Below are 144179 nucleotides of genomic sequence, written 5' to 3' on the forward strand. Positions count from 1 at the left end.
TTCCTTTATCTTCAATTTCATAAAATACACACGAAATCCATTTCGCATATTCTTCAAATCAGAAAAGTGACTTAATATATACGTGTTCTTATATGCTTTTTGATTACTCCAGGATTGATTGTTTTTTTTCATAATAAACAATTTCAGAAGCCAAAAGGAAACTGTAGATGATTCATTTATTATGATCATCTGGATATATACAATGCAGATGAATTTGGAACTTTCTTAAGTGTTTACATCAAAACCTGTAACAATTTAGAAAATCACAGTAGGGAGACCAAAATTATTTACAAAGGGTCATTTATTAAACACTTTTTTTTTTTTACAAAATACAAAGATTGTTGTTCTGCATGAATACATCATATATGAAAAAATAATGTTTTTACTGAATCTAATTTGAAGACATTCAGAATTTTATCTTCTACCAACTTGAGGAGTCAATTTTGCTTTGCAACTTGTCCAATACCATCACCAATCGAGGGAAATATTTTTCTTCTTAATTAAATCATACAACAGCTAGCATTTTCAAGAAATAAAATCAGACAAAGTCTGTCATACAAAGCTCTTTCTGCAAGTTAACTGATTTGCCTATGATCCTAGTTTTTTTTGTCAAGCTATAAGATAGGAAGAATTGAGGAGCTAGGTAAGTTTTATAATAATGTATTAGCAGCAGTTGATAGAAAATGCAACATAAGATTTGTTTTGTCTGTGGTACAAGAATATGTCCTATCAGACTCTAATGTATTTTTCTCTACTTGAACACAAGTAAGCACGTGCTGATTGTTTCTGGGATGACAAAATGCATAAACAGACAGGAAGCTGGTTCTGGTTGTCATCGTAAGTGCCTATTTTCATCAGCTAATATGAATGCGTTGCTAAACTTAGTGAAGACAGGAAAATGACTTAAGGGTAATATATACAGAGTTAAAATACATTTTTCATCCACTTAAGAATGATTTCAGGCACTGTGGCTATTCAGGATAAAATGTTTCATGGTTTGTTCTCAATAGCAATTTAAGTGTCAGTGCAAGCAAAAGCAAATACCTGCCCACTGTCATACACATGACCTTGTACATCTGGAATGTTCAAAGCAAGTTCGTCTTCTGCATCTTCACTCTGGAGGCATCTTGAATTAAAAGGTCTCATAGTTTGCTCTTGATAGCAATTTAATTTTCAGTGCAAGCAAAAGCAAACATACCTACTTACTGTCACACACACGACCAACACATCTGGAACAGTCAAAGCAAGTTCACCTCCATCTTCACTGTGGAAGCATCTTTAATAAGTGGCACTTAGTATAAACCCTCTATAAATCATGAAAACAGACTGGAGATGCCTGAATTTAATAATAATTAAAAATCACTGTCATAGTCATCTCTCTGTGTAAACGATGTTTGAGTAAGGCTTGCCATCACGACATTTCTTTCCTGAGAATGGAGCTGATCCTCTCTGTGTATCATAAGTGTGCATGCTCTGAGCTGTGGTCACTGTCGTGGCTGTCTTCATTTGCTAGAGAGTCCCCTGTTTGCTGGAGGGTGGCTGCACCAATCCCCGAGAGCTCGGAAGGGAGAAGTGTTCCCTTTTTGACATTCACCAGTTCCTTTTCTCGAGCTGCAGCTCCTTGCTGCCCTCCTTTTACTCTCTTCCATTTCATGCGCCTGTTCTGGAACCAGACTTTCACCTTAACAAAGAAAAGGAACAAACAGAAGAAAGAAAAACAAGAAAGAAAATGAAATGGCATTTTTCCCCTCCTTTTCTGTCATCAATGAAAAAATAACTCCTCAAAGACTTAGACAAGGACACTGTGAAGGACTGAATATGAAAATAAACCAGCACTGAATTTAACCAGATCCCATACTGATGATAGTGATTTAAACTTCCAGAAGATGCACACAAAGTACTCTATTTTGTATTTTATGACATACAGTATTAAAAAATAGATGGGAAAGAATGTTGTCATTTTGGGTTGCTCAAGGGTACTTGGCTTTATAAAGAGTTTCTATGAATCTCAGCCAATATTTTAATAGTTTTCTTGGTCAAACATTTTTTCTTCCCAAGTCCTTTGATTTGACATCCAGCTGTCAATTCCTGAACCAATCTGAAACATACTCAGAGAGCTACTGGTGAAGCTACATCTTAAAGGACCATTCTGGGCCACTGCAGCCTGCTACTGCATTCACAAAGCTGTATGTGACCGTACCACCGGTGTGAGTTCATCTTATAAACTATATATCATATTTTGAACTCTCTCTCTCTCTCTCTATATATATATATATATATACATACAACTAAATACACGTGTATATTTCACATCAGCTTTGTAGACATAAGTTTTCCTTCTAAAATTTAATTGAATTTGCCTGATACATTAAAGTTTTATATATATATATATATATATATATATATATATGGTATATGTACATATATATCATAAAACAAAAAATTAAATATACATTAAATGACCATTTATTTTCAGAACCAGAATAATATTGGCACATTTTATCTTCTTGTTTTAGAGGAACTTTATGTTCCTTTCACACTGCATTTCTCATCATTATGCATTCTTGTAAACTGTCCCTTTTACATTTCATTGATCTGTCTACTCCATTCAAAGCCTAAATTTTATGCTTATCATCTCCAATCCTTCAAATAAAACAACCAAACAACACAAAGTATTTTTCACAATATGTGACCTGAAAAAGTACTGTGTAATTTTGCTTGTCTTTTAGGTTTATCCAAATGGAATGTTTCTAACTACATGCTTCTTGATCTATCCATGTTGATTCAAGAGACTGCAGTCAGTCATTCTTTATGATTGTATACTATTCCACTGTATGAATATACCAGTTTATCCACTCTTCTGTCCATGGGCACTTGAATTCTTCCCCCCACCCCCCTTTTATAAATGATGATACTATAAACATTTTTGCATTTGTGTTCTGAGAAACATATGATCAAACTTCTCTGAGTATATATCCAGGGTTTGTATCAATGGGTCACAGGGTATATGATCATTCAACTTAACATGATAATACAGAAAAACTGTTTTCAAAATTGCATCAATTTATCCACTGCTGCCACATATACACATAGAGTCCAGAGTGTAAAAGTTGTTATTGATCCACATCTATATCAACATTTGGAGTTATCAATTTTTATCCAATATAATGACTATAAATGTTATCTTACCATGTTCCTATTTTGCATTTGCTGATTACTAACGAGTAAAGTACATTTAAAATGATGCTTAAATCTTCTTTTGTGAAATCCCTCTATATGCCGTTGGCATTGAAGTCTTCTTAAATTAGTTTTATTCTTTATAGACTTTTAAAATATATTTTGAATGCTAATTTAATGCTTTGTGCTTATATGGCTGCTACTATTTTCTCTCAATTTATAGTCTTTTTCATTTCCTTAGAGTGTCTTTTGATGCTCAGAAACCCTAACGTTTAAAATACTCAAATTTAGTAGATGGAACTGGAGGGTATTATGCTAAGTGGAATTAGTCAGTCAGAGAAAGATAAATATCATATGACTTCACTCATATGAGGACTTTAAGAGAGAAAACAGGTGAACATAAGGGAAGGGAAACAAAAATAATATAAAAACAGGGAGGGGGACAAAACAGAAGAGACTCATAAATATGGAGAACAAACTGAGGGTTACTGGAGGGGTTGTGGGAGGGGGGGATGAGCTAAATGGGTAAGGGGCACTAAGGAATCTACTCCTGAAATCATTGTTTCACTATATGCTAACTAATTTGGATGTAAATTTAAAAAAATAAAAAAGAAAATTAAAAAAAGAAATAAATACTCAAATTTATCATTGCTATCATTTTTATGTCTTCATTAAGAACCCTCTTTCTGCTGAAGCCATTAAGATATTTTTCGAAGTCGTCTTCTATGACATTTAAGGTTTGCATTTCACATTGAAGTGTTTAATCCATGAAGTATTGATTTTAGTATACAGTGCAAAGATCAAATTTTACTTTATTCTGTATGGATAACAAATTGCCGCAAAACCATTAATTAAATAGTCCGCCCTTTTTCTCCAGTGATCGCTATTTCAACTATGTTATAAACCAAGTTTCCATGTATGCTATAGCCTTAATTATTAAATTTCATAATAAGTCTTTATATCTGGGAGAGATAGTTCTGTTTTAGTCTACTTCATGAATGTTTTCAATATTATCCATTTTCATTAAAAATTTTTTTTTAATGTTTATTTCTTTTTGAGAGAGACAGAGATAGACTGCAAGTGGGGGAGGGGCAGAGAGCGAGGGAGACACAGAATCCAAAGCAGGCTCTAGGCTCTGAGCTGTCAGCACAGAGCCTGATGCGGGGCTCAAACCCACAAACTGTGAATTCATTACTTAAGCTGAAATCAGATGCTTAACGACTGAGCCACCCAGGCACCCCAGTCTCCACTTTCATTTTAGGAACTATATTAATTTCTGTAAATGCACAGTGCTAAAAAGAAGGTGAAGAGTAATATATTAAATTTGCAAAAAAAGTGTATTTATTTTAGTGGACTTCAAATCACAATACTCCATAAAAATTGGTACAATTTCCTCAGATGTTTCCACCAAAAAAAAAAAAAAATTACCTAAGACATTTCTCAACTGCATTTTCATTGGCCTATGAGGCCATAACTGAAATTTTATATCATACATTGCTCATTCTTACTTTAATCCATTAGGGAATGAAAAAAATTCCCTGTTGAAAAAGATTGATTAAGAACTCAGAAAAATGAAAGAAGAATGACTAAAAACTAGCTGATGGGGGCACTTGGCTAGCTCAGTTGGTAGAGCATGCAACTCTGATCTTGGGGTTGTGAGTTCGAGTCCCATATTGGGTATAGAGATCACTTTAAAAAAAAAATGAGTAAACTTTAAAAACAACAACAAAAACTAGCTGATGGATGTTCAGGTGTTATTACTTAATATCAAAATGATGAGCGGTTACCTTTTATTATATACCTATTTAAGGCTAGACTACTATAGGTATGGTTTATGTAATATTTCTAATAGTCACAATTTTTCCAGATATCTTTAACATTATTCCTATTTTATAGATGAGGAAGTTGAGACGCCGAGGTTAAGTAACTTGTTTAAGATTACACAGAGGGGAAAATGTGGTGCCAGAATTTAAATCTGGGGGTAGTTTGGCTTCAGATTGGACTTTTGTTGTTGTTGTTCCTGTTATATTTCAAACCCCTACTTTTTAAGTAGTTAGAATACAAAAGTAAAGCTTATAAAGTATGTGAACTCCATCCATATGATTACTATCATTCATGTAATTCTCCTACTCGATATAATTAGGTTTGTAAATATGACACTATTTCCTGTACTATAATTTAGGTAATTATACTACTCAATTTAATTACCTTTGCAAGCTTGACATTGCATGTTGCATTAGATCTTTTCCACATGAGTTGGGTTCTACTCCTGGCTTCACTTCTGAGTTTCTGTGTGAATTTGAGAAAATTATACTTCTCTCTGCCCCAATTTTCATATTTGTAATATTGGAATAATGAGCCTTTCAAGATTCTCCATAGGGACATTTTCTCCATGGACAATTCCAGATGGAAGAAACACATCATCATCATTGTCACCAAGAGCTGAAACATTCAGTCAAAATAATCTTGGCAGAAAATGGGAGGAATACGTTTCTTTTAAGATCTACACTTATTTCCTTTTCTGTGAGAAGGGGTACAGTAATTCTATAATAACAGTATAAAACCTGTTATGTGCAATTCTAAATGAGAAAAATGTAAGAATATGGTATTGATTTTAGAGACCGTATAGGCTATTTTGTGTTCTTTTCTATGTTACCATGTGAAATTTTGCCATTTCTTTTTTTTAAACAGACTGATAAAAGACTTTCATAGTATTCAATGGTAGCTATATATCCATACATAAAGACACATACATGTGTATATATATATATGTGTGTGTGTGTGTGTGTGTGTGTGTGTGTGTGTGAAAGCATTTGATAATTATACAGTAATTATTTACTATTTTCTCTAGAGGTCAGATAACATATTTGATACCAAAACTACATGAAATTAATAACAAGACAAAAAACAGCAACAAATATAGGTACATCCTATAAAAATAGAAAGGAAGAATGCAAAATATCAAAAGTCAGTGTGTCCAGATTTATTTTCTAATATACTATAAAATATTGAGGTGAAATGAAATGAGAGAAAGATTTTGGGGAAAAGCATATGTTTTTCTACTAGCATCACAGTATTAAGAGCAAATCTATAAAAGCAATCCTAGATTATAAATCAATATTTCCATTAGAATATTAATACCACAGTTTTGGGCACCTGGGTGGCTCAGTTGGTTAAGCCTCCAACTTTGGCTCAGGTCATGATCTCACGGTTTGTGGGTTCGAGCCCCGCATCAGGCTCTGTGCTGACAGCTCAGGGCCTGGAGCCTGTTTCGGATTCTGTGTCTCCTTCTCTCTCTGCCCCTCCCCACTTGTGCTCTCTCTCTCTCTCTGCCTCTCCAAAAATAAAATAAATGTGGAAAAAAATTTTAAAAACCACAGTTTCAAAAATAAGTAAACAATAGTTTAATTTAGTATCACTTTATAATCCAGCTTCATTGGTTGAATTGAAAAAAAAATAGCTTTTGTTTTCTTTTTTTTGTAAGTTAGCTAAAGCATAATCATTCATATGCTTGACACTTCATTAAATTTTTTTAAATGTTCATTTACTTATTTTGAAGAAAAAAACATGAGCATGGGAGAGGGGCAGAGAGAAAGAGAGACAGAGAATCCCAAGTAGGCTACACACTGTCAGTCCAGAGCCCCACATGGGGCTCAAACTCATGAACTGTGTTGAGATCATGACCTGAGCTGAAATCAAGAGTGAGACGCTTAACCGACTGGGCAACCCAGGTATCCCCTGACATTTCATTTTTAGAGACAAATATACTATTTATTTTAATTAAAGCTTACACGTGTGTTTCATATAATAATCTGCATTTATAAACTAGACAAAGTAGAGCTAATCTCCCATTTCCTTGGTGACTTTCAAGCTCCATTTATCTATTCATTCATATACTTGATAGTACTGAATGTTAGCAACAGCTAATGTTTTAGATAAAAACTGGGTGGGGTTAGAGTGAGGAATGTACAAATAAATAAGATAAAGTCCCTAGGTATTCAGAGTCAAGAAAAGAGGCATGGTAAGTAACAGTTTACTGGCTATATACGAAACCTTTGGTATAAGGATTAGCTTCATACTTTATAGAATATCCTTAAATTGGGGTGCCAGGGTGGCTCAGTCAGTTGAGCATCAGACTCTTGATTTCGACTCAGGTCATGATCCCAAGGTAGTGGGATCTCAAGGTCCCTGTCAGGCTCCATGCTGAGTGTGCAGCTTACTTAGGACACTCTCACTCAAAACAAAATGAAACGAAATGAAATGAAATAAAATAAAATAAAATAAAATAAAATAAAATAAAATAAAATAAAATAAAATAAAATAAGGAATATATGTAAACTGTTGTTCTGGTTGGTATCACTGCTAATTCACTATTAAGAGATTCCCCTAATATTCCATGATATGGTATAGAACTCTACCCTTGGCTCAATGTGCCTCTCAGTTTATGCTGCCACACAATTATTATAGCAAATTCTTTCCTCTGAGAATCTCATGCTTTTGATGTTATTGGTATCTGAAATTTTTGTCCCAGTAACATAGAGTAATACTATAGGTTCTAGGATATTGGATCTACAAACATTTTGCATACAATTAAATCTGTTCATCTTGGAGCACGATATACAAATTCTGTGAGCTTTTATTATTTTGGGGGTCCTAAGCCAATATTATATTCTGGTCTACCATTTTTCTGAAAAGTACTAGATAAATGAAGTTTTGTTTTTTTTGGTTTTTTTTTTTTTTTTTGCTTTTCAAATATTCCCATTTTTAAGCTCAGATCTAAGGCAAGATTCCATATAAAGCGTGTATTGTCATGTTACGTAGTATGATTAACAACTCTGATAAAAATAAATTATCGGGCCACCTGGGTGGCACAGTTGGTTAAGCGTCTGACTCTTCATTTCGGCTCATGTCATGGTCTCATGATGATGAGACTGAGCCCCGTGTCAGGCTCTGCAGTGAAACTCTCTCTCTCTCCCTATCTCTGCCCCTTCTTTGCTCATACATGCTCTCTCTGTCACTCTCTCTCAAAATAAATAAATAAACTTAAAAAAATAATAAAATAAATTCTTTATCCCAAGAATCTGAATTATGAAAAAATACTATTATTCATGAAATCAAACCATATGAACCAAACCTTATAGACTCTTAATATCTAGGCATGCAGGTATTTTTCAAAAAATATTCATGTTAAAAAGTAACAAATATATAATAGCCTGCTGTATTATAGTAGTGAATAATTAAAGTGGTCAGTTATATACCTTACTTTTCAGAACATTTACTTATTAGGAAGAATTCTCACTTTTTATTCCTTAGTCAACAAAGTATTTAGTATTCATATTGTCTAGATGATCAAAATACTATTTAAATAAACAGGAAAGCATTTATTCCCATCTTGATTCCTTTTACTGAATAAAGCAGCAAAGAGATTTTTGCTGTGATTAATTTATTCAAATGATGTATTTCAGAATCTAGTAATAATATTTTTGTATTTAATAATACTGTGAGAATCACTGTTGCCACTTGGTAAACATTCATTTTACCTTTTTATTTAATTTATTTAGTCATTCACATTATATCCTTCTATATAAAAGTTCAAAATACCTGTCTTTTTAGGGTTCACAATATATCACAGCAGAACACAAATGAAATATGTGTCTGCAACTGCCACACAATTTCCTAAGGTGGCCAGAGGCAAGGAGACTGAGAGAATGTTGAACTACCCAATGCTATAACCCATATTTATATAACACCATAAATACCTGCCCTTTGAAGAAACTATTGTAATACCAAACATCTGGACAAAAACGGACTATTTCAGTGACATATCTAGAGATCTCTAAACATCTGGAATTTGTAGCTTTAATATTTCAAATGTTTTCATTAGTATCTGGGCACTTGAAATACACGGTCTAACAAACATTTGTTCACATCTTTACCATGTGAAAACATGCAAAGAATAATTTTATAAGTACAATTTTCAGATTTAATCACATTCCCTGTGATTATATTTGGTCATGGCAGCTGATCTAGTAAGCCAAGGTAAATAGGCCCTAGAAAGACTTACCCACGTAATTCAGTGGCAAAGTCAGCAGTTGAACTGAAGAATTACAACCAAGAATGCTCCATAAGGTAAGCATGAAAAATGAGGAAAAGAAAGCTTCTTTACTCTTCCTGCCTGAATAGATTTATATCTTATACAGAAAAGGAATCCCTCAGCCATTTCCAAGAAATTCATGGGAGCAACCAGTTGACTGTCCTGTTTCTACAGCCATGAAACATGGGGTTGGGAAGTGGTTGTTTGTATGTGTAGGAGGCTGAAGGGTATTAGGACATATTCCATGACTAAAGACTGAATTCTTGTTTGGAGGGCTGGTTTTGATGTTTATCCTCTATTTCAGCAATGAATCATTTCCTCGCCTTTATGATTTTCACTTTTGAAGCTCCTTTTTCTTCCCTCTTTAGAATGCTTGAGAATTAGGCTCACTAATGTAGTCATAAAACATTTACTATTTTGCGTATTTTTAAACAAACTGAATACACATCAGCTGTTGTGAGTCATAAGCAAATTATATATTCAACAACAAAAAAACTTTTTTGAGGCAACAAATGAAATTCTCCATAATAAATTATAATGTTATGGGTATTATTACAAGCCAACAGAACATTCTCCTTTCTAAAAATGCAAACCAAAGTAGCCATTCACATGATGAGTCAAATTCTTAGAGGAGTGATTCCTTTTAATTGATTTTTTTGAGAAATGTCACTATAGTAATAGATGATAACCACGATACCTTTTCTGCCATACCTAATGAAATTCAACTTAATGGTCTATTTCAATAATATTAATTTATAATCAAAATTCATTATTCCTAACCCTATTTTTCATACAGTTAAAAAACAGGTGTACCTTTGGTTATCTTAACTGTTTACCTAAGTATAGTATGACATATGACTTCTGCAAATTTGTGTGGATACTTGATATTTGACATGTGCAATCAAAACCAAATCAGGCACCTTTATCTTTTATTGTGTTAAAAAATTCCTGACTAGCAAATCTTTTCTGTATGGACTTTGTGTATTCTGAGCCACAATTGGTACTTATTTTGTTCACACCAATGAGATCAACTAGAATGACAGTATTTGTTCTCAATATTTTGCCTGATCTCTGGGATGATGTGTAACAATAGCTAGCAACATATCGCGGTCAGTATATACAATTTTGACTAACCATCTCTTCTAACCTTTATCTAATTAAGTGAAATCTATCAAATATAAATATGTGGTTTAAACATAGGAGCACACTATTTTTAACAGGATACAAGAACAATGGGCAACTTCCTATGGTTCAATTTAATGAAATTAATATTCTATTTCTAGACACCCTTAAGTTCATTATTATAATATATATAAGCCTTCACTATACTTGTCATTTAATTTTTTAGATTTAGGAACCACCTCCTTAGAGCCAATATTATTTTAAGAATAATAGTAATTATTACTATTATATTCATATGCACTGACCACAAAAAAGTCAATAACCTTAACAACTGGAAATATTTCAACACTTGAAAAAAAAAACTGTCCAGCATAAAAAATGAGAAAGAAAAATGATAAAGAGATGTGAAGTTAAAAATCTATTCTTTTTTTTAATGTTTATTTTTGAGAGAGACAGAAAGAGAGACAGACAGACAGACAGACAGAGGGAGGGGCAGAGAGAGAGGGAGACACAGAATCTGAAGCAGGCTCCAGGCTCCAAGCTCCAGTCTCGGAGGCCAACTTGGGGCTCAGACTCACCAACTGCGAGATCATGACCTGAGCCGAAATCAGACACTTAACCGACTGAGCCACCCATGTGCCCTAGCATTAAATCACACTTTAAATGGTGATCCTGTGATGCGGTGTATGTTATGTTTCAGAATGTTATTACTGATTTACTGATCAAGTATAAATTAATACATTTGTTTCTGTATGGAATAAATTGGGAAATAAAATATAGAAATTCTGAGATTAAACAGAGAATTATCCTTATGCTTTCATTATATCAGTTGGATGAATGCTCACAGCAAGAATCATAAAGGCTCATATACGCAGGCATACATACGAATGTATGTGTATATATCCATTTATATACCTATATGTATATTTCTATCTCTATTGATCTAACAGCATTTAAAACTTGATTTTTTATATATTTTCAAGGCTATTTCAATAAGGGCGGGGCTTTATTTTTCTAATATTTTTTCTATTATTTCACATTTAGATATTTATATTTGTAAACTGTTAGAAATCAATTGCTTTTTTCTCAGTCTTCTACTTTATATAGGTAGTATTTCTAAAAATTGATTTGGGAGAGGGTTAAATAATTGATTTTTTATTTCTAGATCTTGCTCTCTAATCGACTCTCATTCATTACTCTTCTTATATCATAGAATTAATGTTTTGTAGTATGTAAGATAGTTCTGATTCTGGCTTTTAGATTGTACATTGTCAATATGCATTTCTTAGAAAAAAAAAAACAGCAGTACTCAGGCAATACCTCTCTACATTAGAAAATAAGATTCTGTCATGTTCCACCATCAACTCCTCTACCTTATGCTTCCCGCCATTTTTTCAGTAGGAGTCAACTCATATTTAATCTTTTAAAATGGCAGACACACCATGATTTAAACAAAGAAACATCTTACTGTTACTGCAGGTGACTGTTAAATACTACCTTAAGAAATGAGAAAATGTTCTAACATCATTGGCTACACAGGTAGTCTTGAATTACCTTGAACAGATAATATGTCTGGTCATGGACATATTTATAATTTATTAGCTAAAAAGTGTCCATATGAATTTACAGAAATAAACTTGCAAAGGACAGGGATTGTGTAAATTGCTGAGCAAAAGGCAAAACCACTGTTTATTTGGTACGTGGAAAATTCTCCTTCATAGTGATCCAAAAAGTCAATGCCTGTTTTGAAAATATTTGGCACTGAGCCATTTAAAGATTTACGAGTAACAAACAAAGCATAATCCTTCTCATTTCCACTAATGGAATATGACCCAACTAGGTGGGATTTTCCATTTATCTTGGCAGAGGTATCATGAATTCGGTCTGTTTATTCCAGTAATCTTTGCTAGTTTACAATTCTGCAACATTGCACCTTTGATTAGCTTTGTGAAATAAATGGATCTTCCATTTTTTCTATATTTGGCAGCCTTAGCTGTATAAAAATGTCCATTTGTCACTCCTGTTATAGTTTCATGCAGCTGCCTTCCCTCCTCTTCCCACTGTGAGATATTAAAAAATTGGCAGGAGCTTTCTCCAAGTGTGCCTGGATGGATGAAAAGGCCAGAATAAGCATGTCAAATGTAAAAATACCTTGGGACAGGAGGGTCTTTAGACTAACTGGCTCTTCAAAATATTCCAAGTGGCTCTGCCAATTGAGGATTATTAGCTGTTGATTCAGAAGGGTATATAAGAATATGTTGTAAATTAGAGACTGTAAGTTAGAAGCTGGGAGATACTGGACTGATAACTTATACAAAACAATTATATAATTAAAAATATTTGAAGTTCAATTTTGTTCTAGTATCTCCATTTTTATTTGGCATAAAATAATTTTATTTAATGCCTATATGCTAATGTGGAATCACTTTGCAGAACGAGCCTTTTTTTTCTTCTTCTTTGGCCAGATGGAGTTCAAAGGGGATTAGAGGCTCCCCTGATCTACAGAGGCACTGCATTATGGAAGACACAAACATAAGAATCTGACTTCTTTGTGAGATTTCAGAACTATTCTTCATATAGGGGCTTGAAAATTCAAGTCCTGAGTGATATTTCAGGATTTAACATATCTTACTTTTTTCCTTAAGGGAAACCTAAGCATCAGAGTAAATCTTTATAATTACATGTATGTGACCTGTAATAAAATGTAGCAAATATATTGATTAGCGATTTATATCACTAAGCAAAGTAGGAGTATATACAAATAACTTAACAGCTATACATATGTATATTTCATAGGCAATTATATAAAATTCTTAGATGAAAGTACATCTGAAGATTACTTCTGATTATAAAGTAAGTTTCCATTTAGGAGAAAGTTATTTCCTTAAAACAATTCTGCCCTAAATTGTTGCAGCTTATTTAATATTTATTTTTCCCTTTACATTATATACTTATGAGTTCTACCTTTGCATTTAAGTCTTGAAAAGCTTTTTTAAAGTCAAGAAAAATATTTTAAGAGACTAAAGGTTCTATTAAAGTTAAGGAAAACACTGCACAATATGGAGTTAGATATAAGTCTCAGGTTATTTTAAAGTATGAAAAGATAAATCTTGCAGAATGGAAATGAAAAAAGTGCATGTCTATAATTAGAATAATTTTACATCTGGAAATCCTATAAAAGGAGTGTTATTTAACACTCCTATATAGTGTTAGGATATAGATTACATAGATAAACATGTATAGCATTAATACAAAATCAAAATTGCTACAATTACTGTAAGACAATTAAAAGAAGACGAATGAAATGGGTTCAGTTTATAACTCTATGTTTATAACTTTAAAAGCCCAACCTTGAGAAAATAAACTGAAAATATCTCACTGGGACAAGAGTGCTGGCATATTGAAGGAATATGTTTTCAGACCTTTAAGAATATCAAAATTGATGCCTGACAGCATACAATATTTTTCTGATAAACTTAGCATAGTAAAATTCATCCCACAAAACATAAATAAAGCCTTCAGATTCTCAATTTAAGATACTGCACGTGCATAGAAGTCTAGGAATAAAATGAACAGCTGGCACAACCAGGAACATTCTCCCATACAACTCTGTCATTCCTCTTTTGTGACATTCAACACTCATCACAATTGTTAATACTTGTTTGATTTTTGCCCTTCCATGACTTCTAGCAGAGACTTGTCTAGCTTATTTTAGCAAGATGTAATTTCTAGCATCTAGCTCAACAAATATTTGTATTACCAAGCAATTCACTATGTCTTGAATGGCAAAGATTTTTCGCCCCTCTGGTTGACACTTGTGTTTTATACTTTATGCTAGAAATACTTTCATATTTATTATGACATACAAACCTGAGTAGAAGCAAGAGAAGGTAGTTTTTGTTTTTGTTTTCTTTTTCCTTAAGCAGGCTTCACACTCAGCGTGGAGCCCAATATAGGGGTTGAACTCAGAACCCTGAGATCAAGACTTGAGCTGAGATCAACCTCAGCTTAATCAACTGAGCCACCCAGGTGCCCCGAGAAGGTAGTATTAATTTCCATTTTGTGCCTTAGGGAGATTGTTACTTGCCTAAGAATAAACAATTCCAATTAGAGAAATTTGTTCAAATTTTTATCATAATAATTCAATTTTTTCTTACTAACAAATAGTGGCCCAGTAAAGACTTAAATTTTTGTTATTGTTTTGAGTAAGAAAGTGTGCAAGCCAGGAAGGGGAACAGAGGGAATGAGAGAGAGAATCTTAAGCAGGCTCCAAGCTCAGTGTAGAGTCCGAGGCAGGGCTTGATCCCACAACCCTAGGATCATGACTTGAGTTGAAATTACAAGTCAGACACAACCAACTGAGTCATACAGGCACACCTAAAGACTTAACTTTGGGAATTTGGATTCCACACGGATACATCTCCCTTTCATATTAACTTGCAAAATTGTGAATAAAGATTTTTATAGGATAAAATTCTGTACAAAACCAAATTTAAGTTCTTCGCAAACCCAATTATATCTCAACTTATTTTTTTGCTATTTTTACCCCATAAAGGTATAGTTAGCTTGTTTTAGTAATGGCCTCCAACAAATGTTGCCTTCCTTCCATGTATCCATTCCCTTATATTGTCTCCTTCTACACTGACACCGAGCTTGTACATTGTTGTTTTTCTTTTACTCCTGGGAATGCTTCCACCACCATTTGAAAAGTCCCAGGGAGCCTATTAGAAGAAGATGGAACCACACACAACAGAGACAAGCTGTCCCAGCTGAGGCTGTCTAGACCAACCAGCTCTTCAAACCCACCAGGTGACTACAGCTCTATGATGGATCTAGGTAAGCCCAGCAGTATAACAACCCATTTGAGCCCAGTCAAAATCCATGACCCACAAAATTGTGAGCAAATTAAATACTGGTTATTGGTTGAAGCCACTAAGATTTTTAAGTGCATTATTACATACAAAAAGCTAACTGATACAAAATTGATAGGGAACTTTAAAAAAAAAGGCAAAGATTAAAATTGTGTGTGGGGGGGAGGGGGGACACCTAGGTGGCTAAGTTCGTTAAGCATCCGACTTCAGCTCAGGTCATGATCTCGCAGTTCATGAGTTTGAGCCCCACACTGGGCTCTGTGCTGACAGCTTGGAACCTGGAGCCTGCTTTGGATTGTGTGTGTCTCTCTCTCTGCCCCTCCCCTGCTTGCACTCTGTCTCTCTCTCAAACATAAAGATTAAAAAATATTTTTTAAAAAGTGTGTATATAATTTTGCATATAATTGCACATCACTCTTTATCAGGAATGGCAACTCATGAAGAAAACAAAATATCCAAAATACCTTCAAAATTCTCAGGCCAAATTTATAGAACTGCTTCTAAAATGAAATTATTCTAAACCAAAGGTGAAACCTCTGCTTTATAATCAAATAACCATAGATAACCACAGCTATCTCTGGAATACCAAGAAGAGAACCTTGACTTTTCTCTTGACTAAGAGAGTAGTACTGAATCCCATTATTTCTGTAGCTTGGAAGCAAATCCTCGTTCGTTTCCTCTATGTATCATATAAAACATGGTTTCTTTTTATTGAATTCACTCTCTGTATAAATACATTAACCTGTAATTCCTCCCCTCCTTTATCTGTTCCCAGTTTAAAAAAAAAATGGGGAAAAAAAAAAGATGTCTGATAATGCAGATTTTGGATTCTCCTCTCCTGCATGCCAAATGTTGTACACTTATGGGGGAAACTTTGTATGCAAAGTTCAAGAGAAGGAGAATTTTGTGCTTCACAACGTAGGCACTAGTCATAATATTTAATAAAATATAAACTGCCAATAAATAAAACCACATAAAAGTGTTTCTCTCTATATTTCTATTACCTAGAAATACCCCACCAAAAGATGAAGCACAGAAATTAGCAGAAAGAAAGCAGATGATTTAAGAAATTGGATAAAATAACTTGCTCTCCTAAGATAGTATTCATTTGTCCACACCCTGTTGGTATTTCTTTGGTTCCAATGGGATCCCTAGAGGAGGTGCACACAGTGAAAGAGGAAATGAGACTCTAGTCCTGGGAGTGCCAATCATAACTGCACTGTCCATAAAGTTGTTTGGATTTGCCTTTCAGGAATGTTTTTCTAAAGATTAGCAACTGTTGACCATCAGTAGGCTAGATTCTCCCAGGGCAAATCAGAATCCATAAAAAGAATGCACTGGAAGCACTACTGGAGCAAATAAAATTCAAGAGAAAACCTAAATTTAACTAATTAAACAGTATTTTTTAGGTTTTATCAACTGAGGTCAACAGATCATTAATAATTTCAGCGTTTTCTGAGTTGATGTCAGAATTTCTGGATTTTTGAAGCCAATATAATTTCAAAAATAGTTGGGAAATATTTACCAATAATCTGCATGCCCTTGCCCCCATCATTTCCCAGCCCCCTTGAACTTAAGTGGAACTACTGATGATTTCCGGGCCTTAGAGTATAAATGGAAGTGACATGGGTCATTTCCAGGTGAAAACATTTAAAGGTCAATGCATGAACTTCCAACTCTTTCTTACCTCCTGTGGTTAGTAAGGACACCACATGTCGAGATGCCAGAGAGTCAGACTGGGTCTGTGAGTGATAGTTTGTAATGTTGGACTTGTAAGTATGGACAGCGAGCAAATAGTGAACATTTTTGTTATGTCACTGAGGTTTGGGGGTTAATGTGTTATGGTAACAAACATAGCAAACCCTGTCCTGAGCAATAGAGGAAACTAACTTGGGGTTACATGGGGTTGCCAGCTTTCTACTATACCAAATAAGGAGATTTTAAAATTTAAGCAAACAAAATTGCTCACTATATGTCATCATTATATACAAGAAATAGTATTTTAAAAACAATTACAGAATAAGGAATAATTCCTTAAACTGAATAGATATAGTTTTCCTTAAAACACTGCTATTTTATCCTGAATTTTGTCATTTTGCTGGGCCCAAATATCATGGAATAGAACACCTGTCTTCCATATGGTATTTAAGAACCACAAATCTAGATATTTCAAAAATGGCAAGAGAAGATTATTGATTCAATGCAATTAAAAATACCATAATCACAACAATATCCAACTTTACCTGTCTTTCAGTGAGATCCAAATTCACTGCTATCTCATATCGCCTCAGTCTGGTCAGGTAATTATGATGGGCAAACTCTGCTTCAAGTTCTCTGATTTGCTCTTTGGTAAAAGCTGTCCGTTCCTTCCTGGGTTTGCTATTGACTTCTGACTTATAATTTCCTTCCTGGGAATCTGAAAAAAAGAAAAAAAGTAAGAAAGAAGTAGATTTGCTTCGTTCATTCAAATGCATTCAATCACAACATTCATACCAGAAGCATTTATTGAGTAACTCCTTTTTTCAGGTAGTGTTAGACATGGGAAAAATAGAGCAAAGATAGTTAAGACTGATCTCACAACAGGATAAGACACACTTCTTATTTTTCAATCTACGCTCATGTGACTCACAGCCTAAATTCCAAAATATGAACAAAAAATTTAATTGCTCTTAATATGCTATTATAATGAAAAGATCAATATATAAAATAAACCATTTCTAGGAAATAATTTTAGATATAAATTTATGTCTAATAAGTTGTTTAACATATATACAGTTGGGATCTAAGTACGATTAAATTTTATAATTCCTAAAAAAAGTGTTGACTTAGTTTATGAACATTTAAGCAATTTAAATGTTTAGCAACTGGACCATAAAAGTCAGTTCAAGCTCAAAGCATACATATGAATGTGTTCTACTGATCTTTTAATTTCCATTTAAGTTCAGCCTCTTCAAGGACAATAGCATTGCTATTCTTTAATTTTGTACAATAAATATTCCAATGTGGAGTCTATAAATAAAATTGTGTTCATATAACTCAAAATATGCAAAGTTTGTTAATGTTTTTTCATCATATATGAGATAAACATAAGATGCACAACACCTAACAAAAGCTATCCAAACACCAAATCTTATAATGCCATGTAGAAATAATAATAATTTAGGGTGTATTATTCCATGTTTCTTCCTAGGAGTTTAAGACATAATTAACATATAGTATTTCACTTATCCTCATCATATCCCTGAGATGTATGTTAGAAGACATTCTTAATATACCGAAGAACACAATGTGTGCCTATAATGCAAAAAAAATTCCACGTGTTTAAACAAATAACAGGTAATTGAACCAGCTCTAGTGATTCATGTTGAATCTATCTTCAGGAAATAGCAACATAAACAAGGTAAAGTGGTGTGTTTGTGCTCCCTTAAAAATCACTTCAGTTCTCTATTTTTGAGCATGTACACACAAATTGTGATGTCTTTATCAGATGGAAGTACAACAAACTCTTCTTGAGCCCAAATGAGAGAATATAGGAAAATTACAAAGAGTGACATTTTATTTTTTAAATTGACAAATGTAATATGGTATACTTTAGGAAAGATCTTTTTGGTCAACATTCAAGGGCAAGAAACATTTGTTTCTTCATTCAATGATGCTTAAATATGCTAAGTACTATGTGCATTTATATGTATGTAGTTAAATATGTTAAGTACTATATATATATTATTAGTATTTAATACTAATTTAATATAATATACATATGTCAGTGTTCTTTTCTGTCTGTCTGGAAAGTCCAACTGAAGTCAAGAATTCCCTGCATAGTGTGAACAGTTTAGTTCTGATTCTTTCTAGAATCTTGTTTGGCCAGATGTAAAGCTGTATAGATCCAATAGTAGCAGCAGCTACAGAAAGCCTGCATCAAAATATTGGGACACTGGCCATTACTTTGCTTCTGAGGGATCACAGAGTATGATTCACCGATGCAGTGGTGCAGTCAGAAATTCCTCGGATTTCAGTGACCACATTTCTGGGCTTACCCCTGTGTGGACACTTACTCCTGTGTTGACTGGTTCCTTACCTTGGCAGAGAAGGTAGGGCTTTATCCAAGGCAAAAATGGTTTGTGACATGTCACATACATGCTGTACTTTAGAGTAAGCGACTAGGATCACATATAACTTATGTAATAGATGATGTGTCAGCTCTCAGGTAGGCCGTGTGCACACAGTGCCAACTTACCTGAATCAAAGTGGAACCTGAAGTCCATCATCACCGCCCCCCTTTTTTCTTTCTTTTTTTTTTTTTTTTTTGCTATAGATTTACCAATCTCTTCATCTTTGGAGCATTTAGCTATTCTTTGTGAGTAAATCTTCTAGATGACTGAATTATTTTAATTTAATTTTTCCATTGGCTGTCCTGACAGACTGGAAACCCAGTCACAGCCTAGAATATTCAGAAGTCCCTCGCACAGGATCTATGTTCTCACGTGAATCAAGTTTTATTGCCAATTTGGAACCATACTCAGTCTAAAATCTGAAGCTGATTATTCTTTATATGGGGACAATACTCTGATCCTTTCAGTAAAGCAACTCTGGAAACTGACAGCAAAGTCAGAACATTTTTTCTCATGAGCCTTTCAATTTGAATGATTCACGGTTAACACCGTCCCTTACATAAGCATGAATGAACAAATGCACAATGAGGAAAGCCTATTAATTTATATTTATTTTTGAAATACTTTAACTTTTGTAGTATTCAAAAGTGCTTAAAAACCAACACACACACACACACACACACACACACACACACACACACACACAAATAAAAAGCACACAAAATTTGGGCCAATGCTTGTTACGAATGGTCACTTGAGTAGATCTATATACATGCCCATTCTAACTAGAAATATACAACAGGAGGTTTATACATCCAGTGACTGAATTTAAACAAAAGTCTGGCTATAATTCAACATTTAAATCCAAAAGCAATTTATTGAATGCTTGAATTCCAAACCAAAGTAGCTCACAGTAAAATCCAGTGACTAAAACAATGTGAACTGTGCATACTTAAATTTACCATAATCACACATGGAATAATTATACTGTAACTAACATGATAAAGAGTGGGTGTGTGCTTCCTTAATTCATCACCTAAGAGAGAGAATGCCGATGTAATTGAGGCAACACCAACATCAATTAATTCGGTGGACACTTTCATCTGTGTATCTGTGATTCTGTTGTGGTTTTCACCAGGTTTGCTCCCACTTTTTCGGTGCTATTGAAAACATGCTCCTTGGGACTATAATTCTGGACTTGTATTTACTATATCTTTGATTAATTTTTTTTTTCTTGCATTTCCTGAAGCCCATCATTTGCTGACCCTAAGGCTTCTACTACTGTCACCTGACTGGCTTTTCTTTGGTGGAAAATGGGTGGGAGACTTGGACCAGGCTTTTGGCAAATTGCACACCAGCTTCCATCTGTTTCCCAGCTGTTTCAACTGAGGCAAAAATCTCTCCTTTTTCTTCAACCTCCTATATCCAATGCCAAATGATAGGTGTTGGGGGTGGGGGGGTGGGATCTGGAAACTGCCTTACTTTCTTCCCTACAACCACAAACAAAATGTCACCATCTGTACAGTATATTCCAATGTAAAATATTACAATTGTTGTTTCTCGTCTCAGATACTTTAATGCACATGTGGGTGCACTCTCACACTCCCTCGCTGCTTGGAGGAAATGTTGACTTATGTGTTCAGGTAGAGCTGGCGGTCCCAGTTCCCTAACCTTTTGCTCCCTGGGACTATGCTAATGGAAGAAGTCTGCAATACTTCCGTGGAGGATAAAAATTGCCCTCCAAGGATCATTTCTGTCTAGCATTTAGAACTTCTCCACATGTGACTTTTTATTTCCCCTAGTACAAGGGGATGCCAAAAGATAATAATGTTTTATTGAAGACAAGTAATGTAAGGGCTTGGTCTGTTCAGTAGTGGCACAGAATGCTTTTTAGCAAAAGAGAAATATTAAAGTATGATTGAGTATATTTTTTTGGCTACCCTGGGTAAGCTTATTAACTTGTTTAAATGAAGGACATAATTTACCTATGTCTGTAAAATATCAAAATGTAAAGGAATGTCTCTATAGCTTAGACTACAATGAATATTTGTTTCATATTCTGAAGGAAGAATGAATTCTAAGCCACAGCCTATTTTAGTCCTTTGCAACTTCTTGTATCAATGTTTTGTCTTCTATTCAAAATGACAGATATTCATTTATTATTAACAAAGCTGCACAAATAGTTGGCACAGGAAGCTATAATTATCTTTACATGGGCATAAGGATTGTGGATGGAGATGGGGAAATTTATAGAATAATCCTATTGATGCTAGTAATTTTCACATTTAAATGGGAAATAGACTTCCTTATGGTAAATTATCCAACTTGCCACTCCAGCTTCTAAATGGGTAAGAATTTCAACCTTTCCATATTTCTTTTTCCAGAGTAAACAACCTTCCTCAGGGGTTCTTAAATCCACTTGCCTATCTACGATCCACTCTCCAGATTTGAGAACCATAGCCTTAGTGAGTTACTATTACTAATGAATGTGTCTGTTATACACTGAGATGTTACAGGAAAAACAGGATTGAAAACCATTATACTAAATCCACAATAGAAATATGCACTGAAAACATCCACTATTTCTCGCGCCTTTGATGTGAAAAACATACAGCTATAATAATATCTTCTTTTTACTTATAAAGCAAACCCAAATTTCAAAGCTTAAAAAAAAGGAATTTCCATTTTTTAGTTTAGTAACAGCAATAGCAATGTAATAGTTGTATTCAACATGCAAAAATAATTCTATGGGTTGGACCAGTGATTGTCAACTGGTTGATGTACTTTTTCATCATCCAGCCTTCCTGCTCACTGCCTCTTTGATTATTGATGGGATTGTCTAATATGCTCTCAGGGATGAAGAAAGTCAGATAAATCCCAGTTTAGTGAAATTGAAGATATATTCATTTTTTATTATATCTGTATATCCAACTATATGTTTTGAATAAATAATTTAGAGCATACCTTGCTTATTTCTGTTAAAGGCATTTAGATTCTTACTTGGTGGGCTATATTGAAAGATTCACTGTGTATAGCTAAAAATTTTATGTAATAGAATAGTTACTATTATGTAATAGTAAATCTTAGTTTACAGATTTGACTGTCTCCCATTACACTTCAGCTTATTTTTATACAACTAATTCTTAAAATGAGATTAATAAAAATTAGCATACATGATTGTGTCAGTATTTATCAATAGCTGCTTATATCAGCAAATATTACAATAGTAACTTATTACACAATCATGCTATATTATGTAATGACAGAAAGGAGAAAAGAAAGATATAAGATACTTTATAAAATATATATATTTTTAGGTCACATTTTAAAATGAGAGAGATAGAGACATAGAGACCTAATAATAGCACAGGGTTGTTCCTAAATTGGTCCCAATTTAATAATTTAGTGCAAGTATGGACATGAATAATTTGAAAACATAGATCTCATAATTTTCATGAAGAAAATATTCAGGTTACTAAAGTCATCCACAACATATATGTAGATGGTTCCGCAAAGTAGGTAATGATCTTCCTTGGCATTGTGTTCCATTCCTAGAATAAACTTACAAATGTAACAAAGTCCTTCTCTTTGCTTCCTCTCTCCTTTATAATTTTGAGATAATGGCAGTTACAGGAATTTTAGCCAATTTAAAAGAGTTCCCTAGTTTTCATTCTTTTTTATGGCTGAGTAATATTCTATTTTATATATATACCATATCTTTATGGGATATATATAATTTTATTATCTAGTTTATATATATCCCATACCTTTATGGGATATATATAATTATCCCATACCTTTATTCATCTATGGATGGACATTTGGGTTGCTTCCATATATTGCCTATTGTAAATAGTACTGCAATAAACATAGGGGTGTATAGATCTTTTTGAACTGGTGTTCTTATTTTCTTTGGGTAAGTACCCAGTAGTGAAATTATTGGATCATATGGTCATTTTGTTTTTAATTTTTTGAAGAACGTCCATACTGTTTTGCAACAATGTGGATGGACCTAGAGGGTATAAGACTAAGTGAAATAAATCAGAGAAAGAAAAATACCATATGATTTCACTCATATATGGAATATAAAAACAAAACAAATTACAAAGAAAAACAGTCAAACAAACAAACAAAAACCAGACTGTTAAATATAGAGAACAAATTGGAGGTTACCAGAGGGGAGTTGGGTGGGGGGAAGGGGAAAGTGGGTAAAGGGGATTAAGGGTACACTTATCTTGATGAACACTGAGGAAGGTATGGAATTGTTGAATCATTATATTGTACACCTGAAACACTTATGTATTTGTATGTGTTGTGTGTTGATAGTATTTGAATAAAAAAAATCATTAAAAAACTAAAAGTTACCTATGTAAAAACTTCTAATGTTTATTTATTTTTGAGAAAGAGAGACAGAGCACGAGGGGGAGAGGGGCAGCGAGAGAGGGAGACACAGAATGTGAAGCAGGCTCCAGCCTCCGAGCTGTCAGCACAGAGACCAACACGGGGCTTAAACCCATGAACCATGAGATCATGACCTAAGTCGAAGTTGGACGTTTAACTGACTAAGCCACACAGGTGCCCTAAAAGTTATCTATTTAATAACTCATTTCAATTTCTTACTTTTTGTGCCCATCAATATATGAATCCGTTTTTACCTTACAGCCTCTTCTTAGCAGAGTTCCTTTGTTTTTAAACAGTGACATGTTAACAATTGATTTTAATTTCATTACCTTGCCCTTCTTATTTTTTATTTACTATGTAGTTTTTTCTTATAGTAAGAAGATGTCAGCCTTATGGTTCTTCCTCTGTGACATAAATACAAAATAAAATACACAAAGAACTAACAAGTTTTTATGAAATTAACATAATTAATATTGTACAATTCCACATATATTTAATAAAATAGTAATTTTGATTGAAATTTAAAAAGAAGCCAAAGACACACAAAATAGGAATACAATGCAATTTCCTTCAGTCAAATTTAGCAAAGTCTTAGCTCTCACTACCAAGTTCAAAGTATTTAATACAAAGACAACGCCAGCATATGTCTTCCGGGTAACTGTAAACTTCTTCAATCTTGCTAGATGCTTCTAGTATTAGAAACTGGTTACAGATGCCCAGAATTGACTTTATGCTTCTTGTGGTATCCCAGAGAGAAAACATAAACTACCAAAATATCATGGCCATCTGTCCAACAAAACAAGGCACACGTACATGTTTGAATTGTGCCTGCTAGCAAAGGAGTTCACAACAATCACCATTCGCACCTCCAGTGGAATCCCTAGTGAAAAGCTGCTGACATACAGCATTCCATTATATTTTCCTGATTATATTAATTTAAAGAATGCACCCTTCCTCTGAGGTCTCATCAAACGATCTTTATTCTTTTCCTCCAAGGCTTATTACCACATGCTGTCACTACACGGATCCTTTATCTCCTCAACTAGAATATAAATCTATGATGCATACTACTGTTCTCATTTATTCAGTAATTGAAGGCAAATATAAAGACAATCTGGGGTGCCTGGGTGGCTTAGTCAGTTAAGCATCCGACACTTGATTTCAGCTTGGGTCATGATCTCGTGGTTCATTAGTTTGAGCCCCACATTGGACTCTGTGTTGGCAGTGCAAAGACTGCTTGGAATTCTCTCTCTCTCTCTCTCTCTCTCTCTCTCTCTCTCTCTTCCACTACCCTGCTCATGCTCTCTCTTAAATAAATAAACTTAAATTAGAAACAAGTATATAAAGATAATATTGGCATTCACATTTACATCGTAATACATGCAGACACACTAGACAAGGTCATGAAGAGGATGTATACCTCCATATACGCCCCCCTCCATTTACCTTCCATTCAGTAAAAATGTCAGGAAATGGCATGGAGTTACATGGTGTTGAAGAATACAAAGGGAGAAACTCTTCTCAGAAATTAGAGGCAAGAAGTAACTTGGCAGTGCCAGAGGAATTGTGACACATCTAATTGACAACTGTCAACAGGGCAAAAAGTCCTGAGATCTCTCATGACTTCAGAAAACACCATATAGCTTTTGCAGTGAGGTACCAACAATTCAGTACCAATTCTGCTAGCAGCTTGGTAAGTTCCTTGGGACATGTAGCAGGAGAGCTTCCAAAAAAGGTTTATTTGTGTGTGTGTTTTATTTTGTTTTGTTTTTATTGTGGAAGACAAGCCTCCATCTTCTAAGAGTATGAGGGCTTGTTTTTTGCTATGATTCTGAGCCTTTTTTGTCCAGTCACCACACTGACTCTAATACATTTTTAGAGAAGTAAGTCTTATAAGTGATTGAGCTTGTTTTTATCTTTAAATCTCCTTTGCTTCTCTGAACTCTAGACTCCAGCTAATCTAAGATTAAGAAGTGTGCTTTATTAATCCTCATATTCCCAGTACTAAGCACCTAATTCTGAATCTCTGCTGGATCTTTGATTTTCACACTTTGGTTGTGGATTATGATTCCAGTCATAACCCTAAAGGGTTTTGTTCTGTTATTAGAATTTAAATCACCTTTAGCTTAAAAAAAGAGAAAGCATCACAGCAATACTACTTATAGTAACTTCTCAAAGCACTTACTACCTCAATTAATAGTAGATAAACATGAGAAATATCACTTTCATTTTGTATCTATAATGATATCTCTAAACATGTTCAGGTAGAAAAGTACCAAATCAGTGTCACTATTGTAAAATTTAAAACCAAAGTGACTGAATATTACGCAAGTGAAGGAACAGACTTCACACAGATTATAGTTACAACCCCCAGCACTATTGATTGATATGTTGGACTGGATAATTCTTATTACATTTATGTCCAGTGAAATATGCACATATTCAAGATGAATGGGTGGTGATAGCTAGCCTGGGCACTGTGGGATGTTTAGCAGCATTCAGGTTTGTACTCAGGATATGTCTATAGCAACCCTCAAGCCCATTTTAGCATTGTTCAATACTATATAGGACTTCAGTTCAACTAAAAATCCAGATAAACAGGGGCACATAGGTGGCTTGGTTGCTTACGTGTTCAACTTTTGATTTCAGTTCAGGTCATGATCTCAGGGTCCTGAGATCAAGCTCTGCATCCAATGAGATTAAGCCCTGTGTCAGGCTCTTTGGGATCAGCTTGGGATTCTCTCTCTCCCTCTCTTTCACCCCTACCCTGCTCATGTTTCTTCTCTCTCTCTCAAAAGTCTTAAAAAAATAAATAAATAAATCTTTTTTGCCATTTTCCTAAGCTATACTTCTAGAAATGTGTCAGCAGATTTCAGAAGAGTATTATGTTTTTATAATACATCAAAGCATAGTTAATACTAATTTAATTATTCTATTAAATATGTTTAGTTAATTAATAAATTTGGATTTAATTAATACATCTTGATTTAATATGCATGAATTTTAGAATTTGAATAGATTCTTACAAATCATCTATTTGTAAACCTGCTCTATTTATAGGTGAGAAAAATGAGACTCAGGGTGACTAAAGGGTCATTGAAGGTCTCATAGTGTCACACAATGTTTCTAGGCCTCACGTGTCAACTGTAAAAATAGACATAAGTACATTTTCAGAACTCCCTAAATACCCTTTGTATACTGCATGGCCTTTTCAAAAAACAAAGATTTGAGAAATACCACCCTTTAATTGTGATACTAAATTAGGCTATGAAAGCTAAATCTACACAGAGTCTTTATTACCCAAGATGCCAAATGAACAGATGTTAAGAGCATAGCATAGTCTTTGCCACTAATCTGTTTATTCAGTACTAAACTTCCTTTTCTCTCATCTTTAACAAATAATTAAAGTGCAGGGGATTAAATTAAGTAAATCAGTTAGCACAGTGCCCACACATTGCAGGCACTCAATACTCAGTTGCAAGTTCTAGCCATTCTCAAGGAAGGACCCTAACATTGTACTCCAAGACTTCAGTAATTGACAGTGATAGGTTGATAGAATCAGGATTTAGAAAGTTCGGTTTTTTTTTAACTGTAGGAAAATTTTGTTCTGAAAACAGAACTCAACCTAAAACCTACTAAGTTTAGAATTTACATAGTAACCAGCAAACTTCTATTTTACATTGAAAATTAATGAAGACCTTAACATATCTGTGTCACTTTTGATTGTCTACAAATGAAATAAGCAAGGTTTAATTATGATTTTCCAATGAAACTGGTGAAGTAACAGTTTATAAGGCTCAGAGGGATCAATGTCTAAATTTCTGCTCAGGGGGATTTAATAAACAAATAAACCCACTCTCTTAAACACTGTGCACATATTTATTTATTTGGAAATGTTTTCTCCTAATAATTTTCTTCATATAGAGGGTTTGAGAAGTAAATCACTTAGTTATTATTTAACCTCAGAAATAATCATATTAGAAGATTAAATGCAAATAATTTACAAATTGATTTTGCTTTAATTTCACAGTAAAAAGGAAACAAAGATAATAAATAAAGGGCTCCGGGGTGGCTGAGTCAGTTAAGCATTTGACTCTTGATTGTGGCTCAAGTCATGATATCACGGTAGCGAGATCGAGCCCCATATGGGACTCCATGCTGGGCATGGAGCCTGCTTAAGATATTCATTCTCTCTCTCTCTCTCTCTCTCTCTCTCTCTCTCTCTCTTTCTCTCTCTCTCCCCCACCCCTACTCATGTGTGTTCTCTCTCTCTCTCTCTCTGTCTCTTTAATAGATAAATAATATATAAAAGTAATAAAATAAAAACAATCATAAAATCCCAACCAACTAGGGATTCTGGCCCATACACTAAGCAGCAGTTAGTTTCCTTTTGAATGCTGTTGTTAGAGTTAAAAGCTTTGTGATCTATTTCTCTAGTGCAGCTGTACCAGAAATAAGGAAAACAGTCTTGGGTGACTCATGTGCACTGAAGTCAATTTGTGATTATTTTTGTAAAGGGATTTTCCCAACAGGAAGAAGTGTAAGACTTTAGAACTTACATTTATGGAACACTCTTTAAATATCCTCCACAAATAGAATTCTGTTCACAGTGACTAAGGAATATGTGCTTTCTATTAAACAAACAAATAAATAAACAAATAAACAATCAGAGCTCTGTTATTAAATCAACGGCTTGTGATTTGATAGTTTGCCCAAATAATAAAGAATCAATCTAATGTGAGTATATTTGGGCATAGTATGAAAATGACAAACACGTGCTGATGGATCTCAAAATGTACAAGTCATATTATCCTTTTTCTTTTCATCATTGTTACACCACTTACCACATATATATTTTGAGTTGGGAAAAACTGCAATTAAATTTACTTGAAAAAAGTCTAAAGCGTGATATCTGAGTATGGGGATAAAATGATAATTGAAAAGGATTTTTGAGGAGAAAATGTTTAGAAACAGTCAGCCTAGGGGCGCCTGGGTGGCTCAGTCAGTTAAGCGTCTAACTTCAGCTCAGGTCATGATCTCACCACAGCTTGTGGGTTTGAGCCCCGCGTCGGGCTTTGTGCTGACAGCTCAAAGGCTGGAGTCTGCCTCTGATTCTGTGTCTCCCTCTCTCTCGCTGCCCCTCCCCCACTCACACTCTGTCTCTGTCTCTGTCTCTCTCAAAAAATAAACATTAAAAAAATTAAAATTAAAAAAAAAAGAAACTGTTGGCCTATGCTATAAAGAATATGTAAGCAAAGGTGGTTGGTGGCAGAGACCAGTGAAGCCTGAATGGTGGCAAGAGTCTAAAACATTATGAATAACAGAGGAAAAGATGAGGGGCACCTGGGTGGCTCAGTTAAGCCACCAACTCTTGATTTGTGCTCAGGTCATGATCTCATGGTACCCGGGCTCGAGCCCTACATTGGGCTCTGCACCGATGGCACAGAGCCTGAGTGGGAGTTTTCTCTCTCTCCCTCTGCCCTACCCCACTTGCCATCTCTCTTTCTCTCTCTAAAAATAAATAAACATTTAAAAAAAGAGAGAGAGTAAAAGATGAGGTCTCCATTTAGTTAATAAATATTATTCTGAGAGATGAAGGAAGAGGTTGATGTCAGAGAGACTGATTCTAGAGTTTATTTCTTGGGCAAAGAAAAGTGTGAATGATAATTGAGTCTGAAATCTGCCTGTCTATGGAGAAAGGGGTATTAGCAATTGACAATATTGTTGAACCGTGAGGCTCAATAATAAAGTATGATTTACATAACAATTTATGCTATAATTCACCTTTGAAGCAGGTATCTACAGCCTATACTCTATGTTGAGAGTGGTGTGCCATATATATGGCACACCACTATATATATATATATATATATATATATATATATACACACATATATATATGTGCTATATATATATGTGCTATATATATATATATACACACACATATATATATATGTGCTATATATATATATATACACACACATATATATGTGCTATATATATATGTGCTATATATATATATACTATATATACTATATACTATATATACTATATATACTATACTATATACTATATATACTATATATATGCTATATACTATATATAGTATATATATATAAATAATATATATAATCATATAAATACAAATATAAATTATATTTATATTTAAAAATATATTTATATTTACATAAATTATATTTATATTTAAATATATATTTATATTTACATAAATTATATTTATAATTATATAAATTATATAAATATAATTATTTATAATTATGTAATATAATTATTATAAATATATAATTATATATTATATATACTATATAAAAATTATATATATAATTATATAAATCTAAATCTAAATTATATTTATATTTAAATATATATTTATATTTATATAAATTATATTTATAATTATATAAATTATATAAATATAATTATATATATATAATTTAATGTGTCATGTGCTATCAAATTAATCAGTCCAACATCATACCAATCCTAAAGTAGCTTACAATCAAGGTAAGAAGAAAAGCTAAAGATCAATTCTAAATATAAATCCACAAATAATTATAAGTAGATATTTGGGATATAACATCACAGCAGCTGTTTATTACAATTTAATGTTTGGTGGTGTATAACCTGTGTTTTTGTCAGATCATTTTGTGGGAAATACCTGAATAATATCATTATTACTAAATTTCATGGGAGGGACAATTATAAAAAGATACACGTATATATTTGCATATATTACAGATTCTAATCATCTACCCATGAAGCCTTCCTTCAATCTTACATATGGTACAAAACATTCTGTAAATCCTTAAGAATTGCTACACAGGAAAATTCTAAGAGAAATTTTTGAAAAGTCTTACATGCAATTATACATTTGACACAGAAACCCAAGAATTTAAATGCAATTATCTATACATCCATAATATTTTACATCAAATTGAGGCATTCCATCAAAACTCATGATTTAATAATTTTTTCACATGTCATAGATCACAGCCTATAGCTTTTGAAATGTTTCAAAAGCTTATGAGAATTAGATATTAAATGGCATTTAGTATTCCACTACACTGTAGAGGGAAAGGGGCTAGAAGTATCAACACTTTTGTTGTACTTAACACCTGAGAGTCAACACCTGTGTTCTACAGAAGGCACGTACAATTTATCCTAAAATGTAATTTTCCAACACACACACACACAGCATATCCTCTGCTTATCTTGTAATAATTTCCAATGAGTGGAAAAAAATCTTAGTATATATATTTTAAAGTTTTGCATTGATTAAACAGAATTATTATTATTACAATTAAAGCTGTATCAGTTTACAGCTTTACATACTGGTTAAAACTTCTACATATTTGGAAGGGAAGCATGACCACGGGAAAAGTAGCAGGAGCTTTAAGCCAGCCAACTGGAGTTGGAAATCCACCGTGGCTACTTACTAACTGTGTGGTCTTCTGAGCCTGTCTTCTGAAATTCAGATTCCCCATTTACAGAACCCACATGGAGTTGTTGTAAAGAGAAAAATTAGGGAATTTAAAGTGTGTATATCTAAGATGTAGTACCAATTCAATAATATACACCTATTTTTAATAATATTATTAAACTAAAGATGTATCATGAATCAGACTTAATTAACTGAAATTTTTACTAAATCACATTTATTAGTCTTTTAATTTTATTTGAATCACTTAACTGTCATTTCACACCTAGCCTTTACTGAAATACATCTTGATGTGTTTTTTAAAAATGAAATTGATTTTAAAAAGGAGGTGGTTTTATTTTTTTAGCTCTTTCTACCAATACATATTTTAAAAGACCCAGCTGTGCTCATAATTTCTTTGGCCAATCAGCAAGGTTTAATTATGTTTCCTATAAAAAAATAAATGGGTTTTGCAAGTCTGTATGATTTTATTTCTTTCATATTTTCTTTTTACAGCTTTGTTACTAAAAAGTAAAGTCAAAATTAAAGTACGTTTTTTGTTCTGAGCATGATTAAATGGCACTATCTTTTATTTTCAAAGTAAGCCAAATAAAAAAATGTATGTTTGCATGTGTGTAAGGGTATATGTATACCTATTTATATTCTAAACATTTAAAATCTTTTATTTTATGTAATCACCATTGGTCACATATGCATGTAGTCAAATTCATACACATTTCTGGTACATATATAAAACATTTGTAGATTTTGAAATTTTTTACCACTTGTGCAATATTTCAGTCCCAATTGTGTACTGGTAGGTAGCGAAAAATGTCAGGTTTATACAAGTTGCCACTTTCCATGATGCAAATAGTCTCACCTTAATGAATTTTAAGGTGATGTCAACTGTCATCTCAAACTTCCTGAAAATTTAACAACTGACTCCTGAAAGTCCCTACTAAAGTAACTCCTACTAAAAAGGCCCCAGCACAACATAACACCTTACTATTTCACAAATTCAATTATGGTATTCAGAAACTATCATAAAATCATGAAGAGCAATGTCTACAGTAATAAAGTCTTAGAAAAGAAAGATTGATCAGGTTAAGAGTATATGCCTAGCTAATTTGGAATTGACCTCAATGACTAGACAATAGTATTTAAAGCAGTATTCTAAAGTTCATCTATAAAACTGAAAACAATTTTCTATGATTCATTAATAACCCTTAATGCTGTGTTGACCTGATAATCAAATCAACAAAATGGGTAAATCACAGAGGTTATGCTCATGTTACTGTGGGCAAAGAAAGGCTAGGAGTTACCTTAAATAAGTGAAAAAGATTTCTTTTTACCTTATGCAACACACAGTAAACCACCACTAATCATAGATTATTGGGGTATCCAGCAATAATCACCACATGTAAGTGTTTTGTTGTTTAAATGAAATAATAACTGTGCCAAACCTAAAGCATAGTAAAAAATACATCATGAAGAAAAGGACCACCCTTCACTTATCCAAATACTGGAAACTAAAAGCATAGACATAGTCTCATACCAGTGAAAAGAAACTCCAAACTTCCCACAACTGCAATAATATTTTTCTTTTAAGATGGAAATTGGAATTATTTTCTCTCGAAAATATTTCTACATTGAAATTGCTTCAGGAACTTATAACTTAAAACAAAGGAAAATGTAAAAAATTGTCTGGAAAAAGACAATAGAGTACCTGAACTACTGGGACCTTCAACAAAGAAAGAAAACATTTCTCAGATGGTCTCTGGACTATCATGCTATTTAAAGTACTATACAATGTAATTAAAATATAAAAAGCACCTGGTCTCTAGCAAGAAGTTGGCTTACAAATAGTAAACAAAAGGAAAATTACACAGAAACATATATAACATTCTGAGGAGTGTGTATGAGTCTTTTTGTTTCACATGCATTTAAGTGTATGCATATGGATATGGATATGCGGCAGTACTAAGGTTGGGGGGGGTTCCTATATTTAAGCTTACATTTCATTACAACACCAGGTAATCTTCTATAATGGGCACTTACTATGAAATATTGGAAATTAAGAATATTGTGGTTATAATTAAGTTCCATATTCGTTGCCCCACAATAAATGTTAATTAATCTACACTAAAACCCTAAGTTTTCTGGCGATGGCTATGGAAATGAAAATGCCAACAACAGTCTTGGCATAAAACCTCAGTGCTCATCCCTATTCATTTACCCAACAATTGTAATTCTTTATTCTCAGTTTATTTCCAGCCTCGTAGATTTCTTACATGGAGAAGTGAGATAATACACATAAAGGTACTTTATAAACTTCCCCATAAAGAAACAGTTTTACCATAGACAAAGTTTCTAAAGCATTTTGAGATCTATTTTTACAACATAATTGTATTTTTTTTTCTTCCCAGACCTCCAATAAAGTGATATTGGCTTTCTATTAACTATCTCACAACCTATACATTTACCTCTTTCCACTCTGGAATACACTATTTCGCAACTGAAGAAGAGGTTGTCTTTGTAACACAGAAAAGTCTTAAACGTGAGTTTGACAAAGTATATCAAACTCAGTAAAATCCATGCTATTAAAAATCTGGGCTAGTAGGAATACTGTATTTAAGTGATTATGTTTTAAATGCTTGTTATATTACAAACAGGTCTCTATCACGTACTTAGTTGGCTATAAAGCAATGTCTTATTAAAAGTATTCCATGGAACATGAGGAGGTATACATAATGAAAAGAGAAAGCTCTATAATTCATATTTGTATTTAATCACCAATTTGAGAAGAGCTCTAGTATTCTGCACTTAAATAAATCACATTGATCTAAAATTAAAATCTGAAGTATGAAAGAATTATGATTTAGTCAATCTGTATTAAACTTTCTGCTCTAAGATAATAATTGATTTAAATAAGTGTTTCTCTTCACTGCTAGCTCATTATCCTCAAGGTACTATATAGAATGCTGTTCATATGTCAAAAAGTATTTGCCACACTAAATGAAATTTGGCTGCATATTTTATGTTTCTATACACATGGGTACGCACCAAGAAACAAATATAACAAATATATTTGCTATATGTTAAACCATTATTAAACCTTATACTTTACCTAAGGTTTATAAATAAGACTCAAATATTAGAAAAATTCCTTAATTTATGTATTTCAATAGTTCTATGAGAAGGAAGTTTTTAATAACATAACCTGAGGTCTTTTCTTGACTGTTATTATACTCTAAAAGCATCAAATGAGGTTTTTGTTGAGAAAAAGAAATCAACACACAATTCCCACAATCCTATAATACTTAAACATGCATAAAATGAGTGTTGGAAGAACACTGTCAATGCTCATTTTTACCAATAATCCAAGTTTGCTTCATGAAGTCACCATAACATTAACTCAGTGAGGTCTCTGTGCTTTCCACATTAAAATGGTAAGACATTTCCAGACATATGGCTCAAAGATATGTTTTAGTAAATGCTATAGCTAAATTCAACAAGCACCAAGATTCTGCTTGTTATACAAAAGTCTACTTTGATGGTTTGATTTCTTTGTCTTCTCATATTACACCATTTCCTTCCCTTAGTAATTGTATGCATTAGCATAGCAAAATCTCAAGGATCATGATCTAGGTTCTAAAATGTAAAGACAGGAAGCTCAATTTTATGGAACATGAAACTAAAGCTGCTGTGAACAGTTATTATATCCTAGTGGCAACTCTACAAAACGGAAACTTTTAATTGTTTATAATAGCCAACAACAACAAATCACAAAAAGTGTATTATGGTACTTCACATAAAATTGCTGGAACATAATTTCTCATTTTAAAAGATAAGCATTTAGTAAAACAATAAAATTTTTAAAAGTTAATGAACTTCACTTTCTCTAGGATTACCATGTATACATTAGCTCATCTTCTTACAGAGATATAACTTCAGAATTCCAGTTTGCTTTCAAACTCTTCCATTTGCAAACCCTGTTTTGGAGAGCTCATACAACAAACTCAAATAATGGAAACATAATAATCTCTAAAGAGTTTCCTTTATTCACTCATTGAAGTGGGAAAATCTAGCCTTCAAAACGCTAGATATTAACATGTTGACCCTATCATGCCAGTGATATTCCCACAGCATTCAAATTCATCCTATGGCACGTATTTTTGAAATTACATTAATACATATTGCAAAACAAATATCAAGAATAAGCAAGCTTTGTCTTTTTTTGTATTTAAAATGTCTTTAAGATTTAGTATAGTATTGGCTTCTTTAAATTATCATTATTAGCCATATGAATAATAAATGTTTACAGATAAAAAAAAGTATGGCTACTTTAAAAGATAAGACTTCATTAGCATTACTTCATTGAATAACAAGACAAAATTTAAACCATATAATCATGATATAGGAGAACGCTTTCTTTTTCTGGAAAAATGTAGTGACACATAAAAAAAATAATTTTATGCTGTTGTGGATGAGGAAAAAACCCCAGGAAAGTGGGGATCACATCACACAGTAAATAAATGACAGATTTCACTTGGAAATTTCAAGATGGCTCTCTTTTTGGAAGCTGTATAATCATTGCTGGGATATAGAGGAAAGGATAGCAGGCCAGAGATGGGGATCTGGATCCTTTATTGTTACCATTAAAGTCTTACATAAAACTGTCTCCACATTCCATAAAAATGCCATAGTGCTTCAGGAAAAATATAGACCTGAGACAATAGTTTATTTTGGCTTGAACTAAAGTTCCAGAACTGAAGAGTTACTGCCAAGAAATAGGAACCAGCTTTGAGAAAAATTTAACTGACCCAGGATGCAGCGAAAGTGCTGCAGCATTAATACCCTGGTGCTTCAAGATCTGAATCAAGGGTCCTTTGTTAAGAACCATGCAACATAATTAATCATCCAGAGGAAGTAAAGAGCTTTGAGGTTGGAGTCTAGTTACCCAGGGAATTCCCTTTTCCTCTGGCACCCACTTGCCAGGACAACTATAAAATAGGAGCAGAAATGTCTCACTCTGTAAATGATTAATATAGCTGATTTACATGAAATTAAGTTGTTCACTAGCTAAGCCACAGTTGACCTGGGTTCCAGGGAGGCCCTCCCACAACTCCCTGAATAACCAAAGCAAATCATGTCTGGGCTGCCCCATCTCTGCTCCCCTTACTCTTCCCTCTCAAAATGGGGAATTCTCCAAAGATTGCTTCCATAAAGAATTTCCGTATCTAAAAGTTCACAATTTTCAAGTTGTCAATTACCATATGAATTCCACTCAACAAATACTTATTGAATACGTATAAACAAATTGGTAAGTAATATAACATGTAACTTCATTAAGAAGCTTATAAAAATTGTGTGTGTGTGTGTGTGTGTGTGTGCGCGTGTGTTTTGTGTGTGTGTGTGTGTGTGTTTGGTGAAAATGTCAGAGACTTTTTTTTAATTCAAAAATAGCTCAAAACATTAAAACTTCATGTCAGAAGAGAGATACAAACACCTATGGATAATCAAACAAGGGAGAAAAATCACATATAATTGAAGAATCATGAAAAGTTTCATGAACAGATTACACGTACAGTAGTTCTGAAAGAAAAGGTACAACTTCTACAATGGGAGATAGCAAAAGATGGCTTTCCAGGTGACTGGGAAAATAAGAACAAAATCTAAGGTCAGAGACTGAGTAATGGGTACAGAAAACAGTACGTACCTGTTGTACAAAGTACAGATGCGAGATGATGGGAAAGATAGGCTGAAGCCATGTTGTGCCTTAAATGACAGACTGAGGGAATTATGTTTTTAAGAAGAAAAAAATGTTGTGTCACAGTGGTAAGGAAGAGATAGATCAAGATAGATCAGAACACTGCTGCAGACAATTTATCTGGAACTCAGGGCAGGGCCTTAGTTCAGGAGAGAGCTTGAAATCCCATGGAAAAGTCAAACAGACGACCTTCAAATTTAGACAGCACTATAGAGATTAAAGGGTGGAATGGACCTGTATATTTTGCAAAACCGTTCATCCTAAACTCTCAAAGTTGTTAAGCAGGTAAGCCTAAAGCTACAGATCAAAGGTTTTAAAAATCTACATGGAAGAAGGAGTGCAGAGCTCTCACCAGCCCCACCCTTGTAACTGCCCACTGGACATTCTCACATAGTTGTCCTGCCGCCCCTGTAAGGTAACCAATTTTGTGTTAAATTCTTCCCCCAAACTAAACTAGCTTCTTTTTCCAATCTGTAATCCTTGATGGGTTTTGATTTTTTCCACTTTTCTCCATCCCCCACAACCTATTAGTCACAATGTTCTGTGTAATTTTCCTTTGAGATGGGAAACAACACCTGAATCAGATTTGGCATCTTGTACTAAGATTGCTACAATAACCGCCTAGCCAAGTGCACACTTGTTTCCTGTTTTCTAGGTATGTCAGAATTTGCTTTTATGCTGCCTTTTAAAAGTAAGTTCCTATTGTATCAAGGAAGGTGTCATATACCAAAATGATGCTGGTCTCATCACTGTATCTCAAGAATATCTCAAACCAATTCCATCTCCTGCGAACACAATTATTTATAAAATGTACACTGAGTGCTTCCTATGTGCCATAACTGTACAGGGTACTGAGGGGACACAAAGTGGAGTAAGAAATCATCCTTGCCCATAAGGATTCACAGTGTTGGGGAGGGAGAGGAAGCAGGAGACAGACAAAGAAAGGGAGGGGGAGAAAAAGGAGAAGAAGAAAGAGAAGGAGGAGGAGGAGGAGAAAAAGGGGAAGAGGAGGAGAAGGAAGAGATAGAGACACACACAAAAAAAACATGGATTCCAATTATTCTTTTCTTTGTACTTTCCTGTGCTTAGAAATTTGAAATATAAAATCAAATTGACTAAAAAAAAAAAAATAAAACAATGAAGAAAATGCTAATACAACAGAGGGATTTCCACTGTGGTTTGAGAAGAGAACAGAAGCTCTCACTGCCTGATTTTAGCTAAGAAGAAATACCACATAAGGCAAATGTAAGCCAGAATATGGAAATGGAGAAGAGTTCTCCCATAAGAGAAACTGGGAATTGCATTAAGATCAGAGTGAACAGAGGACTTGATAGAGCACCTGGGATGTACTGGGAAAATTGTGTATCTCGAAGTGCTAGAAACAAGGATGTGGGGAAAGAGGGGAGAGGAGGCCAGGACAAGCCTATGAGAACGTTTGATTTTTATGTTGAGTGTTTTCTCCTGATAATAGGAAGCCACTGATGGTTTCAAAACAGGGAGTAAAGGATTGATTATTTAATGTCTAATTTTTTATTATAAAAATCTTCATGTTACTATCCAGGGTAGTTAAAGGCAGGGATCATTCAATACATCATCACCAGTAACAGTGTACAATAGGCACTGAACAAAAACCAACCAATTAATTCTAGCATAATCTTGATAGTCAAAGACGATAAGCTACTGTTTCTGGTAAAGTTCCAATTCAGCATCATTTCTAATCTCTAAAAACAGGGAACTTTTCAAAGAATATAATAATTCTACAGTGTTCTTAATGTTGGCATAATAATAATAATAGCTAATTCCTAAGTAAGTGCTTATTATATGCCAGGCTTTATTCTAAGCACCTGCATTTAATGACTCAAGTAATATCTCATTTCAATAATAAGGAAACTAAGGCAGAGAGATATTCACTAACACATGCAAAGTCATAAGGTCAGCAAGGAACAGAGCTAGGCTTTAATCCTTAGAAGTCTTCAAAAGCTGTGCTCTTAATCATTGCACAAGACAATATTGCCCAAGTATTCTATTTTTAACCCATATCAAAAGACACCCTACTAAAGAAATGCAAAATAAGGAGAAAAGACCACGATGAGTAACATTTAATGGCTTGTACCTTCCCAATCTAAAAACTTTAAAGCCATACATGATTATCAAAATTCTCAAGGTCTTCAATTACACAGGTAACTACATCATTAATAGACCTACATGATTACTTGGTAATTTTGCTCCCCCAGCGTAAGACCGCTGGACATTAGCAAATATATCTTGGGAAGAAGGAGTAATCTAAAACCCACCCAGTGATTAACACATCTTCTTCTTCTCAGCCCTAGATTCTACCAACAAGGAATCTAAACAGCTTGTAAAGTACCACCTATAATAGTGTGATATTACTATTGTATATAATGATAGGACATCAGATGTCAACTGCTTTGAACCTATGGGCATCTCAGCAATAAATTAATTTTCTTTTGACTTTTCTGAAAATTTGTTTTCAAGTGCAATTATTTTATTATCATTCTGCTTAGAAGAAACTATGTTAGGTGAACTAGCTGCGAGTAGGATATTCTATGGATGTCTTTTTAGAATACTGTCACAAAGTATAAAACTATGTAATTACCCATGTTTCCTGAATACTCACACTTAATTAATTTATAACATTTTCAACAAAACATATATGACATAACGCATGGACCATATCTTATGACATTTGTAAACAATGGTCATGTAAGCAGATCTTCTACTCTCAGCCAAAAGAAATTGTTCCTTCTTATTATTAGATACTAGTGCTTTCAAATAAAGCAGCACTAATATCTCCACACGGGAAGAGAAAATATTTACTATGAGCATGAATAGTATCATGGCCCATACAAAACATTAAATAAACTTTATTATAGTATAGTATATATAAAGATATTCTAAAGAACTACTAAGCCATATTTTGAATTAAATTAACCTTTTTTGAGGTAATTGTTGGTTCATTTGCAATCCACAAATAACGCAAGGAGATTCCATGTACCCTTTACTCAGTTTTGCCAGTCGTAATCTTGCTAAACAAGAGCACAATATCACTCTCAGGATACTGGCATTGAAACAGTCAGGATACAGAACATTTCCATCACCATAAAGATGCCTCATGCTACTCTTTTATAGCCATTCCCAATTCCCTCTGGGCTCCATCACTTCTTTAACTCCTAGCAACCACTACTCTGATCTCTATTTTTATCAGTCTTGTCCTTTCAAGAATGCTTTATAAATGGAACGATATAGTGTATAACCTTTGGGATTAACTCTTGTCACTCACTATAATTCTCTGGAGATTCATTTAAGTTGTTGAGATTCATTGACACTTCCCTCCTCTTTAAATTCTGCCCCCCTTCACAGGGTCTTTCAGAGAGGAGAAGTTGTTTTGCTTGAGTAGAACAGTTATTGTCTTAAAGTATCTTGTTTTGTGAAGCTTACCCCTTTCTTGGACCTTTGCCTAAAGACAGCAAACTTCTGCTGGAGCTTTTTACGTTTGTGATTGTTGGTGTTTTGAGGTTGCTGGCTTCTTCAGCTCCAAGTCTGGGACATATAAGGCAAAAGTAAACCCCGCGAACTCACCACCATGTCATTTCTTGGGTCTCAAAGTCATTACCCATTTTGCCTTCCTGTCTCTACCTTTCAAAATCTTTTTAGCTTTGTTTTATATATAATGTCCAATTTATATATAATTATATATATATATACACATATGTATATGTATATGTATATGTATATATATATACACATATGTATATGTATATATATATATACATATATATACACATGTATATATATATAATGTCTACCTTTGAGAATCTTTTTAGGTTTGTTTTATATATAACGTCCAGTGTTTTCATTTGTACTCAGTGAAAAGAATCAAGAAAAGAATATTTAGTCTATCTTTCTGGAAGCAGAAGCCCCCAAAACTACTTTTAATATATAAACCTACTTATAAAGTATGCAGTGGTATTTTAAAATATGAGTATAAAAGCCATAATGTTGCATCTTTTTTTTTTAATAAGCAACCTCTGTGTGTTTATTTGCAAGTATTGGGATTATTAGGAGAAAAGGAAATAATCTTACATTCTCATGTGTGTATACAGAATGCAAATTTCATATCTATGTCTGTTTAATGTCAAATGATGCCTAATGCATATACCCAGAATTTTAAACACCTGGGAATAAAGTACACCAAACACTTATTTTTTAAAGTTGCATGCAATTTAGAGCCGTCATTCCCCTTCTACAATTATTCAGGTACTTATTTTATTCTTTTATCAAATATTTGAACAGAAACTTTTCCCCAGACATTTTCATATGTTCTTGTAACTAAAGACTCAATCCCTGCAGTCAAGGTTAGGAGATATGGGTTAATAAATAATTTTAATGCAAAATGGCTCATTCAAAAGTAAAAGGATACACAGTAAGCTACAAGACTAATGTGAAGGAGGCAGGGAATATCTTTTCTTTTTGTTTTGTTTCAGTGAATACCTTTTCTAGGGTGAGTTAAAGATGGCTTCAAGGAGGAAGTGACATCTGAAGTGAGATTTAAAGAATGAACGGAATTTCTGTAGATGCAGAAAGAAAAGTATTCCGGACAAAGGAAAGCAAGTACAAAATCTTACAAACACAAGAGCCTAGAGTGCCCTACCCTTTGGAAAGCAATACTCTTCTGGGGTTGAAAAATGCTGGAGAGTTGGGAGAAAAAAAAATTGGCAAGAGATTGTGGGCTATGAGCAACATGGAATGTATTAATTGGAGGATTTTAATCAGGGCAGGATTAGATGGGTGCGCCTGAATAGCAGAAACCTGACCTTATTCTTTAGATCCTCTCCACACCTCCCCACGGAAATTTCTGAATTCATGCATTATTGAAATTTTAGATGCAATAATCATTTCTCGTGAGGACTGTCCTGTGTATTGGAAGATATTTAGCAGCATCCTCAGCCCCTAACCACTAGTGGCTAACAGCATTCCACACATGAAGATGATTTGTCCTTCAATACTGCCAAATGTCTCCTGGGGAACAAAATCACCCTGGTTCGAGAACAAGTGATGTCACCTTAAAGTTCCAGCACCGAGCTTAACACATAGTCAGTGGTCAATGAAAGATATTTATACCAGTGGTTACACTTGCATTTAAAAAAAAATGAGAAAGGAAGAAGCATTAGGATAAACTGGAGAAGGACTCTTGTCATTATACAGGTGAAAAACTTTATTCTAAGCTAAAAAATTACAGTAAGGAAAATATTAAAAAGTGATTCAGAATGTAAAATCAATAGTCTTTGGTAACTAAATAGATGAATAGCTCTGCTACTGGTAAGTGGCTTTCTTCTTTCCTTATCAAAAGTGTCATGATCTGTAGCTGAGTACTTAGAGTTAAGCTCAATCAGCATGGTTTGAGGAGTAAAATTCAAATTATTTCAATTTTTTCTTAATTGATGAATATATTAACATCCATTAAATTGATTTGGTGGGCACCTTCATAATATATGGGGCCTGAGCTTTTAGACACTTTTTGCTTTTTAAATCCACCACAGATTTCTTATTTAAGTAGAGCACTTTGCCAATAAGAGGCATTCAATATGCACATTATAAATGACTGAATGACTGAAGGAGTAGGGAGATGAATCAATCATTCTAAAAATATGATCAACCATTTCAAACTGGCATTCTTAAATGGGTTTTCCATTTATGGCTGGGCAAACACACACTGTTCCCTGTGTAACACAGAATGCATTTATTATACGGCTGGCAATGATTAGGGCAGTTCTCTGTATAGCCACGAAAGAAAGACATTCTCTGAAAGACGCTAATGTCACAAAACCTAAGCCTGTGATTTTGGCATTATTAGCACCACTCTGCCTGCTTAAGCTAATTGACAAATTTTCCAGTAACAGGTAATGACTGGCTAAGCTACCAAATACAGGTTCTACTACCATCACAGTTATATTTAATCACATTAGATAGCGTTATGAAATGGAAAGAGTTGAGTTAAATAAGCTAAGATAAAAAAAATTTATACTTAGACCTTAGCAAACTTAACTATCTTTATTTTAGGCAAGATCATCATTATGCCCTGAAACTAACAAGGACAAGATCACTGCTCCCCCACATTACTGTTTATTCTCTCTTCTGGGGTTGACTAAGGAATTCTAGAACAGAAAGTCAACACCACTACTGCTATTTTCCTTCTGGATTACTTTTGGAGGAAAAAATAAAATCAGCCAGACTATTAGAGAACTCTATATTCAGCAACTTTGAGGTCTTCAAAGAAGGGTACTATCTTTATGTAACACATAACACTTTTTCTTTAGGGAAGTGTTTGAGTTTGAGTGTTTTTTAGTTCTCCATTTTCCTAAACTAAAAACAATTAAGTATATGTGGAAAAAATCTTGAATCAACTCTAGTTATAATCAACAAAACAGTCTATATATCAAATGGCGCTTATAGCATGAGGAGAATATTAGCTGTACAATATTCTAATGAGGTGTTTTTTTTTTTTGAGAGAGAGAGGGTTCAATGAGCAAGAGATAGAGAAAGAAGGAGAGAGAGAGAATCCCATGGGAGGCATAGAAAAAGAGGAAGGAGAGGAAAAGAGAGGAAGAAAGAGAGAGAGAGAGAGAGAGAGAGAGAGAGAGAGAAGGAGAGAGAGGGAGACAAGTGGAGTTCACCCAAAGCGGGGCTTGAGCTTACCCAACGCAAGACTCAAATTCACGAACTGTGAGATCATGACCCGAGCCAAAGTCAAATCCTAAACTAACGGAGGCACCCAAGTACCCTCTAATGAGGTTTTAAGTGTCAGTAGATCAGAAATTTTGAATGATACTGGATTCAAAATAAAGAAATAAAGATAAAACTGAGAAAATTAAACATACCTTGTAGTTGCCAGGCAATAATATTTTCAAGGCTGAGTAATGCATTAATCCTGTATAGGAATATGCAGACTTTTAGTTTCCATAGTCTTATAAGCCAAATTTTGATATTTTTGGCTTAGAACAATGGAGCAACCCCCCATTCCTTAAAAATTTTCCACCTCCTCTTTAATATCCACACAGAGCAGTGACTGATATTTTGGGTAATTTATTTGTATTTCATCTTGATATTTATAAAGAATGAAGCCACTCCAAAGGATTTATGACTGCATGCAGTGCATATGAAAATTTAAAAGTACAGTTATATTAACTCACTAAATATCTCCCATAATTAGAAATCAATAACCTAAAATACAACGTATTTTTCATGTTCTAGATTATCAATGGTGTGGGAATAGAGGCCCTAGAATTAAAAGCTCTCTATACCTTTTTATCAAATAACACACAGATGTACATTACTCTATCCACAAATATACTAACATCATGGTCATTCCGACATCTGCAAATAACCAAAGCTATATCTGTGGATAGAAAATCAACTTCCCATTGTAGCTCCCAATGACTATGGCCGCACAGAGCATCCTGGTATAACATTCTTTCATAGCCACAAACTGCATTTTGCTTTAAAGTATCGAGAACTCTAAAAACCAATATAATTATAAATCTGTTGATGAATAGGTGATGAGAGGAATGATTCAATTATCAAAAAGACATAATGAAATAAGAACTCTCATACTGTGGCCAAATCTGTTACTGTCCAGCAAGAGAAATTTCTACAAAAATCCTATTTTTAAAATATTTTTATTGAAACATAATTGACATACATTGTATTAGCTTCAGGTGTCCCACATAATGACTCGACATTTGTATACACTGTGAAATGATCACCACAGTAAGTCTATTTACCATATGTCACTATACAAAACTACAAAACTTTTTTTCTTGTGATGGGAACTTTTAAAATTTATTTCCTTAGCAACTTTCATATTTGTAATACAATGTTATTGAGTATAGTCACCATACTGTACATTACAACCCCATATAATGATGATCACTAATTATCAGGGAAATGCAAATCAAAATCACAATAAGATACTATCTCATATCTATTAGGATGGCTATTATAACAAAGAAAATATAACAAAAGCTGGCAGATTTGCAGAGAAAAGAAAACACTTGTGCACGGTTGGTGGAAATGTAAACTGATACAGTCATTAAGGAAAACCGTATGGAAGTTTCTCAAAAACTTAAAAATAAAACTACCATATAACCTAGCAATTCCACTACAGGGTATTTATTGGGGAAGAAAAACGCTAATTTGGAAAGACATATGCACCCCCATGTTCACTGCATTATTATTTACAATAACCAAAACATGGAAACAACTTAAGTGTCCACAAATGGATGAATGGATAAAGATGTGGTACAAACATATACAATGGAATATTACTCAGCCATAAAAAGGAGTGAAATACTGACGTTTGTGACAACATGGATGGACCTTGAGTGTATTATGCTAAGTGAAATAAATACCATATGATTTCACTTGTATGTGGGATCTAAAAAACAAAACAAATGAGCAAACAAAACAAAATACAACTCATAGATACAAAGGGGAGGGAAGTGCAGGGTGGGCAAAATGGGTGATAGAGATCAAGAGGTATAGGTTCCAATTACAAAATAAGTAAATCATGAGGATGTGCTACACAGCAAGGTGACTACTGTAAATAATACTGTATTGCAAATTTGAGAGCTACTAAGAAAATAATACGTAACATGTTTGAATGAATGGCATAGCACTCCATGTATTTTTTAAAAGATTTTATGCTTTTTTAAGTAATCTCAACACACAGTGTGTGGCTCAAACTTACCACCCAAAGACCAAGAGTCTCATGTTCCACTGACTAAGCCAGCAAGGCTCCCTGAACTGAATTCATTTTTAAAACAACAAAGGAGGGTGCAAACGTTTTGAAGGCAGAACTATTATAAATAATTGCACAGTGCAGGCATCCTTAAAGTAAGGACAGATTAGTGTAAATCAGACGGTGAGAAGCATAGGTATAATAGTAGCGTCATTCCAGTCACTGAGCTACTGGCAGACTCAAAACAACTTGCAGTTTTGATCTCCCCAGTTACACTCCTAGACCTTTCAATGTCATGTATTTGGGAAAAAATCAAATAAATAAACACACACACACACACACACACACACACACACACCCCTGAATACCTGAATTAAGAAGTTTATCAAAACTTGAGATGAAAAAATGTTTTAGTTCTAATGAAAATTCTACTTTGTGTCAATTGGTTTTTGTTTTTGGTATTATGATTACTGAAATGAGTATCAACTACAGTTACATGTGCTCAAAAAGCTAATAACTACATAGAAAAGACACAGGTTGAGAGACTAATTCTGTTATTGAGACAAATAAATTCTTTAATCAAAAATTAAGGATGCAGACAAAATATTGAAAAAAATAGCAATGTACCCCTTTTTAAATTTAATTTTGACATACATTTTCAGTTTTCTTTTCAATGGCTGTTTATTTCTTTAGACTCTTACTTGTGTTTTGGTCTTTCTAGTTTTAGCATTTGTCTTCTCTTTTTGTCCTGCTTCTTACGTGAACTTGTATTTCCCTAGTAGATTGATGGTTAGCATGAATGTGCATTTACTTTAAAGGAATTAATTTATTTCAGTTGACATAAATAAAAATAAAAGATAAGTCTGTAATTCTGAGATTAAATAAGCAAGCGAACAAAAAAAGCCCTTAACATCTGATGCTTGATATTTACTCCTTAATCAAATTCCTGCCTTACTAATAAAATTTCTTATAAAAGGATCAATTACCATTTGATTTAAAGTTGAATGTGAAATAAACTAAAGATAAAAAAAACTAGAGGGCTAATTCATTTGAGGGCCACAGACTTCCAGATTTCTAGCCTTTCCTCTTCAAGTTTCCTATGTTCCCACAATTCAGGCTTTCTACTTAAGATGTTTCCAAGGGCCCTACAAAAGTTCATTCTTGGCTTCGTCTCTGCACTTGTGCTGAATGTCAAGGTTTGAGGTTTGTTTGAATTCCTGCTCTGTGGATATCTGCTGGACTTTCTAGCAGGTGTGAAGACCCCACGGCTCCTTCTGTTGCATCTCATTTCCACTTATTAAATACTTTATCTTGGAGGATGAAGCAAAAGTGACTTTCATGTTTCCTGGCAGTCTCTTGCTTCAAAGGACTTAATAGTGATTTGTTTATTTCAGAGGAAATGGAGACCAGTCAGTGATGACAGATTTATTAGTTAAGTGGACATCACACACACAAAAACCTTTTCTTACAATTCAGGATTCCTTCTAACCACACTCTAAATGTTCAAGACGATGTCATGTATTTGCCAAATCAAACCCATGTGATTCAATATAGTCAAATTTGTGAATTGATATGACCTCCTCCTTCACATACACTTCCATGATAACTCAGAGAAGAGAAAATGAGCAAAGAAAACAAATATTATCCTAAATTAAAAGAAAAAAAAAAGACATCCTGATGAATTGGTGACACTGAATATGTTTTGTGAAATCACTGAAGGAATACTGAAACAAAAACTCATGAATTGCAAGGATTCAAGTAAGATGCTTGGGATTCAGAAAGAGCACTTACGACAAAGCAAAACCCTCAAACTCTTATCATGAAGTAATTTCAAATATAACAACATTACAGATTCGTTATATTAATCACTGATAAAATATTTCTTAATGTTTAAATTTTCAGAGTAAATCTAAAGAACAGACACCAACTCCAGAATCGCCCAAATTATTGCTGCTTAATGAATGACCACTTTCACCAGGAAATAAATGTCATGCAAGGAATACACTGGGATATCATCAATGGAAATTTGATCCCTTCCAGATTCATTTTTTTAAAAAATAAGCTAACTATGGGGCACCCGGGTTGCTCAACTGATTAATCGTCCAACTTTGGCTCAGGTCATGATTTTGTGGTCCGTGAGTTTGAGCCTTGCATCGGGCTCTGTGCTGACAGCTCAGAGCCTGAAGCCTGCTTTGGATTCTGTGTCTCCCTCTCTCTCTGCATCTCCCCTGCTCATGCACTGACTCTCTGTCTCTCAAAAATAAATAAACATTAATAAATAACTAAATAAAAACCAGCCAGCTAATGTTCACTATTCATTAAAATTAAATGGACAATGGTAATTCAATGATAATATTGGTAGTCTAAAAAAAAGTAGATTTTCATGCTATCATTACTCCTATTGTAGAAAGTGACCAGTTGAGCAATCTTCAAAAGGAAACTTTCAGCTATTTGACAGCTTAATAAATAAATGGGATGAAATTTTCAGATTTTAGAACTAAGAGAAAGATACCAAATTGGAAGTTATCAGTCCCAGCACTGCATACATTATTTTAGGGATGCCACTCTCTAAGCCTCAATTTTCTCATCTTCAAGATTAAAGGGATCGTTTTGATGAATTCTAGAACCCCTTCCAGTCCTAACACGGCCTGTGGGAAAGTCCTAACAACTCTCAAGATAAAGATGGAGAGAAATGCCAACAAGACTGAAGAAAGGAAAGCTAGGAAGGATTAAAAGTCATTTCACTTATTTCATGATATTCATTCTCTACTCAGCCCTTGAAATATGGGAGAGCTAATGACATCACAATCACATCAGTAAATTGACTCCACACTGTCTTCTGTGGGCCTAATTCTCCCTTGCCTTATAAAGAGGACATCCATTTCATGCCAAAAATAATGCAACCTATATATTTAATTACCTAGCAAGATCTCTTACCTTTCACTCTGATTTTATCAAATGACATCCTGGAAATAGTAGTTTTGAACTGAAAAGTTTAGCTACCTATGATCAATTACTATCCCACAAAACTTGGTGCTTAAGACAATGGAAAGCTTAAATCTTAACACTGAGGATATGAATGAAAATGCCCTAGAAACGCATTTATGCATGAGTCCAAGAACCCAAAAACCTACTCACCATTTCATATCTTCTTTATCTTTTTCTACTTCAAAAGTAGAAAGTACGGAGTGAGAGGAACTGAGGGATTTTCTAAAACCTTCCTGGACTTCTCTGGGTATTTTCATCACCTTTGCTACATTATTATACGTTCTATCATTGTATTACGTTCAGTCATTTCCATCTTTGTCTTCACTACTATGCTCTGGACCCTTCCAGAAACCTCAAGGTGTTCTATTCATCTTAGTGTACCCACCACACAGAATCAAGACCCTGCACATAGCAGGCCATACTCGAATGTACACTCTCCACTCATAAAATTCTAACATGAATGTATCCAGTGATATCTTTGCTTCACATGTAGTGCTAGTATTGTCTTTTCTCCCACAAATTGCTAGCACTTCAACCAATTAATTATCAATTAATCTTTATTAACAATGAGTCCACTGATGAACAGTCTTCCTGCTTCCCACATATTCAAAACCCTCAGTTGTGGCAACCTAATTGTGTAATGTATGGCCCCAGCCAAACATGCACAGATGTTTCACAGTACAGATGTGATACTCCCTATACTCCACTCTTCATTGCATTCGCTCTTTTCTCATGCCAAAGTGAATGCTTTATCCTCATTTTCCCCCCAAATGTTAAAAATCTCCTTTAATAGTCCTCTCTGTCAGCTACCTGACTTGCAATTCTGGAAATCACACCAGGGACTGTTAAAGACCAAAACTTTTGAGAGGCTGTAAAAGTTAATAATTCTTTGTCATTAATTGCCACTGTCTGATTCTATTAAGTTTTCATACTTTCCCCTGGAAAATCTAGTCTAATTCCTGGCATGTTCCCCACCCTTTCCCAGAAAAATGTTCTCCTCCCTATTCCTCAAGAGGCCTGGAAGAATCTCCCTAGTTGACCTTACATTTTTAAATATGCTTTGTTTGCCCTCTCTACTTCCAATACTCTGGGTTTTTTGTTTTTTTACATTTACATCCATTATTATGTTGTGTTTTACTTTATTTTAATTCTGTATTTATAATTCAACCATTTAATACCTCTGACTTTGCTTTTATGTTGCTAACTGTCCCAATCCCAGGATTATATATTATATTTAATTAATAATCATTTAGGATACATTTTGGCTTCTTTAAAATGAAGAATGTATTTTATTTTAGTGAACATTTGGTTGACCAAGCAAGCAAGCATTTATCCAAAAAGTCTTATTTATCCAAATAATGCTCTTTACATTTTACTTTTCAGATAAGCTTCAACTTTTACAGTTACACATTTAACTGTATTTAGCTTAGTGTGGTATTTAAATTTGCATAATCTCTTTCTCCACTTGAGGAGATTCCCATCTTTGGGGATTCTTTCAGTAGCTGAAAAGTAAGGAAGTTTGTCTTTTTGTCTAGAGGCACTGTTCAGTGGTACTTTCTGACAAATGGAAATGTTGTGTATTTTACTGGTTAATACATTAGCCAGCAGGCACATATGGCTGGTAAGTATGTGGAATGTGGTTAATGACGTTGAGAACTGATTTTTAAATTTTATTTAATTTTAATTAATTAAAATTTAAATAGCCATATGTGGCTAGTGATTACCATACTACAGCATAGAAGAGCATTATGATTATTGGTGATACACACAGTTACAGTTACATGAACGGCCATTTTTAGGAAACCTATAATTTTTACTGAGCAACCAACCAGGTCTGACATTGCCCTCCACGTGCAGAAAAGGATAAAATTCAGAATATAAAGTCCCTGCTTCTCAGAACTTTTCAACCTAGAAACAATATTCTAAACCAGTAATTCTCAATCTCAATCTAGAATCACTTGAGAGTTTTGAAAAATACCAATGTCCAGATGAAATTAGATATCTGAGATTTGTTTCGAAATAATTAAGACAAGGTGAAGGAGGAGTAGGATGGTATAAATAACATATGCCGTGTATTGATGAATATTGAACACAATGGGCACATGAGTGTTACATGATGTTCTCTATTCTTTAAATGCTATAATTTCGTATTATAAAATTCAAAACAATTCCAGATTAACTTAATCATAATCTGAAGCATCAGTGTTTTTTAAGAGTGCCCTACTCACTCCAATGTAATGTCAGTGTTGAATTACTGGTCTGAATAATGTAATCTTATGATACCATGTTAACAAAAAAGGCCAGAAGTATGAAGAATCTGCAAGTTATTTTTCTTTATGAAATGAAGGAATTGTTGAAGTAGAATCAGTATCAGTCATGGATAACATAACTTCTGAAACTTGTCAAATACAGATAAATTTTAACTCTTACAGAAATAATAACCCAACCAACTCACATGCACAGGTAGGCTTACTGAAACTTTCCTTTCATTAGTTTCTATGATTTGTGACTAACCTCAGACCCACAAGTGAGAAGATTTCTTTAGCTTGCTCAACCCTCACTATCAGTGTTCCTTGCTTACAAGCCAGGCTCCCTCACATGTGGCCACTTGTCAGTGTCTTAGATCCACATTTTCTCATCATGTAGCATTCTTTAAATATGGTTAACCAGTCATACTCAAAGCAGAACCCAAGGCATTGTGGATTGAACTAGCATCATTGCATTACTTTTCTCATAAAAGGGATTTTTCCTTTCTTTTTAATAATTCAGCCTATTTGAAAATAACCCTTTTTTTCTTTTCCACATCACCAAATATTTGTGCCACTATCCAACACAACACTGCAGATCAATTAATATTCTATATTTTCCCCAATTGCCCCATGACTTCTAGTTTAATTTACTTTTTTGGCTTTGTTGGACAGACATTTTAAATAGTATAATTACTTGGCTGTATGCAATGTGCTCAACAATGCATGGCATAACTTCACAGAATATTTATAGAATCTCATGTTTCACCCAAAAATAATGGAATGAGGCATTCCTATACATTAATTAACAGGAAGTTAGGCTTAACAATCATTGAACTGTTGAAAATATAGACACTTTAACTTCTAAAATGTAGGATTTTTTTTTGCTGACTTATGGTAGTTTTTAATAAATGCATATTTACTTTTGTCCTGATTTACTCATAAGTGGTAACTATAAACCACATAATCACAGGTATGTGACCTGAGAAAGCATCCATAAAAATCAATCAGAAACAAACACAGATCATTACTTAGGGTGGATATTCATTAAACTCTCCTGAGAAGTGTCATAAACAAGCTTTTAATGACAATAATGAATATATATTAAATAAAGGTATTATAGGCTATGGGATCAAAATAAAAGATAAATATGGCAGGCAGCATAGAGATAAATACACACACACATAAGTACATGTAAAACTAGTGAAGTGTGAATAAAATTAATGGATGTATCAATATCAGTTTTCTGGTTATGCTATTGTATTATAATTATGCAAAATATTACCCCTGGGGGAAACCAGGTAACGGGCATACAGGATCTCTGTACTATTTCTTACAACTGCATGTTAATTTTTAGTTTTCTCAAAACAAAACAAAAAAAATTTTAAAGGGCTAGGCATAAAGAAGTTTATTGAAGAAATATTGGTTAAAATAAAAGAAAACCCACTGTCAGCAAAACTGACCAAGCTGATCAATAAAGCCCTTAATGATTGAGTTGGGGGACTTTAGCTGGAAGCCCATTAATATACAGCACTAAATTCCCACCAAAGGAAGCTAAATAGTAAGTAATATCACAAGTTCTTGACTAAATGGGAGATGCAAAAAATCTTGCAGAAAACTTCTTGACTGCAGCTATGACAACCTGTATTTAGGTACCCACATAAGAAATATCAGAACACTGTTTTAAAGTAACACAAATGCTAAACATTGTGTTCTGAAGACTACATGAAAAGATCACTTTTGGAGTGCCTGGGTGGCTCAGTGAGTTAAGTGTCAGATTCTTAGTTTCCGCTCAGATCATGATCTCATGGTTCCTACATCAGGCTCTGTGCTGACAGCACAGAGATTCTCTCTCCCTCTCTCACTGCCCCTCCCCCACTCTTACTCCCTTTCTCTCAAAAATAAAATAAACATTTAATAAATAAATAAATAAATAAATAAATAAAATGCTTATTTAAAAAAGATCACTTTGCTAGGAAAACACTACTTTAAATTTCTATCAGTTATATAAATATGACATTATAAGACACCTTATTATATGTTACATTATATCTAATTACATGTTGTATACATATGATAGTACACAAACAAAACTTGGTTGTACATAAGAAAGTAGAAAATCTAGTAGTAAATCATTGATGGACATTAGCCACTCCAAGTAGCATTTGCATCAAAGCCTATAATTAAACATTCATACTGTGTGAAATAATTTCAATTTAATGTAGAATTCCAACAAGAGGAATGAGACTCAAAATATTACGATATATTGAATACAGGACTCCATTAGGGAAGAATGAAAAGAGATAAAGATACTAAGAAGATAACTACATCAGGAGTCCTGGAGAGAAAACTAAATTAAGTGTAAGAGACATCAAAGTACAAATAAGAAAAAAAATAAAGGAGAATGTGGAATAGAATGGATTTGGGCCAAGCTGTGTAGGAAGAGGCTACATGGCTGAATCCTAAATATAAGTCTAGCAGAAAAGGAGAAATTATCATTTGAGACCATTAATGTGAAAGCAGTCTGAATGTAAATTAAAATTAACTACACAAAAGAGGAATTATGTTTTATTATTTTGGAAATGGTGTTGTGTTTAGAGAAAAAAAAGGAAAAGAAAATTTCTTGAATGAACCAACTGCAGTTTTTTTTTTAATGTTTTATTTTTGAGAAAGAGAGAGCACCAGCATGTTCCTGGGGGGGGGGGGGGGGCAGGAAGGGACAGAGAGAGAAGGACACTTAGGTCCAAGAGTGGACCTAAGAGTGGCTCAGGAACCAGGAGATCATGCCCTGAGCCTAAGTAGGATGCTTAAGTACTGAGCCACCCAGGCACCCCCAACTGTGTTTTTGATATTTACTTTTGTGTTTTGAGGTTCTAGTAAAAACCAAGGATCTGGAAATCATTATGAAAGGTCATTGTTACAGTGTTTCAGAAGTTGTATGGTTCAATGTATTGGAGAGGAGCAGACGGGTTTGGTGTTTACAGATTGTGAAGAAGATGGGTGTGCGCAGGAAAGGAGGAGAAATAAGGAAGGTAGGGCTGGCTAGCAAAGGCAAAATGGCCAACTACTAATATTTCTGAGTATTTTCTATGCAAGAAGACTGCATTCAAATAAAAACTAAGATCAATACTTATCCAAGAACAGAGATAAAGTTGATGACTTGTGACAAGGGAGAGTTTCTAAGTGTCTACTTAGAGCTATTCATTATTTTGAACACAAAAAAACTAGTAATACTTTATAGGTAAAGCCCAATTTAGCAAAATTCACTTGAGTTAAAAATTTTAAAACAGAAAACAGATTCTTCAATTCACAAATGGTTACCCAAAATACTATTCTGTTTACGTAAATATCTATTATAGACATAATACAACAAAGTCCAGCTGCACATTACCAGATATTCAACTTTAAAAATGCTATGATTTATTGTATGAGGTGTTAAAAATATACAGGTTGGGGCGCCTGGGTGGCTCAGTTGGTTAAGCGTCCGACTTTGGCTCAGGTCATAATGTCACGGTTTGTGAGTTCGAGCCCCACGTCAGGCTTGTGCTGACAGTTCAGAGCCTGGAGCCTGCTTTGGATTGTGTGTCTCCTTCTCTCTCTGCCCCTCCCCAACTTGTGCTCTGTCTCTCTATGTCTCTCAAAAAATAAATAAAAGTAAAAAAGAAATTTTTTTAATATACAGGCAAATTGGTAATTGATAACAAGAAGTATGTCATTACAAAACTGAAGCTCGGAAAGTATAACAGTGTTTATATTCATAAAAACAGAATGAAAACTGACTGAGGTAACCATAAAATCAGATTTAGAGAGAGGTAGTTTACACCCAAGTAAAGCACTTTGTCAAATTCCATTTTATTCACTCAAAAGCAGTAGCCAACATTTTAAATGATGCTGAAATTTATTTTTATTGGGAAGACTAAAAACTTAAGGTTTCACAATATTTTATGAGATTTTCCTTTTAAGGGCACTAGGCTGAAGTCAGGATATGGAAGTTCAGCTTCCACTACTTGGCTGAGTGGACAGACATTACTTAATTTCTCTGGGCACATTCTCTCATCTAGGAAATACATTCATTGAACTGGGTGATGACTTGGGAGTCTTCTGGTATCTTGATAATTCAGATTTTAATAACCTATTTAGACATTAAAGATTACAACTCATTAAGAGAATGGACCAACCAAGCCTATCTTGAAATCTAAGAATAATGAACTAGATAATGTCATCGGCCCTTTCTTATCACTGCTGTGTATTATGGAACATATAATGTTCTGTTTGTCTTCCTGGACCCCTCTCCCTACATCCCCTCAGCCCTTCCATTATCCAACAGAGAAGCAATCACTAGTCATTTGAATTCTCCAACTTTAACAATTATATTGCTATGAATCCAGGAACTTTGAAGTGTTAACTTTGGCATTTAGAATTTTAGTACAGTATTTGATTTTTACTTATTTGAAAGTAACTGCCTCAGACCATCAGATATAATAAAATTTCCCTAAAGTACTTTTCTGAATTCCTCACATTGAACTGTGGGTGTAGGAGAGGTGACTAAGCTTACCAGAGTGAAATCAGCCAACCACCTAGGACTTGCAACTCAGGTGAGTAATATAAACAAAATCTCAAAAATGTATTAAATATAAGTAAACACACAAATGAGTAAAATATTGTTGCTTTTTTCCAAGAAAAACAAAATTATCAAATAAAACTGCTTTTATTCACTTTATGAGGGATATATTTTTAGCTTGTCGTGCTATCTGCATATTTACCTTTCATCAGTGTCTCCAAATGAGACCACCAAAATTAAAAGGAACTACAATATGTAAGTTATCTCTGCAGGAAACTTTATAATATGGCAGAAAGAATGCCATGCCTATCCTCCTAGTTACTGAAAACAGAGACCTGAAATTTCATTGTCATATTCAAATCCCTTTGATTTAAGTTCTGCTCCCTTTTGACTAAATAAATACCCCTCTGTAATGTTCCTCTTGAAAACAAGTGTTTGATGGAAAAGTGGCAGGAGACACCGGAGAAAGAAGGTTAGGCGATGTGCAAGCAAAAAAGTCTGTGGAATGGGAATCTTAAGGGTGATTAAGTGAAGGAAGGTTGCATCTCTTACACAACTTGGTCTACAACTTACTCTCCATTTCCGGAAAATGGCATGGGACTTACAGTTCTAGCGACAGTGGCAGATTATTTTAAATCTGTAGCTATCTTTTAGGCAAGCAACATTCCCTATAGCAATAGTAGTAGTAAAATACAAATAAACAGGCAACATAAGATAGAGCTTGTTTTCAGGTGGGGCACACCCATGACATAACTGCATCTACCCTGATATAAAAATAACAACACTTACTGACCCAGACCTTGTTCTAAGTGCTTTATGTTCATTAACTCACTTTAATTTTTAGGAAACTACAGAAAGAGAAGTTAAATCACAGCTAACAAGAGAATTAGCAAGACATTGGGGTTCTCCCAGATTTACACTGACATTTCTCCTCTGCAGCCTGCATTCCTCTATGACTCCTATGCATTTCATTACCAAGACTAGTGTGGTCTGCTTCATTGTCTTCTGATTATATTTGGCCAATGGAAGACAACAAAAGGAGATTGGAAGGCATAAAGATCGTCTACTGGATGATATTTGATACTGGCTGCAATTTTCCACCTGAGGTCCCCACTTTGCCAGAAGCCTTCTGTCCTGCTGCTCTCCCCAGATTCTGGATTCTTTCAATAGCTCCATCTATTTGCCACCTCAGGTTTAGAGAAGCTAATGGTTTCCAAATGTGGTCAGACCCTGGATGATTGACCATTTCCTGTTGCTTTCCAACACACTGCTCACCATCAAAGAGTCATCATCAAACTCTCTTCATCTTCAGTTATCCCTTTGAGTGTACCATCTATTTTCTTGTCTGACAGGATAACTAAGACATAAGATAAATCCTTCAAGATTTATCAACTATTGGCTAATTAAGCAAAAACAATCACACACACACACACACACACACACACACACACACACACACACAATGTTCCTGTTACTTTTTATTTTCCCAAACATCTGAGAATGCAAGAATAAGTTTGGTAATGGTCATCTTCCAAGAATAAACAATAGTTTAAAAGAAGAGATATCTGTAATTCCCTGAATTTTGAAAGTGGACGTCCAAAAGGTGATAATCCTAGAAATGTGCACAGCAGCAGGACCCCACATTTGGATGCCTAACCTCTGGCGTTCCTGTCATTTCAATCTATTGCAACGACTTACATCTAGATGCTGTCTAGTTTAATGCATCCAGACCCATTTGTATTTCATATTAAAAAATTCCCAAAGTAAACATACCTTGTAGTTGGAGAGATATTAATTGCTGAAGACAGTAAACATACTGAGAACTCATTTTACTTTTGAAAAATATTAAAAAAGAGAGACATCACTTAATTTTAATCTATCCAGTTACTAGTAAAGCTCTCTTTACATGGTTCTTGAAATGTGGAAGCCATTTGCTAAATTATCGGTGTCCTAAAAAATCAAGGCTACATTTTATCTACTTAGTTCCGACTAAGTTTCTGATCACACAATTCTATTTTCCTAAACTTCACATTTTAGCTCTCAAAATAAAATCAGTCATTTCTGAAATTCACTTGGTATTCACTGTTCATTTGGTAAGAGTCACTACCCATTGTACTTTTTCTTTTAACTAATAAGAATATACATCAGTTTAATTTGATAGTTTTTCAGGAGGCTAAGAATGATAATCTAAAAGTTTACTGAACAGTCCAGACAATATAAGAAGCCGCCTCTACAGACATTTGACTACACTTCACCACTACGTTTGCAAATAGCTATCACTCTGCAAAAAAACTAAGTTTTTATTTGGGTGTCGTTTCTGGCAAAGCTTTAAGGCTACATTTTCAAAGAGCAAAATTCCAGGCCTTTAAAATTCTACTGGCATCCACCCGCCTAAGCTGGACCCTCCTCTACGTTTCCGCAGAGCCTGAGAGAGAGATGACTTCATCTTAATCATTTTCTTGCCCACAGTCATGTAAGATAACTGAGGGGTTTTCTTTTCTTAGAGCATTGTGGGATCTCTTGAAGTGTGTGGAGAATAATGAGCTAGAGGAAGAGAAAAACAAAAGAAAACAAAAACTGCAGGGGAGTTGGCAGATTTGACTTTAATGACTATCATTGATTACCAGCTTCGGCCCGTTGGACTCTCCACACAGCTGTATACGTTTCAAACCTAATATTTTACTTTCTAACTGGAACATTTAACATCATGTTGAGGTCTCTAATGTGGATGCTCCACTTCAGATGATCTCTTATCAAGAAATTAAGTTTGGAATTCTACCAATTTATTATTGTGTGTTTATACATATATATCTTCACATAAACAGATTTTTTAAAAGCGTGCTTGAAGAATAGCTGCCATGTCCTAGTTAATTTAGCACCCTCCCTGTTTTCTCTTTACCACTAACCTTTCTACTAAAACACAGTAGAAACTAATAACTATGAAAAAATAACTCCTTATATTCATAATTCCAGCCAATCTAATTCACCCAAGCTTCAAGAAACATACCTAAAACATATTAGAAAGAAAGCTTATGTAAACAAAGAGGACATTTAAATACATTTGAAACATTCAAATTGAGTTGATTCTATGAAATTTTGAAGAGCAATGATTTTTTAATTTAAATCTGTAATCAAAACCCTAATGGTTTTACCACTATCACTTATTCCCTTGTAAACTTTTACAGTAAAAGTAAAATTCTAAGGATATGAGAATTAAGTCACCAAAATACACAAATAGCTTAGAATGATTAAACTTTTAGGAAATGCTAACTTTTTAAAGAGGCACAGCAATAATATCATGTAGGTTAAGATCAGATTTATTAATTTTTAGACCTAAGAGAGCTGATTATTTCTCAAAGTATTTTTCCTCTCTTTCATACAAAGTCTTTCCAAGAATGTATTCATATAATACAGATTTTACCTGATGATTCTCGTTCATATGCACATGTAAGAAATAAAAAAAGTATATCATAAATTATTTTCAAACCCTATGAAAACCAGTATTCTAATACACGATACCAAATTTACAGAGTAATGTGTAAATTCAGAAATATTATATTGCTGTGGAAAATGTAACATCATAAATGAAAGTTTTGTGAATAATCAGAAACTTTTTTTACATATTTAAAATTCTAAACAGAGAAATTAATAATTGACCCATTCGACCACATATGAATGCATACTCTTACCAAGTAACTTTCTGTTAATTTAGTAACAAATATATCAAAAGGTTTCAAATAGAAATACTCACTCTAAATTTAAAAGCTATGTCTCAAATTTATACAGATGGATCAATGGACATATTTTTGGTTATTTTGTATCTTAAAATACTATCAAACACAACTTACTGAAAGGGAAAATAAATTCCCTACGCTTTTATAACATAAGTGGAAACCATTAGAGAAAGGGGCATTAGATTTAAATTAATTCTGCTTCCACATAGGTAATGCAAATTGAAGGCTGAGACCTAAATGACCTTTACCATTGTAAGTTTTGCTCCATGAGAGCAATAAAATATTCTGCAAGGTTTTCTCCAGTTGGATTTTGAACCTCACCGATGACTAAGATTTAGGAGTAGCGCGGAATGTTGCCACTGACTTTTCTTTACGGTGTTCCTCCATCCCTACGTGCGGGTTTCAGTTTAATACAACTATTCCAGATAGTCATAAGAGCATCATAACAAAAACAGGAAAATTGTTAGTGCTTCCTTTTCTTTACAACCTTTACAGAAAGCTTATTATTGATAACTAAGCCATACTAATGACTAAAGCACAGAATACGGAGAAATAAGTTGTGACAATAAAATGTGTTTTATTGGTTAAATACATTAAGTAGGAAATACATCATATCTACCTCAATTTCTAATTTGTGGACTTTGGTCTTGGTTAGTATTTCACCTCTTTTTTTATATTTAATTTAATTTTATTTTTATTTTAACCACTAGAATCAGTCACAAGTACCATAATGCAGGAAATATAATTTAACTGGCCCCTCAAGAATTAATCCTTCTTATTTTATGATTTCAATCAAGGGGGGAAAATGCTACTCTTGATAGGCTCACTTCATGTGCTAATATATTTTCCCAGAAAATATTTTACTATTATAAAAAAACATTATGGTAAAAATATAGAAAATTTGAGAGAGATAAATCATCCACAACTATTAATTCAAAAAATATTAAGAATTCCTAAATGTATTTTATTCTCTAATATTTTCCCATTCTTAGCATGCATCATTCATAGATGTTTATAATCATTGTAGCAATGCTTAGAAGAGAGACACGCTCTGAAATTTTAGAAATAACTACCTAAGTGAACACAGTGTAAAAACTAAAATACATTATTCTACTATATTTAAGTTCTCATTTGAAATGAAAACCTAAAAAGTCCTCACATCTTTGTTTCTGGCTGCCATTTTTAATACAGTTAATAAAATTGCACAGCATATATATGTCTTAATATAGTAAATGAATAAAAATGGCACCATTACCAGGCCAGGTACATGTAATAGATTTATATGTGGGACTTTTTACATTATTCAGCTATTAATTCATATACAAGTTATTTCTCAAATTAAAAAAAAGTTAATTTTTATATTAAATATGGAATTAGTCTCCCAAATTTCCCTGGATCTAAGGGGAAAACTTTATCTCCTTTTGCGATTTCACTTTTTGTATAAAATTACTTTCTTAGAGCATTTAGAACCTATAGTAAATATTATGTTATTATAAATGCCAATGCTTTGATGAAGGGTCCATGTTTCCAAATCACACAGAGGGAAAACAGGGTAATATACTTAAAACGTTTTTTGTTTTTGTTTTTTTTTTCAGTTTATTAGTAGAGATCACCTTACAGGGTGCCAACTTAATGGTTTCCATTGAAAGTTACTATAAGTAAATATTAAAATTTTAAATATTCAGCTCTGGGTTTTTAACCCAAATGAAAGTTTTAGCAGTACCATGGCAAGTATTTAATGTTTTTCTTTTTCAAATGAACTATAAATAAAGATAGTTACAAAGATTTCAAAACCATTTCCATTTTTATTTGCATTATTCCTTCCACTCATTGCTAACTTTCAACAATAAAGCACCTTAATTCTAAAGGGAATGCTGGTCTTGACTTTTGAGTGTAATCATTTGAGACACTCATGGAGGTCAATGGTACTTAGAATTTTTTATGTCAGGTCACCATTTTAAAATGTTCACACCTAAAATTAATCTACCACTCTAAGAAAAAGACTTAAATGACATTTTTTTATTCCATAGATTTGAGACACTTAATTTGTTCAATATTCTTCTATAATGATCAAGATCCAATAAACTTTTTTTAAATTCTAAAAGAGATGCTGAAAAGCCATAGTCCAGTAACATAGAGATAATAATATTAAAGTAATTATTCTTCCTTTCATAAAACATGATTGAATTATCTGGAAAAAATCACAATACGGTACCAGAGTTAGAGTGGGTAAGACATTGCTCTGTATTTAAGTTCCAGCTTATTAAAGTAATACTTGCTTGTCATTCTGCATAGCCAAGCATATAGGCAGATATAATTTGATAACAAATATTTTATGATTATTGTAACTATAAATATTTCTAATTTTACAAGAATCTAATATTATTCCAAACCTTATAAAATCCACATCCCCAAACCTCTCTTCTTTTTAAATATAATTTTGATTTTTTAATAAAATATGTAGTTATTCAACTAATTTGAATAAGAAATATTTACATATTTACACTGTATATTGCCTGCATAAAAAGTTAAAGTTAAATTGACTAATCTGTTTTCATTATTTTAACTAAAAGTGGACAGTTTATACCTATTACTACATTGCTTGGAGAGCAATCAAATGTAATTGAAGCCAAGTAATTCACACTATTTATAGACATTTTTTCAGAATCACCTGCTTTGTATAGATTGTTTTAAGTGCAGTTGTAAAGTTTTGATTTTTAAGAGTTCCTTTGAAGACATCACAGATGTTGGCTTTGCTAATAATGCTGGAAAGCATAGGAGGTTCAAAGTTGCAAAAATGTTTAACACATATAAAAAATAACAATGTGCTTGTCCATTAAACTTGGCTATTTTCAATTGTCAATAAACTATAATGAAAGCCCAAAGTCCATAAATAGTTGTTTCTAGACACTTAAGCTTCTTGAGTTTGCATATGTGTGTGTTTGGGAGGGGGGGATGCAAGTAAATGCACACTGGAAAATGTTACATATTATAGTTTTTGCATCGTTACCATGAATAAAAATTTAGGTCATTTTTCAATATTTTATGCTGCTTAAAATTCTATTCGAATTTCACAGGGTCATGCACACATATACATATACATACAATCTGGATATTACAAGTAAGGATACAGAATTTTGGTTCTGACTTTGCCTTGGATTTATGTACTACATTTACTTTCAATTATAAACATATAGTAATTATAAACTTTCTAACAAAATATAAGTGGTCTCTACTATTCATGATACAATTTTAAAATTCCAAGAGTTCAGAAATTAATTTAATTTTTAAAAATATTGAAATATTAAAACTGCTACAAGCAATATGAGATATACATGTTAATAACATGTCAAAATTATAGTGTTTTTCTACATGGCTTTAGTTTCCACTGGATCAGGATGCCCTTATAATACTATGATATGAAGTAACTGTAAATATTAATGTGGAAGACCAACTGAAATATCACAGGAGAAAGATATCTTGAATCTAAATCTATCTAAAGATCTAACAAATATTAACACAAATAATGAAACTGCCAAATCAAATTTTATTTTTAATGAGTATGCATATATTTAACTGAAAACCATCACCATCTTTCCTTTTAGTTAGTCAAAAAGTTCTTTCAAAATGTCCCAACATGAATGGAAAACGCTCATCCTAACTCCCCAGTGATTCTACCCTGGGTGATGACTAACTGTATTTCCCACTCAAGATCTCATCTATTAATACTTTATGTAGCTGATGCAGATTTTTGTGCTTGTTTTTCCAGCACGCTAATTAGTTTCAACATATAAATATAAACTTAGTTTGTTATATGGTTATTTCCCACCAAAAGAGGATAGCACTATTAGTTTTCTTAAGAAACTTATCACAATAATTCAAGGGAACCTGTTCTTGAATCCCACTTTCTCTATTTCCCTCTGACCAAAATAATATGTGCCTATATGAAAATTCGGTTTACCCGAAGAAGCGTAGGTGCATTGATTCAGTTCAGGAAACATAAGGAACAGCCCATCATAGGTTTTTCACTGCATGAAGTTAAATGAACAGTAAGAGATTCTGTGAATTGCAAAAATGGACTGACCAACCTGAACTGGGATCTGCTTCCAAAAAAGTTACATTGATATCAAATGCTGAGCCTAAGACATGAACACTATTTTAAAACTGACTTAAAAAAAAAAAAAAAGAAGATGGAAACCTTCATGGTTAACCTCTAAACTCTGTCTTAAGAGAGTTTCACTTACAGTTAGTAAAAACCATTAGAAATGAATGATACTGCTGGTAAGTTTCTAACATATAAACTAATTTGTGATGGAGCATTAAAAGTTCACCCCTGACCTTGAAAAGTAGAAGCTGGATTTTAAGTTTGTGATAGAAGAATGTATCTCAGGCTAACGCTGAAGAACCAGTGATAGCTCAGCTGCAAAGGCACATGAAGTATGCGGCTCAAATTGCCATTTACGTGGGATCTTACCTAAAGCGTTATAAAAAACAAAAACAAAAACCAAAACCAAACACGTTCCAATCCTTCACATTAATATCTGCAGTTACCTTCTAGGACTTGTTAAACCAATCCCGCGAAGGAAGAACACCACGTAAATATTATACTGACCCAATGACACTTTCCAGAAAGCTGGAACGCAGGTTGCGATAGCTACAGAAGAAAATTCACAACTCCCTTAATTGTAAAGTATCTTTTAACAATTTCACAACGTACAGATTGTTAAGGGCCTTAAGGAGTTGCCCGAAAAACTTCAGTTCCTCGGGACTGCTACAGTTTACTTGGCAGTCTATGCTTTCAAGCATCTGCGTTTAGTAAAGTTCCCTTTTGCGTGGCTACTCAAGTTCTCCCCACGTAGATCAGCGCCGCCGGCGCGCACCCTCGCACACCAGCCTCAAGCACGTAGAGAACCAACATTACCCCGGTTGCTGTGTGTTTCCAAACACTTGCCTCCCCTAATACTCAGCTGGAGGAGAGCTTACTTTCCACATTGGCAACTCAGAGATTCTGTTTAGATTAGCACCACACGAACACAACTACGATTAAAAAATCGTTTTTTTTTTCCTCAAGAGTTTGATCATGTATTTATTTGCCAATCTCTGACACATTCCTTAAAATCATCTGAATTCCTAGATTGTCTTCTTCCCCAAGAAAGGGAAATTTTTACCATTTGGAATAGGGTGCTATTTAAAGAACTCTGAAATCAGAATAAAAAAAAAAAAACTAAAACTTTTTTTTCTCATACGTTCTGCCAAGTTCCACTGCAAGTTCCAAATATTGTGCAATAATTTGGAAATCCAGTTAACGATGGGAAAAATCGAGCCACTCGGAGTCGGGAACTTGCAAGGGAAAAAGTCAAGGAGCGGCAGCCGCACGCACGCCCAGCGGACGCTGCATCCCAGGGTGCACTCCCCTCCCCACCTCTCAGATGGAAGGTCACGCTTCGCAATCGATTTCACATACTGTCACTTGTCCTTTTTTTCTTAACCCTCTGGTAAACTAGTTGGAACCTTGGAGAGCTTAACGCCGTTGGCTGCAGGGTTGCGCTTGGAGAAACACGTGCCCCCAAGTAACAGGACGAAAGCAGCCCCACCGAATCTGGCGGCGGGGAGCCAGAGAGGGCAAGACGTATACCATATTCCCTGCTTCCTCACAGTACTGTGAGAATCTTCCCAGTCATCTCCCCGCCCCCTTTCGCCGACAGTGCCCGGCGCGCCCTTACCTGAGCTATCGCTTTTCCTTTTGCCGCCACTTCTCTTCTCCGCCTCCGCGGGTGACAGCGCCTGGCGGCCGTAGTCCCCTGGCGCGCACGCAGCCCCGGTCGGGGTGCTGGAACCCAAGCTGGAAGAATTGGAACACAGGACCGGCGGGCTGCTCCCCAGCTCCGGGGGCCCTCCCGAATCCGGCTGGAGGCAGAGGCTGTGACGAGCCGCACTCGGGGGGGAGGACATCTGCGGGAGGTGCCAGTTGGTTTGCAGAGCTTGGTGCTGCTGCTGCTGGTGGTGGTGGTGGTGATGATGGTGGTGATGGTGGTGCCCCCTGTGATGCTGGCTGGCAAACATGCCCTCCTCGTTGGGGTATCCCGCGATTATGCAAGACGAGGAAGAAGTGGAGAGCTCGGGGTAGGACATATGGTCAGATCTTCCATGGAGGGCGAGAGAGGACTGGGAAAACGGGTGCAAGCCTTGCGCCGTGGCGTGAGGGCTGCGCAGGCAGCCAAAGAGCGGGTGTTCCATAGCATGCAAGTCTCAGGTTCCAGGCAGAAGACTTCACGATGGTTCCAAACGCTACCACCCTCTGTCACTTTTCACTAGAAATCGTGTTTTCCCCCTCCCAAATAAATAGCCGTTTCTGCAGAGCTCGGATAATCCCGGTCCTGAGCCCTAGCGGCCAGACTCCTTTACATATAAACACTCGGACCTGGAGAAGCTTCCCTTCGAGCTACTCAGATGTCAAGAGTAGGAGAGGTTGAAGCCAAAAGAAGGTGGTCCCAGAGAACTGCTTTCAGGGGGAAACGGCTCTGAGAGGTTATAAATAGAGTGTAATGTGAGCTGGGGGCTGGCTTAGGAGCCCGGCGCTGACCACATGCAAACTCCCTCCAAAACTCCCGCTCAGTCTGCGCCACGCGCTCCCTGTTCCACTTCCTATCTCCCGCTGGACGCACGCAGTGCGTCCACGCCCGCCCGCCCTTGCCAGCCGCCAAGGCTGCAAGCGGCGCGCCTGGCGCCTAAACCCGAGCCCGGGCGTACAGCGGTTCTCCCCTCCCGGGCCCGGCGGCCAAGGTGCTCCGCGGCGCACGTCACCCCAACTCTGCACTCAGTGTCCGGCCCTCTCCCTTCTCTTGAGAAAGATGTCTTGTCAGTGCCACTTGGGCACTGGCACCTGCAGGATAGCTAGGGGTACGGCTAGCTCTTGAGGAGCACGAAAGGGGAAGTAGGGTTAAGGAAAAAGATCAGAGCTAGCCTGGCGCGCGCTCAGAAGTGTCTCAAACTCTACATCAACGCGTGCCCTGGGCGCAGCGGCGCGCCTAGCTTTTCGCAGCTGTCGTCCCTGGGTGGGTTGTTAATGGGCTCGTATCTGGCGCCCGAGGTTTCTGGGAAATTCTTCTCGGCAGAAAAGCGCTATTCACAGCGCGAAAAGATAGAAACCTGGTGGGGTGGGTGAAAACCGAGCAGCGGCGAGAGTTGCAGTTATCTGGAGACGCGGGCATCCTCACCTGCGGTGCCAGGTGGGGTCTTTCTTCCTGGGCTTTCCGAATATGTCCTCCTTGCTTTGCACAATGTCCTTCCCCCTGCTTTCCTGGTCCGAGTCAATCTCCTAGCCATTTGTCCACCCAAAACTTCGGTCAGGAAAATCCGAAGTGATACCGTCGTGGTAACATGTGATGTGTATAGTGCACGCACATTTTCAGTCTTTCCCCTCAGGAGCCAGCCCAGGTCTCCTCACCTACTTCCAGAAATTCACCCTCTTCCGCTCAAAACTAAATCAGCTAATGGTACAGCTTCTACCCCCGCAAACCGCCATGGTTCCACTTACTGGGAAATTTTATGCTTTGATATCCACCAAAGCTCACTAAACCTGGGTGCTGCTTCAGGTCTCCCAGGTTACAATCTTGCATCATACAAAATGAGTTAGAAAACTTGCCGCCAGTTAATTGGTATGAGCGACGGCTGGGCTTTAATACTGCCACTTGCTTGAGGGGTGACACTGTCTGCTGGGGGCAGAGTCGTTTACACAAAGCAAGCAAGCAAGCCGCACTTAATGAGCTACAGGAACAGTCAAGTCCTGCCTGGGACGTGTGGCATCAGAAGATCCGCGCTCACCTATACTGCCCAGGACCCCCAAGATGCCACCAGCAGTGTAACCCCGTTATTTTCATTGTCTCAGGTGTCCTGAGGATGGCTACTAGGTCTTTGAAGTTGTTAATGGGATTAATGAGGACAGCAAACCAAGCCAGCCATCTGGTTTGGATTACGAAAAAGTATTGATGAATCTTTGAGAAGTGTCCCCAAGGCAGAACCTTTCCCTCCACCGGTCCCTCAGGTTTCAGCCTACCTCTCTTGTCTTTTAAGCCCTACTGCAGAATAGTGGCCTCTCAATAAACCTTTACATCCGTGTGAAAGTTCGAATTGTTTTCCATTGCTTAGAGGTGGGATGTGGTGGGGGTGATCAGGAATTCTGAGATTTGTAAGCGCTGCTTTCTTTAACGGAAATTGAGCCCTATTTTGAGGGAAATTAGTTTTGCAGACTTCGTTAAAAAAAAAAAAAAAAGCTAAAACTTTTGTTCACCAGCTGCTCAGCTTTTCAGTCTGGGTTTGAGCTGGAACCTGCTGCAAGCGTTTGACGGTAAGACTTTCTTTGCCGATACATTTTGGGAATCTAATATTGTTTTAGACTTCGAAAGGGGGTGTTCTTCAGGTTGCACGTTTCTAAGGGGTTTAAGCACTCCCAGGATGGCGTCCAGGGCTTAGATCTTAAGAATGTTTCTTCCTGCCACTCCCCACGCCCTTGGCTCTTTAAGGATAAAAAAAAGGAGGGGGTATATTCTTCTAATATGGTCTGAATATTTTTTGAATTTTCATTGTGTTTATGGTTTCAATATGTGCTCTGATATTAAAAGTTGAAGTACAAAGAGCAACACTAAAGTTCCCAAACTTGAGTAGCTCCTCTATAGGGATTATGGGTGAATGCATTAAAGGCTTTATCCAAGGAGAAATTTAGGCAACCATCTCCATAAACAGTAACCAGAAATATTTACGTAATATAATGGTGTCTACTAAAAGCATTATGGAAAATGTCAGACAAGGCAGACTAAATAAAGATACACTGGATCTACACAGATCAACAAAAAAACATCCATAAAGGTCCCCTTTTGGTTTCCATTACAGTGGTTTAGAGGGAGCAAAGCAATTGAGAAATGAATGGGTTTGAATTTAACCAGTGTGCTTCAGGTAACTAGTAAGTAGCAAACACAAACTTTTCATCTCCAGGAGCTGCCAATTCTCCTTGAACCTGTCCAGTGATTGTGCTGGTTTTTTCTCACTTACTGTGTCAGATGTTAACAACATGTCCAGAAATTTCTCTACAACCTGCCTCAGTCAGTCAGCCTCTGAACTATGGGGCTAGAAGACTGGGAAAGAAAAGTTAGAAAAGATTAGAAAAAGGAGTCTCTTTGAAAAGCACACAATTAAAACAAAGCTAGCAGGAAAGGTCTTTTTAATTGGAGACCCAAAACACAGTATCAGTAAAAATGATGAAGTCTAGATTTCTAACAGAAAATATAAGAAACATGTTACTTGAAAAAGTGTGGTTCAAAGAAGAAAGAAAGAAGGTCTTGATGCAGTCCAGTATTAAATATTAATTTTTTTTTTGGAATTTCCAAATATATATTAATTATTCCATAAAGTTTTTTTTTTTCAAAATTTTCACTTCCTAGAACATTTGGAATAAGAAAAAATATTGATTTTTATTTTCTAAGTCACAGAAAAAAAATTTAAATGTCCTAACAACAGGAAAGATTCCTAACATTCCCTATAACAACTACTTCAGTGTCCACATCTATATCCCAATATTGAAAGATGCCTTTTTACATTTAATGGCTAATTATATTATGAAGAATGGTAAAAATTACAAAATGTATTATAGAATTTTTGTAGCTTTCATTTTAAACTATAGTCTGGTGTTTATCCTGTATTTATAATATATTTGAATTTTCCTGAAAAATATTCTATTAATGCCAGTTATTTCATGCAAAGTTTTAATATCAAGCAGTGCATTATAACAAGAGCTTGAATATATGAATAATGTAAGCTGCTAGTCTTCCAGAAAAAGTAATCAAAACTATTTAAGCATGTGCTAGGCTCTTTAAATTTGACAAATATGTACATGTATTATTCCTTTTGCTTAACAAAACAATATTCAATAGTAAAGGCAGATTTTTTTAATTAAGATATTTTATTTCAAAGAGACTAGAACTTAAATTAAGCAACCTGAAAAGTTTGTTTAAATTTTAAGAATCATGATGCTTCTTTTAAGAGTTGCCATTCTTCTGCACATTTGTGTCATGAGGTATGATGGGAAAAATATTTAAAATTAAGCATAATCTTTAGCTAAAGATATTATAAACTTTGTCTTGCATTTTATCTGCCAGACAAATTTACTTTGGTAGCATATAGCCATGATATACGAATTTATGTATGGAAAATTAAATCACAATGGAATTTGTCTATGAAACTTGTGTTGTACATAAAAATATTTTTTCTACTATATTTCTCCAAGAAATTAACAGTTCTGTCCTTCAGTTCATTCTTCTGAAGTAAAAAATTTTTTAAATATATTAAAATATGCTAAATGCTCAATGGTAATTTATGTGATTTACGATGCACTCCATGTTTAAGAACTAAGGAACTGCCCTTCTCCAGGAATTATGCAATGTAGTATTTCAGGAACAATTTTGCTATGGCTAATGCATATTATTAGGTGATTCTATATACTTTTACTGATTTTTAAAATAAGTTGCTATTTTTACATAACACTGGTTGGTGCTTTCACGATAAAATTTGTTATGTTTCTATATTACTAAATGAATACTTAACCCTTATTTCAAAAAAGTGTGAAATAATACCCAATATACTTTGTTTTCCTGTCTTCTTCCTACATTTAGTTTTCTTTCTTTCATAAATTGGTGGTTTTCTTCATTTCAAGTATCATCTAGTAAATAATGTTCAGAACACTAGCATGAAATACAGAATTTGAGTGATAATTTTAAATTTTTAAGATTTAATTAAAAATTAAAAATATTTGCAATCTTTCATTATTCCAATTCCCTTCCACATACATTTTATGAAATTTTAATCATCCTTTGGTGTGTATGTAAGGAGTGTCAAAATGAAGAGACACCGACCACCTCTCAAATTTCAAAAACGTCTAAATGAACTTCCTTTTGTCCACCTGTTTTAAATCCAGAATTATTCAACAGTTTTCTTATAATGCACATGGGAAATAATTACATTCAGTTCCTACATTTTCATTTGCATTCACCTTGTATGTTATTTTTGTTGATAAATGTATCTCACGTTGGCTCCCTTATATACCTAGCTGTAAGAAGTATAGGCATACTAATGCAAGACAGTTCCATAATGTAATGCTATATATTGCATTATATATTCTATACCATCAAACTCATAAGCATTAAGTTTCTATCCACAATTTAAGGGAAATAAACCATTTATTTCTCCCATGTCATAAAAAGCAACATTATACTTTTAAGTGGACTGAATTTAGAACAAGTTCATAAATCTCGGAGAAAAAAATCATTCGAAACTAAACACGGGAATTATAGGTAAAACCTTAGTCTTCTGTTTTAAATTTTCCAACTTGAAGAGTTTAACATGACTAATGTAATTCTGGCACAATGGTAAGTTATTCTTCTGTGTTTTTATTTTTCATGCTTCATCAATTTGTAGCATGTTTTATTCTTAAAGCGGTTCTTTCATTTTGAGTTTGAATCACTAAAACTCTCTGTGTTTTAGCTGTGTTGGTATGGCTCTCCCAAAATATTTAATTGCACACTCTAGTTTTATATGATTCCAACTCAGCAAAGAAACACCAGCTGCCTTTGATATCAACACTTTTGTGTGTAGGAATAAAAAAATGTGTATCTGTGTACTATACAAAATAGTTTAGTTAAAGCAAAACACATGAGGTATTATAAAATATTTTTAAGAGTTAATATTAGTACCTTGATAAGCTCAGATGTGTAAAAGATTTTAAGAACACAGAATATTTTTACACAAGGTAATAGCCATATGAAAATGGATCAAAACAAGAATGCAAATGATTAAATGACAACTATTTGCTTCTGTCTCACTTGATGTAAGGAAAGAGAAAGATGACAGGAGCACAAAATAGGCCAAGGGAAAACCAGAAGAAGGTGTTTAGCAGGTGAAAAGACAGAAAAATAAGGTAATCTTAAATATATGAAAAATAATTATATATTTGATAATACAAATATGTAATTCATAAGCCACATACATTTACAATAATGGTAAAAAGGTCCCAGGTGCATGTTTTAGTTTAATTGGAATTTTAAAAAAGTAATCAGAAAGGTTTATGTTTAGACATATGCATGGCATATATATTTTTGATAAAAGAGATACTAACAAAATACTGTGCTGAGAAACAGTTTCAAGTAATCACTTACATATAATGTGAAAGTTAGGTACAGATGGGGTCAATGCCCAGACATGTGCAAGCTACTGAGTATCTGAAATTCTGAGTAATCGGTGCTTTCTTGACTTACAAATCTGTAACCTGAAACTCATTGTAGTCAATTGTTTTTCTAAATTTTATTTATTTTTAGAGAATGATTTCTGCTAAGTTGGGGTAACAGTATATGGGAAGGGAATAAACTGGTTTTCAAAAGCTTTCAGTGGCTGAGAAAAAAGAAAAACAAGAAACCTACTGGGCCAACTGCATCTTAGAGCACTTCAAAGTACAGGGATTCCAACAGAATCAAACACTAACCAGAACCCTGAAGGAGTATCAGTTCTGAGCCCAGGGCCCAGCATAAGGCAATTACTCATACCATCAGCTAACACTCATTTCCACCAAGTACGGAGACCTGCGATCAAAGTGAAGTTTTCTCTACATTAGGTGAGAACACATAAATATGAGATGAAACTTCTTCAACACAGAATAACACAGAAAAGTCTTTCCCCCTATTTGGCTTATTCATTTTGCATGACCCTTGCCTAATGACCTGAGTGGCAGGAACCACCTTGTTCCAACTCCATGTTTCTAATGACTAATTCTTGAGGCATAAATAATGAACAGGGAAAGAGGGATGTGACTAAAATGGTCAAAACAATGTTAGAATACTTTATGATAAAATACAGTAAAACTTACTACTGATCTTGAAAGTAGACTACATGGTAATGGGAAACGTGAGAGTTTCTTCCTCTAATCTAGAGCAACTGTAGTGATATGTTGCACAAAGGCAACAGCATTTCTGCAAATAACTTATTAAGGATGATTATGTGTGCTGGCGACAGTGAAGTTAATGTTCCTATGGAGACATAATCAAAGACAATTTAAATAAATTTCACCCATAATCAAATACAGTAAAACCTCTACTTACCACAAACAACTTTAATATTTCCCTGATATGTTAAATACAGAGAGATAAAAATGGCACAATTATGACTTTCCAGGATAATTCTTACATTTTGTTTCATGACACCTCTCATTTGTGTACCAGTATTACCTGTCAATAGCTATTGAAAGGCCTGGATTATTCCAAGTTTTGTTCTTAGTCAAATCTTATATCCTATTTTGTTCAGTTAAAAATATGATTTGATCAGGGTAAAAATCGGAAGCCCTTTGGATTTTTAAGATCAGATTTTCCAAAGTATATGGCATATCCTCATCTGACAGACTTTGCCAAGGCAGATGCCCAGGTGGCAACACTTAGAATTGTTTTTTCAGATTCAAAAATAAACACATAATTAGAAAGTGCTGTAAAAATCTCCACTCTTGTATGTGTGGTGACAAAGTTGAAAGTACCTTTAAAAAAGACAAGAAGAAGCACACAGAAGCTAGTAAATGTTACTCTATAAATCTGAATTAGCTGTTGGTGTTCTTCTTTCTGTAATAATATTAAAGACTTGCCAATCCATGTGTATTTCTTCCTGTAGACTCATTTTTTTTTTTTTAATAGCAGATGCCATTACCATCTGGTATTTGTGACCAAATGTAACACAGATATGATTAAAACAAAAAAGTGGGTAAGGTTCCTTGCACTGTACTGGCAATTCCAGTGTTCAAAAATTACTAAATCCGACTTCAGATTAACAAGGCCCATGTCAGTCTCTTTGTAAACAGCATCACTGCAAACTCAGTTGCTCAAATCAGAAGTAAGATCCCACCCACAAGCCCTTCCCTTCATACGCCTCCCAATTATGCAATCTATCCTCAAGAAGAATAGTAACGATTCTACTTTAATATTAACTAAAATAAGTTAACTACCAATGCCATTACTTTATTTTTTTTAATGTTTATTTTTGAGAGAGAGAGATAGAGTGAGCATGAGCAAGCAAGTGGGGGAGGGGCAGAGAGAGATGGGAGAGAGGATCCCAAGCAGACTTCACATTGCTAGTGAAGAGCCTGATACAAGGCTTAAACTCATGAACCTTGAGATCATGACCTAAGCAAAAACCAGAAGTCCGAAGCTTAACCAACTAAGCCACCCAGGCGCCCCTTAGTTAATCGCCAATGCCATTACTTTTAATTGGGGCTCTTATCCCTCTTGTTTCCATTACAGAGGATTCCCAATGGTACTCTACTTGCCAAGGGCATTGCTCCATTTCCGGAGGCAAGAGGGAGCACTGGTTTGACCCTTAACTCTATCACTTTCTAATTCTGAGTGCATTCATTTGCTAATGAAAAAGAATACTATGATGAATTAAATATGACAAGGTTTTGAGTGAACCTAACAAGATGCTGAACGTAATGTGTAATAAATTTAAGGTGTATCTAGAGCTGCACTGTTAGAAACAGCAACATGTGACTGTTGAGCATTTGAAATGTAACTTATCCAAATTAACATGTGCTTTAAAAGACTTCATGAGAAATTCACATGATTTCAAAGACTTCATGTGAAATTAATAGGCTTTTATATGGATTGCAATTTAAAATGGTAATTGTTGGATACACTGTAGTGAATAAAGTATGTTATTGAGGTTAATTTTCTTCCTTTCTACTTTTTAAAGTAGCTACTCAAATATTTAAAATCACAAAGGTGGCTTGCATTGTACTTCTCTTCGATAGCACTGGTCCAAAAGAATAGAAGATGCCATTTAACTTTTTCTCTCTCTCATGCCCCACCACCTTGCAAAAAGGTACAAAATGACATATATATCTGTCAAAATGATGTAGGACCCGAAATATCTCTGTAAGTTGATCCTCTTGACCTCATGAATAGGAGCTTCACAATGTGGTACCACACAAGGAAACCTCCAGCACAAAATCTCAAGGAAACACAGGAAATTCCTGGAGCGGCAAAACATCCTATTTGAAGACATTCAGTTACTCCTTTGTACATCAGGAGCATCATTATTAACTAATTGTTGATATACTTGGAAAAGTTCATTTAGCAACAGTCTTTGCAAAGAAAGAAGAGTCGTGTATTATCCATGATGAACTAGACAATACTGTCACAATGGGTTGACCTCTATATCCTAAGCCTTCACAAAAGTTTAGTTCTTATTCCTACAAATTCTGATACAAGATGGCTGGCTCTCCACACAGCAACTGATCTCATGAATTCGTCATCTCAACATGTTTCTCCAAAATATCACAGCAGGGAAAAACAGAGGTGGAGGGTTACATACCTGGTTTTACATACTTTGATGCAGAGATGATACATGTCAATAACTTGCAGGCCAGAATAAAACCTGATATACCTCTAAGGGGTCTGGAAAATATTCTAAAGCACATGACTATTTGGTGAGCAGTAAATGTTTCTGCCACATCAGGCTTTAGCAAACTTGAAATTTGCTCCTAATAGACTTAATTCACACCACTGAGCAATATATTCCTGGAGACTTCTTGGCATCTTATGTGGGTGTTTTCTAGCAAGTGTCAGGCACAGAGTAAACACTCAATAATTATATTCAATAGAGCGCTCGGATCTGCAAGTTTCACTTTATCATTAGGCTTTGGTACCCACGGAGCAGCTATCACTAAAGTGTATCTACAATATAACTGCAAAGAAAATTTAAGATGATCAGCCCAGATTCAGTTTTGTTTTCTGTACTTTTTGCTTTGATTTTTGCTCTACAACATAGATTCATCCCTAATTTTCATTGGAATTAGAACATTTGTGTCCATATGTGATGAGAATACATAATTCCCTCAACTCCAAACAATAAGACATAATAGCAATGAAACAAAATATCCCTGAAACAATTAACATCCTAAAACTTAACATTTAATATCTATGTACATAATTTATACTTGATTCAAATAGTTGGTATATGTAAATTATGCTTAACACTAATTGTTATGTAGGTAATGTCCAGACACAGCTATATCATCGATACCTCAATAATCTGAGACAGCTATGTTAGATAAATATGGATGCTATCTCTTATTATGCTCCTTAAAATCTATATTATTTTAGTACTGAATCTCTTCCTAGTTCCAGAAAGGTTTTGTGATTTATAGTGAAATCTGATATAAAACGATAATTTCACATAAAATATGAAAATTTTCTACAGCAATAAATCTTAATTATCTGATGAATTATCTATTAAAAAAAAAAAAAGGAGGGGCACCTGGGTGGCTCAGTTGGTTAAGCGGTTAAGTGCCTGACTTCAGCTCAGGTCATGATCTTACAGTTCATGAGTTTAAGCCCCACATCAGGCCCTGTGCTGACAGCTCAGAGCCTGGAGCCTGCTTCAGATTCTGGCTCCCTCTCTCTCTGCCCCTCCCCGGCTCATGCTCTGTCTCTGTCTCTCAAAAATAAATAAATGTTAAACAAATTAGCAAGCAAACAAACAAAGGAAATTCATTACAGAAATGCAACTATGTAAAACGAACAGTGAGAAGTACCACAGTTATGACAAATACAGGTAAAGGGGACCTGGTACAATGTCTGCTGAGTGTGCTCCCTTCTCCTCACCTATCACAAGTTTGTGTGTGGCACCTACAAAGAAACAAAAGGTTCTAGAGACACAACCTGAAATCCACTAATCATTAAAAGATACAATCAGTCCAATAAAATGGCCCCTGAAATGCCAAACCTGTGTTTTCTTGGCCCGTTAATTTACTTGATAGGCACACTTCAGGGGCATATATTTGAGCCACATTATTTTCTTTTATTTTGGCCTTCAAGTGTCTAGCTATCAATTCTTTCAGATTTTCTAATTTTTTAAAAAAAATGTATAAAGTTATATTGCCAAAAACTATGAGTGTAGAAATATTTTAGTAGATAATATTTTAATATAATAATCCTGCATTTATCACGAATCCAAATTAGAAAAAATTAGCCGAGAAACACCTCCATAAGGTCTGAAAAGCACAATGCTATTTAAAAGAATTGAAAAAGGATCTTGTTGTGATGAGCACTGGGTGTTAGATGTGAGTGATGAATCACTAAATTCTATTCCTGAAACCAACATTACACTATGTGTTAACTATCACTTAAATAAAAACTTGAAACAAAAGAATAAACAAACTTTAAAAATAAATAAAATAAAAAGGATCTAATCCCTATAGAATTCAGTGCTAGAAAAACAGATTACCAGATAGGAAAAGGACAAAAAGGACACATATTCCTCAATTATCAAGGAAGAAATCCAGATGAGATGATCAAGAAAAATAAAATACTGTATGTTTATTTGGAATGAAAATACAAGCTGAAGAAGATAGCATTGTCCAACTGCCAAAATGACAAAGTTTAAAAAACAAATTGGTTATAGTGACAAGAATTTAGGAAAATAATAGATCTCATACACTACTGGTAAGACTATAATTAAAACAGATCACTAAGACAAAACTAGCAATAAATAAAAGGCTAAGTGTTGGCTCCCCAATTTTAGATGAGTTAGTACATTCAAAGTTAATTCAAAATTAATATATATATAACCAGATATATCAAAATCTCTGTGTATAATGAAGTCTCTGAAGTAATATTTATTGTACTGAAAATACATATCAAATAATAAACATTGATTAAATGCTTTATGACAAATCATTATGATAAATACAACATAAGTATTAAAAATTATGTTCTAAAATAATAATATAGAAAATGAGTTATGATATAATGCCAAGAAAAAAACAGGTTACAAATATATGTAAAAGATGATCCAAATACAAACACATCATACATCTTTTGTTATGCATGTTTTATATATTTATGATGTATATTATAGATATGTACATATTTGATATCAAAAAATATACTCAGAATGATAACTGTTTCATGTTATCTCTGGCTGGTCTTAAGGCTGTCTTATAAACTGAATATCAATTTTATAATCAATAAAAAGACATTTTATTTCTATACAATTAAAAGGTATCCTACAAAGGAGAAAAAGCCTTTTTGGCTTGAATAAACTTTATATATGTTAAATAATTTGATTATGAATTATGATATAATCATCATATAATTATTGATTAGCTTGTGTCAAATGGATTGACTATCTTTGCTATATCTTTGCCTTAGAAACTACTGTTCTTCTCTAAGTAATACCTGTTCCTCTAAAACTTTAATACTGTCCTATCTGCAATTTGCAACTATTCTGAACCAATTCAAATGTGAAAGATCCAACTGTCTGCCTGTGCTATGTGGTAACGCATATGGAGTGCATTATACCCAAGAATGAGACTCAGCAGTATCTGGAGTATAAACTAAGGTGTTGTCTTGGACAAATAAAGTCCTTAATGGCTTGAGTTATAGTAAATTTGAAACCTATTTTTCTCCCATGTGTGAAAACAGAGACTGGGTGAGGGAATTTTTTTCTTCCTTTTTGGCAATGGCAAGATTTAATCTTTAGTGAGGGTCAGAACAGTATAAGGTATTCTCATATTAAGGTATGACAAGAAAAAGTTCAGAGTATCACATGACACTTTCTATTGTCTTAAGCATGAGTTGCTACAGGGTTAAAGCAGAGTCTTACAGAGTTTCAGTGTTTTGAGATTTTCACACAAACTAGAGTTCAAACTGTTACTTTTTCTCCCAATTGATATGATTTTGGGAAATATGCTAACAATGCAAAAATAGCATATTCAAATATCCAAAACATAACCAAAGTTTTCTTTCCTTACTTGATTACTGAGTATGTTGAACAAGAAAACACAGTTAAATATCCATTGGTAATAAAGGAACATCCTCTCTCTCCCTCACCCTCTTCCTTATTTTCTTCTCTCTGTAGCACATGACTTTAGATACTAGTATTGGAATCTTTAATATCAAAATACCCTTGGCATCATCAGAGTTTAAGCCATGGTGGAAATTCATTGAAATGTAAAATTAAAAACAAATCTTAGAGCTGCAAGAGACTTTAGAGCTCATGTAGTTCAATCCTCTTAAAAAAAAAAAAAAAAAAAAGGATACAAAGGCTATTAACAATGTATGAATGACTCATAAAGTTCTAAATTATATTGGTAATTTGTTAATGGACTATTACAAAATTTAAATCTCAGCCAACAAATCTGATATTATATTTCAAAGCAACATTGATGTTTGCTACTGTTTCATTAGCATCTATCTCAGACTCTCCTTAAGGATCTAAACAGTCTCTCTTAATATTGGTTACAAATAATGCTTAGCTTCAGGGAGAAACTATGAATATAAATGATATTCACAAATATAGGAATTCACAAAATCTAGATGAATGTCCCTCAAAAAAGTTAACACAGTTCTTTATTTTCCCAAATTCCTTACTTTTAAGGAAATGTTCCCAAATTCCTTACTGTATTTTAATAAGTGAGCATGGTTATATTTTGATGAGAAAACTATTCTAAGAATTTATTTAAGATAACAGACCCAATATAGTCCTCCAGCCTCTACTGTACAGATGGAAAACAAAAAAATCTACCAACTGAATTGTTCATTATCCATCATGACTTTTTCCTCCAAATCCCAACAGATCTGTGTCCAGCTGGGCCACAACTGGCAGTCAAAGCAACATTAACTCCCTGTCTGGTGCTTGCTTTTGCTGAGGACTTTAACATAGCTATGGTCCCCCCAAAACTGTGATGTCACTTAGTATGGTCACCATAGTCAAGCTCATTCACATACAAGGGCACATGTGTACAACATGAGCCATAAGATGTGTGTATACAGGAATTGTATCTGGGAATAAGAAAAGTGTAATTTATTGAAGCACTTGTAACATATCAATTATCATTGATACAAACACCCCAAATTGTCTTCTACCCCACTGCTATTACTCCATACACATTTTACTTTTAAAATGCTCATTTTTAATACGCATGTTTTTCAGTTGAAGAAAAATTTTAAAGCAAAATTTATTTTATATTTAATTCAATTACAAAGCTAATTCTGCTATTAATAATTTGATGCAGAATTTCTAAGTGGTCTTAGTTAATATATGTTAAATCTTGAAAGAACTAATCTGAAGATTGAGAAGAGTGGCCTGCCCTAATTCATATCAAAATGTACATGTCAGAACAAAACAGACTCATAAATATGGAGAACAAACTGAGGGTTGCTGGAGGGGTTGTGGGGGGGGGGATGGGCTAAATGGGTAAGGGGCACTAAGGAATCTACTGAATTCATTGCTTCGCTATATACTAACTAATTTGGATGTAAATTTTAAACAATAAAAAATAAAGTTAAAAAAATGTACATGTCAGATGTTAATATTTTATTCTGCCCTTAAATTTTTAAAAAACTGTTCTTTTATTTTGTATAACCAAGGCTAACTAAAATGAACTGTCCGCAAAAGTCTCCTTGCAAATATATGTTAGTGAGGCACTCTTATGATTACACTTCAGGAAGGTTAATAGCAAATATTTTCCATTGGCTATAAGTTATAATATTACCTCAAACTTCTACCATCTATTAGAGCATCAACATTCTTATACTTTAAAAGAACATTTTAATTCATGCCAAAATAAGTCATAGATAAGCAAGCATTTTCTTATACACACAATTAACGTGTATATTAGGAAGAGTTTGGTCCATGATATCTAGTGAATATATGTTCTTTTTATTATACAAATGATAAAACTGAAAGGTTTATGGGAAAAACTGTGGTTAAAAGATGAAGAGTTTCAAGACTCCAGAGCTACAAAGTGTGCGTTAGATGGAGAAAAACATCATTTTATTTATGTGATATACATCAGAGTGTACCTCTTTTTATCTTGACTTATTTTGTTCCCATTCAAAGAAAATTACTATAATTGGCAAATTGCAGCTGTGGCAATAGTTTTTTTTTTTTTTTTTTTTTTTAACGTTTATTTATTTTTGAGACAGAGAGAGACAGCATGAACGGGGGAGGGTCAGAGAGAGAGGGAGACACAGAATCCGAAGCAGGCTCCAGGCTCCAAGCCATCAGCCCAGAGCCCAACGCGGGGCTCGAACTCAAAGACCGCGAGATCATGACCTGAGTTGAAGTCGGACGCTTAACCGACTGAGCCACCCAGGCGCCCCGGTTTGTTTTTAATACACCTGACACAATGATGGGGATATTTGGTTCTAAAATAGGCCATATATTTCAATTTTAATAGGTCAGATAAGGAGCATCTAAGTCAGTTAAGTGTCAGACTTCAGCTCAAGTCATGAGCTTGCTCTCATGGTTCGTGGGTTCGAGCCCCACGTCAGGCTCTGCACTGACAGCTCAGAGTCTGGAGCCTACTTCAGATTCTGTATCTCCCTCTTTCTCTGCCCCTCCCCCAACTCATGGTCTGTCTGTCTCTCTCTCTCAAAAATAAATAAACGTTAAAAAAAATTAAAATAGGTCAGAAATGGCTTAGGCCCAAAAGGTGACTGTGAAACATTTACACGAAAAAATTTGCCATCAGTTCAGCATTTCTAAAGGTGATGTCAAGAATATGAATATATACCATTTATTTATTTTTAAACATGAACACTATGTTGATAAGAAGTCTTCATGGAAAACTTGAATAAGTGTGCCTGTACATGCTCTACATGGGCTGTAGAATAAAATAAACCAAGGACTGAATTTCTGCTCCACTATTTAGTATCAAATGACCTTGGAAAAGTAACAACTTCTTTGAGCCTCAGTTTCTTTTCTATAAATAGAAGAATTGTAGTTAGCATTAAATGAGATTGAGCATGGAAAAGATTTGCATAGCATTTGTTACAATATTTCAAAAGCATTTCTTATTAAGAATAATTTTCCTGTTTCAGGTATGTTAAATATGAACAATTTACAAAATTCAGATTAGACTGAAGTGATGCTTCTTGCATTTTTAAGAGCATATGTTTATTATAAATGTTCACAATTGTAGTTAACATCAAACATTTTGGAAATTATATAATCTGCAAAATAATACTATGTGTCATTAAAGCAAATTATACTTTTAATCAAAATGTCAATATTGAGCTGAAATCGTTAACTAAATTAAAATAAAAACCATTTTTCTAAATTTATAAGCACAAATATTACTGGTTCATCTGAGAGATAATGTACATATAAAGCACATATATAGCACATATATTCTATTATTATGTTTAGTACAAATGAAAATTATCAAGTGAATTATAATAATATGCTTCTATAGTAAAAAAAAAAAAAAACCCTACAGATTAAAAATGTCAAAGTGTTGAATCTCTATACTGTGTACCTGAAACTAATATTACATTATATGTTAGCTAACTGGAATTTAAATAAACACTTTAAAAAAAGAAAAGAAAAAGGGGCTCCTGGCTGACTCGGTTGCACATCCAACTTTGGCTCAGGTCATGATGTCATGGTTCAAGAGGCTCTCTGGTGACAGAGAGAAGCCCACTTCCAATCCTCTATCCCCATCTTTTTCTGTCCGCCCCCCCACTCACAGTCTCTTTGTCTTAAAAATAAATGTATCTTGAAATAAAAATATATTTCTATACATTTAAAAATAGTATTCAATACTTGCTTCAGTAGCCACTAAAGGACACACACATTCTTAGATTTGCCAGCATTTGGTTATTAACTCTTGTTTGCAATAAATGACAACCAGTTAGGTTAAAAAAAAAAAAATTATTACAGATATATTCTGTGCTTCACCTTTTTTTCAGTGGAATTCACTCTTCTATTTTAAATAAATATATATAAATAATTGTTCATTCTATACTAAAACATTTCAGTTTTAATTACTAAATACCTATCTAGCTTTGCCAGAAAATTGTTAACAGTAAATTCAAGTGTGTGAGACATAATAAAATACTAAATGGCTCCAAAGAAGTGCTCAGTCATAAAGGTAATATTTAAAAAGTATAGAAAGATTTCTGTCCTGAGAAATTGTGTTATATTTTTAATAGGAAAAGATTTATACATGTGAAGCAGTTAGGTAATAATATGAAGATATATAAAAACATATATTCTTGTGTAATTTATGAATGTAAAGAAACAAGACTTTATGTATTACATTATGCAAAGACCTCCTTGTAGGAAGATAAAGTAGCATAAATTTGAAGGGAGTCTGGAATTTCCTTTAGAGGGAATGTTTGTACATTGTTTGGGGCAGCAAGTTAGACAGGCAGGAATTTTCACTTGATTACATTTTAGTACCAAAGGAGTTGTTATTGATGGCCATGGTGTCCATCCTTTAGGGACCAAGAGACTATCGCAGCTGACAGAATCAGAAACATCAAAAAAAGATTTTATCTAGACAGGAAGGTGGGGAGTTTTGCATTAAATACATGGAACTTGAACTAATGGCTGATTACTGAAAAGATTCCTTTATTAGATGTATTAGAACTTGCATCAGAAGTAAGGATAAAACATATGGTATCTGTCTCTTATGTGGATCCTGAGAAACTTAACAGAAACCTATGGGGAAGGGGAAGGAAAAAAAAAAGAGGTTAGAGTGGGAGAGAGCCAAAGCATAAGAAACTCTTAAAAACTGAGAACTGAGGGTTGATGGGGGGTGGGAGGGAGGGGAGGATGGGTGATGGGTATTGAGGAGGGTGCTCATCACCTTTTGGGATGAGCACTGGGTGTTGTATGGAAACCAATTTGACAATAAATTTCATATATTGAAAAAAAAAGAAGTAAGGATAAAAGTAATGCTTGGCTGCCAAGTGATCAATGAAACAATGATTATGGATGCGCTAAGATAGTTTAAAAGGTAACAATATAAAAATAATAGCTCAGCCTTGTGGTAGCCACGTACTTAGAAAAGGATTAAAAACCATAATGAAGGCTTGTCAGAGGAATTATTAGAGAGCAAGTGGCAAATAAGCACATCATCCTGAGAGCCAAGAGGAGAGAAAAATTCTACAAGTGGATGACGAATAGTTTCAAGTAAAGCAGAGCTATTGTGCAAGATACTATTTGAAAAAAAGACTCGGAGAAAGATAGGGTTAACAGCATAGAGAATGCTTAATTAGAGTAGCAGGGGATCCAGAATGCAATAGAAAAGAAGGAAATGGATGCACTACTTTTCAAAAATCTGTACATGAGGCAGAAAAAAAAAAAGTGCAGTTATCTAAAGGACAAGCAAACATAGAAGTGTTTGTGTTTGTTTGCTTGCTTTTCCCTAAGAAGCAACTTTTTAAAAATCATTTATTATTTAATTTACATCCAAGTTAGTTAGCATATAGTGCAACAGTGATTTCAGAAGTAGATTCCTTAATGCCCCTTATCCATTTAGCTCATCCCCCACCCTTCTCACAACCCTCCAGCAACTCCTTGTTTTGTCTCTTATGTTTTGTTCTCCTGTTTTTCATATTATTTTTGCTTCTCTTCCCTTATGTTCATCTGTTTTGTATCTTAAATTCCTCATATGAGTGAAGTCATAGGATATTTGTCTTTCTCTAATTTTGCTTATCATAATACCCTCTAGTTCCATCCACATAGTTGCAAATGGCAAGATTTCATTCTTTTTGATTGCCAAGTAATACTCCATTGTATATACAGACCACATCTTCTTTATCCATTCATCCATTGATGGATATTTGGGCTCTATCCATACTTTGGCTATCGACAGTAGTGCTGCTATAAACATTGGGGTACATGTGACCCTTTGAAACAGCATTTATGTATCCCTTGGATAAATACCTAGTAGTACAATTGCTGGGTCATAGGGTAGTTCTATTTTTAATTTTTTGAGGAACCTCCATACTGTTTTCCAGAGTGGCTGCACCAGCTTGCATTCCCACCAGCAGTGCAAAAGAGATCGTCTTTCTCTGCATCCTCACCAACTTATGCTGTTGCCTGAGTTGTTAATGTTAACCATTCTGACAGGTGTGATGTGGTATCTCATCGTGGTTTTGATCTGTACCTCCCTGATGATGAGTGATGTTGAGCATTTTCTCATGTGTCAGTTGGCCATCTGGATGTCTTCTTTGGAGAAGTGTCTATTCATGTCTTTAGACCATTTCTTCACTGGATTATTTGTTTTTTGGGTGTTGAGTTTGGTAAGTTCTTTATAGATTTTGGATACTAACCCTTTATCTGATATGTCATTTGCAAATATCTTCTCCCATTCTGTCAGCTGCCTTTTAGTTTAGCTGATTGTTTCCTTCACTGTGCAGAAGGTTTTTATCTTGATGAGTAAATTTTTGGAAAGAAGCAACTTTCAAGAAGTTAGAGAAAAGTGGTTATGTCGCCATCACTTTGAACATCCAATATTTATTGGGTGGATAATTGAGAACTAGTTGGAAAAGGCAAAAGTTATGGAAACAAGAATATTTTTGGAAGTTAGAGAAGGTGACAATAGCTGGTGAGTTTACTTTAAATGAGGAAAGAGAGAAGTGTGCCACTTATAAAACAAATTTTAAAAGTCACCATATCTTTTCTATACAACAGGATGGGATTATAGAGTTTTAATAAAGTATCACTTTGGTATTAAAATTAATAATAATTTATTAATTAAAATAAGGAATATTACTTGAAGGACTTAGTTTCTCTTTTCCAGGTATATTTCTCTCTCTCAAACTTACTATTGTAAGACGCTTTTGCTTGATATACAACATTCCCCTAAGTATCTACAATAAATTCTATAATAAACACTATAATAAGTAATAAATAATACAATTACTAAATTTTATAATATGTAATCGTGTAATCAAAATATGGACATAAAGATTCGACCCATAAGAGCTTGGTAAAGAAAATCAACTGAATAACTCGTTAATACCTCCAGAAGTTATTAAGTATGCAACTTTTAGACATCTATCAGAAGAAAGTGTTTTGCACTTCAGGTAATGAATTTTTAAAAGATTCTCTCTTTCAGACAAATACACAACATGTTTTATCAACCTTAAATCATACTTCATCTTTGGGACTAGGATAAATTGATTGGGAATAAATTGATTGGGAATTGACCGGTTCCATCAAGCAACTTTCCTGTTTGCTTAAATATAAGAAAGCACATTTTTCCAATATTATCTCACAGGAAATAGGAAGTCACATTTTGAAATCTTGAATCCCTGCATGGTCTCATGTGGGTCACTCCCTCAATTATTTTGAACTACAAATCACTATTTGCAAAAATATATTAATCTGAAAGGACTTTGATATGTAATAAATGTTGATGCTTATACAATTTACTCCATAACTGAGTATTTTAAAAAAGGAAAAAAGAGGAAACTAATTAAACAAAGATTTAAAATTTTTTTCCTAGGAAATGACCTCAGAATTATAAGTGTTATATGTCTAATTAATTTAGTGTACCATAAAGAAATCTTTTACAGAATAATTTAAAATAGTCAATAATTAAACAGTGAGATCAAGCATATACACGTTTGGGAAAAATAAAATAATTTGTCTTTCTGTCTTGTATTATGTGAACACTTGTATAAGAAGTAAGACAACTTCACGTATTAACACACAGGTTTAAAATACTCTGCATCTCAAACAGTGTTGAAGGTAGGGGGATTATGTACTCTTGAAACTGTCTTGGAAAACTCAAAATATGACTCCGCATTTACCAATGCATGATGGTGAAGTGTATATTAAGAGCATAAATGTACCAGTGTAAATGCATTCGTAGGCTGCCATAACAAATTCCCAAAAATGGAGTAGTTTAAAACAATAGGAATTTCTTTTCTTCCAGTTCTAGAGACTAAGAGTCCAAAATCAAGGTATGGCAGGGCCATGCTCCTTCTGCAAGTACTAGGGAATGATCCTCTATTGCTTCTTCCTACCCACTGGTGCTTGACAGCGATCCTTGGCGTTCTTTCACTGCAGGTGCATTATCCTTGCCTGCATCATTACCTGACCTTGTTCACTGTGTCTTTTTTTTTTTTTCTTATAAGGATACCAGTTATACAGGATTTAGAGCCCACTCTACTCTAATATGACCTCCTTTTAACCAATAATATCTGTAAAAACCCAATTTTCCAATAATGTCATATTCTGAGGTTCTGGGTAGACATGAATTCTAGAGGGACAATAGTCAATCCAATATAGTGAATGAAAAGTATTCCAGAAAAGTAAAAAACAGCAACATTTCTAAACCATATATTATTGTAAATAGTGCATAATTTAATGTTTTGGAAAACTGATACTTTAAATAATATAAATAGACATATGACTCAGTAGTTGCTTACATCCCACAAAGTTTATATATATCTAAAATGGCCAAAATCTTTATTTCGCATCTTTCTATAGGAGAAATGATCTTATATTCAGGCACAAATGGTAGTCTGATGAATCAAATGGTTTCTTACTGAATATTTATCCCCTCAGAAAGGTTTACTTGACCTAGTAAACACTCCTCCCCCCCTTTTTTATATCACTGCAACCAGGATGTTCTTAATCTTTAAGTAGATAATTATATCAGGCATGGTTTGCAATGGAAAAATAAAAGATATATTCATTTTTCAAAATGAGAGTTCAAATCTAATTTCATACACTTTAATCTCCATAAATGGAATTTCAGCAAAGCTTTTGTGTCTACCTCATTTAAAGACAAGAGTGCATCTCTCATCCCAGATGGATACAGCTTGGAGATACAGTCATGTATCCATTTCTTTTCACTCTATCCTCTCCTTCTTCTTCTTTTTTTTTTTCTTCTCTAAATCTTTAAAGGCCCAGTCCAATACACACTTTTGCCAGGAAACTTAAATCATATGTTATTTACTTAGTCTTCTACATGTATCATCCACTGCTTCTCAAGAAAAACAAATAAAAACAAAACTTATAACACAGAGTATAGTTATTTCTCAATCATCATGCCTATGAGATTTTAATAGTGCATCCAAGTTTGCATATCTCTTGGAGGTGAGGGCCACATATTAATGTCCGATACTTTCAAATTGCAATCCATGCCTTACATAAAGCCTTCAGTGATTTTCACTTTTCTATGCATTTACAGCCTTTATGATTGATATTATGGAATTGGAAAGTATTTCACCCTAGTTGTTTAGGTTAAGCATGTCTTATCTCCCTAGATTCCTATGGGAAGCAACAGATTAATACATTGGGGGGTGAAGGACTTAAGAGTCTAGATTTGTAGCATGGTCTTACTGCATTCTAGCTCAATGACCTTGGGCCAACTATTCCATCTCTTTGTACTTCAACATCCTCATCTCCATATTGAAAATAATAACACCTGAAGTATTATTGGAGTGAGGATTCAATATATCATTCCATATCAGGTAAATGGAACAGTTCTGGGCAGAGTAAGTGCTCAATAATTGTTAGCCATTGTTCTGTACCTCCTGTAGTCCCATAAGCATTAAGCAAACAATAAGCATCATTTGCATACTTTCTCACTTTAACAATTCTTTAAAATATCTGATTTGATTTAAAAGCTGCTTAGTGTTGAGTCATAGTATAATTTAACTTGAAAATTAATTGAAAAATGTATATTCCAAATGTTACTTTAGTGAATTTAAGGACTCCCTGATTTCTAGCTTCGGAAGAGATGAAAATACATACAATTTAAAATATTAAAAAAATAGTAATTTGGCTTTTAGGCACCATCTCTCAGCTTTAGCTCTGCTACTTAAATTGTTTTAACTTTAAAGTTGTAGTAATGTGATAGATACACGATCCTGAACTGGATTTCAAAAATGCCATTCTGTAATATCAACAGATTTCCGAATAGAAAATAACGGTAAAAATACTAATGGCACTGTGTTGTTAATGCTAAATAATTCAATATTTGGCCATGTGTAATATGTATAATATGAAAGTATAGAATTATAGCCATGGAAACTAACATATGAGAAGAAATATATACCAATCAAGAATATTATTTGTACTTCATTAACTGAAGGTAATAAAAATTCCTATGGAAGGAGAATTCCCATTTAAACAAAAACTGCATGAAAAATGAAAGCTGGAGGACTGAGGTTACTGAAAAATATAAACAATAAAATTCTAACTATACTACATGATATAACGAGGCTATTAGAGTTCATATATGTAAAGTAAGTAAAATAGATACAAGGCATTTCATTTTAGTTTACTACACCTACTCAACAGGAAAATTTCTGGATCTACTTTCCCTGCAATTCCAATGAAATCTGTGTAAAATGCATTTTCTTTGTTAAATGAAATCTTCTGAATTACCATATATAATTGTTAACCCTCAATATAACAGAATAAGGAGAAAAATTGAGTAATTTTATTCCTACAGCATTTGTTTTGTCTAACTTAATTTCATCACAAAAATCAGGGCAAATCAGTGTTTCATACGCAGTTCAATCCATTCTTACTTAGACATAGTCAAATATTTCTAGGAAATAGTTTATTCTAGAATTGTCCATTTTTCTTAGCCATAAAACTCTAGCAGTTGTCAAATCTTACTATCTCCTAAATATGTTTGAACTCTGTCCCTTTCCCTTCAAAATCACCTATATTGCATAATTTGTAAAATAACTTCTAAGTTCTTTTGTTTCTACTATGAGACTTATCAGATCCAACCTACAGAGGTCCCAGGTGGCACAGTCTGTTAAGTGTCTGACTTCGGCTCAGGTCATGATCTCACAGGTTGGGAGTTCAAGCCCCACATCAGACTCTCCACTGTCAGCACAAAGCCCACTGGAGATCCTCTGTCCCCCTTTATCTCTGCCCCTCCCCTGCTCACACGCCCAGCCTCTCTCTCCCTCTCAAAAATAAACATTAAGAAAAAGAAAAAAACCCAACCTACCTACTGTTGTCAGCAGAATAAAACCCAACTCTTTTTTTTATACATGTATAAGGCACACATACAATGCCTGACATATATAGAGAGGTAACATTTTAAAGTAGAACAATGTTGTCTTCCTCCCCTTTAAAAATTCCATTCCTGGGGCGCCTGGGTGACTCAGTCAATTAAGTGGCCAATTCTTGATTTCAGATTAGGTCATGAACTCACAGTTCAAGTCCTGCATCGGGCTCTGCACTGACACTGTGGAGCCTGCTTGGGATTCTCTCTCTCTCCTTTCTCCGCCCATCCCCCACTTGTGGGCATGTGGGCATGCTCTCTCTCTCTCTCTCTCAAAATAAATAAATGAATATTTAAAAAATAAATAAAAAATAAAAATTCCCTTCCTAAATTGGCATCTCTTTGTTTTGAAAATGAAAATCTTTTGCCTTTATTAAATTAGTTGGATAAACTTGGCACAAGAAATCCAGACTCAAAGTAGCTTAACAAAATGAATGTCTTATTTATTTATTTACTTACTTACTAATTTATTTATTTTTCCCCCAATTTAAAGCTGGTAATATTTTATTTATTTTTTTTTTTTACTTTTTTAAAATTTAAATTCAAGTTAGTTAATGTACAGTATAATCTTGGCTTCAGGAGAACACAGTGATTCATCTCTTACATATGACACCCAATGAAGAAGAACATTTTATTTTTTTTTAATGTTTATTTATTTTGAGAGAGAGAGAACATGAACATGAGCTGGGGAGGGGCAGAGAGAGAGAGGGAGAAAGAGACTCTCAAGCAGGCTCTGGCTGTCAGAACAGAGCCCAAAGTGGGACTCAGTCTCACAAACCACAAGATCATGACCTGAGCCGAAATTAGGAGTTGGACACTTAACTGAGTGAGCCACCCAGGTGCCCTAAGAAGAAAATTTTAAATTTCACATGCCAATTTAGAGATACGGTGGGCTCTTGCTAGGGTTCCAGCTCTGCTTTTCAGGTTTTTGACTGCCTTGTATCAGCTAATTACTCTCATTCTGGCTCCTTTCATGGTTACAAGAGGCTTCTAACAGGAACTGTGGAACATAATTCCCATCATGCATCTAGTTGGAGAAAAACTGGTTTTCTCTTCCATGGAGCTAGTGTTAAGTTTCTCACTGATTTCAACCTGTTTATATCCACTTACTCCTTAGCCAACTATTAGAGAAGGAAAGAAATTACTATAATAGGTTTATTGATATATGGGGAAAAATCATCTGGAACATAATGAATACTGAAGAGTCAATCACATAGTCCCTTCATGTAACATGTCTAATTTTTTGCATGTTATAGCCCTAGATTTGCCTACACATACTCTAAATGCTAATCATGACAAACTACCTCTTGTTTCCTAAATGTGTCATGCTCTTTTTCCCCATTAGCCATTTTCCCCCTTTGCCAATAATGCCCGTCACCATGTCTCCATTGACTCATCTTAAGCATTCTTTAAAGGTTAAACTAAGTACCAGCTTTTCTGAATAAATGTTCCTGACTCCATCAGACTGAGTTAGGACCCCCTTTCTTATGACCTTGCTTACTTCAAGCACAAATATTTCTCAACTTCCTGAACATTAGATTACTTGCTACAGCATTTCAAAATACTAAGGGCCTGAAACCACTCCCAAATATTCTGATTCACTTGGTCTGGGTTGGAGTCTGGACAAGGCAATTTTTCTTTCTTTAACTTCTCAGGTGATTCCAATGTGAAGTCAAGGCTGAGAATCCTCTAGCATATTACTTGCCACATCTATTACAATATTTATTGTTCTCTCCTACTAAGTTGTGAGTTTTTGAAGATGGGACTACATTTTCAACCTTTGAATGCTAAGCACCTGAAAAGCATGTCTGATACAAAGTCAGTACTCAAAATTAGTCGATGAATGAGTTTCAAAAGAAACTGAATGGGTATTTCAATTCAGTAGCCATTAATTGCCTACTGTGTGCTGAACTTTATAGGATGTGTTGTTATACAAAGATAAATAAAATAGTGTCAGCCTTTAGAGGAAGTTTATTCAATGCAGGGCTCAAAAAAGAACCTACTGATAGTAGCATCAAAGTACCACATCTTAATTTACTCTTACATCTTAAATTACTATTCCAATATTTTCAATTGAATAGAGCAAGTCATTTTGTTCCTTAAATAATGCTCCTTTACCATATGTAATTGAATGCATAACTTTTTAAAATAGGGTCTTGTGAATATATATTTATTAATACATAAAGTCTAACTATAAATAGTTATCCCCCTTTTTTGTCTTTATACAAATATGTAAAATATAAAAGAGTTTCTATTTTATCTGAGCTTCAAAATAAAAATGCTAAAAGAATCCAGCAAGTTTTACTTTAGTTCAATATCCAAGGAAAGGCAGGTGTTCACCAAATAGAATGAGAAAATTAAAAGCAGTCTAACTGTAGAAAGTCCCTTTGAGCCACAAGCTTAAATTTTTTAATGGTTTTACAATCTTCTCAAGCTGTCAATGGAAAAAAGTGGCTTGACATTGAACACATACCAAGTCAGTAGCATAACTATTTTATAATGTCTGATTGGTCAACTGAAAAAAAATAGCTTAAAATTCAATCCATGTGATGGAAACGCCACTTAGAAAAAGACCATTCATACTGCAGTGCTGCAGGAAAATTGTGGTTATAAGAGTTCCGATTTCATTCAGCAACAGGATTCTTAAAGAATTACAAGTGGAATCGTTCCTAGAATATTGCATGTTGAGTATTATTAATATAAATTTTACCATCATAAAATTCACCATTAATAAGAAAATATGTTATTATGTTTTCGTTCTATAGGTTAAAAAAACTTTATATGTTAAATGAAGAGTCTCATATTAATTTATGGGAAACTTTTGGGAATATCCATTCATAATTCCTCCAGAACATTCACACATTAATTTAACTAAAATGTATTGAATACTTGCTATTCTTGTTTCTCAGAGTGAAAGGGGTCTGCATAGTCATCTGTTCAACTTTCACTCATATTACTCATAGATTTAAAGTCTTTTTAGGAAGCCTATGAGTGGATATTACTGATTATGTGTTGCAGAATTACAGATTACCCGAGGTAGAAGGCTTTATATGTTGAATAGCTGTCTCTACCATGCAGAAATAATAAATAAATAAATAAATAAATAAATAAATAAATAAATAAATAAATAAAAATTAAAAAAAATAAATCAACTGGTGAATTTTTAAAATTCAAAACCTGTTACAGAAAATTATTATGAAAAGATAAATGGACTTCAACCACATTTAGAAATCAGAAATATCTCCCATATTTCAATATTAGTTTTGAGGCCTGTAAACTTTTAACTTTTAAATTTGTGTTAATTTCAAATAGATGTCAATTAAATAATTTTGAAAAAAACAAACCCATTGATTTTCTTTTTTTGTTTTTAAGTTTATTTATTTTGAGAGAGACACAGACAGCACAAGCAAGGGACAGGCACAAAGAGAGAGAGAGAGAGAGAGAGAGAGAGAGAGAGAGAGACAGAGAGAGACAGAGACAGAGACAGAGAGAGACGGAGATGGAGAGAGAGGGAGAATCCCAAGCAGGCTCAGCACTGCCACTGCTCAGCCCACCACGGGGCTTGAACTCACGAACCATGAGATCATGACCTGAGCCGAAATCAACAGTGGGACTCCTAACCTACTGAGCTGCCCAGGTGCCCTCCTCCACCAGCGATTTTCTTTTATGCTTATTTTCCTGTCTACCTTGGGGTTTTTTCCTTGTTGATTAGCAGTTTCCAAAATGAAAAGGGCAGGGACAGGGAAAGAAAGCATTACAAATCAAACACAATTGGCCCTATCTTGGTTATTGGCTTTGAAACACGATTTAATACTTTTGCTTGGTTTCTTAAATAAAACGCAATACTAAGGTGTTGTTTTGTTCTGTTTTTTTTTTCTTTCAGTTTATTTATTTATTTTGAGAGAGACAGAGACAATGTGAGCAGGGGAGAGGCAGAGAGAGAGGGAGAGAGGGAGAGAGGGAGAGAGGGAGGGAATCCCAAGCAGGCTCACCATTGTGAGCAAAGAGCCAGACACAAGGCTTGAACTCATGAAACCTTGAGATCATGACCTGAATTAAAACTGAGAGTTGGATGCTTAACCTAATGAGCCACCCAGGCACCCCTGTTTTGTCCTGTTTTTTAAACAGACTTTATTTTTTAGGTTCAGAGAAAGACTGAGCAGCAATGATAGAGTTCCCATTTAATCCCTGCCTCCATACACACAGCCTCCCCCACTATCAACACCCCTGACCAGAGTGATACAGTGAAGAACCTACACTGACACACCATCACCCAAAGTCCACAGTTTACCTTACTTAGTGCTCTGTCTTGGTTTATATATTCCGTACAATTTTTTGTACAATGTACAAAACATGTACATTTTGTACATGTACAATGTACAATGTACATGATTGTACAATTGTACAATGACATGATATCATACAGAACAGTTTCACTGCCCTAAAAATCATTTGTGCTTTGCCTGTTCACTCCTCCTTCTCCACAACCCCTGGTAACCACGGATGGTTTTACAGTCTCCACAGTTCTTCCCTTTCTAGAATGTCATACAGAACATAACCTTTCCAGATTGAGTCTCTTTGACTTAATAATATGTATTTAAAGTTCCTCCAGGTCTTTTCATGGCTTGATAGCTCATTTATTTTTGCCACTGAATAAAATAATACCCCATTGTCTGGATGTACCACAGTTTGACCATTCATTTACTGAAGGACATCTTGGTTGCTTCCAAGTTTTGGAAATTACGAATAAAAATGATATAACCTTCTGCATGCAGGTTTCTGTGTGGACATAAATTTTCAACTTCTCTCAGTAAATACCAAGGAGTGTGATTGCTGGATCATATAGTAAGAATATGTTTAGTTTTGCAAGAAGCTGCCAAACTGCCTTCCAAAGATCCATTTTGTGATCAATGAGAGTATCTGCTGCTTCCCATTCTTGCCAGCAATGGGTGTTGGCAGTGTTTTGTACTTTGGCCACTCTATTAAGTGTGTAGTAGTACCTTGCTGTTGTTTTTCCAATTCCTTAATGATTTATGATGTGGAGTGTCTTGTTATATGTCTATTTGCCATCTTTATATCTTCTCTGGTGAGGTGTCTGTTTAGGTCTTTGGCTCATCTTCTAACTAATTTATTTTCTTATTGCTGAGTTTTAAAAATTCTGGGGCGCCTGGGTGGCGCAGTCGGTTAAGCCTCCGACTTCAGCCAGGTCACGATCTCGCGGTCCGTGAGTTCGAGCCCCGCGTCAGGCTCTGGGCCGATGGCTCGGAGTCTGGAGCCTGTTTCCGATTCTGTGTCTCCCTCTCTCTCTGCCCCTCCCCCGTTCATGCTCTGTCTCTCTCTGTCCCAAAAATAAATAAAAAACGTTGAAAAAAAAAATTTAAAAAAAAAAAAAAAAATTCTTTGTATACTTTGGACAATAGTGCTTTACCAGATATGCCTTGTACAAATACTTTCTCTCAGGCTGTGGCTTGTCTTCTCATTCTCTTGACATTGTTGTTCACAGAGCAGGGGGTTCTGTTTTATTTCAGTGAGGTCCAGCTTATCAAATCTTCCTTTTCTGGACTAGGTCTTTGGTGTTATACCTCAAAAGCCATCACCATATCCAAGGTCATCTAGATATTCTCTTACATTATCTTCCAGGAGCTTTATAATTTTGCATTTTATATTTAGGCATGTGATTCATTTTCAGTTAATTTTGAAGAATGTAAGGTCTGTGTCTAGAATCAACTTTGTGTATGTGGATATTCAGTTATATTAAGATTTTATTTATTTATTTATTTATTTATTTATTTATTTATTTATTTATTGTGACCTATGCCTTTTGTGATAAAAACTGTGAACGTCTGTGAGTGTCTGGATGGCAACCAACTCTTGATCCCATGGTTTGTGAGTTCAAGCCCCGCATTGGGCTCTGCACTGACAGTGTGGAGCTTTTTTGGGATTCTCTATCTCTACTCCTCTCCTCCAAAAAATAAATAAAATAAAATAAAAACTTGTTTAAGTTTCATTGCATTTATTTCTATTTTTTTAAGTTTTTAAAATTTATTTTGAGAGATATATAGAGAGCAAGTGGGGAGGGGCAAAGAAAGGGGGAAACAGAATACCAAGCAGGCTCCTCATACTGTTAGCACGGGGCTTGAAGTCACGAACCATGAGATCACCACCCGAGCCAAAATCAAAAATTGGATGCTTAACAGACTGAACCACCCAGGAGTCCCACATTTATTTTTAAAATGTATTGCAAAGTTAACAATAGGAACAGCCATCAAGGCCAAATCATCAAAAATCATAACTTCAACGTTTATGAAAAGAATACCCTTTCAGGTTTCCAGGGTTGCTAAATTAGTTAAGTGTCTGAATCTTGATTTTGGCTCAGGCCATGATCTCATGGTTTTGTGAGATCGAGCCTGACATGGGGCTCTATGCTGACAGCGTGGTGTATGGTTGGGATTCTCTCTCCCTCTCTCTTTGCCCCTCCCCTGTTCACTAGCACATATGCATGCATACATGTGCACCCTCTCTCTCTGAAAATAAACTTAAAAAAAAGAACATGCTTTATAAAAGCATCAGACAAATATACGACAGAACACTTTTATAGGAACCAGAAGAAACATTTCCCTATTACATTTTAAATTACATATTACTAGAAAAATAGTGAATAGTGATTTCACTATTAACTTGGGTAGTATTAGTAATTATTAATCAGACAAATTTACACCTACACCTAAACCGACAAAATGCTGTCTGTAAATAGGATGGCAAGGTTCCTACAGTAAAACCCAAGCCACTGCTTTACAGAAATACTGAGAGAAAGGAAAGTGAGGAAATGAAATATCCAGCATGTTCATTCAGCCTCTAATTTAATAATTTATATATCTTAGAAGGTAAACATCTATCCCTTAAATGTGAAAAATGCACCTTTATCATAAAAAGATATGTGGTGTGTGTTATGCCCAGAATTCGTGATCCCCAAAGACCACTAGGGAGCCGAGTCCGATGCAAAAGCACAAGAGCCTTTATTCGAGCTAGCTCAAGCTCAATCCCCTACCTGCACCGACTCAGCAGTGAGATCCAGGGGAGAGAGAGAGTTTCAAAAGGACAAAGGTTTTATTGGGGCCTAGGGGCAGTTGGTGAGGTAATGGCTGTGGCCTCAGCCGATTGGCTGGGTCCGAGTCCTGTTAGGCAGGTGGGTGGGGGGGTGTTACTCAAGGGGAGGAGGTGTGGTCAAGGTGAAGGACACAGAACAAGATGGAGTCGGCCGGCGTAGGCCCACCCTTTCAGTGTGATTAACCCTTCACACTGTTATTGTCTGATATTGTGATACATTAAGTGTCTTTTCCTCAATAAGCAAGTAATATCCTTTTCACCATGCATTCTTAGGATGAAAAGTCAAAAGCTGTGGTGAGTGTGTTTGTGTGCACTCACATGCTCCCATGTGCATACACATGCTCTTTTTCCATGTATGTGATGAGGCAAATACAGAATTTTTTTCCAAGACTTTGAGAAATGCCTATTTATACATCTTCCCAAATCAAGCACATGATGAAATCCATGGGGCACCTGGAGGGCTCAGTTAAGCATCCGACTTCAGCCCAGGTGAGGATATCACAGTTTGTGAGTTACAGCCCTGCATTGGGCTCTGTGCTGACAGCTCAGAGCCTAAAGCCTGTTTCAGATTCTATGTCTCCTTCTCTCTCTCTGACCCTCTCCCACTCATGCTCACTCTCTCTCTGTCTCTCAAAAATAAATAAACATTATTTTTTTTTTAAAATAAGAAATACACCCAGAAATGAGAGGAACAAAAATCACTGGCAAAAAAAAAAAAAAAAAAAAAAAAAAAAAAAAAAAAAACCAACCATGATATAGAAGAGAGTTAAGTATATGTGTGGAAAAGTTACATTGATTAAAGGATTTTTTAATGTTTATTTATTTTTGAGAGTCAGAGACAGAGTGTGAGCAAGGAAGGGTCAGAGAGTGAGAGACAGAGAGAGAGAGAGAGAGAGAGAGAGAGAGAGAGAGAGAGTGAGTCAGCATCCGAAGCAGGCTCCAGGCTCTGAGCTGTCAGCACAGAGCCTGCCTGATGCGGGGCTCAAACTCACCAACCATGAGATCATGACCTGAGCCAAAGTCAGACGCTCAACCGACTGAGCCATCCAGGTGCCCAGGAGAAGTTACACTGATTAAAGTTTTCGTGCTCCATGCACACATTATTTCAATAATTTGCCCATATTTTCTCTTTTCTATCCTAGGTATATTATTAAAATAAGCAGATTTCCCTTTTTCTCTTTCCTTTCAACCCCTGATCCATTTTCCAGTCCCCCAGTGATTCCATGTCAGCATGCTGTTTTTAACTAGACAAATAGTACACAGATTTATTCCTACAGAAACAATCTCTGGTAAAATCGTAGAGGGTCTGCTTGAATAATACCCAAAAGTTAACTGTGTGCTTTCCATTGGCCAGAAATAACTCACAGAAAATGAATCCACAAAGCAGTCAATGGAATAGTATAACCCTCTTAGGGGAGCCATTGTACTATTAGAGAAATAGACAACCAGCCTTCATTTTACACACACACACACACACACACACTGTACCGTGTTTGGTATAAACTCTGGTAAGAATAAGTCAGACTATTGATCTGTGAAAAGTTTTCATATGAAGTCACATAATGTTATCTTAATATTCTTTTCATCTACACTGTATCATGGTGGTAACATCTGACATCCGTTTACTGCAGTTGTAACAATGACAATGAACTGGATTGCAGTATTCTAAAAGGAGAATGAACTGACTCTTACACATAAATTGACATGCATTGGAAAGTTGTAATATGGATAACATGGAATAATATGGAAAATTGGTAATAAGGGATGTGTGTCTCTTAAACTTCATCCCAGAATTTATTTCAGGGGGAAAAAAAATCTCACACTTTCAGTGCATACAGGATTCTGTATTTCTGATATTAACTATAAACATTAATCTGACAAATTTCTTTTACTAAAGTCACTTTGGGATTTGGTGGCAGGGTTAACACTAAAGGTATGAACAATGAAGATGAAAATGAAATTTTTAGAAATAAAACTCTATTTGTCACATGGGAAAAATCATTAACTTTTCAAGTAAGAATGTTTGACTACTGTCATATCATGGTTCTGCCAACGTGAAGATTCATGGTTTTATGCTGACATGTTGTGTTCTAATTTTTGTGTTATTTTTAGGCATTCATGCGCTTTTGAAACTTTCTATGAACGGATTTGGATCTAATGTCCCTGAAAACAAAGAAAGGTGATTTTTATGAAGGAAATCAGTACACAATTAAAAATGGGGACACATTCTCCGTTTGCATCAATCCAATTTAAGTATGTCCCTTAAAAGAAAATGTCATTAAGAAGTAACAGTATTCTAGTGCAGGGATTTGGAAAATCTTTTCCCCTTCCAAAATGATATTGGAGGGAATTTCCAGACCTTTATTCCCTATTACACTTGATAGCTTTCTATCTTATCACCTCAAATTCCGATGTTTCCTAGCATATCTACACACTTAAACACAAACACACTAACTACTATATCTACATTGTGTTCTCTTTTGTCCCAGTCACATGTCTTACTTCATCTAATTTACAGATGGTTAGATTTTTTTTTTCTCCTAATTCTGGGCAAGAGGCAGGATTTATCATGTCTGGACTGAGTGTGAAAAAGGGCAGAATGAAGGTGAAGAGAACATACCCACGCCTGGCATTCCTGTATGTCTCTATATTCTTAATGGGTAAGACAAATTAAAAAAAAAGATCAGAAGAAGATAAAAATGGAACCCCCTCTACACATCCCTTTCTCTCCATTTGTTAATAAGTATGAAGATTTTTTAAAATATCAGTGGGCTTCTGTGGGCTTCTGCGTTCTCCTTCAAAGACAGGAGAGCAAAAAGATGTAGTTGACTTCATTCTGTTCACGGAAGGAAACAGAATTAGAGTCTGGTGGGAGCAGACAAAGCCAGGAGAGAGGGTAATCATGAGGCCAAATTCATGCCTCAAAGGAACACAAAAAGGATAAAAGTAAGATTCCTGGACAATGAACTGTGCTCCTAGTACAGCCTTTTTCCCAGTCCACATTTCCACTTCTTCCCCAGCCCGTGCAGACCCCTTATCCCAGATGTAGTACTACCAGCAATAGCTTAGAACTCATGATATGCCAAAAACTGCAACCAGGCAATGTGTTCATATTCCAGTGTCAGGGCTGGGGTATGACTGTGGCCACTGAGAACAGAATTTTGACTGAATATTTGTTTTGTTTGTTTGTTTGTTTGATTTTTTACAGTGTTCTTTATGCATGATACCTAGGCTAAACAGAACACTGTGGGTCTTAATGGAAATACAACCATCACTGACAACACTGTTTTATTCATTTGCTCAATAAGTATTCATTAAAGCATTGTAAGGATGTATTCCAACTTGCCAGCAAAAGAGAATAAAAGATTTCTTAAAGGACCACACATTTCTTAAATTGGTGATTATCTGAATATGGGTGGGATTAAAATGTGTATTTCAAATTTATTAACTTTTCAACTTAGATAAAAGCTTAATGTTCACTTCCACAAAATGACAAAAGAATGAATTTCAATTATTTTAATCACCATAATTTATTTACTATGACTTCTCCAATTAGATGTGTTGGTTGAAGTCTTCTTACTTGTAAAGCATATATAATTTATATCCTAATTATTATTTTTTTTTTTAAGTAGGCTTCATTCCCAGCATGGAGCCCAGTGCAGAGCTTGAACTCACAACCTGGAGATCAAGATATGACCTAAGAGTCAGACACTTAACAAAATGAGCCACTCAGGTGCCCCTATACCCTAATTACTAAGACAACAGATTCCCTCTTTGTCTCTATCTATGTAGATAGATAGATAGATATACACAGACCAGATCTCTCTATAGATCTAAACTTACACATAGAGAATAGGCAGAAACAGAGATATCTCTATCTTGTAACTAATACATATCTTATATCTAATATATGTCTTATACCTTATATCTAAAGACATCTATCTTTCTACAGATAGAGAACCTTTCATTTTTCTTAAGAATTAGGACACACACACACACACACACACACACCCTTAGCAATAGGGGTATAGGGGTATGTGTGTGTGTGTGTGTGTGTGTGTGTGTGTGTGTACACATCTATCACCTCAAAAAGGAATACAAACAGGGAGAGTACTAAAGATTTCTGCCAAAAAAAATAATAAATAGAAAATGACATGATCTGAAAGGTACTTTCTCCCTATACAATTTTCATAAGATTTTAAATTCATAAAATACCTTCCTAATTTGAAGAAAGTAATACCGTTTTTGAGAAAGACACTACACCAAAAAATTTATCTGAGTCCAGCTTCAGATACAGGGAAGTATTAAGAAACATTTTACTGCTAATCACACAAAATTAACTTTCACATCTATAATAAGTACCACATGATATTTAAAAATCTCTACACTACCAAAGAAATAGAACGTTATAATATTTAATGTCATTTAGTATTAAGATTTAATTTTTGTCAACGCATTTTTTAATTGAAAACACTTTTAAGAAGAAAGGAATGAATTAAGGAAAAATAATATTGAGATAGTTGAAGAACTACAGTGGGCAGTTGGAAGCAATAAGCTGAATTTCTGACTTCTCATCAATTTCTAATCAATTGTTTTGACTTTAGATATCAGAATACACAATATTTTAACATGAAAGAGTTTAGTTTAAAAATGTTTTGCATTTCTCATAACACCTTAAAATATAACATTTATATCTGTAATATGTACTTGATACACTGAACTGCAGAAAAATATTTTCTTGAACTCATTAAGGTAAGCATAAAAGGCTTTTATTTTGACAACTTCTATCCACAAAATTATCATCAAAATTGGAGGTATTTAACAGTGTGATACGAGCCTAGCCTATCGTTTACAAAGTAATAACCTGGCTATCATATAATCTTAACAACTTTCATATAGTATAAAAAGGCTCTTTTCTTGAAAATGATATTTACTTTGAGAACCGGTTTCTAAACAATTGCATTTTCCCATACAATTTAATTTATTCAGATACTTATTTCCAATTTTATTTTCCATAAGTAGACTATTTATTGTTTTAAATAGTGTTTCTAGAAAAACAAATTAGCTTTAAAAGACCCATAAATGGACATTCTTAGGTGACAGATGAGCCCTACTAACTGTGTAATCCTTTGAACAAAGACATTTTGCTAATTATTGTATGTGCACATTGTTTTAAAATTTATATTTTAAACACAGAACACAAACCAATAGGCTGTAATTTTTCAAGATAATTACATGTTAAAATATAATAACAGTATATCTAGGAAAAAAACTTCTAAGAAGTGTTTTATTATTGTTGTTGTTGTTATGAAATGATCCATAATATGGAGATGTGGAAAACCCCTATTTTTCCAGTGGCCAGATGTTTTGAACCTGTGTTGACTGAACCATAAAAATGGCTGACTCTACCACTAAGGAAATTAAACCTGAAAGATATATTTCCTTGTTTTGTTCCTCTTGTTTTTTTCCTCTGAATTACTTGCTTTTGCTACAAACTTCAGAATCCTTTCTCTTATACTATAAAATTATGTATTGTATTAACTTCTCAAGTATGTGAACAAGACAGTCTAATCAGTTATGTGGCTGAAAAGTGATAAAAAAAGAATGCTGCACCATTATTTATTATTATTATTATTATTATTATTATTACTTAGCCCTGCATGATTTTAAAAGTTTAGATGTTCTAGAAAGGAAAAGTTGCACTGGGAACAAAATATACTTAGATGTACAGACAAGAAAGGTCATGTTTCCTAAAAACTCTACTTCCCACACTTGTATGATCTACCACTGAAACCCAGAAATAGGGAAAAATACAAAAACAAAAAACAACTTAAAAAAGAAAAATTGGAAAATGTGCTTAAGTGTTGGAGAAGTTAGAGTCTGTCAGGAACTGACCAGATTTAGATATCTTAATTACCAGGAGTAACATTCCAACAAAAGTACTTGACAAAATACAATGACATTTCTGATAATTACCTGGAAAAATCAATTCTTGGTATGTTTAATACCTAAGAACATTCCTCCAACAGATTCAGCTTAATATGAAATTGGCTTTTGAAATTCTGAGAGGGCTGCAATGATGTATTCATCTGTGACACTAAATCACACCCTGTCAGCGCCATCTATCAGTTGCAATTTAAACTACAATGGAAAAAGACTAAATGCCTCTGACTGCAAACTACCAAAATAATTTCTTAAACCATGTAATATGCAGTTGTGTATAATATGAAACATTTTCTTTTGAACTCATCATTTTATATTTTTTCTATGGCTTCATAATAAATGATGTAGGTAGTTTCCAGTTAGTCAAAAGTATGTAGTCACATAATCCATGAATATATAGTCACATGTCACACAAAAATACAGTTTCCTAGACTAATTACTATTCAAAAATTCAATTATTTTCAGCACAACCAACATTTTCTCCAGGACAATCACAGTTTGATCACATCTTTCTAACTGTGTTGGTTTGTCATGCAGTGAATATTCTATGTATCATTGGCTTTCTCTAGGGTCCAATAAATCCTATCTGCTATGCTAGTACAGATATGAGCCCGACATTTAAATTTTTTTTTAACGTTTATTTATTTTTGAGACAGAGAGAGACAGAGCATGAACGGGGGAGGGTCAGAGAGAGAGGGAGACACAGAATCTGAAACAGGCTCCAGGCTCTGAGCTGTCAGCACAGAGCCCGACGCGGGGCTCGAACTCATGGAGTGCAAGATCATGACCTGAGCCGAAGTCGGCTGCTCAACCGACTGAGCCACCCAGGCGCCCCGAGCCCGACATTTAAAGGCACAAAAGGTTAGTCTTTATTTTTCTCTTGTGGTACTTGAAAATAAGTGAAATGAAACTTATTACTAAATCATTAAAGCATTATTACAAGATGTTTTCATACAGTTACTTGGTTTTGAGCCTGTGGAATGGGAAGCACAATATGGTAAATTGTGCCTTGAAGCCCTTGCTTTAGTTAAAACACATTAAACTCGGCCATGGGCATGTGGTATACATAGGATTTTCTTTCCAAAACTAACAGTCAATTGGCTCCTTTCTCATTTCCTTCTCTCCTTGTCTTCTTCTTCCTCTTTCTCCTCCTCTTCTGACAGAAGCAGAGAAATTATTGGAACATTTTGAAATAAATGTCCTTTTGGGGCCCAACATGTCTCTCTTTTCACTCCACAATTAGAAAAGCAGAAGAGGCTATACAAACTCGAGAACCACTCCAAACCGTGAGGTCGAAGGGTAAGCAAGTTTCCAAGATGAACCACAAATGCTTCCCCATGGGTAATCGAATTGGCTTTGGAACTTGAATATACTTGAAAGATTGAAAAAGATAATTTTCTTATAAGCATAAACAATAAAAAGTTGTACACGAGTTACTTGCCTCAAGGTATTTCTTCTTTCATATATAATGTCCATTATGTATTACAAATGAAATGAATGAAAAGAATACATGTTGGATCATAAAGCTGTATTTGGTTGACTTCTTCTTTAAAAACTTTATAAAGAAGTTTAAAGGCCCACAAATAATGTTCCAATTGTTTTCCTTTTAGAAAAAAAAGAGTATTCAGTTTGCACTTGTCCAGACCTCAGCCATATAAAGGCCTTTTCCTTTTTGAAAAGGAAGCTTTTTATACCCTTGGTTGACTTCACAAAAAACAATCTGGGACGCAAATGTAGGCAATTTAAACTAGTCATATGGGTGAAAATCTCTCTGTCTTCATCTCACTCAAAATATTACCTAAATGTAATCTGAACCATTTAGAGTAGCTCTACTTAAACCGTGTTATGTTTTCAGTAGTAAAGACTGATAACTTGATAGTTCCCAAGGGTTTGATTCTTACAGTTTAAGTACAGAGTTGACATTGCAAGCTATTTTCTGAAAATCCCCAGGGCTATGTTAGAGATGAGATAAGTAAAGATGTATAGAGTGGTTTAAAAATTTGTGGGTATCTTCAAACCCAGTACTATTAGTCAACTTCCCTAAAGATTTATTCATTCTCACATAAATATCATCTTTTAATTGGTAATTAAAAGAGATAATGAAAATTTGGCTTCAAAGTTCTAAATATTTACATATGTATATATTAATTGTACTTGAATACACCATTAAAAAACATTTCGTAGGTATTATTTTTCTAGAGGTTCTCAGATCATTTTTTCATTCTCTAACATAGAATTAGATTTTCATTACCAGAAAGGATCTCAGTTCAGGCCATCATAATTTATCCTCTGGAGTATGGTTCCCCTTCTTATCTATGTTGCTAACCTCAGTCTCACCATTCTTCCATTTATCCTTTCCACAGTTATTAGATTGATCTTTCTAAGGTGTTTACTACACCATCACTGCATAAAAATACAAGCTGGTCCTCAACAATGGTCTCTCATGATGACATTTCATATCCTTACCTCTCTATCTCAAACCCGAACTCAGCTACACTGATCAATGACTGTTATATTATTTTATTTTATTTTATTTTATTTTATTTTATTTTATTTTATTTTATTTTATTTTAAAGAGAGAGTGTGAGCGGGAGAGAGCAGGTGGGGGAGAGAGATGGGGGAAGGGAGGGAGAGAGAGGGAGACGGAGGGAGAGAGAGGGAGAGGGAGGGAGAGGGAGGGAGAGGGAGGGAGAGGGAGGGAGAGGGAGGGAGAGAGAGAATCTCAAGCAGGCTCCATGCTCAGCATGGAGCCCGACATGAATCCCAATCCCACAAATCTGGGATCATGAGCTGAGCTGAAATTAAGAGCCAGACGCTCAACCAACTGAGCCACCCAAGCACCCCAACAGTTGTTTTAAAGATCTTGAGTTTGCATACACATACTCTTTCCCCCACGCAGTCCTATCCAAAATCTCGTATGTTGAGAGCATCCTCACTCATGTTTTAGTACCTACTAAAACGACTTTATGAGAATCTTTATTGACCTCTTGAACCCCTCTATCAGAATGCATGCCTGATTCATTTAGTAACCCTAGCACTGGATAATGCCTGACTAGAGACTGTTGATCAGTTTAAGTTCACTGAATAAATGAATGGATGACAGAATAAACAAATCAACTCAGTAGCTTTAGAAACAAGGAAACTGAGAGGTAGTTTAAGAGACTTGTCTAAGTCCACTCTTTGATTGAAAAAAAAATAGCACTATAACTCAGATGCCAATTTCATTCAGTGTTCCTCCCCTTCTTACATCTTGATAGCCTTTCCAAAAACTTCTTAGTGTCAATAGCATTAATTCATGACTAAATCTTAATTACATACAACGTCCTGATAAGATGCTATGTTTTTTTTTTCTTTTTATTTAAACAAACTATGAAATCTAGAACAGTGCAGTTTGAACACAGTAGCCTCTGCCCCATGCCTGAGGGAGACAGCACAGCTTTGGGAATTATGATTGAGTGACAGCCCTACCTATGAAGTAAGTAACCAGGCTGCCCACTTAGCCCTCTTTTCCATGGTTTCTTAAATAGTTGGGTTTTCCTGACTTTTTTTTCTTTTTTTCTTTTTCTAAGGTTGGAGAAGTACAGCCAGCTGGCTAGAATCTGCTTCCCATGTGTTCTTAATAACTTTTATTTCCCTAAGGGCTAGCCTATGCTTCTCAAACCTGGCTACACATGAGAATCACCAGGGTAACTTAAAAGAAAAAAAAAAATACCAACGTGTGAACCCATAACCAAAGATTCTGATTAAACTGGTCAGGGGTGGATCCTGGGCAACAGTAGGTTATAAAACCTTCCATCTGACTCTGATGTGTGGCTAGATCTGACCATCTCTACTTTTCAATTTTTCAGGAGAAATACCAGAATGGCATGACCTTTTATTCAGTCTGCACATCATTTCTGCACACTACTTCCAGGGCAGGGGATGTTGCATACTCAATATATACTGACTAGTCAAATGTGGAAAGAATGATGCATTTGAAAAGATTATTCCTTCCTTCTGTTTTAGGTTGGGAATGTGACTAGTCAGTAATGCCTGTGAGGACCAACTGGAAGAGAAGAAATCATTTATTCTTTACCATCAATATGTGACTGTGTCTTGAAATGAATATCCTGGAATCTGATTCAGACTTGATTTTGGAAACCCCTGCCCCCCCCCCCACCTCCTCTCCTCTGGAGCCTTAGGCATGTGGTCAAAGAATATGAGTAAGGAACAGGGAACCAATTCCCCTAATTTGTCTTTAATTTCTGTTATTTCCTTACTGAACTCCCCTTCTCCTATATTAACTCTCCCTTCCATGGAATAGGTGATGTGAAATAGGTCCTACAACCATGTTAAAAGTTAAAAACATATTGTTAGTATTTTAAACAAAATAAAAGAACAGCGATTGAAGAGATAATAGCATTTCACTTCACGACAGAAGAGATAATAACACTTTAGTGCTTTAGGCCTGCCTAATTAGTGGTGCTTCTCCTGAGACATTAATTTTGGTGTTAGTGGAGGTTAAGGGAAAAGAGGTTGCAGCTAAAGTGCCAGTGATATTCTGAGGGTTCTGGACACTGAAACCTCAAGTTTATATATACCGAGGGCTGGTGGCCAATTTCACCAATGTGTAAACTGATAAACAGAGAGATCTGATTGCATATAAAATGCATTGTGTATTTGGCTTAATGACCATACCCTAGAATGAGCGACTAAGAATAGAGAGAATCCGGGTCGCCGCAGCCCAAGACCGACGCGGACCCATCTAGCAGGAAACAGCGGCGCGCCGGCCTCTCCTCCGCGACCGCGTGCGGACTGCTTGTCCCGGCCAACTACCACAACTGCACGAAGCGACACGGCCCAGAGACGTACCTGGCGCACAAAAGTTCTCACGCTCCGCCGTGCCACGGGATCCGCGCACCTTCGCCCACATCTTGGCTGCTGTTGAGTGCTCCTACTGCCCCTTCCCCGGCCATAGGCGTGGTCCCCAGACACCTCAGGGATCACTTCCGCCTGGCGCACTGCCTTCTGGGAGAAGCCCCAGGCCGGAAGTCTGACTACGAGGCCCACGCTCGCCTGCGGGGCCTCTTGCTCCCTCTGACACCTTCAGCCAAGTGCTGAAGGAGCAACCCCTGGGCCTGGCCGATAGCAGCCCCAGTCCTGCCAACCCGTCTCCCGCCACTCCTCGGCCCACAGCATCTTCCCGGAGCCCCATGCTGTTGCCGTCCTCGCTGACGCCCTCTTTCCACTCGGACAAAGGCATGTAGAGCCCGCACCCCACCCCACCCCCCGGCCAAGGGAACCACAGGTACTGCCATCTGTGCAACATCGAGTTCGTCAAGTTCACAGGGACTTACGTGTGTTCACCTTCATCGTCCCCAAGAAGTGTTACTGTTCCTCGAAGGCCAGCGAATATGTGAAGTGAGTCACCCAACACAGAATGGACTGGGGGCCGCTTTCCATGCACCCCCCTACCCCCAACTTCTCTATCCAGGAACAAAGGCCAGCTTTACCACCTGCCGTGCTGTCCATTGCCACCCCCTCCTGGACCCTTGGCACTTAAAGTTCAGTTTGATGAGCACAGCCTCAATAGCCTGGAGTTGAAGGAGCACCTAAATTCCATTCGAATTACTAAGGAGAGTCTCCTCTGTTTATCGGAAACATTCATCGTATTTATTTATTTTTTATTTTTGGAGAGAGAGTGTGTGAGTCCGGGAGAGGGAAAGCGAGATGGAATCTTAAGCAGGCTCCATGCTCAGCCCAGAGCCCAGAGATCATAACCTAAGCTGCAATGGGTTCATTAAAATAACACTTTCCTTAAGTAATAAGAATAACAAAGAGTTACAGAATGTAGATATCTATGCACTTTGATATTCTTTTGGTAAAAAAGAAATGTACCCTTGGATGGGAAAGTTTCCAAGGAGGGCTTTTCACCAAAAAGATCAGACTGTGGAAAGAACCACAGACTTGTTGAGGCAGGAAGAGCAAGAAGAAAAGACAAGGAAAGCATTTTAAACGTTAATGATACTTCATAGCAGTAAGTTATTTTTATATAGTGTAGGTCAGAATATTCTTTACAGTAACAAAAATATTTTGTGTACTTTTAAAAGGCTTCATGCATACACTGGTGAAAAAAAACAAAAGAGAAAAAAAATGCTGTCATTTTGAGGAATTATGATGATGATTGTTAATATTTATGTGCCAAAGCAATAACAACAAATGTTATATGGAAGATAACATTGAATTGTAAAAATATCATGAAATATTACTGTGCTTTTCATATGGACAAGTAAACCTAGGCTTAAATGATTAAATCACATGTCTAAAGTCCTATAGCTGAAATGTGATACATGCAAAATGCAAAACCAAATTAGTCTTGTTTTAGAGTCTGTGATCTTAACCACTCTGTTTTTTGATACTTAGAGGAAAACTTTTCCCAATTTTGGAGTTAAAGAAGTGGAAAATTATCCAGACTAGTGGCAATGCAAACCATCTGAGAAGGGAGAGTCAGGGACAAGGAGTGTGGCTTTCTGAGAGACAGCATTTCATCACAGCTGGTATTCTTGGGAACCCTAGTAGAGACTCTGTGAAGAAGATTTAACATGAAAAAGATTTTGTTGATACTTCTGTGGAGGGTTGATTAGAAAAAGAAAGATAAGTCAGAAGACTATTTTGATAATTAAAATGAAATAAAGACATGTGGACTTCATTTATGGTTGTCAAGATTTGTGGAAGTTGGTAAAGGAGAAGAAGTTACAGACAACTCTAAATTTTCGGACTAGTGGACTAAAGAATTATGGTGCCATTGGGAACAATAGGAAAATTCAGAAGTGTCCATTATTTGATGACAGAAAGAAAAATAATTCACATTTTACTGGGGATAAAATCAAATTGTAAGCAAAGATGTAAGATAGATCTTTTCTTATTCAACTGCATTGTCTGCCTGTTCTAGACAGATCTGGGTATGTAGCTGAGAATGTCAACATCAAATTTATATTTTGTGGTCTTTGTCTTGTTCTTTGGGGATTTTGTCTTCTCATTTCTTATGCTTATTTCAATAGCTGGATACTACACTGTTATGCCCTGATATTCTGTCTTGTTTCCCACATGTATCCAAGGTCATGGAGACCTGTAACAACCCAGTGATTACAGTTTCTAACTAGCAGTAGTTCTTTGGTGCTTTATATATACTTGGATCTTTGCTTATTGACAGATATGCCTAATTCTCATAGTGCCATATTTTGCCTATCACCCAATATATCACCTTGATAACGTTTCCTAGCTAAACTTGATTCCAAAGAAATATCATCATAGGTATCTAACTAGTTTCCAGAGACTAACAATTCCTTAATTTTATTTAATATAGTGGATGAAATGTATTACTATAAATCTATACACCAATAACCAGTATACCATCATGTTTTCTTTCTTTTACTTTTTTTTTAATGTTTATTTATTTTTGAGAGAGAGACAGTGCAAGTGGGGGAAGAGCATAGAGAGGTAGATACAAAATCTGAAGCAGATTTCAGACTCTGAGCTGTCAGCACAGAGCTCGACCATGATGCCTCTTGAGGGGCTTGAACTCACAAACCGTGAGATCATGACCTGAGCTGAAGTCGGATGCTTAACCAACTGAGCCACCCAGGCACCCCTTCTTTCTCTTACTTTTTAAACATGGGTTCAGAAAAAAGGGAAAGTCACCAATAACTTCAACATTTTTCTTTCTAATTTACTCATGAAAGTCATTCTTATGTTTGAGTTGGTCAAATTGATCCCCCATAAGTAATCACTACTGAATTTGCTAAATATGCTTTTCTGACTTCCATATGTTTATACATGTGCACATATGCACTTTGATACATTTATTATATTCATTTATTAGTCTCTTTGTTTACAAATTGGAATCATGCTGCAGACATTGGTTTGGGGTTTTTTTAACCACTTAATAAATTATAATGTGTAGCTTTAAAGGTCAATACATCATACTATTTAGTTTTACTAAACTTTGAATGGAGGTACTATGATCTTTTTTCTCATTTTATTGTTTACTGACACTGAAACTGCAAGTAATGTTTGCAACAAGTATTGCTCTGCATGAGGGTGTAGGGGTGTGTGTTTTTGTATATGTGTGCTCTCAGGCTAGTATAAGTGAATAATAGACTCTTAGAAGTTGAATTATTAGGGCAAAGAATAGGCAAATTTTAAAATTATATACATATTCCCAGATTACTCTTCAAAACCCATATCTACTCAAATATTTATGAGTGACCTCTTTAATACATCTTTCCCAGCACTGAATGTTATCCATTTTTTAATGTAATTAAGTAGCTATGTTTTAAAAGTTTAATTCTGAGGGCACCTGGCTGGCTCAGTCTGTTAAGTGTCTGACTCTTGATTTTGGCTCAGGTCATGAATTCATAGTTCTGAGATTGAGCCCCTTATCAGGCTCCTCCCTGGGTGTGAAACCTGCCTAAGATTTAACTTCTCTCCCTCTCGCTTTGCCCCTCCTCTGCCTACAAACCATGCTTGTGGTTTCTCTGTATCAAAAAAAAAAAAAAAAAGCTTATGTTAAATTAATGAAGGTGAGGTTCTTTTTGTGTTTACTATTTACATTTCTTTTAACATTAATTTGCAACTTCATTTCCTTTATTCATTTTTAGTAAAGGAATTTTGCTGAATTCTTTTCAAAATTATTTACTAAGTTTTGTTTCACAGATTTTACCAAATATTTCGTGTTATTATTTATTAATATGTTACTGACATCTTTGCTTTGGTGTAATTTGTTAAGATTAATTAAATTTATTCTTCTGTTTGGATATATTTTAAACTTCATGATTTAAACAATTGTTATTGGAATGATTAAAAATGTATTAAAACAGCCACAGTTTTCTTTTTTGGACTACAGTTAAGCGAAGACTACATGAAGACATGGACTTCATTTATCCAAATGCGCACACAATTGCAACAAACTCACAACACACACATACTAGACTTTAAAAACATGTAAAATATGTCAGCCTTATAGTGTCTGCTCTTAATCGCTTCAGTATGTTAAGGGAAATTTTGAAAGTGCTTAGCAGACATAATTGAAGTACTTACAAAGAATTTAAAACTTGAGATTGTGCTTGCCAGAAGTACTGTTTTATACAGTTCTTCATGTGCTATATTTTTAAGGCATGGCTGATTTTTAGCAATATATGGGAGGCACGTATAAACAAGTATACCTACTATGTTGTCTTAATACAAAATAATTTCCAAACTTTATACTGATTATAAATATAGTGATAATTAGAGTTTAGGAACTAGATTTATGGTAATAATTAGACTGCAGTGAATATGTTTGTAAAAATGAGAACTGAGGAGTTAAAAAATAAATAGGAAATGAGAAATTATAATTGGAGAGAGATGCCCAGGAAGCAAATCCCAAATCACAAAAGGAATCAGGATAAATGTATTTCTACAATGGAAAATTTCCTTGACTCATTTTCTCACCTTTCTTTCAGCCCAATCTCTCTTCATTCCTCTATAGAAATAAAATCAATGAATAGAGTTGAATAGGTCTATCCCCATATTTTAATATAAATCTATACCATTCTTTTATTATTATTTTTTTCTTATGAGTAAATTAAATCAGCTAGATATTTCTTTCATGACTCCAGGGTAATGAAAAAGACATCTCTAAAAGAGTTTCAGAGGAGATAGTTCTTACTGTCAGAGAATTATAACCAACACAAATGTCCCTTGTCTTCTAGGTGAATAGTTGGTATGCAATCAGGTTAAACATTATGTATATTAGAATCAATCAATATGTTGAATTGATGAATGAATATCCAACATTTATTGCATATTAATGATATACTTAAATACGATGAGCCAAACCATGAAAGTTTCTTTCATGAAACCCAAATATATTTTAGCAAAAACACATTTCAATTCAGTTTATAACAATAAAGAATATGATGGTATAAATAATGGGCTTTGGTTTCTCAGATATCCAGATTCTTGTCCCATCATTGCACTTAGTAGCTATATGACCTTGGGCAATTTATTTGACCTCTTAATTATGTTGTCAGGGATTATTTCCTTCCGTCTTTCCAGAAAGTATAATAAGAAGAACACCAAACTAGAAATAGCACTGTGGCTTGGTTTCAACTCCTTGCTTCTTATACCTACTCACTTCAGTGAGGCTTCGGTTTCCTCATCTATGAAAAAAGGATATTTGATCAGGAAATTTCTTAAGCCTCTTCCTTATTTTAGGACACAAAGAATCTTTGTCTTCACACTCAGTTTCCCATTCACAAGGTAAAATTAGGTTTCTTAGCGCTCACTCATTCCTTTATTTTTAAGTTCTCTTGCAAGGCTATATTTTGGAATTAAGGAGCAAAATATGTTGAATGTTTTAAAGTTTCAAAATCACTTATTTACTGGAAACAAAAAACCTTTGCCATTAGATTTCAAACACGATAGGAGTTGTTTTAAGAAACACAGTCTACACACTACAACTTATTTCCCAAGGGCTCTGTAAGAAAGACCTCTCCTAAAACTTACATTTTTGGAAAAGGTGGAACTGAACTCTCATCTGTAGAAAACATCTGTCAGAATATATGACTCACTGCCAGAAGCCCTCTTTTGGAATCCTTTCTTAATAACAACAATGTATAACAAAAAGATGCTTTGTATTTCAGTAATGCCTTTATTTAGACCACCTTTCCAATCCATTTATAAACATGTCTAAGAAACACAGGCTATGTCTAGACTACCAAACACAAAAGACACCAAAATTGAACAGGAAGAGTGTTATACTATTGCTTAACAACTGTAGTCAGTAGTCTGAATATTCACATTAGTTTATTCCATTAATAACTTTCATAAAGACTACAGAAAAAAATTCAAGTTTTATGGCAGCAGATTTCATTTAAATTTTCCTCAATAGGTTTAGACACATGTAAAACATCTTTACTAACCTGATGGGTGCTAGTAGCTCAAAGAAATGTAGGCTATGCAGGACTTATCCACATAAAAAGGTAAAAATCAAAACAAAAGTGTTAAAATCTTTCACCCATTTTAAATTGTGTTATAGTCTAATTATCTGATTATTGAATTAAGTTAATTATTTATATATTCAAGACAAAATTTCGTTCTCAGATATAGGTCATGCAAGTATTTTCCCCAGGCCTTTGCTTGCTTTTTTTTTTTTTTTTTCTTTTTTGGTAACAGTGTCTTTTGAAAATTACATGTCTTGTAATTTCATATAAATTTTAGAAACAAATTTTTAATTTCCAAAATAAAGTCTACTGAGATTTTGATTGAGATTGCATTGAATCTAAATAAGAATTTGGAGAGAAATGATGTCTTAACCATACAGAGTCATTCAAATTATGAATATAAGAAATTTCTCCATTTTTCAGATCTTTATTTTATCCCAGGTAGGTTTCCCAATTTTCAGTGTATAGAACTCACATGTCTTTTGTCAAATTTCTACCTAAATATTTCATATATTTGATATCATTAAAAGTGGCATTATTTTCATAATATCAATTTCCAGTTGTTCACCACTAATGCAATAGAAATATAATTAATTTTGTAAATTGCTCTTATATCCTTGCAATTTCATTAAATTCATTTACTAGTTCTGATAGCTTTCTTCATAGATTTTCTAGGGTTTTTTACAAAGACCATTGCCTTTTTTATTTCTTTTTCTACCTGAATGCACAGGCTAGAATCTCCAGTATAATATTGAATAGAAATAATGAAAATGTTCCACCTTGCTTTGCTCCTAATCTTAGAGGTAAAGCATTCAGTCTTTCACCATTAAGTATAAACTGTTAGTTTTTCATATATGCCCTTTGTCAGATTGCAAAGATTTTTTCACAATGTGGATATTTGAAAGCATTTAATCAGACTCTACAGAGAACACAAATGTGAGACTATTACTTAGAGGCAAAGAATAAGGTACAAAAGCAAAAAGAGATTGCAAGCAAACAACAGGCGCCAGACATTCCATAACAGATTTCCCAGGGCCATTATTCATATGTATGTATCACACATGTATCATCCTATGTCTCCATCTTGAACAAGCTGATCTGTGCAAGGAATGGTGGCTTCAAGCTTCCATTGGCCATCTAATTGGTCAAGCAGGCTTGTCAAAGTAGTTAGGCTATAATGCAAGCATCAGTAAAGAAAGTGATCATTAGGCTCATCGGAGAGTTTCAGACCTTAAAACAATATGCAATAAACTCAAATGTCATTATGTGGTCTAAAAGTCACAAACCAGACATCCAGGCATTCCTAGAGATAAAGAGCTTTTCTACTCTAGTAGTAAACCAACTCTTTGTCTCCTTACAGTTTGAAGTTCACTTCTGTGCTTACTTTGCTAAAAGTGTTTAGCAGAAATGGATGATGTATTTTGCTAAACATTTTTTCTGCATCAGTTCAGATGATCGCATGGTTTTACCTTTGTGAGCTGTGATTAAGGAGAATCACGTTGGTCAATTTTTAAATCTTAAAATAAACAGGCATCCTGGGATAAACCCTATTTGGTTTATTGTTAAATTTGATTTGCTAAAATTCTGTTAGGAATTTTTACATCAATGTTCACAAAGGATATTTATCTTCAGTCTTTTTTTTTTTTCTTGTAATATTTTTATCTGGTTTGGCATCAGGATCATAATGAGCTTTTAGAGTTGGGAGGTGTTCCTTTCTCCTCAACTTTCTGGACGACTTCTGGTAGAACTTCGTATTATTTTCTCCTTAAATGTTTTGTAGAATTTTCCAATGAAGGTACCTCATCTTAGATTTTTCTGTAAGGGAGGGCTTTAACTAATAATTCAACTTTTTAAATAGATCTAGGCTGTCCAAATATCCAATTTTTTGCATAAAGTTTGTTGGTTTGTGTCTTTCAAGGACGTTTTCTAATTCATCTAAATTGTCAAATTTATTGGCATAAAACTCATTATATTTCTTTATTGTCCTTTGAATGGGAATACAGTTTGTAGTGATATCACTGTTCTCATTCCTAATTTGGTCATTTGTGTCTTCTTCTCCCTTATTTTCTTTATCAGTCTGGTTAGAGATTTATCAATTTTATTGGTACTCTCAAAGAAGCAGCTTTCACTTTTAATTTTTCTATTCCCATTTATTTCTACTTTCCACATTTATTATGTCAGTTCTTCTGTTTCCTTTGGGATTATTTTTTTTTCAGATTTTGCATTTCATAACATAGAAGATTACTCATTTGATAATTTTCTTCTTTTTTATAGTTTTTTAGTGTATAATTTTGTTTTTAAGTATAGTTTTAACTGCATCTCAAAAATTTTGATATGTTGTTTCATTTTTATTCAGTTTAGAACATTTGCTAATTTATTTTTCCTGTGTTGTTTCATCCATGGATTATTTAAAAATTTGTCCGAAAGTTTCCAAATATGTGGGGATTTTCCCAGTATTTCATTGTTAGTGGTTACTAATTTAATTCCATTTTGGTCAGAGAACATCCTTTGTTTAATTTGAGAACTTTCAACTTGAGACTTCTTTTCTGGCTCAGAATATAGCCTTTCTTGGTAATGCTGTGTGTGTACTTGAAATGAATGTGTATTCTGTCATTAAATGGAGTATTCTATAATTATTAATTTGTTCATGTTGGCTAGTACTTCTGTTCCTGTTTTTATTAACCTTGATGACAACATATTTATTTTATCAGTCATTGAGAAAAGGATGTAATCTGGCCCTATGGATGTGGATTTCTCTGTATTTTTTCTTGTATCATCAATTTGTATTTCATGTATTTTGAAACTCTGTTATTTGATGCACACACATGTAGGACTGTTATATACCAGGGCTGATGAAATGATCCCCTTTATCATTATGAAATGACCCTCTTTACCCCCTGTAATATTCTTAGTTTTGAAATCTATTATGTCTGAAATTACTATAACTGTTTCAGCATTGTTTTCACTAAAGTTAGTATGGTATCAACTCCCATCCCATTAATTTTTTACCATTGCTGTATTTATATTTGAAGTGGGTTTCTTTTAGGCAACGATAGTTGGATCTTATTTTATCCAATCTAACAATCTCTTTTGAATGTTTAGACCATTTATATTGCATGTGATTATTGATATTAAACGACCTCCTTGTTATTTGTTTTCTATCTGTCCATTTTTTTCTCTTTCCTTTTTTTTTTTGTTTCTTTCAGGTTGAGTATTTTTATGATTCCATTTTATAACCTTTTTGGGTTATTAGCTGTAATTCTAAATGGTGACAAATAAGCATATGAAAAGATGCACATCTTGAGTCATTAAGGAAATTCAAATTAACATTACAATGAGATAGCACCATATACTCACAGAATGGGTAAAATTAAAAAGTCAGATAACAACAAATATTGGTAAGGAAGTGAAATAACTAGAATTCTCATGCACTGCAGGAGGGAATATAAAAGATGTACAGCCACTTTATAAAACTGTGTGGAAGCTTCTTAGAAAGTTAAATCCATACTTACATTATAATCTAGCCATGTAATAATTAGATATTGATCCAAGAGAAAAAAAGCATATGTCCACATAAAGACTGCACACAAATGTTCACAGCATCTTTATTCATAGTAGTAACTTGAAAACAACTGAAATGTCCATCAAAAGATGAGTGAATAAATTGTAGAATATCTATGCAGTGGAATTCTACTCTGCAACATGGATGAATACCAAAATAATTATGTGGAGTATAAGATGCCAGATAAAAAGGGGCTCATACTGAACGATTCCTGTGATGGTTAATTTTATGTGTCAACTTGATTAGGCCATGGGATGCCCAGGAAGCTAACTAAACATTATTTATGGGTGTGTTTGTAAGGGTGTTCCTAGAAGAAATTAGCATTTAAATTGGTGGACTGAGTAAAGCAGAAGTCCTTGCACAATGTAGATATCATCCAATCCCCTGAAGGCTTGAATAGAACCAAAAATATGCCTATTTGAGCTAGGACATTGATCTCCTGCACTAAGTGCTCCTGTTACTCAGGTCTTTAGACCTGGACTGGAATCTACACCAGTAGGTCTCTAGCTCTCAATCTCACTCTCTCTCTCTCTCTCTCTTTCCATTTTTATAACATTCTAAAAAAAATGCAAACTAATCTATAGTGACAGAAGTAGATCACTGTTTGCCTGGGGATGGGGGATGGTGCAAGGAAATGAGAAGAAAGAATTACAAAGGCTAACGGGAAAACATTTAGGATTAATGAATATGTTCATTATCTTACTGATGATAATGGACCCAGAGATATATAGATATAGTTATTAAACACTAAATAGATAAATATTAAACACTAAATATTGTAGGTCAACTACATCTCATTAAAGCAGTAAAAAAAAAAAAAAAAAAACAATGTAAGATATTTTACACTAAATTCAAGTAGAAAGTAGAGGAAATCTCTGTTATAAGAATTCCAAGAATTTGATGATTACTGAGTACTGGGGCAGCTATAGGAAATATGAAACTTAAACTGTATCTTTATATGGTGCCTGGGTGGCACAATTAGTTAAGCAAGCGCCTGAGTCTTCATCTCCACTCAGGTCATGATCTCCTGGTTCGAGTCCCACATTGGACTCTGTGCTGATGTTGCAGAGCCTGCTTGGGATTCTGTCTCTTCTTCTCTCTGCCCCTCCCCTGCTTGTGTTCTCTCTCTCAAAATAAATTAAAAAAAAAAAAAAAAACTTAAAAAATTTTAAAAGAAACAAAAAACTGTGTTTTGATGTATACAGATATGTTGATGAAGGGAGTTTATGGTTAAAATGACCCCTGATTTTGGATAGTGCTAAGCACCAGCAACTTCCTCTAAGTTTACACTAAAAGGACGTTTCCATATGGTACAGGCAAAGACAACTGTCTTCTCTTTCCCCTTTGCCTGTCCAAAACTCTTCCATGTGTCTAGTTATGTCTACTTCTTTGGTGACATCTGAGGGATCTCTCATGTCTTTATCTGGTCTTATTTAGCAGTTAAAATATCCAGACCCATGTAATTGTCAAAACCTAATTTCATTTAGAATCAGTGATCTCTCTACTTCTCCTTTGTTGTACCTGTTCAGGTATGGAGTCTGCAGTAAAAAAGAGAATGTGCCTTCACCTTACCTTTTTCTCTCTATTCCTTATCCTTAGCTTGCTAACTCACATTTCTTTCCTTTTCAGGGTGAGAAAAGTTGGAAGAAAAAAGAGGTAGGGGAAGGAATGGTTTTACTTATCTAGTACAATTATGATTTTGCTTTAGCAAATGTTTAAATTTGACTCTTCTCTCATGGAAGATTCTATTGTACTTCCAGTTACTTGAATGATAACATCTTGTTGTTTGTCCTTTGCTCCCCAACCCAAGATTCCTCCCTCATCCTTGGATTTCTGAAGGTGTACCCATTTGGTTGGGGTAATCTCAAACCTGCAAATGGCTCTCTTTAAATCAATTCCTAGCCAGCTCTTTCTCATTTGGCACAGTGTAGATTCCAGAAAACGTTAACTTATCATTGTAGGACATGTGTGACGGCTACCTCATCTCTCTGTGTCTCAGAGATGCCTCAGGCACTTACACGCTCTTCCCTCATTCCAGAGCATATATATTGAGGTCTCCAAATGGTTAGATTAATACTTTTCAGAGTGACTTCAGTTAAGAATAAAGTACCATCCTTGCTTTTCTCACTTTTTGAGTAGAGGGGGGCAGATGGGCAGAGGGAGGGGTGGAATGACCTAGCAGTTCAACAACTTTATGCAAAGACAAAAAAAAAAAATATCTCATAGCTTCTTCAACCTCAAAACTTTTATACTCTGATGAATATTTAACTAGCGCTTGAAAAAAGTTTTCATTTTTCTTTCCTTGGCTGTTTTCTTTGCTAGTCCAACATACGCAGTGTATGCTTCAGTGTGGAATGTGGAAGCACTTGTTTGCTATTGTTTTCTTCTTGGAATTTGAAGTCTTAGCCAGAACTAAAACAGAAAGGTTTTCATTTTTAACATCCTGTTAGAAGAATGTATATTGCCAAGGATAGGATGTAATTGAATTTGACTATCAAAATCTGTGGTTCTCAGGACAAAAGATTTCAAGAGACATCATTTAATAGCATCTTGAAAATATGTGTGATTAGAGTTAGGATATATATATATATATATATATATATATACATATATATAATTTATTTGCATTTATTTCAGACTCTGTCAATATGGAATTAGAATTTGATTTGGATAACAAAACAAGATTATGTAGAACTCTAAAAATGTCAAAATGTTGGAAAACAACCTTATTAATATAATAATTTTCCATGGAAGCTATCAAAATAAAAATTACATTTTGAAAAATAGTTGTTCCTTATAATATCACAGATTTATCTAAATTGAGATTAAAATCATGACTTGGTTCCTGAAACTAATAATGCATGATTGATTGTTTGGGGCATGGGATAATATGAGCAAATGCCAAATAGTTTTATTATGTCCTGAAGTTATCAGAGTTTGAGGTTGAAAATTTCATAACAAATTAAAATGATAAAGTCTTTAAAACTAGTTCATAAAGCAGAGGGAAATAGGTATAAACTTGATAGGAGGTCTGTCAAAGACAAACATCCAGACAAGTAAGGAAAATGATGCTATTCAGGCATTCCAATAAGGAAAGCACCCAAGATCTCAATAACAGAGTTTCTTAGCTAGATAGTTTTGCTTTGGACATATATAAGCAAGAATAAATGATTTATTGGTAGGATACTTATATAATAAAGATTGTTTTTAAAATCAGGGAGTCTCAGTCACTCAGCTAAATAAGACATATTTATCTTTGTGTCTAGCTGGTGTGAGGAAATAAACATTTCTGCTAAGCATTTGTGAGACAAAAAATGGGAATTTCAGAGGTCCATATCTGACCTTATAATAAAGGAAGGGGTTATCTGCAAGTCTTAGGGGAGTCATAAAAAAAGAGTGAACTGTGTATTTTATCCAAGTCATGTGGGGAAGAGCGGCTCTTTGTTGTAAGCCATTTCCTGGGACACAAAAGTTTGGAAGATTCTAGGAAATAAAGTCGTGTTGAAAATTTCCTAACCACCACTTTTTTCTGGGGGCAAAAAGTTCACGTTAAGGTCAGCAACGTCACAGTTACTTCTGGGAAGGTACTAGAAGGTTAAATTAGCAAATATTTCTTTCTGTAATTTTTTTAAATGATGGCATTGGTGTGTTACAAATAAACAAATAGTCTCAACTTCCTGCCTAACACATACAGAGATTGGAATTCATCAATCCCATTCTCACAACAAGAAAAAAGCTGAACTAACTGAAAAAAAAAAAAAAAAAAAAAAAAAAAAAAACTCTATACTTAGGCCAGACAGAAGAGGGTAGGTGAAGGGGAGCAGGAGGTGAAGGCTTCCAGTTATGGAATGAATAAGTTACAAGGACACAAGGCACAACATAGGGAATACAGTCAGTAGCAATAGTGTAACAGTGTCCTGGGGTGGCAGAAGGTAGCTAGCTGTTCTTGCTGAGCACAGCATAATGTACAGACCTGTTGAATCAGTACGTTGCACACCTGAAACTAATGTAACATTGTGTGTCAACTATACTTCAGGAAAACAACACCACAACTCAGAGTCATAAGAGAATTGAAGTCACAGGGCAAACCACTGCCCTGAAAATTAGAGACAAGGGGATACACAGTGCACAGTTTACCAAGAATAGAAGCAGGCACAGGCAACAGCAACAGGTTACAATATTTAAGTGTACAACATCTTATGTACAGTTAACAATGATATATTATACACTTAATTTCTTAAAGAGGTAAATCTCATAGTCAATGCTCTTTCCACAATAAAATATTACAAAAAAAAAAAAAAACAACAACACAAGTGTAAGTGACTAATTGCTAGCGACTGATCTTGGACTACCTTGTGAGATTAAAAACTCCTGGGCTAAGCCTGAAAGGGGCTGCTGTACATTCTGAGTTTCACCTCCAGGAGTCAAATTCCTCAAGATGAAAATCAGAGGAAAATTTTGTCATGCTTCTGGCAGGGAGGCATGCGATGGGCATTAACCAACTGGAGATATGCTTATAGTATTCTGTCCTTTATAACAACGGTCTGGCCTCAAAGAAAACTACTTTACCAGAAATAATGTCACTCACAAGTGAGGAAGAAATAAAGAGTCTCTTAGACAAACAAAAATTGAGGAAATGTGTTGCCAGTAGACCTGCTTTGCAAAAAAATGTTAAACATTCTTCAGAAAGAAGAGAAATTATATAGGTCAGAAACCCAGATCTGTGAAAAGAAAGGAAGAGCATGAGAAAAGGAAATAAATTAGGGTAAAATAAACATTTATTTGTATTATTCCTAATTTTTCTTTTTTTTTTTTACTTTTTAAATTTATTCATTTTTATTTATTTTTTTTATTTTATTTATTTATTTATTTATTTATTTATTTATTTTTTTATTTTTTAATATATGAAATTTACTGTCAAATTGGTTTCCATACAACACCCAGTGCTCATCCCAAAAGGTGCCCTCCTCAATACCCATCACCCACCCTGCCCTCCCTCCCACCCTGCCCTCCCTCCCACCCCCCATCAACCCTCAGTTTGTTCTCAGTTTTCAACAGTCTCTAATGCTTTGGCTCTCTCCCACTCTAACCTCTTTTTTTTTTTTTTTTTTTTTTCCTTCCCCTCCCCCATGGGTTTCTGTTATGTTTCTCAGGATCCACATAAGAGTGAAACCATATGGTATCTGTCTTTCTCTGTATGGCTTATTTCACTTAGCATCACACTCTCCAGTTCCATCCATGTTGCTACAAAAGGCCATATTTCATTTTTTCTCATTGCCACGTAGTATTCCATTGTGTATATAAACCACAATTTCTTTATCCATTCATCAGTTGATGGACATTTAGGCTCTTTCCATAATTTGGCTATTGTTGAGAGTGCCGCTATAAACATTGGGGTACAGGTGCCCCTATGCATCAGTACTCCTGTATCCCTTGGATAAATTCCTAGCAGTGCTAGTGCTGGGTCATAGGGTAGGTCTATTTTTAATTTTCTGAGGAACCTCCATACTGTTTTCCAGAGCGGCTGCACCAATTTGCATTCCCACCAACAGTGCAAGAGGGTTCCTGTTTCTCCACATCCTCTCCAGCATCTATAGTCTCCTGATTTCTTCATTTTGGCCACTCTGACTGGCGTGAGGTGGTATCTGAGTGTGGTTTTGATTTGTATTTCCCTGATAAGGAGCGACGTTGAACATCTTTTCATGTGCCTGTTGGCCATCCGGATGTCTTCTTTAGAGAAGTGTCTATTCATGTTTTCTGCCCATTTCTTCACTGGGTTATTTGTTTTTCTGGTGTGGAGTTTGATGAGCTCTTTATAGATTTTGGATACTAGCCCTTTGTCCGATGTGTCATTTGCAAATATCTTTTCCCATTCCGTTGGTTGCCTTTTAGTTTTGTGGGTTGTTTCCTTTGCTGTGCAGAAGCTTTTTATCTTCATAAGGTCCCAGTAATTCACTTTTGCTTTTAATTCCCTTGCCTTTGGGGATGTGCCGAGTAAGAGATTGCTACGGCTGAGGTCAGAGAGGTCTTTTCCTGCTTTCTCCTCTAAGGTTTTGATGGTTTCCTGTCTCACATTCAGGTCCTTTATCCATTTTGAGCTTATTTTTGTGAATGGTGTGAGAAAGTGGTCTAGTTTCAACCTTCTGCATGTTGCTGTCCAGTTCTCCCAGCACCATTTGTTAAAGAGACTGTCTTTTTTCCATTGGATGTTCTTTCCTGCTTTGTCAAAGATGAGTTGGCCATACGTTTGTGGGTCTAGTTCTGGGGTTTCTATTCTATGCCATTGGTCTATGTGTCTGTTTTTATGCCAATACCATGCTGTCTTGATGATGACAGCTTTGTAGTAGAGGCTAAAGTCTGGGATTGTGATGCCTCCTGCTTTGGTCTTCTTCTTCAAAATTACTTTGGCTATTCGGGGCCTTTTGTGGTTCCATATGAATTTTAGGATTGCTTGTTCTAGTTTCGAGAAGAATGCTGGTGCAATTTTGATTGGGATTGCATTGAATGTGTAGATAGCTTTGGGTAGTATTGACATTTTGACAATATTTATTCTTCCAATCCATGAGCAGGGAATGTCTTTCCATTTCTTTATATCTTCTTCAATTACCTGCATAAGCTTTCTATAGTTTTCAGCATACAGATCTTTTACATCTTTGGTTAGATTTATTCCTAGGTATTTTATGCTTCTTGGTGCAATTGTGAATGGGATCAGTTTCTTCATTTGTCTTTCTGTTGCTTCATTGTTAGTGTATAAGAATGCAACTGATTTCTGCACGTTGATTTTGTATCCTGCAACTTTGCCGAATTCATGTATCAGTTCTAGCAGACTTTTGGTGGAGTCTATCGGATTTTCCATGTATAATATCATGTCATCTGCAAAAAGCGAAAGCTTGACTTCATCTTTGCCAATTTTGATGCCTTTGATTTCCTTTTGTTGTCTGATTGCTGATGCTAGAACTTCCAGCACTATATTAAACAGCAGCGGTGACAGTGGGCATCCCTGTCGTGTTCCTGATCTCAGGGAAAAAGCTCTCAGTTTTTCCCCGTTGAGGATGATGTTAGCTGTGGGCTTTTCATAAATGGCCTTTATGATCTTTAAGTATGTTCCTTCTATCCCGACTTTCTCAAGGGTTTTTATTAAGAAAGGGTGCTGGATTTTGTCAAAGGCCTTTTCTGCATCGATTGACAGGATCATATGGTTCTTCTCTTTTTTTTTGTTAATGTGATGTATCACGTTGATCGATTTGCGAATGTTGAACCAGCCCTGCATCCCAGGAATGAATCCCACTTGATCATGGTGAATAATTCTTTTTATATGCTGTTGAATTCGATTTGCTAGTATCTTATTAAGAATTTTTGCATCCATATTCATCAGGGATATTGGCCTGTAGTTCTCTTTTTTTACTGGGTCTCTGTCTGGTTTAGGAATCAAAGTAATACTGGCTTCATAGAATGAGTCTGGAAGTTTTCCTTCCCTTTCTATTTCTTGGAATAGCTTGAGAAGGATAGGTATTATCTCTGCTTTAAATGTCTGGTAGAACTCCCCTGGGAAGCCATCTGGTCCTGGACTCTTATTTGTTGGGAGATTTTTGATAACCGATTCAATTTCTTCGCTGGTTATGGGTCTGTTCAAGCTTTCTATTTCCTCCTGATTGAGTTTTGGAAGAGTGTGGGTGTTTAGAAATTTGTCCATTTCTTCCAGGTTGTCCAATTTGCTGGCATATAATTTTTCATAGTATTCCCTGATAATTGTTTGTATCTCTGAGGGATTGGTTGTAATCATTCCATTTTCATTCATGATTTTATCTATTTGGGTCATCTCCCTTTTCTTTTTGAGAAGCCTGGCTAGAGGTTTGTCAATTTTGTTTATTTTTTCAAAAAACCAACTCTTGGTTTCGTTGATCTGCTCTACAGTTTTTTTTAGATTCTATATTGTTTATTTCTGCTCTGATCTTTATTATTTCTCTTCTGCTGCTGGGTTTAGGCTGCCTTTGCTGTTCTGCTTCTATTTCCTTTAGGTGTGCTGTTAGATTTTGTATTTGGGATTTTTCTTGTTTCTTGAGATAGGCCTGGATTGCAATGTATTTTCCTCTCAGGACTGCCTTTGCTGCATCCCAAAGCGTTTGGATTGTTGTATTTTCATTTTCGTTTGTTTCCATATATGTTTTAATTTCTTCTCTAATTGCCTGGTTGACCCACTCATTCGTTAGTAGGGTGTTCTTTAACCTCCATGCTTTTGGAGGTTTTCCAGACTTTTTCCTGTGGTTGATTTCAAGCTTCATAGCATTGTGGTCTGAAAGTATGCATGGTATAATTTCAATTCTTGTAAACTTATGAAGGGCTGTTTTGTGACCCAGTATATGATCTATCTTGGAGAATGTTCCATGTGCACTCGAGAAGAAAGTATATTCTGTTGCTTTGGGATGCAGAGTTCTAAATATATCTGTCAAGTCCATCTGATCCAATGTATCATTCAGGGCCCTTGTTTCTTTATTGACTGTGTGTCTAGATGATCTATCCATTTCTGTAAGTGGGGTGTTAAAGTCCCCTGCAATGACCACATTCTTATCAATAAGGTTGTTTATGTTTATGAGTAATTGTTTTATATATCTGGGGGCTCGGGTATTTGGCGCATAGACATTTATAATAGTTAGCTCTTCCTGGTGGATAGACCCTGTGATTATTATATAATGCCCTTCTTCATCTCTTGTTACAGCCTTTAATTTAAAGTCTAGTTTGTCTGATATAAGTATGGCTACTCCAGCTTTCTTTTGGCTTCCAGGAGCATGATAAATAGTTCTCCATCCCCTCACTCTCAATCTAAAGGTGTCCTCAGATCTAAAATGAGTCTCTTGTAGACAGCAAATAGATGGGTCTTGTTTTTTTATCCATTCTGATACCCTATGTCTTTTAGTTGGCGCATTTAATCCATTTACATTCAGTGTTATTATAGAAAGATATGGGTTTAGAGTCATTGTGATGTCTGTATGTTTTATGCTTGTAGTGATGTCTCTGGTACTTTGTCTCACAGGATCCCCCTTAGGATCTCTTGTAGGGCTGGTTTCGTGGTGACAAATTCCTTCAGTTTTTGTTTGTTTGGGAAGACCTTTATCTCTCCTTCTATTCTAAATGACAGACTTGCTGGATAAAGGATTCTCGGCTGCATATTTTTTCTGTTTAGCACACTGTAGATATCGTGCCAAGCCTTTCTGGCCTGCCAAGTTTCAAAGGAGAGATCAGTCACGAGTCTTATAGGTCTCCCTTTATATGTGAGGGCACGTTTATCCCTTGCTGCTTTCAGAATTTTCTCTTTATCCTTGTATTTTGCCAGTTTCACTATGATATGTCGTGCAGAAGATCGATTCAAGTTACGTCTGAAGGGAGTTCTCTGTGCCTCTTGGATTTCAATGCCTTTTTCCTTCCCCAGTTCAGGGAAGTTCTCAGCTATAATTTGTTCAAGTACCCCTTCAGCACCCTTCCCTCTCTCTTCCTCCTCTGGGATACCAATTATGCGTATATTATTTTTTTTTAGTGTATCACTTAGTTCTCTAATTTTCCCCTCATACTCCTGGATTTTTTTATCTCTCTTTCTTTCAGCTTCCTCTTTCTCCATAACTTTATCTTCTAGTTCACCTATTCTCTCCTCTGCCTCTTCAAGCCGAGCCATCGTGGATTCCATTTTGTTTTGCAATTCGTTTAAAGCGTTTTTCAACTCCTCGTGACTGTTCCTTAGTCCCTCGATCTTTGTGGCAAGAGATTCTCTGCTGTCCTGTATACTGTTTTCAAGCCCAGCGATTAATTTTATGACTATTATTCTAAATTCACTTTCTGTTATATTATTTAAATCCTTTTTGATCAGTTCATTAGCTGTTGTTATTTCCTGGAGATTCTTCTGAGGGGAATTCTTCCGTTTGGTCATTTTGGAGAGTCCCTGGCGTGATGAGGACCTGCAGTGCACTTCCCCTGTGCTGTGGTGTATAACTGGAGTTAGTGGGCGGGGCCGCAGTCCGACCCGATGTCTGCCCCCAGCCCACCGCTGGGGCCACAGTCAGACTGGTGTGTGCCTTCTCTTCCCCTCTCCTAGGGGCGGGATTCACTGTGGGGTGGCGTGGCCCGTCTGGGCTACTTGCACACTGCCAGGCTTGTGGTGCTGGGGATCTGACGTATTAGCTGGGGTGGGTAGGCAAGGTGCACGGGGGCTGGAGGGGCAGGCTTAGCTCGCTTCTCCTTAGGTGATCCACTTCAGGAGGGGCCCTGTGGCAGCGGGAGGGAGTCAGATCCGCTGCCGGAGGTTTGGCTCGGCAGAAGCACAGAGTTGGGTGTTTGTGCGGAGCGAGCAAGTTCCCTGGCAGGAACTGGTTCCCTTTGGGATTTTGGCTGGGGGATGGGCGGGGGAGATGGCGCTGGCGCCTTTGTTCCCCGCCAAGCTGAGCTCTGCCGTCCGGGGGCTCAGCAGCTCTCCCTCCCTTTGTCCTCCAGCCTTCCCGCTTTCCGCGCAGAGCTGTTAACTTATGACCTCCCAGACGCTAAGTCGCGCTTGCTGTCGGAACACAGTGTGTCCGGCCCCTCCGCTTTTGCCAGCCCGACTCGGGGGCTCTGCTTGGCCGGCGAGCCGCCCCTCCGCCCCGGCTCCCTCCCGCCAGTCCGTGGAGCGCGCACCGCCTCGCCGCCCTTCCTACCCTCTTCCGTGGGCCTCTAGTCTGCGCTTGACTCCGGAGACTCCCTTCTGCTAATCCTCTGGCGGTTTTCTGGGTTCTTTAGGCAGGTGTAGGTGGAATCTAAGTGATCGGCAGGACGCGCGTCCTCCTACGCCGCCATCTTCCTTGCCTCTGGGTAATATTGGCACTCCTCTGATTCGGGCAGGACACACACAGAACCCAGGAGAACAGACAGGACCATGTGCCCCTGCACTGACGCAGCGGTGAGATGCCGGGGAGAGAGCGTATTATTCCTAATTAATCTAACAGACACCAGTTTACTTAATAATAGCAACAGTATATTTGTTGATCACAGCTTGTGGATAAGTGAAATGAGTAACAGTCATGTTACTAGGGATGATACAGGTGACTTGGGGCTGCTGTTATAAGAAATCTGTACCTTCAGTGAAACCATTACAGTGTTGTGTGTAAATGTACTTCAGTTACTTATGAATGTGCGCTAAAACTCTAGGGCATCCTCTAAAAATGTTTTCAAAGGAATATAATTGTTTTGCTAAGAGAAATGAAAAAAATGGGAGTCATATTAAATGCTGAACTATACCAGAAAAGGAGGGTGGGGACAGTAAAGGACAAAACAAAACCAGAATGAGACCAATGAAAGAAAACTAACAAATATCATAGAATTTAAGACTTGAATACATTAAAAAATAAGGGCATATTGAAAAAAACATAACATGCTAGCACCAATCAAAATAAAGTCAGAGTAATGATATTCATTCCAGATAAAGCATACTTGAGAGCAAGGAAAGTCATCAAGGATAAAGAGGACATTACACAAGCATAAAGTTCTCCAAGAAGCATACAGTCTCCAAGAAGAGGTAACAATCTTTAATGTTTATACACCTAGCAACAGGATGTCAAAATACTCAAGACAAAAACTGATTGAACATCAAGGAGAAATAGACACCTCCACTACTATTGCTACAAAGGTCAACATCACTCTATCGATAACTGATAGCTCCAGTGGGCAGAAAAATCAGTAGGCACATAGTTGAGCTGAACAGCACCATCGATCAATTGGGTCTAACTGACATTTATAAAATATTTCATCCAACGTCAGAACACACATTCTTCTGAAGCTCATATGGAACATTCACCCATGTGGACCCTATTCTGGACCATGTAACACACCTTAACAAATTTAAAAGAAGGGAAATCATATAAAGTATGCTTTCAGTTCCCAATGGAATGAACTAAAAATAAATATAAATAACAGAATGAGAGCTGGAAATTCCCCCAAATATTTGGAGATTAGATAACATGCTTATAAATAACACATTATTCAAATAAGAAATCTCAAGAGAAATTAAAATATATTTTGAACTAAATGAAAATAAAAATACAACACATCAATATTTATAGGACACAGTGATAACAATGCCCAGAAAGAAATTTATGACATAGAATGCATGTATTAGAAGAAAAGAAGGCTCTGAGTTCAAAAACCTAAACTTCCAAGTTAGGAAAGTAGAGGACGAAGGACAAATTAAATCCAAAGTAAACAGAAAATAAGAAGTGATAAAAATAACAGAAACAAATTAAAAGCAGGATATTATATAAAACCAATGAAATAAATAACTGGTTCTTTTAAAAGATCAATAAAATATATAAACCTCTACCCAGGCAAACCAACAAAAAAAGACAAAAGATACAAATTACTAGTGTAAGAAATGAAAGAGGGGCCATTACTACTGATTCTATGGATGTTAAAGGAGTAATAAAGGATATGATGACTAACTCCATATCCACAGATTTGATAACTTAGGTGAAGTGGAACAATTCCTTGAAACGTCCTGCTGTCATTGGGACCACATTTTAAAAACCATTGTTTTAAGTGAACTTAGACCACCATGATTTTTAAATGTTTCTGTCATTTTTTATAACGTCTTTTTTTTTTAACATTGAACTGCCATTTGCCACTTCTCTTCCATCTTAAAACAACAACAAAAGCAAACACCTATAACTAGATAGCCGCTTATGCATCCTTTTTTTTTTCTCTCTCAGTTATTTGTTGGTAAATCTTCACTCTGGGATACGAATCTGCCCCATCATGCATGAAAAAATCCATCTATATGCCAAAACTCAGCGCGAGGATTATCGACAACTCCGTAACACAAGAGAAAGAATGTTCTTTTTTGAAGATTTAGGAAAACAAATAGCTGAAAATGATTTATTATAATAATCTATAGAAAACAGAGGACATATGTGAGATGAGCTATTTAATGTTCTTTCAAAAGATAAAGAAAAACATTACCTGAATCCTTTCTAAAAAACTGACTTAAAAAAAAAAACTGACTTGATTATGTTACTGGATAGGAATCACAATTGAACACTCAAACTATGTCTGTTGGACCTTCCAATATAAACAATAGGGCAAAATGCAATCCATCCTAAAATCTCTGTCAAGAATTGTCACTGGAAACAAGCCTCGTGGAAGGAATGGCCACGTTATTGAATCTACATGTATGTGCAAGGTATATTATACTTTTACAGTGTAATTTGGCTGATGAACCAAGGGAAACAATTTCCTTAACTTGTTGTTTCTAAGTCTTTCACTAAAGTTTGCTACCAAATTCTCAAGTCCAGTGACATTATAACTGGGTAAGAAATAACATCACTGGGGCGCCTGGGTGGCTCAGTTGGTTGAGTGTCCAACTTTGGCTCAGGTCAAGATCTCACAGTTCGTGAGTTCAAGGCCCACGTCAGGCTCTGTGCTGACAGCTCAGAGCCTGGAGCCTGTTTCAGATTCTGTGTCTCCCTCTCTGTCTGCCCCGCTCCTCCTCACACTGTGTGTCTCTCTCTCTCTTTCTTTCTTTCTCTCTCCCTCTCTCTCTCTCTCTTAAAAACAAATAAACATTAAAAATTTTTTAAAAGAACTCTTACAATTTATTGATCTGTAAGATACCCTAAATTAAGAGTGGGGATTTTGTTTTGGGTCTCATGTGGAAACAGTAGCTCATAACTGTATTGAGGAGAACAGGAAACCTTAATTTAGTTTACAGGATTATTTTTGAATGACTTTAAATTCTAGAGGATCTAGAGGATCTTAGAGGATCCCTCTAGAGGATCCCTCTAGAGGATCAAATAACTATTTGATCCTTGAAAAATATTTGGAACATTGGTGTTTAGATTTCCTTCGTCATTCACTCTTGCCACTTCCACTCAGGTCATGATCTCACAGGCAGTAAGTCCTAGTCCCTGAGTTCGAGCCCCATGTCGGGCTCTGGGCTGACAGCTCAGAGCCTGGAGCCTGCTTCAGATTCTGTGTCTCCCTGTCTCTCTGCCCCTCCCCCGCTCATGCTCGCTCTCTCTCTCTCTCAAAAATAAACATTCAAAAACATTAAAAAAAAAGAAATAACATCACTTATGTGTCCTATAACAAAGGTAGCTTATAAATAATACATATCATTCTACTAGTGATATGATGTAACACGATGTTAATCATGCCTATTTACTTAGTCATACATATTATGGTAAATATAATGGAACATTTATCCCATAGTTACCACTAAATAAGCACAATAATAAAGCTCTTAAAATAGTAATATATAATATTCTCCAGTTAAACACATTTTACAGTAGGCATAAGCAGTTTCTTCCAAAGTATTTCCCTATGACACTCTGAGGAGCATATAATTTTCCTATTTTTATTCATTATATTGAGTTCAAAAATCAGTGACATATGTTTAACATTACCTGTTGAGGAAATGCCAAGTTTACATTCACTAGTTAAAGTAAGCAAATGCTTAGAAACACAGAAAATTCTTATAAACTGTCACTACCTGTCACCTGTCAATGTTAACATTTTAAAACTAATAGGGATGTATTCACTGGCTGGAGTGATCACCTAAGAACTATGCCCAGACAAAGTTTAGGGAAATGAACATAAAAGTTTCCTGCAGATCAAAGACGATAAAAGAGAACATTGGGAGAGATCGCAGCTGGGCCTCTTCCCACTCTGCATGTTGCCTGGAATAGATGGCCAGGAGACTTCTTGACTTCTGAGGAGGGAGAAGGGGTGTTCTACCTGGTGTAGTCATCTTAGGATAATCTAGAAAAGTTTGTGTATCTGAAGTAGGCAATATGTGTGACATAATTAATGTGCTGCCATCATGCATGGACTTGTCAGGATGTAAAAGCGATCAATGTATCTAGACTCTAGAGTATCATGTCAATCTGACTGGGCTTCCAGTTTATCCAGAAAGGCAGAGATTCCCTTTTTCTAACATCTCTTTGTAGGCTGGGAGTGGTCCTGCCTCTATAGGTAGGATGTTGCCATAGGCAGCCACTGAGGTGAGATGTTTTAAGACCTCATCTTGAAATTCAAACTTCTGTTGCTACAGCAATATTCTGGCTGATGTCTGAAATGTCTATTATTCTCCCCTACAGGCAAGCAGGAAGAAAAACGATCTCTGGAATTTAGCTTAAGTCCAGATAATCAGGACAGTAGGAATCTCTTCTTCCCCAAACTCTCTTCCCAGTAAAAACCCAGGGGTATGTGGGTTGCCCAACAGTTGCCCTCTGTCACCTTCAGAATCTGAGTGAACCAATGTCTCAGTTTTACCAGTAACTGGTTGAAAAACTTTTAATCCCTCTGGGCCCTAGTTAACTCCTGTAATCAAGGAAGCAATAGAATTTGACAATAAAGATTCTAGAGCTAAAACCCAGCTCCAACATTTTCTAGCTGAGTGACTGTGGATGAGTTTTTTAACCATTCTTTACCTCAATTTCTTCACCTGCAAAATGGAAATCATGGTAGTTCTTACTTCAGAGAGTAGATATAAAAAAACAAATGAGTTAATATATATATAAGTACTTAGAAGAGAACCTGGTACATAACAGATGCAATATAAGTTTTTGATACTATCTTTATACTATTATCATCATGGCATTTTTTCAATAATAGAAAGTTGGAAAGGTTTGCATGTGATAATTGAATGTTTCTGCATTCAATAGCCAGTGAAATCACATAAAAATTACACCTACATGCAACTTTAGAAACGTAACTATTTAGAAATAGTTAAGAAATATACTATACAGATAGCAGTATTTCAGTAGCATTTCAACATTTCAGGGGGCTGTGGTTTTCGATTCTAACTTTTCTGTGTTTTAAAAAAATGTATAGATAAATATATCATTTTCAAAAAAAATTTAAACTACAAAAATAATTATATCTGATAAAGAGCCATGACGAGCATGTGGAGAAGAGAACTATTATTTAACATATGGTGGCTAGAAAATTGGCTATGAAATGCTTCTATCAAAATAAATTTCTAATGAAGAGAAATTTACATTTTGATAAGTTAAATGATAAAAAGAGAAAATACATGGGAGAATTAAGAAATCTCTAAATAAGAATAGATTTTATAAGGTTAAAACACATCACAACAATAGAGATGAGACAGGATTTTTGTTATAGTGGAGTGAACACCTTGGTATATTTCCACAAAAGCAACATGGTATCAGCAAAATCAATTCTTTCAGGACTCTAGAAATTGGGGCACCTGGGTGGCTCAGTCAGTTAAGTGTCCAACTCTTGATTTCAACTCAAGTCACGATCTTCCAGTTAGTGAGATTGAGCCCCACAGTGGGCTCTGTGATGACAGCATGGAACCTTTTCAGGATTTTCTCTTCTCTCTCTTTCTCTCTCTCTCTCTCTCTCTCTCTCTCTCAAAATAAATAAATGAACATTTAAAAAATAAGAAAGGATTCTCTCTCCCCTTTGCACCTGCCCAAAAAAAAAAAAAAAAAAAAAAAAAAAAAAAAAACTCTAGAAATTAACCAAAGGCTTACAGAAATCTAAAGAGTGATTATTCAAGAAAAAAACTACTGAACCTTAGTAAAAACAGCAGGGTATTTGATGCTGAACTTGGCCTACTCCCAGTTCCCTGTCCACAACAGTGTAATTTAAAACCACAGTAAGATACCATTTCACATCTACAAGGATGTCTATAAGACAGATAATAACAAATGCTGATGGGAATACGAGGAAACACACTGGTCAGGATGAAACTGGTGCAGCCATTTTGGACAATGTTTGGAAGTTTCTCAAGAAATTTAACATTAACCTACCATATGAATGAGCAATTTCACTCCTAAATATCTGCACAAGAGAACTGAGAGGACATATCCCCACAAGGACACATTCACAGTTCTCTTATTCATCATATCTGAAAACTGAAAAACTGCCCATCAACTGTAAAGACAAAATAGATAGACAAAATGCTTCATATTCACACAATGAAATACCATTCAGCAGTAAAAACTGTTCACGTAGGCCTTGTCATGGATGAATTTCAAAACATTATGCTAAGTAAAAGAAGCCAGGAACAAGACACCACATATTGTATGGTTCTATGTTTATGAGATTTCCAGAAAAAGGCAAATATTTACAGAAAACAGATTAACAATTGCCTGAAGCTGCAACTAAGAACAGGGATTAATTATAAATGGGCAAAAGCAATCTTATTGGAGGAATAAAAATGTTCTAAAACTGATTTATGGTGATGGATACACCATTCAATAACATTAGTAATCATTAAATTGTAATACACTTTAAATGGGTGCATTTTATATGTTAAAATATATACCCAATAAAAATTTTTACAAGAATATTTTAAAATAATCCCCACCCCCAGCAATCATGGAACACTTTCCTGGGCACATTCTGGGATCACTGGCTTGGAAGCCTGATCGGACAGAGGGGCAGAGTTTCATTTGCTAATAATTTGCCATATCCAGTAGTGAGAGCAAGAATAGAGAGGAGAATTTATAAAGTTGTATCATGGGGAGCATTTGAATGAAAACCTTTTGAAAAAAAAACGACCTTTATTAAACAGGAAATTATTGGTGTGAAGTCTAATTGTGGGATGACAGTGAGTCAAATATGTATAAGAAAATTTGAAGCTAGTCAGGGGCCAAGATGGCGGAAGAGCATGGAAGTTTGTTTTGCATCTCTTGTCCCTGAAATGCAGCCAGATCAACAGTAAACCAACTTGCATACCTAAAAAACTGATTTGAGGATTAATACAAAAATCTGCACAAACTGAGCCACAGAACTCGGCAGGTATGCTGCACAGAGAGGTGAACTGGGGGAGAGAGAGGAGGGCAGGGAACTGCACCGCAGAGGGCAGAGAGCTGTTTTTATTTGAGGAGAGAAGATAGAGAGGGGTGAGAGTACGGGAAAAGCACCCCCACCAAAAGTAGCTGGAAAAAAGAGTCTGAGTGGAAACATCCATGAGGGACTGAAAAAAAAGGGGAAAAGGAGAGGGTTTAAATTTCATAAAGAATCTATAAACAGTGGGAATTCAGAGTCTGAAATTCCACAGCAATAACTGGTGGTGTTCTGGTGGGAAGGGCGAATCCCCAGGAGCAGAGAATGAGGTCCAAGGGGTCTGAGGGCTATAAGGAGAGAGGCAGTGCCCCTGCTGGGAAGACATTTGGTAGAGGTGGTACAACCTCCCCACAGACAAAGGCTCCAGTGGACCCTGGAGAACAGCCACACCCACTGATGTTGGAGCAAGAACGTTAAGGGGGAAGCCTGGTGCCAGATACATGTTGTGATTTGCCCTAATTCCTGAAATGCTACACAATCGTGCAAACTTTTTCTGGGTCAGGTCTCTGGGCATTTGCAGTGGCATGGTCTTAGGAATGTTCCCTGGGGGTGGGCCAGCATCCAGCCATTGCTCAGTGAGCCACTCCCCTAGAGGGTCAGAATGGGTCAAAGACACTTTAAAGTCCCTCAGAAGTGAGGGGTTGGGAAACACAGCCCCATATAAGATAAAAATCAGGAGGGAGGTGCCGCCTGGCAGCCTGATGGTTTGGTCATGGACAGTGGAGAAGTGAGGAGTGGACTGAAGGTGGAGACAAAGGAAGGGTGCTTGGTTGCCAGTCTGGGAGAGCATAGAGTACTGATATTAGAGACTGGGTAGCTGGGTGACTCCATTTTCACCCGTCCCGTGCATGTGCATACATGCCTATATGTGCCAAAGCAATCCACTCCAGTAAACTAAGCAGCGCCACCTAGTGGAGAATGGAGCCATTACACTAAGCCCCACCCAACTGGGCCAACCACACTCTTGAAGAACACAAATCTCTCTACCTGCTTAGTTAGCAGACTATAAAGTGCTTCATAGTTTAACTTCTAGTGGAAAATGGGTGTAATTTCAATCGTATTTCACTCTGTTTGCTGGTTCATCTATTAAATTTTTCTTTTTTTCTTTTATTATTCTTGAATATAGAAAGAAAAAATTTGTTTTTATTTTCTATTTTTATTAGAAATATTTTTCTTTAATTTTTTCTACTATATTTTTTACTTTTTTTAAAATTTTTTTTAACGTTTTATTTATTTTTGAGACAGAGAGAGACAGAGCATGAATGGGGGAGGGGCAGAGAGAGAGGGAGACACAGAATCGGAAGCAGGCTCCAGGCTCTGAGCCATCAGCCCAGAGCCCGACGCAGGGCTCGAACTCACGGACCGCGAGATTGTGACCTGAGCTGAAGTCAGCCACCTAACCGACTGAGCCACCCAGGCGCTCCTATTTTTTACTTTTTTATAAATTTTTTAAATTCTATTTTACTTACATCATTTCCTTTTATTATATTTTGTTGTATCCATTTTACAAAATTTCAAAGGTTTTTTTTCTTTTCTTTTTTCTTTTTTTCTTTTCTTATCTTTCCCTTTTTTCTCTAATCTATCAAGTTTTTTTTTTTCAACAAGCAGACGAAAACACACCTAGGATATAGCATCCTTTATTTGTTTTTTTTTGTTTTTAATTTAATTTTTTTTTTTACTTTATTAATTTCTGTTCTTCCTTAAAAGAGATGAAATGAAGGAGTTGACCTCAAAAGAAAGAACAAGAAGAAATGACGAACAGCCAGGGACTTAACACAGACACAGTAGGATGTCTGAACCAGAATTTAGAATCACAATAATATGAATACTGACTGGGGTTGAAAATAGATTAGAATCCCTTTCTGTGGAGATAAAAGAAGTAAAAGCTAGTCAGGATGAAATAAAAAAATGCTATAACTGAGCTGGAATCTCGAATAGTTGCCATGGAGGCAAGTATGTATGAAGCAGAGCAGCGAATCAGCAATATAGAGGACAAACATATGGACAATAAGGAAACAGAAAATAAAAAGGAAACTAAGACAAAAGAGCATAAGAATTAGAGAACTTAGTGACTCATTAAAAAGGAATAACATCAGAATCATAGGGGTCCCAGAGGAGGAAGAGAGAGAAAAAGAGGTAGAAGGTTTATGTGAGCAAATCATGGCAGAAAACTTTCCTAACACGGGGGAAGACACAGACGTAAAAATCCAGGAAGCACAGAGGACTCTCATTAGATTCAACAAAAACCAACCATCAGTAAGGCATATGATAGTCAAATTCACAGAATACTCAGGCTAGGAAAGAATCATGAAAGCCACAAGGGAAAAATGGTTCTTAACCTACAAGGGAAGACAGATCAGGTTTGAAACATACCTGTCCACAGAAACTTGGCAGGCCAGAGAGGAATGGCAGGATATATTCAGTGTGGTGAATTGCAAAAATATGCAGCCAAGAATTCTTTATCCAGCAAGGCTGTCATTCAGAATAGAAGGAGAGATAAAAAGTTTTCCAGACAAACAAAAATTAAAGTTCATGACCATTAAACCACCCCTATAAGAAATCTTAAGGGGGACTCTTTGAGGGGAGAAAAGACAAAAAAAAAAAAAAAAAAGACCAAAAGCAACAAAGACTAGAAAGGACTAGAGAAGGCCACAAGAAACTCCAACTCCACATGCAACATAATGGCAATAATATCTTTCAGTACTCACTTTAAACGTCAATGGACTAAATGCTCAAATCAAAAGACAAAGGTTAACAGAATGGATAAGGAAACAAGATCCTTCTATATGCTGTTTACAGGAGACCCATTTCAGACCTAAAGTCACCTTCAGACTGAAAATAAGGGGATGGAGAACAATTTATCATGCTAATGGTCACCAAAAGAAAGCCAGAGTAGCCATACTTATATCAGACAATCTAGATTTTAAAATAAAGACTAAAACAAGAGATGAAAAAGGGCATTATATCATAATTAAGTGGTGTATCCACCAAAAAGATCTAACAATTGTAAACAATTATGTTCAAATGTAGGAGAACCCAAATATATAAATCAATTAATCACAAACATAAAGAAACTCATTGATAATAATACCATGATAGTAAGGGATTTGAACACCTCACTTACAACAATGGATAGATCATCTAAACAGACAAACAACAAGGGAACAATGGCTTTGAATGACACACTGGACCGGATGGACTCAACATAATATTCAGAACATTTCATCCCAGAGGAGCAGAATACACATTCTTGTTGAGTGCACATGGAACATTCTCCAGAATAGATCACATACTGGGACAAAAATCAGCCCTCAACAAGTACAAAACCATCAAGATCATACTGTGCATCTTTTCAGACCATAACACTATGAAACTCAAAATCAACCACAAGAAAAAATTTGGAAAGATAACAAATACTTGGAGACTGAAGAACATCCTACTAAAGAATGAATGGGCTAACCAAGAAGTTAAAGAGGAAATTAAAAAGTAAATGGAAGCTAATGAAAATGATAACACCACAGCCCAAAACCTCTGGGATGCAGCAAAGGTGGTTATACGAATGAAGTACATAGCAACACAGGCCTTCCTAAAGAATGAAGAGAGGTCTCAGATACACAATTTAAACTTACACCTCAAAAAGATAGAAAAAGAACAGGAAATAAAACCCCAAACCAGCAGAAAATAGGAAATAATAAAGATTAGAGCAGAAATCAATGCTATTGAAACCAAAAAAAAACAAAAAAACAACAACAACAACAAAAAAAAACCAGTAGAACAGATCAATGAAACCAGGGGCTAGTCCTTTGAAAGAATTAACAAAATTGATAAAGCCCTAGCCAGTTTGATCAAAAAGAAAAAGAGAAGGACCCAAATAAATAAAATCAAGACTGCAAGAGGAGATATCACAAACAACACAGCAGAAATACAAACAATAATAAGAGAATATTATGAGCAATTATATGCCAATGAAATGGGCAATATGGAAGAAATGGATAAATTCCTAGAAACACATAAACTATCAAAACTGAAACAAGAAAAAATAGAAAATTTGAACAGACCCATAACCAGTAAAGAAACTGAATTAGTAACCAAAAATCTCCAAAACAAAAACAAAACAAAACAAAACAAAACAAAACAAAAAAAGATTCCAGGGCTGGATGGCTTTCCAGGGGAATTCTACCAAACATTAAAGAAGACTAAACACCTATTCTTTTGAAGTTGTTTCAAAAAACAGAATGGAAGGAAAACTTCCAAACTCATTCTATGAAGCCAGCAACACCTTGATTCCAAAACCAAAGACCCTACTAAAAAGAACTACAGACCAATTTCCCTGATGAACATGGAGGCAAAAATCCTCAATAAGATACTAGTCAAATGGATCCAACAACACATTAAAAGAACTATTCACCATGACCAAGGGATTTATACCTGGGATGTAGGGCTGGTTCAATATCCGCAAAACAATCAATGTGATACATCACAACAGTAAAAGAAAGGACAAGAACCACATGATTCTCTCAATAGATTCACAGAAAGCATTTGATAAAATACAACATCCTTTATTGATAAAAACCCTCAATAAAGTAGGGATAGAAGGATCATATCTTAAGGCCATATATGAAATACCACCGCTAACATGATATTCAATGGGAAAAAATTGAGAGCTTTCCTCCTAAGGTCAGAAACATGACAGGGATGTCCACTCTTGCCACTGTTATTCAGCATAACATTGGAAGTCTTAGCCTCAGTAATCAGACAACACAAAGAAATAAAAGGCATCCAAATCGGCAAAGAGGAATTCAAACTTTCACTCTTCACAGACGACATGATACTCTATGTGGAAAACCTAAAAGACTCCACCAAAAAACTGCTAGAACTGATCCATGAATTCAGCAAAGTCACAGGATATAAAATCAATGCACAGAAATCAATCATATTCCTATACACCAATAATGAAGCAACAGAAAGAGAAATCAATGGAGCATCTGGGTGGCTCAGTCATTTGAGCATCTGACTTCAGCTCAGTGAGCTCAAGCCCCATGTTGGGCTTTATGCTGACAGCTCAGAGCCTGGAGTCTGCTTAAGATTATATCTCCCTCTCTCTCTGCCCCCCACCCCCACTCACATTCTGTCTACCTCCCTCTCTTAAAAATAAACAAAAAAAAAAAAATTAGAAAGAGAAATCAAGGAATCAAATCCATTTGCAATTGCACCCAAACCCATAAAATATCTAGGAATAAACCTAACCAAAGAGGTGAAAAATCCATATACTGAAAACTATTGAGAGCTTATGAAATAATGGAAGAAGATAGACACATATAAATGGAAAAATATTCCATGCTCTTGGATTGGAAGAACAAATATTGTTAAAATGTCAATGCTACCCACAGCAATCTACATATTCAATGCAATCCCTATCAAAATAACATCAGTATTCTTCACAAGGCTAGAACAAACAATATTAAAATTTGTATGGAACCAAAAAAGACCCCGGATAGCCAAAGCAATCCATAAAAGGAAAACCAAAGCTGGAGGCATCATAATCCTGGATTTCAAGATGAATTACTAAGCTGTAATCATCAAGACAGTATGGTACTGGCACAAAAACAGATTCATAGATCAATAGAACAGAATAGAGAACCTAGAAATGGACCCACAGACATATGGCCAACTAATCTTTGACAAAGCAGGGAAGAATATCCAATGGAATAAAGACAGTCTCTTCAGCAAGTGGTTTTTGGAAAACTGGACAGTGACGTGCAGAAGAATGAACCTGGACCACTTTCTTACACCAGACACAAAAATAAACTCAAAATGGATGAAAGACTTAAATGTAAGACAGGAAGCCATCAAAATCCTCGAGAAGAAAGCAGGAAAAAACCTATTTGACTTTGGCCATAGCAACCTTTTACTCAACACATCTCTGGAGGTGAGGGAAACCAAAGCAAAAATGAACTATTGGGACCTCATCAAAATAAAAAGCTTCTGCACAGTGAAGGAAACAATCAGCAACATTTAAAGGCAACTGACAGAATGGGAGAAGATATTTGCAGATAAAGAGTTAGTATCTAAAATCTATAAAGAACTTATCAAACTCAACACCCAAAAAAACTAATAATCCAGTGAATAAATGGCCAAAAGACATGAATAGACACTTCTCCAAAGAAGACATCCAGATGGCCAACCGACACAGAGAAAATTTTCAACATCACTTATCATCAGTGAAATACATATCAAAACCACCATGAGATACCACCTTACACCTATCAGAATGGGTAAACATTAACAACTCAGGCAACAGCAGATGTTGGCAAGGATGCAGAGAAAGAGGATCTCTTTTGCACTGCTAGTGGGAATGCAAACTGGTGCAACCACTCTGGAAAACAGTATGGAGGTTCCTCAAAAAACTAAAAATACAACTACCCTACGACCCAGCAGTTGCACTACTAAGTATTTATCCAAGGGATACAGGTGTACTGTTTCAAACGGGCACATGCAACCCCAATGTTTATAGTAGTATAGCCAAAGTATGGAAAGAGCCCAAATGTCCATCAATGGATGAATAAAGAAGATGCGGTATACACATGCACACACACACACACACACACACACACACACACACACAATGGAGTATTACTCAGCAATCAAAAAGAATGAAATCTTGCCATTTGCAACTATGTGGGTGGAACTGGAGGGTATTATGCTAAGTGAAATTAGTCAGAGAAAGACAAATATCATATGACTTCACTTATATGAGCAATTTAAGATACAAAACAAATGCACATAAGGAAGGGAAGCAAAAATAATATAAAAACAGGGAGGGGGACGCAGCGTAAGTGACTCTTAAATATAGAAAAAAAAGGGTTGCTGGAGGGGTTGTAGGAGGTGGGTAGGGCTAAATGGATAAGGGGCATTAAGGAATCTACTCCTGAAATGATTGCTGCACTTATGCTAACTAACTTGGATGTAAATAAAAAATAATAAATAATAAATAAATAAATAAATAAAGCCAGAAAGGTAAAAACACAGGAAACTTTCAGTAAGTAGAGCAAGAAGACAAATGGTTGAAAAACAAGAGAAAAAGGATAAAAAAATTAGAGGACATGCAGGTAGGTGATTGGCCACTTGAATAGTAGAAGGGCCAAAAGAGAGAAGAGGGAAATTGAAATAATTAAAAAAAAATTCTCCAGTACTGAAAGATGTGAATTTGAAAATGAGAGCCCAATGATAGCACAACAGATAAAAACAAGTCAGAGGGAATAGGAGGAGCAACAAGATCTCACACACTTGGGGGCTGGAGGCAGGGGGAGGCTACATATCACAGATGAAAGATAAGGAATCCAAACATTTTGAGGCTTTCTCAGGCAGAAGGAGATCTCTGGTGGCCAGGCAGGCACTGTGAGGTCTCCTTCCCAGCCCTGTCCTGGAAGGAGAAGTTGTTAATACCTGCTCTGGCTGAATATCAAGAGATCACAGTAGGCAGAGGAAGGGGGTGAATTTGTGATAAAAACACAACAAACATAGCAAATGAGAAAAGAAGTACTCACTCTGGGCAAAAATAAAGATGTGCAAAAAAAAAAAAAAAAGAAGAAGAAGATGTGAAGACTATTTTGGAAGCATAAACTGGATCCATTTTTTAAATGACAAAAAGATAGGAAAGTGGCCTTGGACAGCTCCATATAAAAAAAGGAGCTATATTGACTGCCACACATATTTTGTTTCCTCCTAGATTTTGACTAAGTAAACATTCATGGATCAATAACCAAGCGGAAAACAAAGTAGAGCTTCACAAGCATCTTTTATTACTGAAGCTGCACTTGGAGAAAATTCAAATTACAAACACAGCTTTTGTTTATTTTATTGAATATTGCCTATTTCATCCTTTTCAACACAGGGCGGTACATTTAATCTAGAGTTCATTACTATTTAATAAACAATTATGGAGCAAGTATTGTGTTACAAGTACTTTTCTAAGTACTTGGAATACAAAAGAGCCCACAAATGTTGCCTTCATTGAGCTTATATTTCAAAGGGGAAAGAGAAACAATAACATACGTAAATTAAAATATCAAGGATGTCGTATTAGCAGCGTTGTAGAGAGAAATAAACATGGGAGGGCTGGGTAGTGCTATGGAGAAAAAGTTGCAATTCATTCCTCAAAGGGAATGTAGGCCACTCCAGGAAGGGTCATGACTTTGGATAAGGCAATTCTTTGTATCTGAGGCAATCCCTACAGTGGTTGAGAGCTCAATACTGTTCACCAACAGCACTCCCAGCCCAGGACTTGGCAACAAGTCCTTCCCTGAAAAGAGATCAAAGTCCACCATGTAGTCAATCAATATTCTCAAACTATGGAATGACCAGAATGAGTTATTCAGTGGTGGTTTACATAATCTCCACATATAGGTATTTAGGTCCTACTATAGTCAAACCAGATGAGAAAGTGAGGGTGTCTTGTTTTAAAGCTTAAGACACACACTTATCTTCTGAAGGACCTTAACCAAGTTGTTATGGCTATATTACCTAACATAGGTAAGAATAACATATATGGAACAATTATTTAAAAATCTATGCGTATAATACTTTACTGTTAAATTATTAGGTATGGAATATGATTCAAAATTTAGAAAATGCAACAATAATGCAGTAGAACAAATCACCAAGAAATGAGTGCATTCTGACATGGGCAGTTGCCATATTTTTATTTCTTAGACCTAGCAAAAAATTAAATAGTATTATTGCTTTTTGTCTTTTCTTTTTCTCAAGTGCTTTATCTTTAGGGGTTCAGCAAAAATATCATAAAGTCATATATGTATTCTTAAAGTTCTGTTTACTTGAAGACATTATCTAATTCCATTTCTTCAATGTTTAATCATATTCTAGTACAAGACAATTTAATCTAAATCACTAGTTTCACAAAGATTTTTGAAGAGTGCATATTTTCAGAAATAACAATATCTATTATTTATTGACTTATTTCTATGTGTGAGACATTATATGGAACTGTTTAAATTTTTTCAATCAATTCTTATATCAACCCTACCAGGAATATTCCAATATTAATCATCTTCACTCATGTATGAGAAATCTGAGGGTTAAGGAGTCTACATAACCTATCTGAGATTATATAAGTACCAAGTAGCATATATAGGATCCAGTCTCAGCCTTGGAGTTAGCTGCAAAACTCTTAAGAGGTTTACTGCAAATAATCTTGTCTGATGGCAATAGGAGAAATATTTCTGATATGAAACAGAGTAGCAGAGCTTATAATCAAATATCAATGATATGAGTAGTTCTCCTCAGACTGGCCTCAAGCCCCAACTACAGCTCTTGACCTCAAATCTTGAATGAGACAGTCAACCACGGTGGGATTATTCACTTTTGCGATGGAAAGTGAGAAAGCCAGAAGTGAAAGACCTGAGTAATGACATGAGAGGTGATAATAATTTGGTAAAACTGACAAAGACAATTCAGTTCCATAAGATTTCACAGAAAAAGTTTATGATTTTTAAAAAGGTGCTTTGGGGTAGGGTTAATTCTTTGAAGGTATAGACAAAAATCAGTCCAGCTTTGGAGGAACAGAATGCAATGCTTAACAAAAGTAAATTGCTGAAAAGCTGCCATTGCAAAGAAATTCTG

At 35.2% G+C, this 144179-nt stretch overlaps 1 protein-coding gene across 1 annotated transcript; it reads right to left on the reverse strand.

Moving 5' to 3' along the window:
- Positions 1-226: 226 nt before the first annotated feature.
- On the reverse strand, positions 227-65844 carry MEOX2 (mesenchyme homeobox 2). The gene is made up of 3 exons (XM_007089090.3): positions 64996-65844; positions 17508-17680; positions 227-1681 (listed from the first exon to the last, which is right to left on the reverse strand). Exons 1-3 carry the CDS (start codon positions 65507-65509, stop codon positions 1457-1459), a joined length of 912 nt encoding a protein of 303 aa, XP_007089152.1. The 5' UTR covers positions 65510-65844; the 3' UTR covers positions 227-1456.
- Between the last annotated feature and the right edge of the window lie 78335 nt (positions 65845-144179).

The sequence above is a fragment of the Panthera tigris genome, chromosome A2, assembly GCF_018350195.1.
Source record: "Panthera tigris isolate Pti1 chromosome A2, P.tigris_Pti1_mat1.1, whole genome shotgun sequence".
NCBI lineage: Eukaryota > Metazoa > Chordata > Mammalia > Carnivora > Felidae > Panthera > Panthera tigris.

Coding starts and splice junctions, on each gene's coding strand:
- MEOX2 (XM_007089090.3), bottom strand. CDS start 65,509: ATGGAACACCCGCTCTTTGGCTGCCTGCGCAGCCCTCACGCCACGGCG. Junction 17,681..64,995: donor AAGGAAAAGCGATAGCTCAG/GTAAGGGCGCGC, acceptor TCTTTTTTTCAG/ATTCCCAGGAAGGAAATTAT. Junction 1,682..17,507: donor TGGATCTCACTGAAAGACAG/GTAAAGTTGGAT, acceptor TTCTTTGTTAAG/GTGAAAGTCTGGTTCCAGAA.